Consider the following 139,743-nt stretch of genomic DNA (forward strand, 5'->3'; position numbering starts at 1 on the left):
CCTGCAGAAAAATCTGCTTTTCCTCGCTCGCATTTTTGTGCTGCTGGGGAAGAGCAGCTCTGCCTGCACCAGCACTGCCACTCCTGCCCTGCAGAGCCCAAACCGAGGCACAAAAGGCAGGGAATTAAATCCCTTTTTGCAGGGATCTGAAGCCCACAGGTGGGACAGACGCAGAGGTAGGAGGAGGATCCTCACCCGCATCCCTGCGAGCATCTCGGGGATTTTTAGCCCGGGGGAGGGATCAGAGCCAGCTCCGTGTGCCCTGCCAGCTTCAGCTGCATTTCTGCCTGCCCTACACGTGCTCCATGGTGTTTCTCCTTCTTGTGCCCCCTTTTTTTTTGCCCTCCCTCCTCTCTCCTTTTATAGTCAGGGCTTCGAGGGGCGAGGGCGGCTCGCCAGAGCCTCCGACCAGCGCTGTCGGGAGCACAAAATTCAGCAGCACCCTGAGCCTGGGACAGGAATAAATAATGGGATAAAGAGAAATAAAGAGGTGGGGAGCCCAAAATTCAGCAGCACCCCGAGCCTGGGATGGGAATAAATAATGGGATAAAGAGAAATAAAGCAGAGGGGAGCCCAAAATTCAGCAGCACCCCGAGCCTGGGATGGGAATAAATAATGGGATAAAGAGAAATAAAGCAGAGGGGAGCCCAAAATTCAGCAGCACCCTGAGCCTGGGATGGGAATAAATAATGGGATAAGGAGAAATAAAGCAGAGGGGAGCCCAAAATTCAGCAGCACCCCGAGCCTGGGATGGGAATAAAGAACGGGGGAAAACAGAAATAAAGTGGCGGGGAGCCCAAAATTCAGCAGCACCCAGAGCCTGGGACAGGAATAAATAATGGGATAAAGAGAAATAAAGCAGAGGGGAGCCCAAAATTCAGCAGCACCCCAAGCCTGGGACAGGAATAAAGAACAGGATAAAGAGAAATAAAGTGGGGGACACCTCCAGCAGAACTGGAGGTGCAGCCACCCCCTTGCAGCCCTCACCGGCGAGCAGTTAATGGAACTTTGTTCCCTCTCCGAAGGGTTTGGTTGGTTTTGTTATTTTTCTTTCCCCCCTCATTTCTAGCGGTGCTCGAGACCTCCAAGAGGTCTGGGCGCGGATTGCAGTGACTTCCAACCTCTTTGTGCCAGTTATCTGCGGGTTTCCTTCTTTTTCTTCTCCCTCTTTCTTTAAAAAAAGCCATAAAACAGCGAGGGCTATTCAGTGATTAAGATTATTTGGGTTCACTTCAGTTCTGGCACGGTGCTAATAAAATAATAATTAAAAAAAAAAAAAAACCAACTAACCCATCGTTAAAGGGTTTGTTCTCTCATTTGCAGAAGGAACCGTCTCACTATGGGAATGGACAATTAACAGCATTTAAATGAGCTGAACTTGGTCCTTTTCTCCCATTGTCTTTGTGCCTTTTGAATCATCTGGAATTGGATTTTCTCCGCTGTCTCTTTTCCGGTGCGCTAAAATGTTTTACATAAATCACAGGGAGCAGCCCTGAGCCGTAACCCCCTCGTCCCCAGTGCAAAAACCACCAAAATGTTGTGCTCGGTCACCTGGAGCTGCTGCACGATTACAGTTTGGAGATTATGATTTTATTATCATTCTCTGCCAATTTATTTAGGTATTTTTTGGTTTGTTTTTTTTTTCCTTAAAGGAAATGCAGCAGAGGGATGGGGAGGGTGTTCTCTCCCTGGTTCCGTATCCGCAGGCATTGCTGCCTTCATTAATTAAAAATGATAGCGAGGAGGAGAGCGAGCAGAGGGGTTTGATCTTTACATGGGAAAGGCAGCGTGTAACCTCATCTAAAACCTTTTTGGCGACAGATTCCAGCTCTTCTCTCACTCTGCAACCTCAGCAGGCTGCATCTGTATATTAAATATATATATATATATATTTAATTTTATTTTTTTCTGGGGTATATTCAGTATAGAAGGATATTGAGTATGTAAGGATATTGAATGTATAAATATATTCAGTATATATGTACATTGATTATATAAGTGTATTAAATATATAAGTATATTGAGTATAGAATTATATTGAATATGTCAGTATATTCAGTGTTTAAGTATATCTAATGTGTAAGTATATTCGATGTTTATGTATACTTAATATATAAGTATACTCGATATATATTAAGTGTATTAAATATAAGTATATTCAATATATATTGATTATATAAGTGTATTTAATATATAAGTATATTGAGTATAGAATTATATTGAATGTCAGTATATTCAACGTGTATGTATATTCAATGTTTTTGTATACTCAATATATAAGTATAGTCGATATATAAATATATATAAATATATTCAACATATATTGATTATGTAAGTGTATTTAATATATAATATACTGAGTATATAATTATATTGAATATGTCAGTATATTCAATGTGTAAGTATATTCAATATATAAGTACATCCAATATATAAGTATTTTCAATATGTGTGTATTCCAGTATATTGATTATACAACTATATTCAATATATAAATGCATTAAATAGGGGACTATATTGAATACCGAGGTACACCGAATACCCAGCAGCATTAAACACCGCAGGACTGGGATGTGCCACGGAACCCGCACAGCCCGCGGCGCTGGGAGCGCGGGGCGGGCGATGCCGGGGGCGGGTTCATGGTACCGGGGCAGCCCGGCAGGGGCTCTGGGGGCTCGGGGCCCCCGGGCCGGGCCGGTTTTGCCGATCGGGGCCGGGCAGGGGGTGCCGGGGCCGGGCCCCGCTCCGCGGCCGCCGCCGCCGCACCTCAGATGAACCCGGCCGGCGGCCGCCCCTGTTGCCAGGGCGTGGCGGGGAAGGCGCGCGCTGATTGGCTGAGGCCGCGCCCCGCCGGCCAATGGGAGGGCGAGGAGGAGGGAGGGGCGGGGCGCGGTGCGAGCCCGAGGCGCGCCCCGGGTCCGGCCCCATCCCGGGAATTGAGAGATACCCCGGGAATGGTGAGATACCCCGGGAATGGTGAGATATCCTAGGAATGGTGAGATACCCCGGGAATGGTGAGATATCCCGGGAATGGTGAGATACCCCGGGAATGGTGAGATACCCCGGGAATGGTGAGATATCCTAGGAATGGTGAGATGTCCCGGGAATTGAGAGATGTCCCGGGAATGGTGAGATATCCTAGGAATGGTGAGATGTCCTAGGAATGGTGAGATGTCCCGGGAATTGAGAGATGTCCCGGGAATGGAGAGATATCCCGGGAATGGTGAGATACCCCGGGAATGGAGAGATACCCCGGGAATGGTGAGATACCCCGGGAATGGTGAGATATCCTAGGAATGGTGAGATGTCCTGGGAATTGAGAGATGTCCCGGGAATGGTGAGATATCCCGGGAATGGTGAGATACCCCGGGAATGGTGAGATACCCCGGGAATGGTGAGATATCCTAGGAATGGTGAGATGTCCCGGGAATTGAGAGATGTCCCGGGAATGGAGAGATACCCCGGGAATGGTGAGATATCCCGGGAATGGTGAGATGTCCTGGGAATGGTGAGATGTCCCGGGAATTGAGAGATGTCCCGGGAATGGAGAGATACCCCGGGAATGGTGAGATATCCCGGGAATGGTGAGATGTCCTGGGAATGGTGAGATGTCCCGGGAATTGAGAGATGTCCCGGGAATGGTGAGATACCCTAGGAATGGTGAGATATCCCGGGAATGGTGAGATGTCCCGGGAATGGAGAGATACCCCGGAAATGGGAATGATGAGATATCCCAGAAATTATGAGATATCCCGGGAACTGAGAGATATCCCCGGGAACCGTGAGGTATCCCCAGTAATGCTGCGATATCCGGAGAATCATGAGATATCCCCAGGATCTTGACATATCCCTGAGAATTCTGAGACATCCTGGGAATGTTGGGGTATCCTTGGTCCTGCCCCATCCCATCTGTGGTTCTGTGGGTTTGTCATCACTGCTGTGAATCCCTTTAAGTTTTCCCCACACTAAGGGAAGAAATCTCCACTGTGCAGCAGCCACTCCATGATGGACAATGATGTTTGAGGTCCTTTCCAAGCCCAACAATTCCATGTTTAAGATCCTTTCTGACCCCAACCATTCCATGTTTGAGGTCCTTTGTATTCCCAACCATTCCTAAGGTCCTTTCAGATCCAAACCATTCCATGTTTGAGGTCCTTTCCTACCCAAACCATTCCATGTTTGAGGTCCTTTCCGACCCAAACCATTCCATGCTTGAGGTCCTTTCCAACCCAAACCATTCCATGTTTAAGATCCTTTCTGACCTCAACTATTCCATGTTTGAGGTCCTTTCTGAATGAAACCATTCCAAGTTGATGGTCCTTTCTGACCCCAGCCATTCCATGCAGGAGGAGGAGATGGCAGAGCAGCTGGTGGGAAGGCTGAGTTCCCAGCCCTGGAGAGACCCCACCAGCCTCACGCCCTGTGCAGAGCTCTCTGAGCAGAAAATATCAATTCCTCAGAGCACAGCTGAGCAGGACCCCGTTGTTGCAGGCCCTGGCTGTAACGCTGTCCCTGTTTGTGCTGCCAGCAGTGACAGAGGAGCAGCCAAGTCAGCAGATTCGCCTGCCTCTCCCTCGGAACCCTCTGCTGTCACCGTGCTGCTGCAGCAGGGATGGTTTTCTTACATAACCACCCAGCCATCCCCCTCCCCATGGGGGCAAAGCCCCTCCTGGGTCACCACATCCAGCCACAGCCCATCCCCGAGAGGGATGGAGCTCCCTCTCCAACCTCCCAGGGCTGCTGCCTCTCCTTGTCATCTCCTCCTACTCATTGCTTTTCCTGGAAAGTGATCCCAGCCTGTCCCTTGTCAGCCCATGTGGGGACACAGGGATTGTCCTCCGGGGCTCTGCAGTGGCTCGTGGACCCCTCTGTGGCCACCAGTGGGTGCTTTGTCAGAGCTGGGTGTATCCTGGCTGTCCTCTCAGCAGCCCTGGGAGGATGAATAGGACCCAACCAAACACAAATCCAAAAAATCCTGGCCTTTTCTTCCATCTCCCACCTAGGCTGAATAGCAATCATTATCATCCACAACCCTAAAACACACCCTCCTCAACTTCTACCTATAGGCTGCAATAACTGCAACCATTTTCCTCACCCTAAACACAATCAAAGTCCTAAAGCTATCCACCCCACCCCTGGGGTGCTCTGTCTGAGCTGGATGTGCTCCAGAGGGTCAGTGGTCCAGTTAGCAAATTAAAAATAGGATTTTGGGGGTCTGAAAGCTGCTGGTGGATCCCATGGATCCCTGTGGGGCGCAGGGTAGGAGCGGTGACTCCTGGCTCTCCTCTGGACATGAGTCTGGAGCATCTCCCTGGAGCTCCACGTGCTGGAGTCGCCCTCTGGAGAGGCAGCAGGAGCCATGTGGGCCGTGTTGGAAGCCTCAGGTGGCTGAGGAGGTGGCAGGGCTGTGGGATGGAAGGAACCTGCCCCATCCTGCCCTGCACAGCTCCTTCCTCCACTGCAGGAGGGCTCTTGGCTCCCCCATTTCGTTCCTACCAGGTCTGACCTCACCAACTCCCCTTTTCAGAGCATTTCCATTCATGGCTCATGTCCAAAATGTTGTGGGTTTTTTTTTTAAATTTTCTCTGTGTAACCAGAGCTCGTCCCTAGAGCCGCCAGTTAACCCTTTCAGTTCTCTGTCCTCCCAAAGCAGAGCTGGTTTTGGTGAGCTTGTACGGGTTTCTCCAGAGGGTGAGGTGTGCTGAGTGTTCTCTTGCTGTTGGGGTGCACATGGATGGGTAGGGACAGCCCAAAGCTTGCTCTGGCTGAGTCATGGAGCAAAACCCTCCCCACATCCCCATCCATAACCCACAGCCACCTCTGGGCAGAGCCCGCAGAGCCGTGTGCCTGGGGGAATCTTCAATTTCCAAATCCCTCACGTTAAAATAAATGTAATTCCACGTAAGAGGCTGTGGGGGTGAGGAGATGGAACACAGACACACAACCTGGGGTCCTTGTGCAGAATGAGGGCAAAAGTCTGGCCTTGTTTATTCTCATGTAAATTCAGAGTAAACCCAGGCGATTTTGTCATCCCGGGCTCTGACGCATTACTGTAAATCCTACTTTCGTAACTCTGCCATTATTTATGAGCCTGACTGCAGTGCTGTGTGAGATCAGGGCAGAGTTATGCCTGCTCACGTGGCTGCTTTACGGACCACAGCTTGGACGTTGGAGTAGAGGAGACAAAGGCAATCGATCATCTTCATTTTACAAATAGGGGCGTAGGATTACATGATCTGCTGGAGAGCTTGCAGGAAGCCGGTGTCTGGTCTGGACAGGAAACCGTTTTCCTGTCCTGAAAACTTTTCGTAGTAGAGGGGAAAAAAAAAATAAAAAAAAAATCCTGTTTGGTGTTTGGGGTGAAGGGTTTCCAGGGCAGGAAAATGGGATCAGAAAGTGCCCAACGAGGGTTTCAGATTTGCCTGATCAGCCCCTGGTCTGCAGGGAGCAGAAAAGGGAGGTGGCTTTGCAAATACTCACTGCAGGTCAGCAGTTTCTCTTGGTTGGGGGGTTTATGGATCATCCTGCCCATCAGTGCAGGCAGATTTTCTATCTGTGATCAATGGGGATCACATGAGCAGGACGGATTCGTGCTCAGGACTCGAGGCTTTGTCTGCTGCATCATGTCCAGAGCACGATGGAAATGATAAATTAATAAATGAGAAAGGGTTTTGAGCAGGTCATCACCTGGCAGGACAAAGGCAGTTAGAGGAGGGTCACCAGATGGAAGGCTCTATATGTGCTCTGTACAACATCACCAGTTTAAGCACCTTATGCCTTGGCTGAGCATTCCCATCCCCTGCCCTGGCTCTGGCTGGCATTGCCCTTTGTCTTGGAGCTGCTGGGAAGGATTTCCCTCATGGCTGTGCCAGCTTTTCCATCTCCAAGCTGCCAGCCTGTGCTCCCTGCTCCTCAAGGGCTCGTGGCTCAGTGGGTTGTTGCATGCTGGTATCTGTTGCTGCCATTCAAGGACTTCCTCCTCCTGGTTTATTTTGCCATATTATTTTCCTGCCTTGAGCTGGAGGACCGAAATCACAGAGGAGAAATGCAAATCCCTGCCTTTCTCTGAGGAGGTCACTTGGGCAGTGTTCACGCTCTCCCTGCCTCTCCTTAATCCCAAATCTCTGCACAGCTCCTCACCCCCTGCCTGACTTTTCCATCCCCAGCCACAGCACCTGCTCAAACCACATCAGGTAAATGCAGCGCCTCAGTATCAACCCAGGAGGGGAAAATGACTTTCTAATCTGTTGGAGAGCAGTGTTTCCTTCTCAAATCAGCCTCCTCCTCCTCCCGTGCAGAGCCCAGGAAGGAGGAGGTCTCAGCCAGTGCATTGCAGAGGAACAGCCTTTGTTGTGTGTGGGTACTGCAAAATACTTGGGAGAGCTGAGCAGGTACCTTTCAGAGGGGGAAAATTTTTTTAAAAAAAGGCAATTAATTAGACTAAATAAACATATATTAGGGTTCAAAATATGCACAGCCAAAATGAAAGTCACATTCTGGTTCATTAAATCTGAAAAGACTTCACACGTTTTAAACCTGTAATCATATTCACAGATGCAGCACCCCCTCCCTCAACCTGCCCCCCACCCCTCCTGCAGATTTCACACCTTGGGAATGGCTATTGTATAAAAAACCAAAAAGAAAAAGGAGCAGGAGAAGGTTTTCTGCTTCAGGGCACGGGCAGGAAAATCAGTGTTTGCTGTGGCATCTCCGTGTGGCAGCACGGGCTGGGTTCAGGTGCTCGGCGAGGAGGAGGAGGATGAGGATGAGGAGGAAGCACAAAATCTCAGCTCCAGTGCTCCTGCCCGACCTGGGGTCTCTCTCTGAGTTCCCCCCCTGCTTCCAGGCTCTCCCCCTCCCCTGGAGGGTGGATGTTACCAGGGAGCTGAGCTGCAGAACATATGGAAACGTCATGCGTGTATATATAGCAGGGGAGCGAAAATGGATGCTCTTGGGTACAATAAACATTAGTGGATCTGCAGGGGGGGCAGAGAATTTCAGCAATTTGGATGTTTGTCGAGCGGGGGGGCTTTCACTGCTGTTTGTAGCCATAAATGCATACATATAATTTATTTGAATTAGGAAGTCTGTGGAGTCGTTCTTTGCATGGAAATTCTGCTTTATTCCGAAGCGGCGCAGTCAGAAAGGAGGATGTTGTGACTGCGTGCCAGCAGATACTTGTAAGGAGACATTTTGAAAATCTGAAGGGATCAGTGTGAACGTTTTCAAGATGTTGGGGCTTGTTCTGGGATACCTTGGTGATTCAGTGCTTTCTTCTGGCTTTAGGTAAAATGAGATCAAAATTCAGATGTTTCTGGTATGCAAAATCTCACCAGCAGCTTCGTGCACCCATTTAGTTATTTTAGTATATTTTTTTCTGATTTTTTTTCCTTTAAAAGAACCAATATCTAGTGAAGGTTTCTCTCTGCCCCAGTGTGTTTGTGTGTTATTCAACAGGGTGCCAGCTCCCTGGGCTGCAGCTCCCTGCATTCTCCTTTTTCAGGGAAGCAATCCCAAGGAATTTGATGCAGTTACTCGGGAAAGTAAGAAAGCTCAGCATGAGGTGCCTTACACAGAAACCTGGATATCATATCAGGCTTTCCATGCCTGGATATCTTGATCAGTTTAAGCTGATTAGAAAAGCTCCTCGGTTCATTCTTGGGCAAGCTGGAAAACGATCCCTGCTTTGTATAATGAAGTATGTTATCTATCCTGCCCTACAATAAATCCAGAGCGGGGCTGCAGGGGGATTGGCATCTGGTCTAAATTAGCATTGCTCCACTGCTGTCGGTGCAGCCCTGCCAGGGCTCACCAGGTGAGGATGTGGCCCATTTAGGGAGCTCCCGTGGGGTTACAAAAGCAGCATTGAGGACCACGGTTTCAGAGGAGGAAAGAAGCCAAGAAAGGAGCAGGACAGCTTGCAGGGAATCTTAAATGACATTAATTGAAATCTTATCACTTCCTTCATCTTAAGGTGAACCCGGGGCACAATAAAGAGCGATTATCTGCCATCTTCCTTCATCTGTCCCAAGTGCAAGGAGGGGAAGAGTGTATCCATCACTCTTCCTGCTCTACCTTTTTTCTCCCAGAGACAATCCGATATATTTACAGACCTGTCACCCCTTCCAACCCCTCCTTTCACGGGAGAGCTGAACAAAAGCAGGTAAAAGCAATGGAGCTTGGAAAAGAGAGGGGATCTGGAAACTGGAACCAAGCGAAAACGGGGGCTTCAGCCTTCTGAGAAGCCACTAAAGGGACTTGAGTTGCCACATGCCAGGGAATGGCCACAAGAGGTTTGTGAGGTGGCAATAAATAGAGCTGAGCAGAGGGCTGCTGCTCTAAAACCTGGAGCAACACTTGCTGGAAGCTGAGAGAGGCAGGGAATTCTTAGCAGGTCATGGAAATTGGTGCAGCACCCAGCATGGAGACCGCTGGCAGTTTTTCCCCCAGGTGTCTTCATGAGGTGAGATGGAGCCCATGGTCCCATGGTTTAAAGCAGCAATCCCTCAGTTCTTTAGGATCTTTAGGAGGGACCTAGAAGCTGGATTTCATCTTGGCAGAGCGGGAGGGAGATGGTTTATGCCCTGTCCTTTCATGTTTTCTATCCATTCTGCAAACACAGCGAGGACAGCAGTGCTGGGGCTGCTTACTCTGCACAACCAACCCAGACTTTTGTTCAGGCAGCAGGGAGGGGATTTTCTCAAATCACAAGAGGAAAACACGACCGAAACCTTTGAGATGTCTGAGCTGGTGGGAAAGAGGAGCAGGAGGAGCTGGCGCTGCCCAGGTGTTGCTCTGGGGCTCTGTGTGGGGCCGTGGTTTGTGCCCCCATTCCCCCAGTGGGTTTGAGAGGAGCAGGAAGGGGCAGTGACATCTGAAACACCGAGTGCAGCCCGTGGAGGCAGTCAGAGTGTGAGAGGGGCAGGTTCCAGGGGCTGGCTTTGGGCTGTGTGTACAGAAACTCCAAGGCCATGTTGCTTTCCGACAGCAAATCGATGCCGCTGTAAACACGAGAACAAAGGAGCTCGCAGAGGAGAGGGGGAAGGAACACGGGCAAGGGAGAGATGGAGAACTGCTCCACAGCCAGGGCTGGAACAATGTTGGGAAAAGCTGAATGACTTCAGCACCTATTCATTCCCTGGCCAGAGCTGGTTGCTTTCCCATTCCCAAGGCCAGTGAGGGAGTGGTGGCCTGGAGTGGCTGAGGTGTGAGGGCACCAGCCGGGAGCAGGGAGTGACCCGGCTGCTCCCCATCCCTCTCCCAGGGTTTAGCAACTGTTCAGTGCCCCAGGCCAGGGGCTGGATGAGGCAGACACTGTACATGTGCAGCTGGTTAGGGCTCAGCGTGCCCCTCCCCTGTGCAGCCTTGTGTCTCATGATGGATATCACTGGCAGGGTGAATTCCCATTCATTTGTCCCGTGGCTCCGGCGCTGCGAGCGGTTTCCATACAGATCCCGCCGGAGAGAATACCGTGGAAAAATGGGGCTTTGGGAGCCAAGATGCTGGGATGTTCTTCTTCCCAGCTCTGCAGCAAAACAGACGATCTGAGGCCCGGCAGGTCTCAGTTTGGGACGGGGTCTGGCTCCTGGTCGGATGCTGGGGTCACGCCGGTACATGGCTTTGGGGGTTAACCCATTGCAGGCAGGCTGGTGAGGGGGGTGTTTGAGGCAGAATCACAGAATCACCCAGGCCCTGCGCTGATCCACACGGTTTTCCACCAGAACTCAGGGAGTGGGAATGCAGTCAGATGCTTTGCAGGTACAACTCGTCATTGGAAGGCTCAGCCCTGGGTGAAAGCAGGTTTTCTTGTTTGGGTAGGGTTTTAAGTTCAGCTGTTTTCTCTGGTTGTCGTTGGGAAGGCCCCACATGGAAAAGCTTTAAGGACCCATCCAGGGTGGGGAGAGGGAAATTTGGAGCACACAACTCAGCCCCTGAGCCTGCCCATCTGTAAAGAATCAGCAGAACAGCGCTTAATGTACTTCCCCAACATGGCAGTTGTGGGCCTTAATTAAACTGTGCAGAGTGCTCGGAGATCTTCAGATTAAAGGCTGTGTGTACAGTGAATTACAAAAGCAAACAACATGAAATTTTCCATGTGTTGTGCTAGAGCTGTCTTCGTTTACCAGAAACAAATCATTTAATGCACCTCTTACATGGAGCTTGTTTATATGAGATGCGCCTGTTATTCCAGTAGGAGGGAAATCTGGTAGTTTTGATTATTGTTTCTTAATACTTCGTCCAAAAAAAAGGCGTAAAATTTCAATGTGATAGTAAAATAATATGGTAATAAAACGGGGTTTTTAACTATGTATGTGTAGCTAGCCCTGGGAAACGCCATCAGTTTTAACAGGCCTGAGAGATGGTGGGAGGTAAATTTAATATAGTATAAAAATAAAGGTAATCCCAGCAAAAGACAAGCATGGAGCAGTCGCTGGAGTCACCACAGGCAGAGACAGAACATGTTTTGTGTCCAACAATAGCAGCGTACGTGACTTGAAATGCTCTTTCCTTATAAAACAAAATACCCACTGGTTTGGCTTATTAGTGCTAATCTTCAAAGGGAGAAGCAGTGCTGAGGTTCCTGGTTCAATTCAGAAGTTCAGCCCCGCTCTGGCAGCGCTGCCTTGACAAAGTGCCATTGTTGCCCACGGCCGGGGCCGTGTGTGTGAGGTTTTAACCTTCTGCATTTCCCCTTTTCTGCTGCACGAGGAGTGCCCAGAGCTGCGTGGAAAAAATGTCTCTGATGTGTGGTTTACACGTGAAAATGCTGCATTTGAACTTGCACTGACTCTGCCCAGAGTGGATCGGGTTAAATGGACTATTACAATGGCGGGAGCTCATCTGGAACTAATAATTTTTGAGGCCACCAAAAGTAAAAAGTAAAAAAAAAAAAAAAAAAAAAAAAAAAGGGTGGGGGGAGGAGGAGGAGGGATCCTTTCGAGTTTGGTGGCCAGCAGTGACTAAAGCTTCTGCTGCCATCTACTGCACATGGGTGGCAGTAGGGCCAGCTGGGAACTGCTCGCTTTGGACTGAACCGGCCAAAAAAACAGGTTAAAAAGTGAATTCAAAGTGAATTATCAGTTCTGGCACAGACAGAGCTGCTTCTCAGCTCTACCCTCCCATAAGTGTATCTGGGGTCTGGCTTGGGGGGTTTTAGGACCGGTGCAGTGTTTGGTGGGGCTGTGCAGAGGGAGAGGAACGTGGTGTTTTAATTGCTGCAGGTTTTGGGCTGTGCCTTTTGGCATTGTCACCCCTTGGGACTGTTCCCCCATGGCATTGTACCCCCATGGCTTTGTCACCCCATGGCACTGTCACCCCTTGGTTTTGCCACCCTTTGGCTTTGCCACCCTTTGACGTTGCTTGGCCACCCCTTGATGTTGCCACCCCTTGGCTTTGTCACCCCATGGCACTGTCACCCCTTGGTTTTGCCACCCTTTGGCTTTGCCACCCTTTGACGTTGCTTGGCCACCCCTTGATGTTGCCACCCCTTGGCTTTGTCACCCCATGGCATGGTCACCCCATGGTTTTGTTGCCCCATGGCACTGTCACCCCTTGGGATTGTTGCCCCATGGCACTGTCACCCCTTGGGATTGTCCCCCCACGGCTTTGTCACCCCAAGGCTTTGTCACCTCTTGGGATTGTCATCCTTTGGCTTTTTCATCCCTTGGCTTTGTTGCCCCATGGCACTGTCACCCCTTGGGATTATCACCCCATGGATTTGTTGCCCCATGACGCTGTTGCCCCATGGCTTTGCCACCCCTTGGCACTGTCACCCCTCACTAAGGATTCCCCACCACAGCAGAAGATTTTGGGTCTGGTTCTGGGCTTTGAGAGGGGCACAGACAAACCCCTGATCCTGGGCTTTGGGAGGGCACTGACAAACCCCTGATCCTGGGCTTTGAGAGGGCACTGACAAACCCCTGATCCTTGGGTTTGGGAGGGCAATCACAAACCCCTGATCCTGGGCTTTGAGAGGGCACTGACAAACCCCTGATCATTGGGTTTGGGAGGGCACTGACAAACCCCTGATCCATGGGTTTGAGAGGGCACAGACAAACCCCTGATCATTGGGTTTGGGAGGGCACCGACAAACCCCTGATCCTTGGGTTTGGGAGGGCACTGACAAACCCCTGATCATTGGGTTTGGGAGGGCACTGACAAACCCCTGATCTTTGGGTTTGGGAGGGCACTGACAAACCCCTGATCCTGGGCTTTGAGAGGGGCACTGACAAACCCCTGATCCTTGGGTTTGGGAGGGCACTGACAAACCCCTGATCCTGGGCTTTGAGAGGGGCACAGACAAACCCCTGATCATTGGGCTTTGGGAGGGCACTGACAAACCCCTGATCATTGGGCTTTGGGAGGGCACCGACAAACCCCTGACCCACAGGGGGTGAGGAGGGCTCAGCACAGATCCCCCGCAGCACGGGTGAGCCACATCTGGTTTGTCTCAGCATGGAGCAGCCTGGCCCCACCCGCTGGAAGCGGCTCAGGCATTACCGTGCTTGGCCAGACAATAAAAGCAGCATTTATTTATGATGGCTGGACCCTTAGCAGGTCACTGGCACCGTCTCCAAGGGCGGCGCATTCGAATCCCGCTCTGGATTTTCCCTCTTCCCATCTCTCCAGGCTGCCTTCTATTCTTTGTGCCTGCTCTCCCGGGAGATCTGGGCTTGGAACAAACAGCTCGCCATCCTTGTGGCTCTTGGTTGCGAGGTTAAATAAGTTTAGGAGGGAAAAGTACATTTGGGAATGGTGTTGATGCAGAAGAAGGAGCCAAACACGCTATTGTCTTCACCAGCTCTGAGCCTGCCGTGGTGATTTGCAGGGGACAGAGACAAGGCTGGCTGTGGGTTCCACACAGCTACTGCAGAGTGGAGCTGGACAGGAAACCAAGCTGGTCCCGTGACTGAGCACACAACTGGGGTTTGGCCTCCAGGCTTCTGTTCCTGGCTTTCTGATGGATCCTGAGAAAGTGCTGGCAGTGGGAAGGAAAGCTGGGTCACAGCAGAGCCAGGCTAACCCCAAAGGGGCCAGCAGCCTCAAAAGGGGAGCGGGGAGGGCGCTGGGAGAGGAGCTGTGGCTCTGCTCTCCACAGAGAGAGGTGCTAACAAAGAGGAGATGTTTGGCCGGGGCTCCCCTCCAGCCTGCAGGGTGTGTGTGCTTCAGGAGCTGCCTGGCTGCAGGGGGGGTGTTCTCACCCAGATCTGGGTTGGGATTCGTTTCACGTCGGCTCTGGTGTCTCGCAGTCCCAAGGCTCAGCGTGAGGCAGTCGCCGTTGAGTTCCCGTTATAGCAAAGAGAGTCTGACCTATTTTGGGAGGAGGGAAGCACTCTCTGAACTGCTGTGCCTCATCTTGGCTGCAGACGAGGCCTGGAGTGACCCTCTGAGCTTGGGCAGGGATGGATCCTGCCCGCTGTTACACAGAGCCAGGCCACGAGGAACCTCCAGCCTCGTCTCCATCTTTTTGTTACCCTTTGGGGTCTCTCTCAGGCTTGGAGAGATGCAAAATGCACAGGCAGCCACTCTCCCAGTGCTCAAAAACAATTGGGAACGGCTCGCTCAAGCCCTAAACCTCCATTCAGGTTCCAAATTCCTCCTTGGAGGGCATCTGCTTCCCTCCACTGGCTACTTAGAGATCCAGGGAAAATAAACCTTCTCTTTTGGCCAGGCCAGCCTGGAGATGAAAGGCTTGGTGATGTGAATGTCACTTCTTGTCCACCTCTGCCTCAGGTCCTCCACTCTAAAACATTCCCCTCCTGTGCAGCCAGTGTCAGGTTGTAGCTTCAGGATGAATTTCATCACCTCCTGCTCACTGAGTGTCTTTCCTTTCCCAAACTGCTGTCTGGTTCCTTTTTTATGACCCTCCATCACCCTGGGATTCTTTCCAGCACAACCCCACGCAGGTGCTCTGAAAAATAAGAGTTCATGTCTACTCCCTAAATCAATCCCAGGTCTGTAGAGCCTGGGGAGAGAAAACCTTCTGGGCATGACGTCAGCCCAGCTCTGAGAGTTTGATGTTGTGTGCTTCTGGATGCCTAGAATTTACAGGAAAGAAATAAACCTCACATCCTGGAAGATGCCATTTTTCTTGCATCCCACACTTGGCAGGTTGGGAGGTTTGTGGTAGGAGCCAAGATGTCGATGGTTAGCATGAATCTTTCCTTCCCACAGAAGTTCTCTTCCTTCCTTCCTTCAGCTGGGCTATCTGGGAGCTCTTGGCTCCTCCATCCCAAAATCCAGCTTGAGTTCTGCTGTGGAATATCCTCAGTTATTTCATCTTCCCAGCTGAGAAAGGCTAAACACAATCGTTCAGGAGTCTGGCACAAGCACTGGTGGTGCTTGCTCAAAGGGGGAGCAGCGAGCCAGAACTTCAGCTGCTCTCAACATCAGAGCCCATCGATTCTGAGCAAAGTTAACCCCTGGTGGGAAGGGGTTTTTTTTGCTGCGTTTCCACCTGGTTTCCTCATTCTGCAGGCAGGATCCACATCTTCCCCTCCCTGTGGCTGCAGGAAGCAGCCCCTGATGTTGTTTGGGGGAAGGAGGTGAATTTTCAGGAGTGGCAGAGTGAGGGGAGCCTGGATCCAGCTCTCAATTTTCCTGATTCTCATCGCCCTTGTCCTGTCCCTGCTGCTTGATCAGGAGCACTGAGGGGATGGGAACGGCTTCAGACTGACCCAGGGCAGGGTTGGACTGGATATGAAGGAGAAATTCCTCCCTGTGAGGGTGGGCAGGCCCTGGACTGGATATCGGGGAGAAATTCCTCCCTGTGAGGGTGGGCAGGCCCTGGACTGGATATCGGGGAGAAATTCCTCCCTGTGAGGGTGGGCAGGCCCTGGACTGGATATCGGGGAGAAATTCCTCCCTCTGAGGGTGGGCAGGCCCTGGACTGGATATCGGGGAGAAATTCCTCCCTGTGAGGGTGGGCAGGCCCTGGCACAGGGTGCCCAGGCGAGCTGTGATGGGTTTGTGCCTTGTGCTCCATCCAAAGCTCCTCCAGGGCCTGCAATCTTCCTCTTTGATGGGTCCTCATCATAGTGGGGAAAAAATGTTACAGGCAATAAAAGCTTAGGGTGGAAATCTTCCCTACCCACAGAAACCTGCAGGTTTTGCTAGGAGATGAGGCAAACTTTTATTCCATTAAAGTTTTCTCAGTGACAGCGCTGAGGCTTCAGAGTCACATCAGTTCCTCCAGCAGAAATTGGGTGCCTGGGAATGAGGTGGAGCTCCTTGTACCTCCTGAGGGGAACAATCCATTCCAGCAGCACTAGGAAACAAAAATCAGCTTTATTCAGGACTGAGGGAGCAAGGAACGACTGTTTGTTAACGTTGCCTTAAGCTAAATGTTAATGAAGTGCAACACTTAAGATGCTGCACGCCTCAATTATGTCCACCAAGATCACATGTTGCCTTTCCAATTATCTGGGCTGGGAAATGAGGATGTGTGAGGAGGCTGCTGCCTGCTCATTACCTTCCCTGGCAGCAGAAATCCTGCTGGATTTGGGCTGCTCAGGTGTGGGGTGCTCTCACACACACCCCGTGTCCTGGAAATGGGTGTGAAACACAGAAAATAACGCCGGAGGTGGTGCTGTGCCAACGTGGAGGTGGAGCTTGGACAGGCTGGAGACGGCGTTTGGTGTCTGGGGGTGTTGGTGACCTTGAGGGAAGGGACAGGCAGACGTGACTGCCTTAGGAATGAGGGTGGCCCTTCCCAGGATCTGCACCGAGCTCAATTTTCCTGATTCTCCCTGCCCTTGTCCTGTCCCTGCTGTTTGATCGGGAGCACTGAGGGGATGGGAACTGTCACTGACGTCTTTTATGGAAAATCCTTCCCTTAGGATCTTTCCTCCTGAGAAGCTGAGAGGCCTCAGGAACAAAATGCAACCAATGGTTATCTGCTGCTGTGGAATGCAACAGGTGCATCTGGGATTGGGCTCATGTGGTTGTTTCTAATTAATGGCAAATCACAGCCCAGCTGGCTCGGGCTCTCTGGCAGAGCCACAAACCTTTGTTATCATTCTTTGCTATTCTATTCTTAGCCAGCCTTCTGAGGAAATCCTTTCTTCTATTCTTTTAGTATAGTTTTAATGTAATATATATAATAAAATAATAAATCAAGCCTTCTGAAACATGGAGTCAGATCCTCGTCTCCTCCCTCATCCTCAGGCCCCTTCGACACAGGGGTCACAGGGAACGGCTTCAGACTGACCCAGGGCAGGGTTGGATTGGATATCCTGGAGATTGGATATATTAGATTGGATATATATATATTAGATTTGATATATATATTAGATTTGATATATATAGATATATTGGAGAAATTCCCGCCTGTGAGGGTGGGCAGGCCCTGGCACAGGGTGCCCAGAGCAGCTGTGGTTTCCCCTGGATGTGTCCAAGGCCAGGTTGGATGAAACTTGGAGCAACCTGGGATAGTGGAAGGTGTCCCTGCCCATGGCAGCGGGTAGAAATTAAATTATTTTTAATTTATTAAAAATAATTTAAATTATTTTTAATTTCTAATTAATTTTTAATTTTTTAAAGTTTTTTAAATTAAAAAAAAAGTAATTAAATAATTTTTAATGTCCTTTCCAACCCAAACCATTCAGTGATTCTAAAATCCTGTTAGGTTTTGTAAAACAAAATTATATTCAGAAAAAAAAATCTCCTTTTTTTCCTGCACTAGACACACAGATGCTGGATAATTTCCAAACACAGAAACTGATTTGTTTACCCAATCCATTTTTTTATTATTATTATTAAGTGGGAAAAAAAATATGGACAGACAAAAATTCCTTCAAAATTGTGCAATAATACATAGCAGAAATCAATGAATGAAAAAAAAAACAAAAAAACAACCAAACAAATAAAGGACACAGAGTAGCAATTCAAATAGTACAACATTAAACTTCACTTAAAGAACCTGATTCAAAGGTGACACTACCTCTGTTAGAGGCTGGCTGCTTGTGGACTGATGCAGGTTTGTAAGGGTTAATTAGAATGTTGCAGCTGTTTCCAGGAGCAAAGATGCTCTTGGGGTCCAAGAGTAGCTGAGTTATTGCACCATTTCCCTTCTCAAGCCCATTTGAAGGAGACTCGAAAGCTCTTTCAGAAAAGTTTGGGTTTTTTTTTTTGCTAAAAAATGACATTTTGCTTTTCCATCAGCGAGCAGGTGGAGTTTGTCATTAAATGTACTCTGATTCCAAGCACGGAGATGCTCACACTGAGCTGTGCCCTGCCAGGGATGGGAATTGTGCTCAGGGAGGGTTCCCTGGTGGGTGATGTGAGCGTTTTGGGGACTCTGGGCACAGGAGAGGTGAAATTACGCGGTGACCACCAAACACAAAGCCCCTTTGGCCATGAGGGTGCTGGCAGCCAGCTCTGCCTGTCTGCTCCTCCCTTCCCTTCCCTTCCCAGCTGCCTCTGAGCTCCCAAACATCTCCACAACCTGTTCTGTGTCCAAGGAAAAGTGGCTTTTCCCGGGGCTGAGCTCTCTCCTAAGGCTGTGTCCAGGTGGGAGCACCTGGAGCAGGTTAGGGCAGGGAGAGTCAGCCCTTCTGCACATTAAATACCTGCAGGCAGGGCTTTTCTCCCCAAATTTCACCCTTCTCTGAAATCCTCCTGCATTTTTCCTGGGGTTCAGGCCCTTGGCCAAACCCCTGTTCCAGCTGCTTCCTGCGTGGGCTCTGCTCTCGCTGGGTTCAGGAGATTTTACAGGGCTGGTGTCACAGACATCTTCTATGAAAAATCCTTTCCTTAGGATTGTTCCTTCTGAGAAGCTGAGAGGCCTCAGGAACAAAATGCAAACAATGGTTATCTGCTGCTGTGGAATGCAACAGGTGCATCTGGGATTGGGCTCATGTGGTTGTTTCTGATTAATGCCCAATCACAGCCCAGCTGGCTCGGACTCTGTCTGAGCCACAAACCTTTGTTATCATTCTTTCTTTTCCTATTCTTAGCCAGCCTTCTGATGAAATCCTTTCTTCTATTCTTTTAGTATAGTTTTAATATAATATATATAATAAAATAATAAATCAGCCTTCTGAAACATGGAGTCAGATCCTCATCTCTTCCCTCATCCTCAGACCCCTGTGAACACGGTCACAGGCTGGCAACCCACAGATGGGGTTTATTCAGACTGAAAAGAGCCTTTTATTGATCTTTAATAGGTCTCCAGCCTGGGAAATGATACCTCCTTGTCCTTTCTTGTAAAAACCAAACCCCCAACACAAAAAAGAAAACCTCACAAAAAGCCTGAGCCAAAGCAAAAGAAGCCTCACGGTCCAAAACCTCAGCAGATTTTTATGTTCAAGCTTAGTCTTTTGTTCAAATGGACTTGAGAGTACTCAGGGCCCTCTGAAATGGGTGCAAACACAAATTAAGTGCTGGAAGTTCCTCCTACCCAGGGTATTTTCCATACCCTTTTTGATCCAAACATTTTACTGGGTTCCTATAAAGCAAACTCAAACCACCTCCCGAAATTTAGGGTAGCAAGTCATGTCACGTCACATAAGGCTACTGAAAACAAATCCAGAACAAAATATACATCCACATCCACGTTCCATATTTACAGCAGAACCCTCCCACCCCCTGCATGTCTCCGTGAACAAGATTCCGTGCTTCAAAAGTTCATAAAAATATACAATTTACCCCAGAACTGCATGGGTTACTCCCCGCCTGGAGCCCAGACTCCTCTATCCCTATATATAAAATGCACTAGCCCTGTGAAAGTTGCTTTGCTGAGAGCACAGTGGTGATTTTTGCAGTGAAGGGGAGGGTTGGGGACAGCTCTGAGTGGCTTTGCAGTGTCCCCAGATCCCTGGGTGGCTCCACAGAGAGCCCACGCTGTGTTTGGGAGTTAGATTTAACCAAAAGTGCTGGGTTTTGGGTACAAAATTCTTTGTTCTACACGGGTGTCCCCGAGCCAGGAGCCTTTCAGAGTGGCCAGGAGGGACCTGTCCGCCCAGGTGATGCTTGGAAATCTCCAGCCAAGGGATTTCTGCAGGATATAAAGTGGTCACAAGGGTCCCCCTTGGCATCTGGCTAGGCAGAGATGGGCCAGACTCTAAATTCTGCTCATTTTACTGCAGCAGGATCTACCCTGGATGAGTAAAATACCAGAATTTAACCCCTCCTCACCCTCACCAGAGAGGCACCAGATTTTGGGATGCTACATTGTAATTTTCAGTTACCTGTGCTAAAAAAATTACTTTATAAAGAAGGGGTTAAATACTCCTTATCTCTGTTTTTAGGCTTCCTCTCCTGCATAAAATCTTCTGATTTATGTTTTTGAGGCTGGCTTAGCCTCTGGGTCAGAGTCTGGTCTCTCTGTGCAGCTGTAACTCCAGGCAAATTGAGCTTTGTGTACTGGGTTGATTTTCCTCAAAAGTTCAACTCCTGAGCAGCACCTGATCCACTGACAAGGTAAAAATATTGCAACTCTGCGAGCTTGCTGCTACTTATAAAAATCTGATTCTAGTTTGGTCCCAGCTTTGGTGGGGAGGAAAAAAAATCTGTCACCAGTATGGGAATGCTAACACCAGTAATTGAAAATAGAGTCAGTATTTCTCTAGAGTATCAAACCATCCAGGCTTCAACTTTTTTTTTTTTATATACATTTTTCTATTGTGAAATTAAACGGATCAGTCACGTATCAAAACATAGTTGGCCTCTCTCGTTTCATCTGTAGGAAGACTGCAATTATAACTTAATTTACACAGCAAAAATACCTTTGTTTTTCACAAAAACAGTGTGACAAGACAGTGTGCTGCATTTCCTGGTGAGAAGTTTTGCATATATCGAGCACAGCCAGGGGAGAGCCCTGAACATCCTCTCCTGTCGTGCCCCTGGGTTGGCAGGTAGTGGTGAGGTTCACATTTTTTGGTGAAATTCACATTTTGCTGTCACAAAATCAAAGCTCCAAACAGTGGCGAGCAGACTCTTTGCATTTGGCTCTGCAGCCAGTATTGTGTCTGCTGGGAATGTGAGATGAGAAAATAACATGTATGTGAATATTTATATTATTTCTAAAGCTGCAGGTAAAACTACAGCTGCTTTTAGGAAATTCTGAGGAGGGAGCATCAAATCCCTGCTCTGGGCCAAATTAATTTAAATTTTCAGTAATTACTGCTCCGGGTGAGTGTGGAAAAATCTGGATTTGCACACACTGGAGATTCCCCCTTCCATCCCACCACCGTGCTGGCATCTGAGGGAAGCTCCACGGAGGAGGGGTATCCTAAAAATACCTGGAAAATGAGTTTTAAGGTGCAAGTGGCAATTTTTTGTTCCAGTGATGTGGTAGGTGTGAGCTCCAGATTAATTAAGCCCTGTGTGATGGGCAGGGGCAGCAGCAGGAGGGGTTTGGGCAGCACCTCTTGGTGTGGGGATATTTTTGACTTCCCACAGCAGCAGGAAGCTAAAAATCATCCCTAAAAACAACGTGCTGCTGTACGTTAAGATTGCTGAGAGATTGGGTCTTTAAAAGGGAGAAAAACTCAGTGAAAATGAGGGTTTTTATTATCATGGCAAGGACAATGATGGGGATGCCAAGATACGACTGCCTTGCAAGATAAAGTGGCACATGTTCTACACAAGAATGTGTACAATGTCTGACGACTCTGGAAATCTGTTCCTCAGCAGATTTCCCAATAAATTAACACAACAAAAATACTTTCATATAAAACAAAGTCCAAAGGATTTTTTTTTTTGTCCTAAAGTAAAAGCAAAACCTTCAGGGACTATATTATCTCTCTCTACATATATAATCTCCTGAATTTTTCTTTTTTTTTTAAATAAATTTATTCTTGTCTTAGAAAAATAAAATGAGTAGCCAATTTAGTCAACGGAAAATATCTCACAGACTTAAAAGCATGCCCAGCAAGCATAGCCTTGTAAGACTAAATTAATGTTAAATCAAAGCAATTTGTTACTCAACCAACCTAGTCTGCAATTCACAGTTGATTACTACAAAGTGTATTCTTAAAATTATTATTATTTTTTTCTTTTTTTTTTGGCCCATATAAAAATAACGTATTGCAACTCAAAGTGCATTTTTAAAATAAACAATCAACTATTTTTTATCAAATAAAATATTTACACCATTTGGTTTTGTACAGTCAGAAATGAACTTCAGGCGATGACCATGGGGACGTCGTCTGAAAATCCAGTTATCATTGGGGCTTCATCGTCCTCATCTCCTGGAAAACAAACCCAAAACAGAGCTGTTAGGGGGCACTTCAAAAAATCTGGTTTTTATCCTCAGCACTTTAAAATCTGGTTTTAAGTGATTTGCATTGGAAGGAGAGGTTTCATTTGATAAAAATATTGGTTGGGAAAATTTGGTGGTTGGACTTGATGGTCTTGAAGGTCTTTTTCAGGTTTAACAATCCCGTAATTCTGTGATTTGTATTCTGAGACCAAATCCATCGAGATTGTGATGCCAGAGTGGCCCAAACCATGATAAAGAATTAATTCTTGTCCTAATTTCATGTCCTCAACGTGTTTTTAAGTGATTTGCATTGGAAGGAGGGGTTTATTTGATAAAAATGTTTGGTTGGGAAAATTTTTGCCTCCTGGACTTGATCTTGAAGATCTTTTCCAAGTGTAACAACTCTGTAATTCTGTGATTTGTACTCTTAGATCAAACCCATAGAGACTGTGAGGCCAGAGTGGCCCAAACCATGAAAAAGAATTAATCCTTGCCCTGATTTCATGTCCTCAACGTGTTTTTAAGTGATTTGCATTGGAAGGAGGGGTTTAATGTGATAAAATGTTTGGTTGGAAAAAGTTTTGGCAGTTGGACTTGATGGTCTTAAAGGTCTGTGCAACCTTAACTATTGTATGATTCCGTGACTTGCAGTCTTAGCTCAAATCTATGGAGACTGTGCTGCCAGAGTGGCCCAAACCATGATAAAATAATTAATTCTTGCCCTGATTTCACATCCTCAATGCATTTCCAAGTGATTTGCATCAGAAGGAGAGGTTTAATTTGATAAAAACATTTGGTTGGGAAAACTTTTGCCGGTTGGACTTGATCTTGAAGATCTTTTCCAAGTTTAACGACTCTGTAATTCTCTGATTTGTGCTCTGATATCAAATCCACAGAGACTGTGAGGCCAGAGTGACCCAAACCAAGACAAAGAATGAATTCTTGCCCCGATGTCACACCCCCAGTGCTGTCCCCAGATGCCACCAGGGCCCACGTACCCAGATCATCCCCGGAGGAGAAGATGGCCGAGCCCAGGCGCGAGCTGTAGTGGCTGTTGGCGAAGGCAGTGAAGCTGCTCTGGAGCCTCCTGTGCCTCATGTAGAGCACCACAAAGCCAATGCCCAGGGTCACCAGCAGCAGGAACAGCACGGGCACCACGATGGCAGCCACGTCCGTGGCCTGGCCTGATTTGGTGGCTGAGGGGTCTTTACCTGGTGAGGGAGGGACACAAGGGCTGCTTTAGCACATCCCTGGTCACAACAGCACACAAAATAAAACAGCAGTGTCACTGACATCCTTTATGAAAAATCCTTTCCTTAGGATTGTACCTTCTGAGAAGCTGAGAGGCCTCAGGAACAAAATGCAAACAATGGTTATCTGCTGCTGTGGAATGCAACAGGTGCAGCTGGGATTGGGCTCATGTGGTTGTTTCTAATTAATGGCCAATCACAGCCCAGCTGGCTCAGACTCTCTGTTCGAGATACAAACCTTTGTTATCATTCTTTCCTTTTTCTATTCTTAGTCAGCCTTCTGATGAAATCCTTTCTTCTTTTCTTTTAGTATAGTTTTAATATAATATATATCATAAAATAATAAATCAAGCCTCCTGAAACATGCAGTCAGATCCTCATCTCTTCCCTCATCCTCAGACCCTTGCGAACACCACCACAGACTCCACGTTTCAGAAGGCTGATTTATTATTTTATGAGATATATTATATTATAAGAAAATGATATATTAAAACTATACTAAAATAATAGAAGGAGGGATTTCATCAAAAGGCCAGCAAGGAATAGAAAGGAATGACAATAAAATCTTGTGACTGCTCACAGCCTCGACACAGGTGGCTGTCATTGGTCATCAAGTAAAAACAATTTCACATGCTGGGTAAACAATTTTCCAAATCACATTCCAAAGCAGCAAAACTTGGAGAAGCCGAAGCTTCTCAGCTTCTCAAGAGAAAAGGTCCTAACAAAAGGATTTTTCATAGAATGTGTCTGTGACAGATTGGAGGATGAAATTGCCACCTCTCCAATGACAGTGGACAAACCAACAGTCCATCAAATTTCTCCTCCTCCAGAGAGGAATGTAAAAACAATAATTATTTACATAAAAATGTATGAGCAACTCCATTACAAGATTGTAAACATCAGAAGGTTTAGAAGAACAGGGCAACACATCCCTAAAGAATTTATGAGGCTTCCCTGAGTGTTTTTTTAAGGAGGATGAGGAGGAAACAGGGACTCACCTGTTCCCAGCTCGTCGTAGAGAAGCGTGGCTGGCTCCCCACACATCTGCCCCCCGTACAGGCACCGTGCCTGCACGCTGAACGAGTAATTGTGGCCCATCTTCAGGTTGGACACCTTGAAGAAGTTCTCTGTGGTGTTGCCCAGGTAGGCTGTGATGTTCATCAAGCTGTCAAACATGTGAATCTCGTAGCCCTGGCGGAAACACAAGCCCCGAGTCACTCGGCTGCAGAGGGTGGGTTTGCTCCTTCCAAAAGGGCTTGGAAATTTGGTTTTCCTCCTGGATCTGGCTTTGATGAACCCTGGGGCTGGGGACGAGGTGGGGACTGGGCACAGCTTGGACCCAATCTTGCAGGGCTTTTCCAACCTAAATGACTCTGGTTTGGTTTGTCTGATCCACTCTGTCCTTAGCACCCATCCCAGCCCACCCAAGCACAGAGTCCAGGAGGGCTTTCTTGGTGCAGTTTTCTCTTTGCCCATGCTCTGACAGATAACATTTCACAGATTTTCTATCCAAGTCTGAATAACAACAACTTTCAGACTTCCTGGCATGGCAGGGCAGTGTCCTTTTCTCAGTCCTTTCACACAGGGGACAATTGTCCTTTTCTAGCAGGATAATTATGTTCCTAAAAGGTGACTGATTGGATCTATCAGCTTCAGAGCCTCAGCCATGACATGAATTTTAGTGAGCCCTTGTAGAGGGCTCACCAAGGACAGGATGGATTTCAGAGCCTGTGAAAGGAGCCTTGCACTGACTCTGCTCCAGGATTTTCTGTAGGACAGGAGGCACAGCGAAACTTACCCGGCTTTCATTGAAATTACTTTCCTTCAGTGCCAAACTCTTCCAGAAAAGCAGAATATGGTCGTTTTCAGTGATGATTTTTAAGGCGTCCGGTGCAGACAGGGGGACTACAAATGGGAAAAAAAAGTGGCAGGGGGTGAGGTTGTAGCACTGGTGGCACTTTCCTATTGCATAAATTGAGTCAATTCTGAAAGTTAGTGGGGTTTTCTAGGGATCAGCACAATACTCTGCTTGGAAAAGGGATGTGCTGGAGGAGATGCAGGAAGAATTTTTCACTGGTAGGGCTGTGATGGTACTTGGTGATGGGTGCACAGCCAAACTGGTGCCTTTCCCACCTCCATTTATCAGGAGAAAAACATCAGATATCATTTGAGAAGCTTCCTCTCCACTGCTGTTGTTTGGGGGTGTAACCACCTCCCCTGGGAGGCCTCCCAGAACTGGGCTTTGCCCAGTGGGCAAAGTGGGAGAGGACCAAGAGCTGCAGGGACATTCCTGCATCCTCCAGGCTGCTCAGGATGGGTGCTGTGTCCCTCACCTGTGTTGATCTTCATGCTGGATTCCTTGCTCATGTTTCCCAGCTGGACAATCACGTGGTATTTCCCTCCTGGCTCCAGTTTCTTTATGGTGTACTCCACTGTGCTGTTCCGGCTTTTCACTTTGTAGATTTTATCCGTTTTCCTCACCAAATCTTTAACTGCCACGGCATAGAGCTGGAGGGGGAGGAAATGGATGGGAAAAAATCTAATTTTCCTGCAGAATTTCAGCTTAACAGTGGTAGGACATTAGAGAGGGTGGGTAAAATTTGCATTAAACCAGGGCTGAGCTTTACAGAAAGCCTGGGGAGCAAAATTCCAAGCCTCTCTCTAGATTTCTGCCCAAAATCAGCATTTACTGATACAGGAAATTACTGATACAGAAAATCAGCATTTACTGATACAGCAAATGCAGTTAGTGGAACAGATGAGAGCAGGAGGAAAAGCTCAGGTTGTATTTCTTGGTGAATCACAAGGATGCAATGCAAACCCCTGCCCTGTCAGAGTTTCCAGCTCTGCTGGGAAGGTTTATACCTCCAAAGCTTTGCTGGTAAAGTCTCTGGAGCAGAAGGGGAGGGGAAAGCTTGCTGAGAAAATGACTGGCCTTCAATGGAGCGAGACCTGAGTGTATTCCAGCGTGGCAGAGAACAGAACTGGGCTTTGTTGAGGCAGGGGGCAGTGCCCCAGCCCAGCCTTACCCTCCTGGGCAGAGCCAAAGGCCAGAAAGGTGTTTTGGCACATGCCCAGGGCTGGTTTTAGACTTGGTCAGCAACAGATATCCCAGACCTGGCTCTTTTTAAATGTTACACTCCTGAGCTAATGGCCAGCAGGGAGGAAACGAAGACGTTGGAGGTGTCAGCGCTTTGATTTTATGCGGAGCATAGACCCGACCTCAGGCTTTCTCCAGCAGAAGAAAAGCAAGGATCTGTGTTTGGGGCAGGATTTAGTGTGCACAGGGCCGGGAGGAGGCTCTGTGAGGGGTTACCATGTCCTGGTCAGGTGAGTCATAGGGCGATTCCCACTTGATGACGGCGAACGTCTTCCCGGTGCGCACGGCGTGCAGGTGGCGCGGCGGCAGCCGGTTATCCGGGATCATCTTCACCACCACCGAGTCAGAGGGGGGCCCTTGGTAGGGAGACACCACCCGCACCTGGGAGGGAGGCACAGAGGTCAGGGCAGTGTCCTGGGGGAGCCAGGGGCGGGCAGAGGGAGGAGGAGGAGGAGGAGGAGGAGGAGGAGGGCAGCCCACCAGGAACAGGTACTGCTCGTCGCGCTGCACCAGCACCGTGGCGTTGTGCGCGCTGGTGGTGCTGTTGTGGGGGCTCCTGTACAGCTCCAGGAAGGACGTGGCGTAGAAAATTCCATAGATCTGAGGAGGAAAAGCACAGCAGGGATTGGCATGGCCCACAGCATCCGCTGGCTGCTGTGGGAAATGGATTTGTAGAGAATTCTCAGTCTGACAGAAGGTTTATTTGTTGTGTTGTCACCATCATATTTTCTGAAAAATCTCTTTGCGCAGGATTTTCTCCTGGGAAGCTGAGAAGCCTCAGAGAAAAATGAAAACAACAATCATCTGATTTGCTTCTCCTGTGTTTTGCTGCTTTGGAATGTGTTTGGACATTCTTTACCAACAGTTGTTTGGTTTCATGTGAATTGTTTTTGACTTAATGACCAATCCACAGTCAGGCTGTGTCGGGACTCTGGAAGGAGTCACGAGTTTTTCATTATCATCTTTTAGCCTTCTGTCTGTATCCTTTCTGTATTCTTTAGTGTAGTTTAGTTTAGTATTCTTTAATATAATGTAGTATCTTAAAATAATAAATTAGCCTTCTAAGAACATGGAGTCAGATTCATCATTCCTTCCTGCCACGGGGCACCCCACAAATACAACAGTGCATATCTGTGTGTAAGCTTTGAGATAAGAAATGTTGACTTAGAAATGTCATGGAATAGGATGGATATGGTTGGGAGAGAAATGGAGCCAGAAACAGATATTGTTGAGGGAGAAATGGAACAAGATACAAGTTTTAAAGGAGGGGTTTATAAATAAGACTAAATACTTTGGAGAAATGTTGACTTAGAAATGTCATGGAATAGGATGGATATGGCTGGGAGAGAAATGGAGCCAGAAACAGATATTGTAGAGACAGAAATGGAACTAGAAACCAGTTTTAAAGGATGGTTTTATAAATAAGACCAAATACTTTGGAGAAATAGAACTATGAAAGATGTACTGTAGTAGGATTTACGAGGGGTAATTTTAGATTATTGGTTTTAAGGTATTTACAGTATGGTGTGGTAAAAGTTGATAGGTTAAGAAACACTTACAATGTATTATAATTAGGAAATAGACTTCTGTCAGACTTTGAGAATTTTCTACAAATCCATTTCCCACTGGCTGTCAATTTTAGGGGCATGAAGCAAAGACCCTTTTCCCTCTGGACCCTTTTCCTGCTTTTCCCTCTGTCTTGCCCAAGCTCAATCTGCCCATTTCCCTTTGAACTCCCAACCCAAACCCCCCAAGCTCATCTCGGGTAACAGCAGTTGATTCAAAGGCTGCTGGAGCATTGTGCTGTGTTTGAGCCACTTCTCACTACAACAAACACACAAGAAGCTTTGCTTTGCTTCTGTTTAAAAGGCAGGAGGAGTTCTTTCCCTCATTATCCCCAAAATTTTCAGGGCCTTGGAGTTCACTCCAAACAAATTATCCTGATTTCAGGGGGGTTGTGAGCTGCTCAGAGGCTCTGAGGGAAGGGTTGGTGCCTTACCACATTCCTGGGGCCAGTCCAGCTGCATTCCACGGCCGTCTGGTTGATGGCCTTGGCCTTGAGGCTTGGGGACACTGGCCTGGTGCCACTGGTCACCACGTGCACAAAGGACAGAGGGCTGTCACCCAGCTCCGTCTTAGCCCAAGCAGAAATTTCATAGGGGGTGTGAGCTGTCAGATTGGCCACTGAGCAAAAAGAGAAAGGGGCACTGTTGGGTGAGGCAAAGCACAAAGCACGAGGGAAGGGTCAGCATCACAGACAGACAGGAGCCTGCCTCTCCTGGGCTGTACTTTCATGATTTCGCAGTAATTTCCTTTATACAGAAGCACCTGAGACTCTGGAACCCAACCCAGCCTTGCTTTTCTGTGCCCGGATGATTTCACATATCCACACTGAGATTTTCCCAAACCAGAAATGTGATTACTGTGTGCAAGCCCAAGAAATCCTTGTCCTGTTTCTGCTCCCTTTGGCAGATGAAAAATGGAACAACAAACAAAACCCCACTGATGAGAAAGGACTAGTGCAGCTCTGGGGGTAAATCCCAAATCTGCTTGAAATCCCCAGGTCCTCAGAACAGAATTTGCTGCTTTGTCCTGTCCAGATTTAAACAGGATTGTTTAAACAGAACTCCTAGTAGCAATAAAAAAATAAAATAATCCTATAACCCCTCATAAATCCTTCTGCTTGGTGTTGACCAAAGCAAAGCTTTCTATTTTGAGCAGAATTTACCTTTTTGGATGGACTTTTCTCCTTCTATGACCAGAGTCCTTTTTTCCTGCCTGTGGCTATCAAATGTCCAGTAGATGTTGACCACGTAGCCACTGACCTGTCAAGCCCAAGGACACAGAGCCATCAGCTCAGCTGATGCACACAGGGAACCAGGGCTACTCTCAGACCCCTGACAGTCCTTGCATTGTATTTTCCATCCCAATTAAGAGCCCCGGGGCAGTTTGGGAGCAGGAAGAAATTATTTGGCATGAAATAATTGGTAATTGCAATGCTTCAGTGGGTGACAGCTTCTCCCAGCCACTATTCACCATTTCCCCAGCTCAGAGGGAAGGGGAAAAACTCTTACCTTGATATTCGTGGTCATTTTTAGGCTGAAACTTATGGAGTCCTCACTGTAGCTCTCAATGTGGATGACAGGGGGAGGAATGACTGGGAGGAAAGAGAGAAAAAACCTGTTAGTACAGCACAAAGAAATAAAAAATATTTCTTGAGAGGGGACAGATAAAATACAGATTTTTGTGTTAAAAGCTCCCAGCACAGGACACCCCAACCTTGCCTAAGCCACGTCCCCCTCAGAGAAGACACTGATTTTTAGCTCCAGCACTGAAAAGCTGCTTTATCTGTGCCTTGCTCAGTGCAGGCTGGAACTGGAGGGGTCTGGGCAAGGGGATTTCCCTCTGCACTCAGCAGGGTGAGCTCCTATCCCAGGAAACAGCTCCTGCACTTCCAAGGAGCTGCTGAGGAACATCAGGAGCTGTCGGTGCAAAGCACTTGTGCAAAACCCGAAGTCAGAGCTGTTTCTGTTCTTTCTACCTCTGTTTTTCTAACCACCAGGTAATTCACATTATCTGGATCCTGCACTTTGAGCAGCCTGGTGTTTTCTTTCCCGTCTTTCATCTGACAAATTAGCAGACAATTTTGATGCAGGGACATAAGTTTGGATGAAAAAACTTGGCATGAATACAAACGACTTCAAAAGGCTTTTCTTAAAAAAAAACACAAAAAAACAGGTTGGGAAGGAAATGATTTACTGTGCTGTTTGAATTTATCTGCTGTTAGACTGTGATGTTGTGATAGTTCTTGGGAGCTATGGTTGTTTTTTGTGGTCTAAACCTGCAGGAGGATCCACAATAATTGTGATCTGAGAGGGAGAAGGATGAGCCAGCATCCTTTTAGAGTGAGAGTGATGGAGTTGGTAATTTCTTGTCTATCTGGAGGCAGGATTTGGCCAACAAAAGTCTGAGGGAATCTGTCTGCAGCCTGGGAGAGAGAGGACAGGCTCCTGCTCAGTGCCAGGGCAGCACATCCATCCCCTGTGCCACAGGGCTCAGAGGAAGAGGCAGTGACCCTTCCAGAGATGCCACTGAACTCTGAGGCAGCTCAGGCTGAGTGAAAAAATCACTTTTTACAGGTCATTTTTACCAGCAAAGCTGTGAAAGGCTCAGCAGGGAGAGTAAAGGCCGGGGAGGTGGCTCTGGATGCTGCTGCTGGTGTTTCAGGCTGCTCCTCACCTTCTCTGACCCGACCCAAACAACAACAACATTTACCTTTGCCTTTGACCGTGGTTATGGACTTGGATTCACTCCAGTTTCCCACCCCTCGGCTGGTTACTGCAGCAACCTTTGGAAACCAGAGGGAGAGGGAACATGAGCAACATTTTTACAGTGCAAACAGAGAGGGGAGGTGAGAGCAAGGTTACAGACCTGGCAGGGCTCCTGGGAAAAGGACTTGGAAGCAAACAATAGCTTAATTACTTGGCAATAAAATGCTTAATGCAGAGATACAGCCGACTGCTTAAAGTCAATTAAAGGAATCTAAGAGGAGGGAGGTGCAGCCTCTTTGCAGATAACTGCTCTCTGATGGGATCTTGGAGGAGCCCATCAAGATAAGGAGCTGGGGACTCCAAGGGCCATAAAGTAGCTGAGAGCCAGGCCAGGGAAGAACATGCAAACCCCGAAATACTTCCAAAGATTTATCTGGGGATGGGTCATACTGGGAAGGAATAGCACGGGAGGAAAGCCTCCAACCAGCCGTGAGAATAACACGGATTTGGAGGAGGGGATTCATCACAGTGAACTTCCCCAAGAACTCAGGAGCATGGACAATGGCAAAGCACTCATTTCCCAGGGCTCACTGTGCAGACTTTTCATTTCCTTTTCTTATTACTTCTGTCTATAATTACCCAGCCTCTCCCCTGTGCAGACATTCCCCACAGGCAGATCTGCTTCTTTTCCCACTCATACACCAAGGACCAAATTTATCTCTGGCCCACATCCAGTGCAATTGCAGTGACATTGGAATGGGCAATTAGCAGGGAGGATTTTGTAATCCAGCCTGGCCTTGTGGGACAAAGGAGCAAATCAAGGGCCTTGGAACTGTAGACATTAGCAGTGGTGCTGCGGGTTGGCATTAAAGGGCAGGGCTTGAACAAGATGTTTTTTTAACAAGATATTTTTTTAGCAAGTTTTTAGCTGTGCAGAACTTAGGCCGCTCAGGAATGAGAGCTCACTTAGAGTGAGCTTTGGAAATACTCTGAGAGAGAGTTTTGGAAATACTCACTCTGAGAGAGAATTTGGGAATACTCTGAGAGGGAACTTAGAAAATGCTCACTCTGAGAGAGAGCTTTGGAAATGCTCACTCTGAGAGAGAGCTTTGGAAATGCTCACTCTGAGAGAGAGCTTTGGAAATATTCACTCTGAGAGAGAGCTTTGGAAATGCTCTGAGAGAGAATTTTGGAGATACCCTGAGAGAGCTTAGGAAATACTCACTTTGAGAGAGAGCTTTGGAAATATTCACTCTGAGAGAGAGCTTTGGGAATACCCTGAGAGGGAACTTTGGAAATGCTCACTCTGAGAGTGAGTTTTGGAAATACTCTGAGGGAGAGCTTTGGAAATACTCACTCTGACTGTGTAGAGAGTGTTGACCTGCAAGTTCTTGATCTCGGTGTAGTTCTTGGTGGTTCTGAGGGATGACCACTCCTTGGATCCACTGCTGCTGTATTCCACCTAGGAGCACCAAAGCAAGGCTTGAGGACTCAAAAATACCACAGGTCAGCAGAGACACCTGTTTATCTCTATCCCAGACCTGTTTATCTCTGTCCCTCTGAGATAAAATGCCAGCAGAAAGAAGCACAACATCTCAGAAAGGGAGAAATTAAGAACTCCAGGGCTGTGGTGCTGCCTACAGCATTTCTTCTCCCAACTTGCCTGATGCTCCCAGCAGATTTCCTCCCCAGAATATCCCATTCCAGGCCCACCCCACCCTGCAGCTGGCTGTGTGCTGGTGTCCCCACGTCCCCAGGGGCAGCAGGACTCACGATGAATTCCCGGATGAGGCCGTGGGCGTTCACGGGGGGGCTCCACCAGCCCATCACCACACCCTCAGCTTCTCTCTTCAGGGACAGCTGCAGGTTCAGGGGAGCATCTGGTACTGGAGAGAGAAAGAGAAATACATTAGTGCCAGTCACAGTGGTGTGCCCAGAGCGTGCAGGGAAAAGTAGAATCTCACTGAAAAATCAGGACAAAGGGGTGGATGGCCCTTGCTCCCAGTCCAGCACAATTCTGTACTGGAATGTTCTGCCCGGGGAGGTGGTGGAGTCCCCATCCCTGGGTGTGTTTAACAAGGCCTGGATGTGGCTCTGGGTGCCAGGGTTGAGTTGAGCTGTTGGGGTATGGGTTGGATTTGATGATCTTGAAGCTCTCTTCCAACCTGGTGATTCTGTGATTAATTCCCAAACCCAGGGAAAGACCCTTTTTGTTCATAGCAGGGATATCTCTACTTTTCAGCCCTGTGGCATTCACATTCTCTGAAAAAATTTCTCCACCCAGGATTTTTCCCCTGGGAAGCTGAGAAGCCTCAGAGAAAAGGAAAACAATTCTTATCTCATTTGCTTCTCCTGTGTTGTGCTCGTGTGGAATGTGTTTGGAGATTGTTCACCCACAGGTGATTGTTCCATTGCATTCTGCTGGGAGTTGTTTTGACTCTTTGGCCAATCAGGGCCAAGCTGTGTCAGGACTCTGGAGAGAGTCACCAGTTTTCATTATTATCTTTTTAGGATTTAGTATCTTTTCTTTAGTATAATATAGTATAGTATAATATAGTATTCTTTAATATAATATAGTATAGTATAATATAGTATTATAGTATAATATATTAATAGTGTATATATAATATTATTAATAACATTATATATAATATATAATAATTATATTTATTATATTAATAATATCATATAATTTAATATATTATATATATTGTATATATATGTAATATATATTAATAGTATTATAGTATAATATAGTATTCTGAGAAAATGGAGAGACATATGAGAACATAATATAGTATTATAAATATAGTATTATTGGTATTATAGTATAATATATTATTAGTATATATATAATATATTAGTAATAATATAATATAATTAATATATTTCAATATATGTAATTAATAATTGTATTAATTAATAATAATGTATAATATGTTATATTATATATAATGTATAATATGATATAATGATATGCATTATATGTACATAATATGTATATATATAATATATAGTGTATATATTATATAAATGTATATTGCAATATACATATGTGTATATATACATATATACACACATATATATACATATATATACATACATAATATATTAATAGTATTATAGTATAATAGAATATTCTGAGAACATGGATGCATCATTCCTGCCTTGGCTGGGGCATTCCCTGCAAACAAAATTCATGCCAAAGCAGCACCAATGTGGCAGGCAGTGGTGGCAGCAGCAGCTGTGCTTACGTCCTTCGGGCGCCCTCAGAGTGATGAAGTCGTTGGTGTTGTAGACCCTGCTCAGACACTGCACCTGCACCTTCACCTGGTAGCTGCAGTCGGGCTTGAGGACCTTGAGAACGCCGTTGGTTTTGTTGCTGTGGGTCTCCAGGACCTTCCAGATGCTCTCACCGACCATCCTGAGGGACAGAGGCACACGCCTCCAGTCAGGATGGGCTTTTTTAGCCTAGAACGTTTATATTTATCCCAAAAAATGGAACCATTTTAAAAGGCTGCTGCTCATTTTGGTAGTGCCACACCAGCAATTTGAAAAGATGCCACTGGAAGGCCTAAACTAACCATGTTTTGGTGACTTACAAGCCCCTGAGCTTTTCTATAACTCTTGCGCTCAAATTTATTACCTTTGTTCTTGCTGTTAATGGTCCCACAAAGACGAGGCCCAAGTGGAAAAAAAAATGAATATAACAACTTTACTGTCTGAGTACATGGTCAAGGAGGAAACCAATGCAATTTGTCAGAATTTCCCTCTGGGTGCACCTATTTTGTGTCTCTATTGCTCACAAATATTAGATTTTCCAAGCAAAACTTGATTAAGGAGCTCTGAAGGTCTCAGGCCTGATTCTCTGTGGTTCTCTGCAGTAAATACAGGCACACCTGTGCTCATGCTTGTCCTCTTTACCTGCCACAACACCAGGGAGAGATGATGTACCTGTAGTAGATGTTGTAGACACAGGAGGTCGAGGACATCCTTTTGGGCCGAGCCCACGTCAGGGTGACATCACCAGAGAAATCAGCTGTCCACTGCAGGTTCTGGACCTTGTACACGATTGTGTCATCTGAGCAGAGAATGGGAGAAGGGAATTTACTGCAGGGAAACAAGCCCTGTGCCCAGGAGAGAAACAAGGGAAAAGTGAGAGAGCAGAGAATGGGAAAAGGGAATAATTTGCTGCAGGGAAACAAGCCCTGTGCCCAGGAGGAGCTTTGTTTGTAACACCAGCAACAGGGGAGGCAGGAACAGCACTGACTGAAGGGATGTCACGTAAATGAGATGTGTGATTTGTCCTGGGCTCACAGAGGGCAGCTCAGAGCAGGGATTTACCCCTGGTGCTCTCAGTTCTACCCAAAATGTCTTCATGCTGCAGCAGGCAAGCATCCCCTTTCCCCTGAGGAAGGATAAAGTGTGGCTGTTGATGAAATACTGGGAATTTTGTAATTGTGTGAGTGAAACCTGCCCACTGTCACCCTTCTCCTGCTGTGATCAGTCTGTGCTGTCCCTGTCACCATCCAGGCCCTTTTCTTTGTGTGTTTTCCCCTTATCACATCTTGTGCTCAGCAGCGGGACCAAGCAAAGGCTGGTAATTCCAGTTTGGGGCTTGCCTGGACACAAACTCTGGCTGAATCACTGCCTGACCTTCCCAGAGGCATTCAGGGGATAAAATCACTGTGGAACCCAGCCCTGGCAGGGCTGGGGATGGGAAGTGCTGATCTGAAATGCCCCAAATCCATGCCCTGCTCCCACCAGACCACTCCCTGACGTCTCTTTGTGCGCCCAAATCCCTCTCTCTTTGGAGCCCAAATCCCACTGTTGTGGTTTGGCTCTGCTGGGGTGCTCAGCTTTGGTGCTGAACAGAAACCAAGCAGAGCAGGGGCAAATTGCTGCTGTTTTGCTTTCCCTAAACAGCTGGAATTAAATCCAGCAGGCATGTGGGGGAATGGACAGCACGGCAAGGCAATTTTTCCAAGGGAAAATAAATGGTTTTCCCTCGGTGAAGCAGCTGAGTTGTGCATCTCAGCAGCTCCTTCCCCCTCCCCTGAACCCTGCTAGCCTCTCCCAATCAATATTTAATTAAAGAACTAAACCTGATTGATGCCCAGCCCCCCCAGCAGTTCTGTGGGGGAGCTGCTGAAGCTCATGGCTGGCTGGAGGCAGTGATCAATCCCTGCTATCAGCCCAGGGTGGGCTCTGTCCCTCTGCCCCCACCAAGGGACAGCCAGGGATGGCAGCAGGGCACGTGCCACATCCCCAGGGTCACCTTGCAAAGCAGGGCAGAGCAGGAGACTCATTTCACCTGTGGCCTGTGTAAAACAGCCAGCTTTGCTCCTATCCATCCTAAAACGATTTTTTTTTTTTCCCTCTCTCTGAGGCTGCTGGAAGACAAATTGTCAGTGCAGAAGCTGCTGGGAAGTTTGTCCCAGCTGGTGATAAATGGGTGAGGAGGCAGCTTGGACAACAGAGGCAGATAAATCAAGGATGTTGTGAGGGCAAGGTGACAGACCCAGGAGAGCACCTCTGTGTGCTGACAGGGAGCAGGGAGCGAGGGCTGGGACAGGGCTGCTGCTCACCTGTGCAGTTCCTCTCATCGCTGCTGTCTGAGCAGTCCAGGTACCCGTCACAGCGCTCTGGCAGCAGGATGCAGGCCTCCCCATCCTCACACCTGAAGCCACTAGGGCAGGACAGGCTGCTTGGAGTGGCTGAAAAGAGGCACAACAGTTCAGGACTGGAGGCAGGGAAGTTCCCTCGGCAGCACTGGAATGTCTGCAGGTGGCTGCACGTCAGGGATGGAGCTCAGGCTGGTGTGGCACACACTGGGGTGTGTCACACTCTGGGGTGGCTCCTGCTGGCTGCACCTTCAGAAGAACCTGGAGCCCATCCCATGAAAAACAATAACTGGACTTCTAATGGGAATAGCACCCCTTGGGCTTTTCATCCTTTTAAATTTTTTTCTGTAAAGGATTTCTGTTTTCCGTACAGGATTTTTCCCTGCAGGGATTTCCCCAGCAATCAAAGCCTCCTCAGAGGTTTCCCTACCCTCACAAGTCTCGGGTTCTCTAGTTGGTCAGAGTGACTCTGAGATATTTTACAAAGTCTCTTTTCTCAGCTCGGCTCTCAAAGAAGGAGTCAGAGCTGTTCAGTTCTCAGTCTCAAGGTTGTTCATTGTTTCTTATCTATAAAATTCTTTCTCCTGTCCTGCTGAGGTCCTCTCAGCAAGACAGACAGGGGCACTCTGCCTGCCCCCAGGGTGGTGTTATCTTTTTATACTAAAAACTACCTGTACAATATTTACAATTAATTCCCAATACCTATCAGCTATGTTAGACAATGAGCTTCTACTCTAAACCAAACCAAAAGTGCCACCATCACAGCAGAAGATGGAGGCCAAGAAGAAGAAGGAGAAAGGCTGGACACACCCAGATTCCTCCATCTTGCCCCCTGAACCCCCATTCTAAAACCCCCAAAAATCTATTTTTTACCCCATGATAAATTCACTATCATTCTACTTAATTTGTCGTGGCTTGTAATTCTTCATATAAGGGCGGGTAATTGTTTTTTCCAAGGGCTAAATCAAAGGCACAGGGGTCCTGGGCTCTGTGCCAGGGTCCCTGAGCCCCCTGGCAGGGGTTTGGGCACTCCAGGACAGCCAGAGGGGTGTGCTGGGTTCTGACACACAGGGAGATCCCCGGGGGAGAGCTCCAGGTGTGCCCCTGTCCCTGCCCACACTCACGGCAGTTCCTCTCGTCGGTGCCGTCCTGGCAGTCCCTGACTCCATCGCACCTCTTCCAGTTGGGAATGCACTTGTGCAGCTGCTGGCACTCGAACTCGAAGCGGCTGCAGCGCCCCGGCAGCGCCGGGGACGTGGCTGTCACATTGGGTCCTGCACACACAGAGAGACAGGAGAGCACCAGCGCTGGCACCGCCACCAGGAGGGAGCAGCGCTGTCCCCGTCCCGGCTCCACTAGATGGCAACCTCCTTCCATCCAGCAGGTGATGGGGATGACGCCTTGGCCACCCTCTCTGCTGACTGCAGAGGGCTGGAAAAGCCTCTGCTCTGCAGGCAATGTGTAGCCATGATATTTTCTGAAAAATCCCTTTCTTTAGGATTTTTTTTTTTTCCTCCTGAGAAGCTGAGAGGCCTCGGGAACAAAATGCAAACAATGGTTATCTGCTGCTGTGGAATGCAACAGGGGCATCTGGGATTGGTCTCGTGTGGTTGTTTCTAATTAACGGCCAATCACAGCCCAGCTGGCTCGGACTGTCTAGTCAGTCAAAGGATTTTGTCATTCTCTGATTAAATCCTTTCTTCTATTCTTTTAGTATAGTTTTAATATAATATATATCATAAAATAATAAATTAGCCTTCAGAAGCATGGAGTCAAATCCTCGAACACCACCAGAGCAATGTGCTGCTCTGGAGCACTGTCCCAGCTGGTGGCACTGCTGGAGGGTGACAAAACTTTGTTTTACACCACAAGTTTGCTTTACACCACAAATTAACCCCACAACCTGGCCAGGCTCTGAAAGGGCAGAGCTCCCTGCAGATGTGATCTGGGAGAAGGAAAGGGGTGAGGGAGAGGAGGGCTTACTTGGGGTGGGACAGGCCTCTTCGTCAGAGCCATCGGAGCAGTCCTTGTAGCCGTCACACACCCAGCTGTTCATGATGCAGGCGCCGCTGTTGCAGCGGAAATGGTTGGGCAGGCACGTCGGGGGGATCAGCGTGGTAATGGGATGAACTGGAGAGCCTAAAAATACACCAGGGACAGCTGAGCTGAGCTCCTGCTCCTGGGTAAGCTCCCTGCTGGCTGAGGGGGAGGCAGGTGAGGCATCACAAACCCGGTGTTTTTACATTGTGTCTGCAATCAGGATATCCAAAAACACAGAGTAAAAGATGCCTGAAAGTGGCCACTCATGGGGCATTTTTGGAGCCATGGGGGCTGAGTGGTCCTTCAGCAGGTCCCAGTCCCTGTCATGCCCCTGTCAGGGCCCCAGCAGCGTGTCCTTACCCTCGCAGTCCCTCTCATCAGACCAGTCCCCGCAGTCGTTCTCCTGGTCGCACTTCCAGCGGTTGGGGATGCAGTGCCCGTTCCCACACTGGAACTGGTAATACCGGGAGCAGTTGGGGGCTTCTGTTGGGTTTTCTGGCAAGGAGAGGAGAGTCCTGTGAGCCACAGGGGCACCTCAGCACAGCTCAGAGGTGGGAGCACCTCAGAGAGCATCACCTGAGCAGCACAAGCACATTCCTTCCTCTCCATCCCCAGCATTCCCATTCCTCCCAGCCCTCACTCTGTTGTTATCACTGCTGTCTGTGTTCTTCGTGGCCAGACACCACCCCTGACCTCAGAAGCAGAGCAGAATCCACCAGAGCATGGCAGAAATGGAGGAGCAAACCCTGCAGCTCTGAAATGAGGCTGCAGCTGCCTCGCCTGGCTGGGTACAGCTCCTGCAGCCACCCGGGGAACAGTGGTAAATATTGGGTTTGGCTGTAAACTGCCTGTCTGCTCAGGGCTGGGAGGCTGTGCAGTAAATATGGTCACAGAAGAGTTAGTCAAGCACAAGATGTGCCAGGTTTTCTGCGTGCTTCACTTCACCTGCCTGCAGCAGGAGGGAAAATGACCCCGGTCTCCAGGTAGGACAGGCTGTGATGTGCTACACACACAAACACGAGTGAGAACATGAGGAAGACACTGCTCCATGCTCCTGCAATCCAAAGGAAGCTGGAGCTGCAGCGGCAGGAGGCCCTGGGGGTGCTGCTCACCACAGTTTGCTTCGTCAGAGTAGTCACCACAGTCGTCCATCCCGTCACACTTCCACACCAGGCTGATGCACACCCCGTTCTGGCACTGGAAGCTGAACTGGTCACAGGTCCGGTGGAACTCGGGGTCCTGGGCTGCAGGGGGAGGTTGGGTGTAAAGCTCAAGGGCTTCAGCAAAGCTTGAGCAGGAAGGAGCAGGCTCAGGGGCAAGCATGGATTTCTAAGCAGCTCTAGAGCCACCTTTTAGGAGAGCTGGGAGCTTCCTGGTAGCCTGGCTCTGCCCAGGGCTCTGTTTCCATTCTATGGCCACCCCTCCCTTAGCAAAGGTGCCCAGGGTGACACTTACAGCACCCACAGCTGGCATCCCTGGCTCTCCCCAGGGCTCTGTTTCCATGCTGTGCCCACCCTCCCCTGGGCATTTGTGACACTGGTGACACCCACAGCAGCCAGCATAGCTGGCACCCCTGGTAGCCTCCCCACAGCTCTATTCCTATGCTGTGCCCATCCTCCCATGGGCATTTGTGACACTGGTGACACCCACAGCACCCAGCATAGCTGGCATCCCTGGTAGCCTCCCCAGGGCTCTGTTTCCATGCTGTGCCCACCCTCCCCTGGGCATTTGTGGCATTTGTGACACTCACAGCAGCCAGCATAGGCGGCGTCCTCGTCGGAGCCGTCGCGGCACTGGACGATGCCGTCGCACACCATGGAGTGGAACAAGCACTGCTGCCGGTTCTTGCACACAAAATCCATGTAGCGGGTGCACAGGGGCTCTGCAGGGATCGGGGAAGGACAGGGGGACAGGGCTGGCACCTCTGCTGTCCTTGCAGCCAGCAGTGTCACCCGCCGGGCTCTGTGCAGCTCTGAGCGCAGCTCAGGGCGGATTTTGGGGATTTGCAGAGAGTTCCTGAGACAAACGGTCTGAGCTGTGTCCCTGCACGTGCTGCCCTCACCAGATCAGCCCTCGGGGCGGGCACAGGCACCAGGGGGGGTTTGGTGCCTCCCTGGCAGTGTCCCCCAGGCTGTGCCTTTTGCTGACCTGCTGATTTCACAGGGGGCTGTGACTGCCCAGTGAGGCTTCCCCATCATCTCCCAGGGCTTTACCCCCAGTGCAGTAAAGTGGCTTTACTGCCATTCCTGGCTTGGGCAGAGCAGAAAAAAAATGCAGCTTTGCTTTTTTACCTGCAGAAAGCTGGTTCAGACAGTACCTAATGTGCTTAAAGTACATGTTTTAGATTTTCTGGATAAAATAAGACAAAACCCTGACTTTTTGAAACCCTTTAATTTTTTTTTTTTTAAAGTAAAACCTGGGTTTTGCTTTCAAGGAAAGGTGAGTTGAAGACACATAACCTTAGGAACTGCAAGGCTTCTTGCCTTGCTTCTTGCCAGTTGCTTCTGAAGGACCTACAGTTTATATCAATCCATCTCAGCAGATCATCATTTCTTTCCAATGACCGTTTCTTTAAAAACCTGAGATGCTCTGAAGGTAACGATGTCAAAGTAACCTCATTCAACCTAACCTGCATCAAATGCTCACTAAATACTGCTAACCACAAACAACTTTTGTCAGTTTGTCTCACTGTCAGTGATCAAACTGCTAACATGGTGCCCTGGTTGAGCCATTGGTTGAGGTTTATTGTCTGGTTTAGCTGCTGGCTTAGGCTCAGTATCTGGTTTAGCTGCTGGCTTTGAGCCTGGGCTGTTGGCTGCAGCCTGAGTGACTGGGATAGCTGCTGATTTATCTCCCTGCCCTTCTTCTTCTGCTGCCCTACAGTATCTAGCAGTGTGCAATAATGCTCCTTAGGCTCATCCTGGTACTTCTCTTTCAGGTATTTCCCCACCTCAGCTGGGTTCAGTGGGAAGTCCCAGACTATGGGGTCAGAGAATTCCTTCAGGACTTGGCCCATATCCTCCCATTTCCCACAGCACTCAGGATTTTTCACTCCTGGGCCTACTCCTGGGTCAGGGGTCTCATCAGCCCCTCTAGAAATCCCAGCCCTCATTCTAGAGAAGCTGCAGGCTGTATAGAGGAAGCTTACAAGAAAGATTCTTTAACATTCAGGGGAAACTGAACACTCTCCAATAGCCATGTAACAGATTCCCAGGAGAAGAAGGAAAGGCTGAAAGGCCTCATCCCCTGCTCCTCCTCTAACAAACTGGGTGCAGAGCAAGGCACATGAGCTCATTAATGCTGCCAGCCCCAGAGCAGGGCCCCAGAGCCCCCGAGCCCGGTACCCACCACAGTGCTGCTCGTCCGAGGCGTCGGAGCAGTCGTTGATGCCGTCACAGTGTTTGCTGGTGGGGATGCAGGTGCCATTGGGGCACTGGAAGCCGTTGCACTTTTTCTCTGAAAGGCAGAATTGGGTGGGTGTTATGTGTTTTTCGGGGTTTTGTTGAAGCTGTTTTAATTAGCGGAAAAAAAAAAAGCCAGGGTTGCTGTGGTATTCACATGCCCTCTGAGGAGAGAGTGTTGTGAGACAAGTACAGAAGAAGGGAAACACAATTCTTATCTTGCTTGCTGTGCCTGTGTTGTGCTAAAGTAGAATGCAATATGGAGATGGTTTACCCAAAGTGAGGATGCTTTGCTCCCTTGGCCTACCAGGGCCAAGAAGTGTCTGTGTGTTGGATAGTATTAATTTATATAAATATTATATAAATAAAATAAATTATATAATTTGTATAAATATAATATTATATAAATGAAAGAATTATAATGTTATATGAATAAAATAATTTATAGAAATTCTATAAATAAAATACTGTATAAATAAAAGATTATATTATAGAAATAAAATAATTTATAGAAATTATAGAAATCAAATAATTTATATAAATTCTATAAATAAAATTATATATAAATAAAAGAATTCTATTATAGAAATCAAATAATTTATATAAATTCTATAAATAAAATAATATATAAATGAAAGAATTAAAGTATTATATAAATAAATTTATATAAATTATATAAATAAAATATTATGTAAATGAAAGAATTATGATATTGTATAAATAAATTATTTTTAATAAATTATATAAATAAAATATTAATTACTTTATCATACTATACACATCCCTTGGTGTGTATAGTATGATAAAGTAATTGATTTGCCTTCTGCTACCCACAGAGTCCTCCTCATCATCCTCTCCCCTTTGGTGGAGTCACCTTTGATTTACAATAGGTTTTCTCTGCACTGTGGCTGCTTTGGGAGGGGTGTGGGGCTCCCCCCGAGTTTGCCGCTGTTTTAGCTCAGTGGGTGTGCAGAAATCCCCCCCGGCCGTGGCAGAGCCCCCCTCACAGTCAGGCCCCGTTACCGCAGGTGCCAGGGTCCTCGTCAGAGCCGTCCTGGCAGTCGGCGTCGCCGTCGCACGCCCAGCGCTGCGGGATGCAGTGCCCGTTGTGGCACTGGAAGCTGGAGGCCTCGCAGGTGTGATAAACTGCTGGAACCAGAGCAAGGGGACACCTGAGAGCGGGCTGTCACCGTGTCCCTGCTGAGCTGAGAGTGCCAGGCCACCCAATCCCGCCCTGCTCCCTCCCCTGCCCCAGGATCTCCCACCAGGGGCCCAGCACAAGCAGCCACCCCATGGAGCCCAGGCAGGAGAACTCCTTGAGTCCCAGTTTCCCCGAGGTCTTCCCCTCTCTGTGCCATCCTTGCTCACGAGCCTGCTGTGCCTCAGGGATGGCTTTTGCAGGGTAGAGATGTCCCAAAGCTCTCCCCAAAGTCAGCAGCCTCTGTCCCTTTGATCTCAGCCCTTGGGGAGCGTGGGCAGAGGTGACAGCAGTGGCACCGTGCCAGAGATGGTGAGAAATGCCACCGAGATCAAGCAAGGCTTGTCAGAGCTGCAGAGTCCCCCGTGCAGAGCAGGACAGACTCAGAGAGAGCTTTTAATTAAGGCAAACAAGGCTCTTCTATGTTGCCAAAGCAAACAAGAAATACGATTCTCCCTGGGGGTTTTCCTTAGGCTCCTGTCAGGAAAATATCTGCCTGTGGGGTATCTGGGTTGCAGCCTGGTTTGTGTTGTCACTTCAGAGACAAATCCTGCTCCTCAAGCAGGAGAGCACTCAGAGTTATTGAGAAAAGCAGTGTTCAACTTAATTAAATGGCATGATCCTGAGTTTCAGGTTAGAGAGCGACATGCACTCACAGATATTTCCAAATAGTACAATCTGCTGCAGTAATATTCTATTAGGTATTCAGCATGAAATGTAATTATTTCAGATAAGAGCAATAATTGCAGCCCGGTGAAGTCAGACGGAATGTTCCTCAAATAATTGTGATCCTCTTAGATAATTCCAACTTGAGGCTTTACAAACCCGACACGCTTTTTGAAGTAGGTTCCTCTCCTGTAGTAATTCTCTCTGGAGAAACTCATACGAGAGATAAGTGATACCAATATAAATTAAACCTTCTTAGAAAGCCACACTCATGGAATACTAATGACCAGGATCAGCCCTGGGTGCTCCAGGCACAGCAAGTGCCACGGGGGTGAGCAAAGAGGAGCTCAAAGACCTGAAAGGGATCTCTTAAATCCTCCTGCCAGAGCCCCGGGACAGCAGCTGGTGCCACTCTCTGTCCCAAAGGCTCCAGGCTGCTGCCAGCATTCCCAGATCCTGGTCCCTGCAGGCTCCTCATGCCATGGAAAGCACTGCTTTTATCTTAAATATCCCATGGATGGCTTGATAAATACAACCTTGTGTCTTTTATCCTGAGATATCCCATGGATGGCTTGATAAATACAACCTTGTGTCTTTTATCCTGAGATATCCCATGGATGGCTTGATAAATACAACCTTGTGTCCTTCACTGACAGACTGGTGCTCTGCCTGCTCTGAGAAGTTTCTTCTTGTGCAAACACTGTGGTTTTTGGTTTGGTTGATAGTTTTGCTTGATTGTTTCTAGGGGAAAAGGCCAGTGCACTGCTATCTGTTGTTTTATCTGATGAGAAAAAGGCTCTGTGTGGGTGTGTTAACCTCCGGAGGCTGCTGAGGAACATCATCACTGTGGTGGTGAGGAGGGTGGAGTGCTGTGACTTTCCACTCCAAACACACAGTGAGGCTCACAGGTCTTGCTGCACAGGAGGCACAGGGTAGGAGCAAGGCTATTTCTGCCAGCCAGGCTGATTTAATACAAGTTGTAGGTAAAACCAAGAGTGGGACTTCTTCTCTGCGGGACTCCCTGCTTAGGGCACCCTCTTTAGGTTTCTGAGCCCGTGGAGCAACGAGCTGCCAGAGGAGGACTAGAACTGCCAAACCAAACTTCCCAAGCTAAACCTGCCTCTTCTTCACATCAACTAACTGTGGAGAAGCTGCAAAGAGTGTGCCTGTTCTCTGCACCTGATTAAAGGCAAGGAGACAGAGTGAAGGCTGTGAAATGCTGCCAGTGCCCACGAGCCTGGCTGCTGCCTCCCTGCAACACGGCAGCTCTTCTTGCAGGAGAGCTCTTTGGCTGCTCAGCAGCCACAAAACCACTTCCCATCCCACAGAGCTTTGCCTGTGGGTGCAATCTTGTAGGTAAAAAGCAAAAGTTGGGTCACTGTGCGAGCATCTCAGCTGCCAGCAAATTCCCAGTGAACCTGGGGGAAAGAAATCCTTGGATTTGGAGCATCACGTCACCCTAAGGTGCTCTAACAAGCAAGGAAACTGAGGCACAAGACACTGGCTCATGTCTCCCAGGCTGGAAATAAAAAGTAGAAGCAGCAGGAGGCTCTTGAGCAACACCTGAGCACTCACCAGTGCAGTTTGCTTCGTCAGACCAGTCCCTGCAGTCGTTATCCCCATCACACATCCAGGACAGACGGATGCACATCCCTGAGCTGCAGCTGAACTCATCATTCCTGCACTGGTGAGCTTCTGCAAACAAAATATTGAGCTTCAGGTCACAGGAATACCCAAGGAGCAGAGAGGAAAAGGTGGATAATAACGGCACAGAAATCTCCCAGCTGGAACACAGTGAGGGGAAGGACCAGCACATGGCCTTGCTCTCTTCTCCCGTCCCTCACTTCCCAGTACATGATGGTGCTGGATTCTTACACGTCCCTAATTCCCAAACACCCTGTAAATCCTGCTCCTGTCCCCCATTTCCCAGGCCCCAGTAAACGAGGAGGAGACAGCCTGGGCAAACAGGGGGATCTTCCCCTCCATCACCCCTGAGCAGCACAGAGAGCAATGGGGAGCAGCTGCCCACCCGTGCCCAGGGCAGGAGGGGCACTCACCACAGTGACTCTCATCGCTGTTGTCCCCACAGTCGTCCTCCAGGTCACATTTGTAGGACAGGGGGATGCAGGTCCCCGAGCCCTGGCAGCGGAACTGGGTCTCAGTGTCGCACACGGTGGTTGCTGATGGAGACAGGAGGAGGAGGAGGAGGAGGCAGTGGTTAGAAAATGGTTGCTGCTGCCTGAGGGTATGTACTGAGTGCAGGGCAGTGGAGGGACAGGGACAGAATCCTGCCAGCCCAGCCTGAATTCCTGCTCTTGTGTTTTAATGCCATTTTTAGGCACTCCGTGCAGAGCAGAGTGCACAGTGGTCAGTTTTCTGTCTGGGGACCAGGACTGAAACTCCTGATGTCCACTCCCAAGCCAGGGAGCAGGAAGCCAAGGCTGTGGAGCTGTGTGCTCCCCACAGAGGGACTGAAACCTCAGGTGCTGGGATGAGACAGGGCAGCCCAAGCAGGGGAGAAGCTGGCCATGAACATCCAAGGCAGCACCTCTGTGCAAAGCTGGTGACCTCTCTCCAAGAAATGGAGAGGTTTTCCCACACCTGGAGCCATTGAACTCAAACCTGGACTCTGCTGACTGGTACCTCAGCTTTGTCAGGGAAATAAATTCCTCATTGGCACAAAATGGGCATAAACAGCCTCTGTCCTGGTCCTCCAGTGATTCCTAACTTCAAACCCAGTCCTTTTTCCACAGTGCATTAATCCAAACCCTTCAGGCTGTGCAAATCTATGGAACATCTGCCCCTCCTGCACACATTGGCTGCTCCTAACTTTGCTCAGAAAGGTGACCTCCATCTTTAATGTGTGAACTTGATTTATTATCTCGACAAGAGGCCCGTGTCAGCACTGTCTGCTCTCTTTTCCTCACTGGCTGTGCCCTCAATTAACTTCAGAAGACAATTAGTGCAAGAGTTGGCATCAACCTCACCAAAATTTTAGACACTGATGCATCTGGTCAAGGGGACTGGGACAAAACCCATCCCAAATTTGCTTTGGAGTCACCAAGAGCTGAGTTACACCCCCAGAGAGCCTCTTGCTCTCCCTGACCTGTGAAAGGAGCGTGGAGCAGCAGCTGAGGTGCCACCAGAGCAGACCCCTGAGCCTGGCCAGGCCAATGCCACCAGGGCAGGACACTCACGGCAGTTCTTCTCGTCGCTCATGTCCCCGCAGTCATTGTCATTGTCACACTGCCAGATGCTGTTGATGCAGTTCCCATTGGAGCACCTGTACTGGTTGGGCAGGCACGTGTTCTCTGAGGCAGGAGGGACAGCAGAAACAAGCTGGCATGAGGCTGTGCCTCCAGAAATGGGCCAGAGGACAGGTGACACCGACCTCTCGTGATGGCAGAGCCACCTCAGCCCTGGGCAGCAGCAAGAGCAGGCAGGACCTCACCTCCCTTGATGCAGGAGCTCACCTTCCTTGATGCAGGTGTTGTTCTTCATGGTGTAGCCGTGGGGACAGTCACACCTGAGCTCCCCACTGGGCAGCACCGTGCTGGCCACCCCCTCGGGGCACTTGCAGCTGCGGCCGTTGTTGGACCTGGGCAGGCAGAGCAGGCTGCAGGGCTTGGTGATGCAGGCGTTCTGCCCTGGAGCAGGGCAGGAGGAAGGGGACAGCGTCAGGGCGAGGCACGGGAGCCCCAGTGTCACCTGCCAGCCCACCAAGGAGGGACAGGAGCCCCAGTGTCACCTTCTATCCCAGAACAGAGGCACGGGAGCCCCAGTGTCACCCGCCAGCCCAGGACACAGGCACAGGTGCCCCAGTGTCACCTGCCAGCCCACCATGGAGGCACAGGTATCCCAGTGTCACCTGCCAGCCCACCATGGAGGGACAGGAGCCCCAATGTCACCTTCTATCCCAGAATAGAGGCACAGGAGCCCCAGTGTCACCTGCCAGCCCACCATGGAGGGACGGGAGCCCCAGTGTCACCTGCCAGCCCAAAACAGAGGCATGGGAATCCCAGTGTCACCTGCCAGCCCACCATGGAGGCACAGGAGCCCCAGTGTCACCTTCTGTCCCAGAATAGAGGCCCAGGAGTCCTGGTGTCACCTGCCAGCCCAGGACACGGGCACGGGAGCCCCAGTGTCACCTGCTTTGGGTTCAGACCCCCCCAGCAGCCAGCTCTGCAAGGCTGAGTGCTGAGGTCACCCCTAGGAATGCCCAGAGCCATCTCCAGGGAGTTTGAGGGTCTTTAAGGGGGAAAGATTGGCCTTTAAGGGACACAACTCATCCCAGTGGCTTTGGAGGTCTATCAAAGGGTGTCAGTTACACCCTCAGAGTCTAGAGCCCTTCAGTGGTCTGGTACCCATCTGGAAATGGGTATGAACAGCCCACGGGGGTCAGCACTGCCTTGGCACAATGCAGGCAGACATTAGAGGAGAGCAAAGTTGGTGCAGCCCTGAGATCCTGTGGTTTTTGGCCTGTACAACTCTTTGATGGAAAAGCCAGGATCTGACACAAACCATGAGGTGCCACCACAGCCGAGTGCCCTATGAGCTCTCTCTCCTGGCAGCCAAAAGCACAATATACCCCTGATGAAACTCATTCCTGAAAGCCTCAAGCCCTGCAGGAATGGGTGGTCAGGAAATGCAAGCCAGGATGGCCCAGTGGAAATGGGGGATGAACACATTCCTAAACCCCAGGAGGATCATCTGCATCGTTACCTGTTGTCTTTCCTCTGTAAAAGATTTTCATATCCATGATCCCATTCAGTCGGCCGACCAAGATCTCCATCCTGGAGCCGCTGGTTTTGGATGCTCTGAAAATACTCAGCTGTGACCAGTCATTCCAGTAGATTTCATTCTGAAACACAGGCTTGGCTCTCAGTGTGAGCAGAGGCACCTCCAGGGCCGTGCTCACCGGTGCTACCTGCACTCATCACCCTAAACACTGGAAAAGAGAGAGTGAAAAGTGTCCCCAGCCCACAGGGGAGAGGAAGAGGAAGGCCTGAGGTGGGATTTGAGCAGGAATGAGAGTGACAGAGTGATCTGCTGAGTGGCAAACATTGCAGGGCAGCTGCTTGGGAACATTGGGCCTGGATTGGGCTGCACTTGCCTGCTGGTTTCAGGGATCTGTGGGAACGTTTCAGGGAAGCAGACAGAGAGAGAAAGTGTGCTCCAAACCACATCCCTATCCTCCAAATTCAGGGATCTGTGGGAATGTTTCAGGGAAGCAGACAGAGAGAGACAGTGTCATGCCTGCTCCACACCATATCCCCATCCTTCAAATTCAGGGATCTGTGGGAATGTTTCAGGGAAGCAGACAGAGAGACAAAGGGCTGCTCCAAATCACATCCCTATCCTCAAATTCAGGGATCTGTGGGAATGTTTCAGGGAAGCAGACAGAGACAAAGGGTGCTCCAAATCACATCCCTATCCTCCAAATTCAGTGTGCCCTGTGCTCCTCCAGCACCAGCCTCAGAGCCTGCATGCTACGGAAAAAAATGACAACGGGGAAAACAAACCTTAAATACAGCAATGGCATAGGGGTGAGGGAGGCTGTCCAGGATCACAGATCTCTGCATGCCATTGAAATCCACCCTCTCGATCCTGTCCATGTAGGCTTCAGTCCAGTAGATCCAGTGCTCATCCACAGAGATGCCGTTGGGCCAGCGCACGCCCTCCGAGACGATGCACCCGGCCAGAGACCCGTCCATGTCACTCCTGTAGATGCCAGCCCTGGAGTCCCCCCAGTCTGTCCAGAACATCAACCTGGCAGCAGGCAGAGAGGTTACTCCAAACCCACACAGAGCGTGTGTCACAGACATCTTTTATGAAAAATTCCTTTTCCGTAGGATTTTTCCTCCTGAGAAGCTGAGAGGCCTCAGGAACAAAATGTAACCAATGGTTATCTGCTGCTGTGGAATGCAACAGGTGCAGCTGGGATTGGGCTCATGTGGTTGTTTCTAATTAATGACCAATCACAGCCCAGCTGGCTCGGACAGAGAGTCTGAGCCACAAACCTTTGTTATTGATTCTTTCCTATTCTATTCTTAGCCGGCCTTCTGAGGAAATCCTTTCTTTTATTCTTTTAGTATACTTTTAATATAATATATATCATAAAATAATAAATCAAGCCTTCTGAAACATGGAGTCAGGTCCTTGTCTCTTCCCTCAACCTGAGAGCCCTGTGAACACGGTCACAGCAGCTCATCAAAAGGATTGGGGTTAGGAGAGGCAGAGGGGGGAATGCTCCACATTCCGTGCCCCTTGCTCGACATGCCTTTGAACAGGGAGCTCTGCAATTCTAATGAACGCCACCAGCAGCAGATTTATGAGCAGCACAGCAGCTTTTGAGCTGCAGGCTCTGTGGTGGGAGTGCAGCTGCAGGTTACCTTGCCATGAACTGCTTTGGTTTGTCAGAGCTTACATTCGTAGCCGAGGCCAAACCCCAAAAAGATGTAGCTCAGATTTGGCTCTTGAATTCGAACACAGCTCAGTTTCTCACGCATCACTGCAGCTTCCCCCACTGACCAGACCAGTTTTGCAGGCAGGAAAAGTTATTTACCAATGGATATGTATGGGCAGGAAGGAATTAACAGTTGGTGATCTGTGCTCTGAGGGAGCTGGTGCCTTAGTTGGGGATGCAGTGGTGACAGTGGGCTCCACAGGGCAGGACTGTGCTGTGCCTGTCCCCAGTTTCACCTCACCGAGCTGTCCTCCCTGAGGAGGAAGTGAAGGAGCAGCAGTTTTCCTTGGGAATAGCAGGGAAATACTTGTGATGTTTCCTTTCTTACCCATCTCGAGGAACCAGAGCCAGGGCTCTGGGTCGCTCCAGTATCGAGGAGTTGAGGACAGTCAGTCTCAGGTCTCCATCCGGATTGGCAACCTAGACCCAAAACCAAAGCCAGGACAGGTGTGTTTGCTACTGGCACTGCTTGAAGTGACACAGAATCTGTGGCAGGCAGTTAACTGCTCCTTAATAAAATATGCACTGCCACGGGTGGGCAGAGCTGTACCTCGATTTTGGGAATCCCAGCGTTGACCCAGTAGAGCAGCTGGCTGAGAGGCTCAAAAGCCAAAGCTTCCACTGTTTCCAACCCAGTGCTTATGATTATTTCCTGCCCAGAGCTGCCGTTGAGACAGAGACGCTGGGGAAAAGCATAAAAATAATCAGAATAAAAGACGAGGAACTGCCTGAATCCTGAAAGGTCAGGGGACAGCAGCTCGGAGGGGAGGAGCACCAGGACAAACATTTGCATTTCAGGGTGTGGATGCAACACCCCGGTGGCAAGGGGGTGATGCATCCCTGCTCCCAGCTCACCTGGATGATGTCCAGAGTGACATCAGCCCAGTAGAGGCAGTTGTGCTCGTAGTCAAAATCCAGGGCCACAGCACCCCTGAGCCCGGCCAGGGGCAGCTCCTCGCTGACACCCGAGGCCAGGTCGTATCGGTGGATGGAGTATCGGGTGGCGTACAGGATGAACTCGTTCTCCTCTGCAACAACAATGCCTGATTTAGTGGCTGTTTTTTGGCTACTCGAGGGGCAAAAGAAAGAAAATAGCAGGTGTTTTTCACCCCTGGTTTGGCACCTCGGGGAGGGAAAGAGCTTTTGTCTCAGTGGGATTAGGTTAATGGGAATGTGGTAATGGCCTCACATGGGGCTGGGCACACACTCTGGGCATTGTCTGGTCCAGGAGGAGGAGGAGGAGGAAGCACAGAACCTGCCCCGACCCCTTTCGTGCTGCCAATAAGAAACAAAATACTGATCACAGACATCTTTTATGAAAAATTCCTTCCCTTAGGATTTTTCCTCCTGAGAAGCTGAGAGGCCTCAGGAACAAAATGCAAACAATGGTTATCTGCTGCTGTGGAATGCAACAGGTGGCATCTGGGATTGGGCTCATGTGGTTGTTTCTAATCAATGGCCAATCACAGCCCAGCTGGCTCGGACAGAGTCAGAGCCACAAGCCTTTGTTATTGATTCTTTCTTATTCTATTCTTAGCCAGCCTTCTGAGGAAATCCTTTCTTCTATTCTTTTAGTATACTTTTAATATAATATATATCATAAAATAATAAATCAAGCCTTCTGAAACATGGAGTCAGATCCTCGTCTCTTCCCTCATCCTCAGACCCCTGTGAACATGGTCACAGATCTCCTCTTCCTTAAAAATCCCCAACATTAAAAAGAGTGGGAGTGATGCAACTCTGCAAGTCCTCAGGGACACTGGCCCAGGAAATATCCCAGAGTGGGTTTTGTTTCCCAGTGGAGCCGAATCCAGGTAATGGGATCCTGGTCCAGGACAAAGTCTCCTGGGCATTATCCCACCACCAGTCAAGCCCAATAATGCTATTAATGAGTAGAGCTAATGTCAGTAAGTAACTCTGGCTGTGCATCCCTAATGAGATTATAGGGAGATATGAAACAGATCCTGTACATGAAAGTGTTACCATGGAGCGAGCCAGCACGGATCCCCAGCCCATCTCTGGGAACACAGCACTTCAAAGGCCAGCCCGTGGGGACAGCAGGTTTACTTTGCAATCAGCAGGGCCCTTCTCAGCATGCCCAACACAGCTCTCCAAATAGCTCAAGAGGGCTCAGAGGAGTGAAGAACGTGTCAGGAGTAAAGCTGAGTGCAGAGCTGGCAGGAGTCCCAGCGCAGGGGATGCTTCCCGTGCTGTTCCACACCTGGAATATCTTTTGCACGCTGAAAAATTTTAGGGCAGTGCAGAGGAGCCTGCTGCTGGTGGGTCTGGCTGCTCTGCTCAGCTCCCCAGCCCTTCCACGAGCCCCTGCCCTGCCTGAGGCTCTGGAGCTGCAGCAAGCAGCAACGCTGATCACGCAGCTCGTGACGGCAGATTAAATTAAAGCTCTAATGAGCAGAATGCAAATAACTCTGGCAGCACAGGAGCACAGCACTGCTACAGTGCCTTGTACGTTCCAGAGGAGAAAATGAGGATGGGGAGGGTGAATTCTGGCAGGCAGAGGTGTGAGGGATGAAGGCCTGCCCTGGTATGGCCTCAAAGGGCCATGGTTCAGCTGCACACGGTGGCTGTCTCAGAGTGGGACCTTCCTGTAGCCATGATATTTTATGAAAATTCCTTTCCTTAGGATTTTTCCTCCTGAGAAGCTGAGAGGCCTCAGGAACAAAATGCAAACAATGGTTATCTGCTGCTGTGGAATGCAACAGGTGCATCTGGGATTGGCCTCATGTGGTTGTTTCTAATTAATGGCCAATCACAGCCCAGCTGGCTCGGACTCTCTGTCTGAGCCCCAAGCTTTTGTTATTCATTCTTTCTTATTCTATTGTTAGCTAGCCTTCTGATGAAATCCTTTCTTCTATTCTTTTAGTATAGTTTTAACATAATATATATCATAAAATAATAAATCAGTCTTCTGAAACATGGAGTCAGATCCTCATCTCTTCCCTCATCCTCGGACCCTGTGACACAGTCACACCTTCCCAAGGGGACCTTCCCAAGGATGGGGGTATCTTTGATCTAATTCCTGTCTTTCTGGCTGGGTTCAAGCCAGCTGCAGCAAGGACATGAGCAGGGTGCAGGGGCTCCTGCTTGCAGCCTGCCCCTGAGGGCTCTGCACTGTGGGCAGCCACTGCTCCTGAGCAGGACCCTCAGAAGCTCCGGCCACGGGACAGGAGAGGGCGATTTGTAACCCACCCAGGCTCCTGTGTCACAGGTTTTGTCTGAGAGCCCTCTGGGACTCTGTGCCTGGTCCCTGAGGCACCAGCCAAAGGTTTTATGAATGGGGCCCTTGTGCCCAGAGCGGCTCCTGGTGCTCACACTCACCCGCCAGCGGGCACGGCACCAGCTCCCCCTCCAGCCGCGACTCGACGTCTCCACCCGTGCAAGTGTCCCCAGAGATCTTCCTGTAGCTGCAACACACAGAGCCGGGCAGTTTATTCCATGGAGAAAAAAAAAACTGTGAACAAACCACCCTGTGCAGCCAGAATAAGCTGTGGTGTTTAATTGCCATGTATGTGCTAACATGCCGTTTGTTTGCTGCCACTCTCGTGGGTGTTGTGGTTGTTTGGGGTTTTTTAAATCGCCAGTAAGATAAATTCCAGCACTTGGAATATCAGGTTGCCCTCCCAAGCACAGCACATACCCTCGAGTCTTCCTGTAGGTTGAGCCAACAGGGCAAGGGACTGGTGGGTCATAGGGCTTGCCAGCAAACTCAGGGTCAGGGACACAAACTTCTAAGGACAAGTCATCGCTCAGCTTGAAGCCAAAATCACTGCAAGGAGAAGAAAGACATAGGGAGGGACAGGGAAAAGCAAAAAATGCAGCCACGCTATACCATGAGTCTATTTTTGCATAGAACTTTTAAGAACCCAAAGTGACCCTTCATTCATTATCAGTATTTAGCTGCACAGAACATCTCCCAGCCAGGCAGGCTGTTTCAAGAACACTTTGCAAATCAGCTCTGCCGTGGCTGGGCAGGCTGGGGAAGGTGAGGCAGAGCTGAGGCAGTTGCTCTGCAAAGCTGGCTGCAAGCCCCAGTGCTGCTGCTGAGCTGGCTCGGGTCACTGCTCTGTCTCTTGGCTGGTCCTGCTGGCAAAAGGGGAGTTACAGTGTGGCTGTTCTTTGGAAAATGCTGTGGGGGAGAGAGGTTTTGTCAGTGGCATTCTGTAGGGAGCCCAGGGCTGATTTCTGAGGCAGGCTCGCATCAGCCCTGCTCTCAGTCTGCTTGTGCTGAGCCAGACTTGGTCTCAGCATCAGACAGGAGCAGCCTGGTGTGAGCTCCACTGAAAGCCCAGGCCCTCAAAAGCAGTTTCCTTTCTAACCCCAAACCTTTACATCAGTTTGCCAGAGAGTGTTTCCTGATCCTGAAAGCAGTGTCAGGATTGTGGGAATTGCAGTCAAAGGGCAATAGCAGGGCCAGCTGCACCCCTGTGGCTACAGAATCACAAAGATTTTTAGTGGGTCTCTGTCTGTGATGGGAAATTACCCATTCTCCTTCGGAAGGTGATGGATTAACAATACTTCCCTTTTCCGTGGAACCTTTCAGAGGCTCCCAAAAGGCTCTAAAGACATTAATTAAGTCTCATGCCCTGTTATTAATGAAAGGTTGTTTTCAGTCTGTTTAGTTTCCTCTCTGCTATAAAATGAAGCAGGGACATTCCGAGCTACATAAATTGGATGTTTGCTCACTCAGAGCGATTGGTCACAGATACTTATCTTGGATTTACAATCCAGACTAGAAGAAATTAATTGGTATTTTACCATTCAAAGTCCTCCCTCGTACAAGAGCAGTTGGAGACCATGACAGGCCTGTCAAAGTCTTCCCCATTGAAGCAGGTTGCATGAGGAGTCCTCCTTTTGAAAACGGTTTTATGCCCCAGCAAACACTCATTGCCTCGCTCATCCGAGGGTGACCACAGCTTGTAGTCATTCTCTGTGCAAGGGACCCCTGAGAGGAGAAACAAGGTTGGGGTGCAGAAAAGTGCAGGATTTACAGTGCTCCAGGTTTAAAGACAGGGAGATGCTGATGTCCCTGGGTACCCAGGAGTGCCAGGCGTGCTGGCATCCAGCCCCACACCACAGGAATGCCTCTTGTCCCAGGCAACCACTGAGAGAACAAGAGGACACAGCCTTAAGCTGTGCCAGGGGAAGTTTAGGTTGGACATCAGGGAAAAATTCTTCACTGAAAGAGGGATTGGGCACTGGAATCACCTGACCAGGGAAGAGATGGAGTCACCATCCCTGGAGGTGTTTAAAACAAGCCTGAACGTGGCACTCCTGCCATGGTTTAATTGATGAGGATGTGTTGGGTCTTTTCCAACTAAAAGTCTTTTCCCACCTAGTTCATTCTGTGATTCTCTCCCCTCTCCAGCGGCACAAAACCTCCCCCAAAAAGCAAGGGAAGGGAAGGGAAGGCTCCAGCTGGGAGCGTGCGGCAGCACACGGTGACAGGAGGGAACAGGCAGCTCCGTGGCAGTGACAGGGAATCTGAATGAACTCGTTCTGGTTACCAAACAGAACTGTTCCCAACAAAATGTCAAGGGAATCGGTGATAAATTTTAGTCAAGCAAATTCCTCTGCTGGGTTTAACTGCGCTTTGATTAAAATGCTGCCTCGCAATCAAAGCTGAAATGGGTTATAAAACATTCATAGGCACAAGCCTTCAGAAGGATTTTTTTTTTTTTCTCTTTTCCTTTTCAACAAATTCCTCAGTGAGGAGGGAAGGAATACAGGGAGAGCACAGGACTGCCTCCAGCAGCTGTGTCCACATGGACATGAGACACTTGGGACAGGGCATGAGGAGATGCCCTCCCTCCAACCTGCAGAGCCACCCCAGAGATGGCTCTGCCACCCATCCCCTTACCCAGCACGTCAGTGGTGTTGATCTGCAGGATCAGCCAGCTGTGGCCATTCTCCTTGTAGGAGCCAAAGATGGTGAATATGGTGCTCTTCTCGCCAGGCTCGGTCAGGAGCCCGTACACAAACACCGGCTTCTCCGAGAACGTGAACACTTTCCAGGTTTCCCCTTCGTTTGTGCTGTACCTGCACAAAAAAGGAGATTGGGAGAGGTGCCAGGGGCATGTCCTGCTGCAGGGCACTCTCTGCCATGGCCAGCCAAGCAGCAGAGCAGTCCCTGTGCCCTGACACTCACTTGAGCTGGTCGGTCTCGGTGCCTTGGGCGATGGCCACCAGAATTCCACCGTGGTCACCCCAGGTGTAGTAGTGGGGTCCAGACAGTGCCTGGAAGAGAGACAGTGCTGAGGGGTGATCAGAGCTCTGCTGAGTCAAGGGAAATGGCTTGGTCAGAAACTCTGCCTGAGCCAAGCTAATGCTTCAGCCTGGGCCAAATCAAGTATCTGGAGGCACCAGAGATTCAAGTGTTTATGGGACACCATCTGCAGATGAGAATAGCCAGCCCATTTCCCACAAGAGATGTGTGTAAAAGGTGCCCTGAGCCCTGGACTCTGCTCCTCCTGTGCTCTGTGCAGGGAAAGAATCAGTGGAAGAAGCACCATGACACAGAACCAGAGTCCATCACTCCTCCTCTCATTTGTCACCTCTGTGAGGCTTTCCTGACACCCAGCAGTGACTTGTGGCCGTCCCAGGACTGCAGAGAAGTTGGCCCTCAGGCTGTGGAAGGTCTTGTGAATGTTCAGAGAGAAGTGGGGCCATGGCATGCAGAAACAAGCCCTGGAGACAATTCATCCATGGCAAGAAGCTTGGATCTCACGCTCACCTACACCTCCAGCACACAATCAGCTTTGCTTTCCCATCCAGGGAGCCCAGAGCACCTTGGGATGAAAACAGGGAGTGTGTCCGTGCCAGACCCTGCTCACAGGACGTGCTGCCACACTTGGGGACATTCAGGGCTCTGAATGCATTGTTCCTTTCTTCTCTGGGCTGTGAAATCACCCCTGTGATCTGCAGAGCCTCCCAGCCAAAGCTGAGCAGGAGGAGCTGTGGTGCTGCTTCTCAGCTGCACTGCTGGGTCATTCTGCACCTCTGCTCATGATACAAACATCAGTCAGGAGCTCTGGATCAACGCTTCCTCAGAATGTTTTAACTGCACTCCAAGGCAGACCTGTGGAGCTTGGCACCTGAGAGTCTCTGGTTTTGGATACCCTGTCCCATCTGTCAGCTCCTGCCTGGCTGCAGGGTCCCCACAGCTGCTCTCCAGCTGGGTTTTGGAGCCAGGAGCAGCCTCTGAACCACCTTTGGCATCAGCCAGACCGGTGGCGTGTCCCCAGCCCCAGTGCAGCTGCCCAGACCTCACGCCGACCGCGCAGCACTCGCAGGGGGAGAGGAGGCTGCTCAGCTCCCAGGATTAAATGGCTTGCAGATGTTGGAATACCACATTGCACTGGCTGCACAGTGCACAGGCACACCACAAACACTGCCACAGACCAGAACATCCACTCAGTAAACAGCAGCACACTCCCCATAAACCGAGGGCAGCTCCCATTTCTCTGGAAGGAGCCAGAGCCTCTCCAGACTCTCTCACACACCAAGTCCTGGCTGTCAGTCCCACCTCAAAGACACCAAATGCTGAGGAAAAGTCCTGCCAGGTGTAAAGGAAGAACAGAGGAGAAGCTCTCCTGTGTCTGAATCCACCATCCACACCAGAGGCTCCTCTCCAACCAACCCACACCTGGTCCTTCATCTAAAAACCTTTTTCCCTCGTTTTAAGGCATTGAGCACCTTCCAGCTCTTGTATTCATATGAAATCACCTTTAATGTAACTCATTTATACTGCTGCCAAAATTCTTTCTGTTCCCCCACCACTCTGGCTGATCTGGCAGGGGTAAGAGCAGCCTTACCTCTCTCCACCTTGCTCCAGCGCTGCTCGAGATATAAACATTGGTTTTCCTTGCCATGTTCTTGCCAACGGAGCCTGGGAGAATGGGAGAAATCATCCTTCTTGTGGAATGCAAAGTGATTGCTTAAAAGGAAGCCAGACACCTCCAAACTATTTTTATCTGTGATTGAGGAGATGATTTTTCACACTATAAATTAATCCCTTCAAAAGCAAATATTTCAAGGACTATTTCAAGTTTTCAAAGCAGATGGGGGAAAAACCCATGGCTACAAATATGATTAAACAAAATGTGTGCTTTCTTCAGTAACAGAGCGAGACAAACAGGAATTTCTGAATCTTAAAGAAGCCCTTCACGAGGATCAGGAAAGAGGATCAGAACAGAGCAGGTTTCTCACATCACTGTGCTGCAGTGAAATGTTCCCTCTGTAATTACTGTATGGGGACTGCAGCAGGGAAAGGACAGCAAAATGCACCATTTAATTGCATTTTATAACCTGCTTGTACAAACTAAATACTGCCTGGCAACAGCACCCCCCAAGCCAAGGGAAAAGCAGTACCAGTGGCAATGATCAGTCCTGGTGCCGACTCCTTGGAGAGAATGGGCATCCTGCGCAGCTGGAAATTCAGCAGCTGGCTCAGGCGCTGGGCCAGGTGGAGAGAGCAGCCCTGGGACAACTGGGAAAGCAGGACAGTGGATTAACACCCACCCCTCATGCTGTCTAATGCAGCCCTCTCTGCTTGGAAAGGCCAGGAGGGACTCCCTCGAGGTGGCGTTGCTGTTTCAACCTCTTTTCGTAGAGTGAAAACACCTCCAATATCACCAAGCCCACCACTAATAAATCCCCAAATGCCACTTTTGGGGCTCTTCTCCTTGTTCCACCACACCATGGTACCTTGCAGTCAGTGTGCTCCCCATCATGGGTCTGTGTGGGGGCTGGAGCAGCTCCCAGGTGCCGCCCTTGTTGAAGGTGATGATGGAGCACATGTTCTCCAAGATCACCAAACCCCTCATTAATAAACCACAGCCCCAAATGCCACTTTTGGGGGTCTTCTCCTTGTCCCACCACACCATGGTACCTTGCAGTCAGTGTGCTCCCCATCATGGGTCTGTGGGGGGGCTGGAGCAGCTCCCAGGTGCCGCCCTTGTTGAAGGTGATGACGGAGCGCATGTTCTCCCAGATCACTGAGCCCATCCCTAATAAACCACATCCCCAAATGCCACTTTTGGGGGTCTTCTCCCCGTCCCAGAGCCCTGTGGTACCTGGCAGTCGATGTGTTCCCCGTAATGGGTCTGTGTGGGGGGCTGGAGCAGCTCCCAGGTGCCGCCCTTGTCGAAGGTGATGACGGAGCGCATGTTCTCCTCGCTGAAGGAGCCGTTGATCAGCGTGGCGATGTAGACGCCCCGCACGCCTTCCACGCGGTGGAAATCTGCGAAGGGCTCGTTGGCAAAGTACCTGTGGGGTGGGGGGAATGGAAATTGAAGCCCTTCCCATAAGTCTGGGGATGTGGAGTATTGGCAGGCAAAGGTAAGGTGCTGATGTGGCAGAGCCAAAAATCGCGGATTTTGGTCGACGATGTTCTCATTTGCCATGGGGTGAGTCCTTATGGAAAATCACAAATCCTCTGAACAGAGAGAGACAGCTCTCTCCCAGGACTTTCCTGGGAAGCTCTGAGAAAGCTCAGAGAAAAGAATGAGAAACAATTCTTATCTCCACTTGCTGCACCTGTTGTTGTCCACATGTGGAATGGGTTATGGAGATTTGTTCACCAAAGGGTGGTTTCCTAATTGGACACTGGATGGTGTTTGGATGGATTGACCAATTAAGTAAAACTGTATTGGACTGAAAGGGTAATGAGCTTCTTAATAAGTATAGTAGAGTATTATATAGTATAATAGAATAGAACAATAGAATATAGAATATAATAGAATAATATAATATAGTATAATAGAATATTTTACTATAGTGTATAGTATAGTATAAAATAGTAGAATATAGTATAATATAGTATAAAATAGTAATATAGTGTAGAATAATATAACAAAATAAAATTATAGTAAAATTATAGTAAAATAAAATTATAGTAAAATTATAGTAATATAGTATAATAGATTGCAGCCTTCTGCAATCATGGAGCCAATGCTAATTATTCCCCGTTCAGGAGACCATTGCTATGATAAGTCCTGTCTTACCTGACCAAGGTGTCGCTGCCAGCCCCCCCTGGGCTGTAGTAGAGCACATTTTCTAGAGACAGGGAGAACTTCAGGCCCTCAGCCTCCGAGATGTAGAGGTTGGTGCGGTTGTTGTCGTGGCTGACACACACAAACACCTGGTCCTCTGAGGCATCAGCAATGTAATATTCCTTTGGGACACAAGGAACAGACTCTGTGTGTGTGTGTGCGCACAGGCTGGTTTGGATTTCCTCTTATCTTGCCTCCACTTTTTTGTATTTTTTTCCACTCAGCAGGTGGAAAATCTCCACTTTGCTTTTTCTGTTGTGTTCCCCCCACAGTGATTCCCACCCTCTGCCCTGCAAAGCCCCCTGGAGCAGCATTGGTCACCAAGCCCCATGTCTGCTGGGTCTCTGGACCCCCCTGAGGCTGGGAGTGCACCCCACTGCCCTGCCAAGCACCAAAATTTGCTTCTCACGCCCTCCTTCGTCCCCACCAGCCTGGGGACACCACGGCATGTTTGGTTCATGCATCAGGGACTCTTTGCAAGCCCTGGCGGTGCCCTGGGCTTCCTCAGCCTGCAAGAATTGGGTGCTCCAGGTCATGCCAGTGCACCCCATGCCATGGGAAGAGGCAAAGTCCCCAAAAGCAGAGTCAGAGGGGTAGGATCAGCCCCTCTCTGGTATCTGAGCTTCACTGCCAGCCCCATCCCCAGTGACTGTCCAGGTGCCATCGTGTAAGATCATCCAAATGTGAGCCTTTGCTCTGCCACCCCTCCAGCAGGGTCATACGAGGTCCTTTCCATCTCCTGCAGCATCTGGAGCTGCTGCTGGCACCGCAGGGTGTCCTTGGCAAGGCAGGGAGCTGGGAAGCTGCTCGGGAAGCACCACTTACCTTAATTGGATGCTTGGTAACGAACTGTGCCACCCGCATGGGCTTGCGGTTGAAGGAGACCCAGAGCTGGACCGAGGGGGGCTGTGAGCTGCCGAGCAAACGCTGTGCAGAGCACAGGGACACGTTAGGAGGGGCTCTCACCCCTAAAAACCACCCTCACCTCCACTGGGATCCCCCAGTGCCTTCCCCCTCCCTGCACGTGGGCAAAGCATGGCAGCAGCGCGATGCTGGGAGCAGTGATCCCCACCCAGGGTTTAAATTGCCACAGCCAGGGCTCAGCAAGGAGACAAACTGTCCTTCCTGGTCAGTCAGGTGGGGGTAAGGAGGCTGGGTTTAATGCCTCCTTTCTCCTCAGAGCACACTGACCTCTCCTTCCTATTTTTACCTGATTTGCGCAAAACGAAAGGCACCAGTGTGAAGCTGAGAAAGTAAAAAAGCTGGGGGCAACCCTATTTCATACAGGATGCCAATGGCGAGGACCTAAACCCAGATCTAGGCTCCAAAAATAAGCGGCCTGGTTTTTGGTTTGTTTTTTTTTTCTTTTTTTTTTTTTTTCCCCCATCCTCTGTATCACTAAGCAACCGTGCCTCCCACGGAAAGGAGCAGAAGTCAGAGCCCTGGGCGCCGCTGCCACCCAGCCTGTCCTTCCCCCAGCACCGCCCCTGCTGCAGCCAGGCTTGGAGGAAAGCGCCTCATTCCAGACTGGGGATGTGACTCCCAAATGAGGGGTTTGCAGCCAGCCTCCCTCTGTCTCGGTGTTTCCCAGCAGAGCTTGCTGTGGGGTGGAATATGGGTGATTTTATTGGTGTTTAGTCATTACAGCTGCAGGAGGAAGCAGGGAGTGCTGCCCGCTGGCCCCTGAGTGCTCCAGAAGCAGGAAAAGCTCCAAAGCACGCCTAAATGGTGCCCAAACTCTCCTCATGCTTTCAGAATGCTGTCCCTCGGCTCAGTGGCTTCCCTGCAGAGACACAAACCACCCCCAGTGTTTCACCCCACACCAGCACCGAGCCCTCGATAAAATCTCCTGCAAACCACAGAGCAGGCACAGCGCCAAGGGGATGGGCCCGGGAGTTACAGGCTGTACTACCTGCAAGGGAGACTTCTGAGAAACTGAACTTGCTCTGCAAATGTTCCCTGCCTCTGTCAGACACCTGCTGTGCCCGCTCAGGGGGCCGGAGGTGACACAGCTGTCACTGACTGCCTAGGAAACCCTCCCTGGTTCTGCCAGCAGCCACCCCTAAATAAAGAGTTCCTTCTTAAAACACTCGATGGTAGCTGCAGGGGAGAAATGCATCTTCTGAAAAGAAAGCTGCTCTTTGCATTCTAGAAGGATCAGGACTTTATCCCTCTGATGCTGTTTCTGATCTAGAAAGGCCTGGCCCTCAGAGGAAGCACTGACACTTTCTTGCTTTCTTTCAGGTTTGTTCGAATTTGGCCAAGAACTGTAAAAAGCACAGAGAGGCTCTGGCTGCAGAGGGACCAAAAGATCACTTTTGCTCACCCACATCCTCTTTTCTTAGGCAAGCAGACTGAAAATGCAGCTTTCTTTCCAGGCTGGAGCACATTAGGCTGCTTGGAGCTGGTCCACATTTGACGGTAATCTCCTCTGACAAGCGGCCTCCTTTAACCACCGAGCCACATCCCCCTTCCCCTGCCACCCCCACCCCGATGTCCTTCCCAGCCATCCTCTGGTTTTTCCCTGCTCCCAGCCCTCTGCAGGGCTGACCTACTTCTGCCCAGCCTGCCCGAGGCAGGGGCAGGGAAACACCACGGGGAGAGCAGCACGGGCAGCCGCTGCTGTGAGCCCACAGGGGGTGGCAGCTGCTGGCGGGCTGGGTGACACCTCTGTGACAAGCCAGCCAGCTCTGAAGGCCGTGAGGTGCAGCAGAGAGCAGCACCAGCCCTGGCAGATGCTCCTGCCCGCTGTGGTTCTGCGCCACATCCACCCTCGGCAGCGAACTCCTCGCACACCACTCACCACAGACTTGGTTGCAAACATGTATTTGTCCCTGAGCTGGAAATCTTGCACATCCTCCAGGATGATGTCCTTGTTCTCCCGGCTCTGGAAGAAGTCTGTGCTGCGGATGACGGTCGAGGCCCCCGAGGGCTCGTGCCGCTCGATGTACACCGTGCTGGGCTTGTCGTAGGGCTCAACCCCCCTGCGGGCACAGGGGACACGGTGCCATGGGAGAACAGGGCAGCAGGAGCAAGGAGATGGGGCAGGGGGAATGGAAAACACCCCTGGAGCAAGGAGATGGGGCAGGGGGAATGGGAAACACCCCCGGAGCAAGGAGATGGGGCAGGGGGAATGGGAAACACCCCTGGAGCAAGGAGATGGGGCAGGGGGAATGGGAAACACCCCTGGAGCAAGGAGATGGGGCAGGGGGAATGGGAAACACCCCCGGAGCAAGGAGATGGGGCAGGGGGAATGGGAAACACCCCCGGAGCAAGGAGATGGGGCAGGGGGAATGGGAAACACCCCTGGAGCAAGGAGATGGGGCAGGGGGAATGGGAAACACCCCTGGAGCAAGGAGATGGGGCAGGGGGAATGGGAAACACCCTTGTGTCACAGACATCTTTTATGAAAAATCCTTTCCTTAGGATTTTTTTCCTCCTGAGAAGCTGAGAGGCCTCAGGAACAAAATGCAAACAATGGTTATCTGCTGCTGTGGAATGCAACAGGTGCATCTGGGATTGGCCTCATGTGGTTGTTTCTAATTAATGGCCAATCACAGCCCAGCTGGTTCGGACTCTGTCGGAGCCACAAGCCTTTGTTATCATTCTTTGCTATTCTATTCTTAGCCAGCCTTCTGAGGAAATCCTTTCTTCTATTCTTTTAGTATAGTTTTAATGTAATATATATCATAAAATAATAAATCAAGCCTTCTAAAACATGGAGTCAGATCCTCGTCTCTTCCCTCATCCTCAGACCCCTGTGAACAAGGTCACGCCCTTGGATGCCAGGCTGTCACTTGTCACCCTGCCCTGGCACGTGCCCACAGTGCAGGGTGAGGAGAGCAGGGCTGGGGCACACCCTGGTACCCAGATTTCTGATTTTCACAGTGTAAGAGAAGTGTCTTCTCTTGAACGACAGGAGCTGGGTGCAGTACATACCAGGAAAAGGACTTCACGTGCTCCTGAATCATTATCCAGGTCTGGCCAAAGTCATCTGATTTCCAGAGCTGCAACAACAAAGGTGAGAGATGCCAGTAGGACTGGGACACAAACAGACCCAATCCTTCAAGAGACCCAGTGTGTCCATCCATGGCTACTCCCAGGACTTTTCATGGAGTAGCTCATTTTCATGTGGCAGCTCCTGGAGCAACAGCAAAATTTCTGTTAATAATAGATAACCCAAACAGCAAAAATAACATCCTTTAGCCTTCTACCAGAAGGATTTCCCACTGTTTCACCTCCAGGTTTTACTCACTGTGTCTATCTGAAGGTGCTGTAATTATTTTCAATCTTTACCCAACAACTCCATAGGGGAAAAAAAAAAGTGTTTGTATTCCAGCAGCAATTTGTTATTCAGGACCCAAAGGCAAACCACAGGCCCACATGAAACACTGCAGAGGTCACCCTGCCTCAGCTGCCAGTGCTCTGTGGTGAGTTATGACCACAGTGGTTGGGGTGATGGATGTGGTTGGGAGTAGCGTGGATGGAGGAGAAAGGAAGGGAAATAAGACAGGCAGCCTGCAGGTATTGTGTCCTCATTCTCCAGAGGTGAGAACAGGACAGACTGCAGGGAAGGGAGTGACCTGGCAGATTTGGACAGCTCTGCGTGTGAGATCAGACTCCTGAACGGCCAGAGTGTCACAGACACATTTTATGAAAAATCCTTTCCTTAGGATTCTTCCTCCTGAGAAGCTGAGAGGCCTCAGGAACAAAATGCAAACAATGGTTATCTGCTGCTGTGGAATGCAACAGGTGCAGCTGGGATTGGGCTCATGTGGTTGTTTCTAATCAATGGCCAATCACAGCCCAGCTGGCTCGGACAGAGTCAGAGCCACAAGCCTTTGTTATTGATTCTTTCTTATTCTATTCTTAGCCAGCCTTCTGATGAAATCCTTTCTTCTAGTCTTTTAGTATAGTTTTAATATAATATATATCATAAAATAATAAATCAAGCCTTCTGAAACATGGAGTCAGATCCTCGTCTCTTCCCTCATCCTCAGATCCCTGTGAGCACGGTCACCTATTGTGTCCTCATTCTCCAGAGGTGAGAACAGGACAGACTGTAGAGAAGGGAGTGACCTGGCAGGTTTGGACAGCTCTGCATGTGAGATCAGACACCCTGAATGGCCAGAGCATGAAGCCACACGGCCCTGCACGAGGCACAGTGGCTCTCGGCTGTGAGAGGCCACAGGAACATCCCAGCAGGGCAGGGTAGGATGCTGGTTCCCCACCTGGGCAAAGCGCTCACCTGTTTTTTAGGGTGAGACCTGTCGAAGCCCAAGAGGAGGTTGGGGTTCCTGCTGTGCAGGAGGAGGTCTGCTGCTCTGAAGGGGATGGAGAAGCCTTGGATGGTGTTGCAGAAGTCGGTGGTGATCCAGAGGTACGGGGCAAAGGCATCCACGAAGATATACTGGGAGTGGAGGGACAGACAGGGCAGAAGGTCAGAGCAGAGCTCAGGCATGGCAGCAATGAAGGTGCACATCCCTCGGGAGCCTTTGGGAGGGCAAACTTTGGAGGAGAAGAATTTCCCACTCTCCCACCACACTCTGACCATCACCAAGGCACAAGAAGTGCCTGGCACACACCTCCTCTGCCCCAGGGACACCCTAAGGTGTGTCCAGTCACCCTGAATGGCCGAAGCATGAAGATACCCCAACAATCTTTGTCCCCGTGACAGCAGGGACAAAGGCCCAGCTGCCACATCCCCCTCACCCTCTTGTTGTCAGCAGGGCTGTGGTAGAACTGGGCGATGGCCACCTCACTGCTGTTCCCCCCATCGAAGCTGAACCTCTCCGAAATCTTCTTAAAACTCTTCCCATAGTCATAGGACACGTAAACCTGCAAAGGAGAAGCCCCACAATGAGAAGCACAAAGTTCTGAGCTCCCTTCTGACAGATTTGGTGAAAACTCAGTGAGCTCCAAGGTGGGGAAAGATTTGAGATTTTCCCAACCATGCCTTGAACCCATGGGGCAGCACGGAGGATATTTAATATTTTTATGCCTCTGAACCCAAACTTGTGGGCTTTTTTTTGTGTCTCAGGACACAAGAGCAAGCCAGGCTGTAGCTCAGCAGCCACCACCACCTTGGTGCACCTGGAGAGGGCCAGGGTGTGTTACTTACATCGCTGTTTTTGGGGCCCAGCAAGGACAGGCTGTCCCTGGCCAAGGCCACAATCACGTTGCTCTTCTCTCCTGCCCAGTGAACGACCATCTGATTGTGGGAATCATTGAGGCTGACCTGCAATGCCAAGGAAAAGGACACCCTGAGGCACAGCCTCACCCGCAGGGACAGCAAGCATCCTCCCATGCCACCCTTCCTTGGAAATACCAGACTTTGGGAAAACTCATTCACAGCAGCATCCCTCCTGAACACGTTGGCAGAATGTGCCTAAAAGGGTAAGTTTTCCCTTTATTCTTCCTCAGACAAACAGGATTCAGGGGATGATGAGAATGAAAACTCAAACCAAGGACTGGGAAGTGTTTTCAAATCCAGGCTGATGAGGCCACAGGGAGGCAGAGGGCCAGGCACCCATCCCTTCTCTCTGGTGACCAGTGGCAGCACTCAAGCGACTGCCTTGAGCTGCTTCAGGGCAGGTTTAGCTGGATATCAGGGAAGGTTCTTGCCCCAGAGGGTGCTGGGGGCTCCCCAGGGAATGGGCACAGCCCCAGAAGCTCCAGGAATGTCTGGACACTGCTCCCAGGGATGCTCAGGGTGGGATTGGTGGGGTGTCAGCCCCAGGAGCTCCAGGAGCATTTGGACCCTGCTCCCAGGGATGCTCAGGGTGGGATTGGTGGGGTGTCAGCCCCAGGAGCGTTTGGACACTGCTCCCAGGGATGCTCAGGGTGGCATTGTTCGGGTTTCTGTGCAGGGCCAAGGGCTGGCTCCCTTCCAGCCCAGGATATTCCATGTTTCCCTGCTGGTTTCCAGCACACACGGCGCCGTGCACAATCCCGTTATCCCGTGTGAGCTGTATCTGCCAGCCCAGCGCTGGTTTCTATGGGGAAGCTCTCGCAGCAGCAGCACAGGGGGAGCTGACAGTGCAGGACAAACCCTCTGTGGCTGTCAGCAGCCAGCAGGGACAGCCAGGAGAGCCTGGGAGAGCAGCTCAGGCCGGCCATGGATGCAGCAGAGCAGTGCGTGCCTGAGCCCTCGCACGCCACAGCTCAGCCCAGGGCTCTAACCCCGGAGCTGGGGCCTTGGGAAGCTGTAAAAATACAGGGATAAGCCCTTCTTAGGCTTGATACCCTGCAGCTCTCACTGAGCCCGGGATCAGCGAGCAGCACTGCCTGCAGAAGGGGCTGCTTTAACCTCCAGCAAGCCAAACACTTGGGAAAACAAGGACTTTATTCTGGAAGAAAACAGGCAGGGAGGGGGGGGGGGGGGGAGAGCCAAGTAGAAGCCCTCAAATCCCTCTTATGCAATAGGCTCACAGGAGAGGAAAGTGAAACGACCCCAAGCCTGGCTGGGAGCATCCCCTGAGGGCTGGAGAATACCCCTGGGGGCTGGAGCATCCCCCAGGGGCCGAACATGCTAGGGGTTGGAGCATGTCCAGGGCTGGAGCATCCCGGGGGTTGGAGCATCCCCTGGTGCCCGAGCATCCCCCAGGACAAGAGCATCCCCTGGGGGCCTGAACATGCCGAGGGTTGGAGCATCTCCAGGGCTGGAGCATCCCCTGGGGACCTGAACATGCAGAGGGTTGGAGCATCCCCCAGGCCCGGAGCATTCCCCGGTGCCCGAGCATTCCCCGGGGGTCGGAGCATCTCCCTGGCCAGAGCATCCCCGGGGTTGGACCATCCCCCAGGCCCGGAGCATTCCCCGGTGCCCGAGCATCTCCCTGGCCAGAGCATCCCGGGGGTTGGACCATCCCCCAGGCCCGGAGCATTCCCTGATGCCCGAGCATCCCCCTGGCCGCAGCATTCCCCAGCAGGGACCCCCCCTCCACTGGGCAAACCCCGCCGGAGCTCCCGGCTCCAAGCACGGCTCAGATTTAGGTCAGCCATCAGCAGCAGCAGCAGCTACAAAGCCAGGCAGCCAGAGCCCTGCGTGCCCGCCAGAAAAGAAAACAAAATAAAAATTAAAAGGAAGAGACGCTGTTTGAGGATGCAGGGAAACAGGCCAGAGGAGGAGGAGGAGGAATTGCTGCTGCTCACTGAGACAGCCTGGGGTGTGGAACTGAGCTCTGCCCTCCCTGTCCCCCTCCCCTGCTCTGGAAGCAGAATAACCCTGTTTAAATCTCCCACAGCTCTGTTGGTTGTTTTGGGTGCAGCTTTTTTGGTGGCCAGGCTGGAGCTGGGCACTGTTAGAACACAAACTTGGCCCTTTAGAGCCTCTCAGCCAAGAGGGGTTTGTTACTACCTCAGTATGAACTTTAACAGTACTTCTCTGGGGGTTTTTTGGGTTTTTTTCCACAAGAAATCCAATACTCGGAGTTTCAAAAGCAGGAAAACCAGAGGAGACTCTTACCTGCACCTTGATTTGACCTCAGCAGCAAACCTCCTCTGCATCTTTTTTATTCTCGCAAGATAAAGCAGACAAGCAAGAGCCCTTTCTGGGAGACTTAAGAAGGGAAGGGAAACCCAGAAACAAGGCAGGGGCAACGTGTTTGGGTTCAGGGGGGCCAGCTGAGCCTTGTTAGCCCTTGAGGAGCTCAAGCAGTTTGAGTTTGGCAGAGCCCCTATATAAAGGCAAGCTGGAGGCAGGCAAGGTTTGGCTCCCTGGCAGGAGGGAGAAGAGCTCAGCAGGAAGGGTTGGAGCAGCTGGAGAAGCTCTTACTAGAGGGTGTAAAGCAGGAGAAAGCAACACAAGGATGCTGTAAGTCTCCTGGGAAGGGGTTGTACGGCATTGGTTGGGTTTATGAGCGTCACGCTTTTGTTTTTTGCTGCCTTGCAGCCTCTCAGAGCTCTGAGGGGACCCAGGTGGCTCAGGGGAGCACCAAACAGGACCCCAGAGCCAGCAGCTGATGTCCCATTAACCAGGATGGGTTTTGGGGAGTAACTTTGGGGTAAGGCTGCTGTTGGGACCTTGCCCTGCTGCTGTGGCACTGTCACAGTGTCCCCACCTCCCCTGGCAGGGGACAGCTGCCTGGGGAACTGGTGTAACCTCTTCCATTTGCCTAATGGAAACAGTATTTAGCATAAATTCCACTTAATGGAGAAGTGTTTTGGTCTTTGCCAAGTGATTAAGTATATATGAAATATGCATGAAATTCTAATTTGCCCTCCTAATATGCAAGGTGCCAAATGAAGTCCAGGAGGGGAAAAGTGGAGCCAAGACACAGCAGAGGCTGTAATGGAGTCAATGTTTCTGGCTTTGCTGTGAGTGTATTTCTTTGTTAACAGCACCTTCCAACAAATGAATGCCCTGCAGGAATGGGATGGGACGAGGACAGCCCTGGAGGGGCCACCTGAGCCCAGGTATGAGCTCCTGGGATGCAGCTGGGGCCTGGGAGCTCCAGGCTGGGCTGGCAGAGGGAATTTCTGGGAGCTGAGGTGGAAGTGTTGCCCTGCTGAGCTTGGAGAAGTGATGGATGTCAGGAATTGAGTGCAATCCTGACTCCTTGAGTGCCCAGGGCTGGGACAGGAGCCCTGTCCATGTTCTCTGGCAGCTGAACTTCCAGCTTCCCTTCCTGTCTCATCCCTCTTAGTTGCCTGTGCCCAGACTGGAGTTTGGAGCAGGATTTTGGTTGTGGAGGTGGCTCAACCCTGGCATGTGACAAATGTGAAAAATGCCAGCTTTGGGAGCTGGAGATGAGGGTTTGAATCCTTTCTTCCTGAGATAGGATGGTGGGCTAACTCTAAGAAGGGGTTTAGTCTTCAATCTTTGGCTTACAAAACTAATGCTTTTATAAACTATTGGAGTTAATTAGAGTTTGAGCAGTTTATTCTCTAGGGTGGCTGCAAGGGGGAATAGAAGTAAGGTGATTGTGAAGCAGGTGAATGAGGCTGGTTGGCCAATGATGGTGAATGGGTGCAGGCTGGCCAGGGGGTGGGTGACTGGCAGGGACAGCCCTTCCCTCTAAATGCCAGCCCCAGAGCCCCTGCTCTGTGAGGGAAGCCTGACTTGTCCATGCAGCAATCCCACTGCTGGCTGTGCTGAGCTGCCAGCAGAAATCTCGCGTGCTGGTGACTTGTAACAGCAGTGACAAGTGACAGGACAGCACTAGGGGCTACCCTTGGTGTCCAGCAGGCCTGGGAGCTCGCTGTGTGTGTCCCTGGGTTTGCTTTGCTGAGGATTAATGCTCCAGCCGCAGGGCTGGCACTGCAGCTCAGGGTGGGTGCTCAGGATTCCTCGGGAGGAGATGCACTGGGACAGCTCAGGGCTGTCACACACATCTTTTATGGAAAATCCTTTCCTTAGGATTTTTCCTCCTGAGAAGCTGAGAGGCCTCAGGAACAAAATGCAAACAATGGTTATCTGCTGCTGTGGAATGCAACAGGTGCATCTGGGATTGGGCTCATGTGGTTGTTTCTAATTAATGGCCAATCACAGCCCAGCTGGCTCGGGCTCTCTGTCTGAGCCACAAGCCTTTGCTATGATTCTTTCTTTTTCTATTCTTAGCTGGCCTTCTGAAGAAATCCTTTCTTCTATTCTTTTAGTATAGTTTCAATATAATATATATCATAAAATAATAAATCAGCCTTCTGAAACATGGAGGCAGATCCTCATCTCCTCCCTCATCCTCAGACCCCTGTGAGCATGGTCACACTGGGCTGCAAAACTGAGAGCAGAACAAAGATTCCAAGGGTCACCAGGGTGTTTTCCCATCCTCACAGTGACCTACAAACAAATGCAGTTCCTAGGGCATTTCTGAATAGTTAATGAGTTATCAGTGCTGTGTGATAAGCGAGGCTGGCAGAGAGCAAGGATCCTGAGCTGCTCTGAAACCACCCAGGTGCTGCCATCAGCTCAGGTCACCGCTCCAGAGCTGCCAGAACACACGTGGAGAAGGGGAATGGGTGAAATATTCTGATCCCAGTAGCTGATGGGGCTCGAGAAGGGGTCAGAAGCTTGGGTAGCACAGGGTAGAACAAGAGAGGGTGCTCTGCCTGTGCTCCTCCTCATTCCAGCTCTCTGGAAGCTGCAGAGGACAAGTGCCAGGCCTTTGGTGCCCATCCCCTGTCTTCCCCCTGGCAGGGCTGGTGCAGGAGCCTGGCCCCAGAGTGCCAGGGGTGGCTCCTGTCCCCAGAACAGCCCCAGAGTGCCAGGGGTGGCTCCTGTCCCCAGCCCCAGAGTGCCAGGGGTGGCTCCTGTCCCCAGAACAGCCCCAGAGTGCCAGGGGTGGCTCCTGTCCCTGGCAGGGTCCCAGAGTGCCAGGGGTGGCTCCTGCTCCCAGCACAGCCCCAGAGTGCCAGGGGTGGCTCCTGCTCCCAGAACAGCCCCAGAGTGCCAGGGGTGGCTCCTGTCCCCAGCCCAGAGTGCCAGGGGTGGCTCCTGCTCCTGTCCCCAGCCCAGAGTGCCAGGGGTGGCTCCCAGCAGAGCCCCAGAGTGCCAGGGGTGGCTCCTGCTCCCAGAACAGCCCCAGAGTGCCAGGGGTGGCTCTTTCTCCCAGCACGCCGCGTTCCCTGCATGCTCCCACTAAAGCTCCATTTCTGCACCTTCTGCTCCTGAGCATCTGCTGCCAGCCCTGCCAGGAGAGCTGGAAATGCAGCCTGTGCCTGCCGTGGAGCCGCTCGTGGCTCGGACTGAAAATGCCAGGGTCTGAAATCATTGATATGAAACACGGGTGAGTCATTTCGCAGAGTGCCAGGCCCGGTGTTAATTTGGTTAATACTGAAATCATCTGCTTGCAGGGCTGTTTTCTCTCTGCCACCACCAAGAGAGCTCTCCCCGAGCTGTTGTTTCCAGGAGAATGGGAAAGGGAGGGGAGGAGGAGGATTGGGGTCAGGGCAGGAATCCAGAAACAACCCCAGGAACAACCTCAATTGATAGAGGGGCAGGGATGTGATGGGAATGGAGGGTTCCCCAGCAGATCTGGCAATCTGATGGAATCCACTCCCCCATAACGAGGGAAGAAGGCTACAGAAGAGGTCCAAAGTGTGCCATGAGCTTGGCATGGCAGCTCTGGAAAGCCTGAGCCATGCCCCTGGGACACAACAGCACTCACAGGATCTGTGAGGAATCTGCTGGAGGGGAAAAACAATGAATAAAACCACAAATACCTCTCTCGGCCATTATGGTGCCAGGAGCAGGAACTGTGTGGCTTCCAGGGATCAAGCTGTGGCAAAAAGCAAATGCCAGGAGCACGGAAACCTTCTCAGGGTGGCCATGAAAGACCCAGCAATGGGAAGGAAGGTCTCCTAACACAAAGGAGGAGGAAAAGGACATGGCTGGGACACGCCACCACCCAGGGCACCTCCAGAAGGTTAAAATCTGATCTGGGAAGGCTCTGCCAGGCTGGCAAGGCAGGTCAAAATTAAGCATGGTTCCATTGTGATGGGGCATGCGTGAGGTCTGCGCTCCCAGGGCTGGATGGAGCTCGCCCTGCAGAGCAATCTCTGCCTCCCCTGGGAGCAGCAGGGCTCTCTGCCAGCTCTGCACGATGGAGAGGAGGTGATCTGAGCTCTCCATCAGCACAGAAGGGTGGGGAGGGTCAAGGTCAAGTGGTGGGCTGATGAGAGGTCAGGCCGTAGTGAATGGGCTGGAAATGATGAAAACTCGGTGGCTTTCCCCAAAGGCAGGATGGGTTATCATCAGGAAACGGGGAGGTTGGGAGCAAAAAAATAGTTCTCCCCCAGAAAAATGATGTGAGGGCAGGCACTAACACTGGCTCAGGGGACAGGGAGGCACAGAGGTGACAGCACAGGGAGAGGCTCAAGCCCTGCAGCGACAGCAGAGAGGGGAATTGGCTGCCCCAGGAGCCACCAGCACTCAGAGAAGATGTCCTTTGTCCTAGCGTGGCTTAAGGCAAAGATTCCTTGTGAGCTGTGTGCTTTGGGGGGTGGCTTTGGATAAACCTTTTCCAAAGAAGGGGGAGGGATGCCTGCAGGTCAAGGTCAGAGATGTTTTAGCAGTGTGAATGCCCTCACGACTCCCCTCAGCACCCGCAGACCCAATCTGGGCTCCTGCCCCAGCATTTTTCCTGTCCGTGTGCCACAGCCATGACACAACAGCCTCTCCACACCCCTCCCATGGTCACCCCTCAGCCCAGCACACACAGGCACCCAGAGGGGCTGCTTTGCTCTCCTGTGTTTGTTGTATTCCCTGCACTTCGGGGCTGGTTCACACCCAGCAGCCAGGATCAGTGTGGGATGGTGGAAATGGCAAATCCTGGAGCCAGGCCCTGTTTATTAGGAAAAAGTATTTTACAGCAGGGGTGATAAAGTTCTGGAATGTTCTGCCTAGGGAGGTGGTGCAGTCCCCATCCCTGGGTGTGTTTAACAAAGCCTGGATGTGGCTCTGGGTGCCAGGGTTGAGTTGAGGGGTTGGGGCTGGGCTGGACTGGGTGATCTTTAGGGTCTCTTCCAACCCAGTGATTGTGTAAATTCTGTGAATTCTGTGTTGCCAGGTCTGAGCTGGGCTGTGTGGGCAGGAGCACAAAGGCTGAGAGGGGACAGGAGGGCGAGTGCCAGCCCAGCCCCTGTGCTGGGGGCCAGCAGCTCGTGCCAGGAGGATGAGGTGCCACGCTTGGGGAAGGGGTTCAGGGAGCCCTGCTGGCCCCAAGGGTGAAGTTTTCTTGCCCTGGGGATGCTTCTCTGCTGCCAGTGGCATCCTGGAAAAGTCCTGTCTCGTGCCTGCTTCAAACAGTCTGTCCATTGTAACCCTCACCAACAATCCCACAGAGGTGAGGGCTGTGCAAGGGAACAAAACCTGCTCTGTCTCGAAGCTGACAGACTCAAGTCAGGCATTTGGTCTCCTGATTGCTGCTGCTTTGGAATCAGAAAAAACAAGGAGAAGCCACAAAGGGGGTTAGGCTGCTGGTCCTGTTATCTGGGGATGTTCCTGGGAAGTTTTGCTGCAGCCTGCCCAGCAAGGATGTGCTCAGCAGTGAGGGTCCAAATAAAAAAATCCAAGTTACATCTTGTGCTTTGGTGTCCAAGGCAAGAGGGCTCCGAGCCTGTCCCTGACAGTGCTGAGTAAGCTGTGTTTGGCTCCTGAGGAGCTACAAAGGCTTTGGATGTTCTTGCCCTGCTCGTTTCCAGACACTGAGCGATGCCTCCCTCCCTCTGCTTCCCTGATGACATCAGCCCCACCAGCAGCAAACCCTGCTCTCCCCAGCCCCTGAGCTGAGCCTGGGCTCTCAGCTCTGCCCCCAGCCTGCTTCAGAGAGCCAGGGAAGGGCAGGGAGTTTTGGGGCACGAGCCAGAGCGTAGCATATGGCCAAGTGACCTGCCAAAGGCACGGGAGTGGGATGTGTCCCAGATCAGGGACTGCAGTGACACGGCACGAGGATGCTGGCTCCAAGCACTGCCCCTTGTGCTGATGGCCCTGGCAGGGGAGTGCTTGGACTGCACTTTGATTTTCTGCTGCTGTTGGAGAGCCAGGGAGCTGGGGGAGGGGGGGTCACGGGGATTGTTGGGTGCTTGTGACCAGGCACGAGACCCCTGAGCACGGTGCTGCACGGCTTTTCCGGCTTGCCAGGCATTAGGAACTTGTGTGGTCAGGTCTGTAACGCAGCCCAGGGCACACAGGCTCCCTCTTGCCCCTTTTATTGAGGCAGAGCCCTGATTTGAAGCGCTGTGGCACTTGAGAGAACTCGGAAATGTTGTTTAGTGCTGAGCAACTCGTCCTGGTGACACACCTGGGCTGTCAAATCTGTGTGTCCTGCCCCACAGCAGAGGAAGGAACGGGTGCTGTGTGCTCTGCTGCCAGTGAGAGCAACTCCATTCCCCAGGCAAATCCCTCCTGGAAGCTTGAGGCAATGAGAAAATCCCCAACAGCGGCAAACTGTTGAACTCCCACTGCTTCCTATTAGTCCTGGTCTGGATTGTGACAGGGTCACTGCACCCTCCTGGGTCTGCAGCTCCTGTGCAGGTGACAGGGCCATCCCTGCTGGAGCTGCTCTCTACCTGGCAGGATGGAAGGCACGGGGAGACAGAAGGGAAAGTGCCACCAATGTCTTGCCGTGGATGAGAGACAAGTGTCATGTTTTCTTCTAAAATGGGGTAGCTGTGTTATGCTAAAAACAGCCAAACGCTGAGGAGGTAGAGGAGGCGAAGCAGATTTTCAAGGGGAGGAGGAACAGCTTTTCCCTAAACAAGGGAACAGAAGGGCTTTAGGAGCAGCACCAGCCCTGCATGTGCCCCTCCAGCAGCTCCAGGGCCAGCCCTGCCTCGTGACTGGCTCCTTCTGATCCTACAAGTAGCAAAAAGGGGAAATTATAGAGCACCAGAGGGGAAAGCACCGTCCAAGGAGGCAAAGGCAGATGCCACTGAAGGCTCAAAGCCTCTCCTCAAGCGTGCCATGTCCCTCCCAAACAGCATTTTGGGCACGTGATGGGGACACGGGCAGTGTCAGCAAGGAGGATCAAGTAGGGCAGAGAAGTGCAGACAGCATGTGGGTACATCAAAAATAAAGCAGAACCTTTAAAAAGCTGAAGCTTTCCCCAGCCAAGAGTCCGAGTGTAATTTGTCATCACCACCCAAAAGAGATGGAAAAGAAGGGCTGAGGGGGAGCCTTCGTGGTCCTGGCAGCAAAACTTGCCAGTGAATCGAGCCCGAGCAGGGATACTTTCAGAAATAGCAGTTTCTGTGTTTTCCTGCCGCGAGCGGCTCTGCTCCCCTCCTTTCCCGAGGGTCAGCGGAGGATGGCTGGGGCACGCAAGGAGCCCTGATGGCGGGGAAGGAAGGACACGGTGCCTCGCACGGAGCCATGGTTTCCCCCGGCGTCACCTCCCCCTGCCCAGCTCACGGCGAGCATCCCCGGCTCACGGCGCCGCTGCCCGCAGGGAATCTCCGTCCCTTCCCGGGGATGCCCGGCCCCAATCCCCGCCGCGTGCCCTTGGCTGCTCCCTCCGAGCCCGCGGGGATGGAGAGCCGCGAACCCACGCACCGACCCCTGCCCGGCCGCGACCCCCGGGGCAGGCTGTGGAGCGGGGGGGGGGGGGGGTGATGATGATGATGATGATGATGGAGCTCGGGGCCCGAGCGGTGTCTGTGCCCCCCGCGGCAGCCGCGCTGCGGGCTCACCTGTCCGTACACCTGGATGGGCTCGGGCGGGCGCGGCGCGGCGCGGCGGCCCCGCGGGGGCTCGGCGGGGGCCCCCGGGGCGCGGAGCGGCGGCGGCGAGCGGGCAGCGAGCGGCACCGGCAGCAGCAGCAGCAGCAGCGGGAGGAGAGGCAGCAGCCGGCGGGGGAGCGGGGAGGCACGGCCGGCCCCGCCGCAGCTCCGTGTCGCCATGTTCGTGCCGCCGGGGCCGGGCGGAGCGGAGCCGAGCGGGGCCGAGCGGGGCCGGGAGGAGCGGCAGCCGCGCCGCCGCCCGGAGAGAATGTGCATGGGCAGCGAGCGCCGCCGCTGCGAGCCCCCCCCGCGGGCACGGAGGCTCGGGCCCCCTCCCCTCTTCTCGCCTCCTTCTCGCTCTTTTCTTCTCTCTTCTTCTTTTTCGGCCTCTTCGTCTTTTTCGGCCTCTCCGGAGGATGCTCGGCTTCCCGAGCTTCACGAGATGCAGGGAAATAAGTTCTGGTGGATTTCTGTGTAATGGACTAAAGCTCGGACCCCCTCGCCTCCTTCTCGCTCTTTTCTTCCCTCTTCTTCTTTTCTTCCCTCTCCGTCTCTTTCGGCCTCTCCGGGGGATGCTCGGCTCCCCGAGATGCAGGGAAATAAGTTCTTGTGGATTTCTGTGAAATGGATTAAAGCTCGGGCCCCCTCCCGTCTTGTCGTCTCCTTCTCTCTCTTTTCTTCCCTCTTCTTCATTTTCTTCCCTCTTCATCTTTTTCTTGCCTCTCCGTCTTTTTCGGCCTCTCCAGAGGATGCTCGGCTCTCCCCGACGAGATGCAGTGAAATAAATTCGGGTGGATTTCTGTGAAATGGACTAAAACTCGGGCCCCCTCCCCTCTTCTCGCCTCCTTCTCGCTCGTTTCTTCCCTCTTCTTCTTTTTCTTGCCTCTCCTTCTTTTTTGGCCTCTCCGGAGGATGCTCGGCTCCCCGAGCTTCACGAGATGCAGTGAAATAAGTTCTGGTGGATTTCTGTGAAATGGGTTAAAGCTCGGGCCCCTCTCCCCGCATCTCCTCTCCCTCTCCTTTCCCCTGCTCTTTCTCCTCTCCCTCTCCTTTCCCCTGCTCTTTCTTCTCTTCTTCTTTTTTCTCCCTCTCCCTCTCTTCATGTTGAGATAACAAGTGAAGTGAAACAATAAGTGAAATAATAAGTTCAAGTTAATTTCTGTGAAATGGAGTAAAGAGAAATGAAGCAGCTGGAAATCGAGTTGAAGGGAGGGAGAGTGAATGAAAGGAAATGGTGTTGAAGTAAAGAAGCTGTTTAGGAGCGTGTGGAGTGACAGGGTAAAGGGGAAAGGCTTCAAACTGGCAAAGAGCAGGGTTAGATTGGATGTTAGGAAGAAATTCCTCCCTGAGAGGGTGGTGAGACCCTGGCACATGGTTGCCCAGAGAAGCTCTGGCTGCCCCTGGATCCCTGGAATTGTCCAAGGCTGGGTTGGATGTGCCTTGGAGCAACCTGGGACAATGGAAAGAGTCTCAATTTCCGCTGTGTTTTTACCTGGGCAGAGCTGGGAAGGTGAGCAAGACATGGTGGGAGTAGGAGGCCAGAAACCCTCAGGGTCTCTCCAGGGCCTTCTGCGCCCTCTCCCAGCCATGGCAGGTGGGTTTGAGCTGTGCCAGCGCCCGTGTGCTTCCCACAGAACACTTGGCACAGGCAGCACGCCCATAACTCCCCAAGGGGCAGGAGGTGATGCTTGGTTGGTTGTGCAGGGACAGCACAGGGCTGATGCCAGTGGCCACAACTCTGATTTATTGGGGCAGCTCAAAGTGCTGGGCTCCCAGGTGTGGGGATTCCCCTGGAGCTGCTCCCCTGGTCACTGTGCATCCCAAGAGGCACAGCTCACCTTGGCTGCCATCTCCCAGTGTCATTTTGTCATTTCCCAGGGTCATTTCAATCTCCTGCTTCAAATCCTTGCTCCCCCATCCTGCCCTGCAGGAGCCCAGCATTTTGAACAGCCCCAATAAATCAGAATTGTGCCCACTGGCATCAGCCCTGTGCTGTCCCTGCATAACCAACCAAGCCTCATCTCCTGCACTGGTGGTTTTTTGGGCATGATTTTGCTGCTAAGGAATGGGCTCAGGCAATTTCTTAGCAGCTCAGGTGGGTTTTAGTGTTGGTTAATCATCAGTGAATTTATTTCTTATTGTGAGATAGGATTAGGAGAAAGGTAAAGCAGGTTCAAACTATAACAGGAATAGAGTAAGAAATAGGAGGAAATGAGAAACTGTCTTTGCTGAGGTGCTAAATGGAGGAAAATGGTGTTTGGGGGGTTTGCTGTTCCTGAGGTACTGAGAGCACACTGATGGCTTTCAATCCCTCTGCCTCTCATGCACCATTCAACAAAATAAAAAAGGATGTTGCCCAGCAGTGAAGGAATGGGAGCCTGTAAATCCCATGGACAGCTCCAAGGCAATCTTGCTGCCCCTCATTCCACTCGCTTTAATAGCAGGAACATTGTCCAGAGCCTTCCCCGAGGTGCTTTCACCTAGAAACCCACTTAGTGTATTTCAATTATCGGGTCAATACAATTATAAACCCTCCTAATAAGGCTCTTAGAGGTCTTGACTCAGAGTGATGTCCCCCTGGAGGACAGGAGGTCACCGTGGCTCTGGGCAGAGTCACTGAGGGAGTTTTGTTGTGTGGGAATCCCTGCAGGCAGCTGCTCTCTGGGCCAGACGAGAAGGACTCAAAAAGGACCTGGAGATGAGAAATTGTAGTGATTTTGGTTTGTTAATTTTAGATTTTTTTTTTAATTTTGAGATTTTGCCATTAATGTGTTGATGAGTGTGGTGGGTTTTAGTGTTGGTTAATCATTAGTGCATTTATTTCTTTTTGTGAGATAGGCAAAGCAGGTTCAAACTATAAACAGGAATAGAGTAAGAAATAAGAGGAAATGAGGAACTGCCTTTGCTGAGGTGCTAAATGGAGGAAAATGGTGTTTGGGGGGTTTGCTGTCTCTCTTCCAGCCCTTTTTTCACACTTCTTGCAGGGTGTAAGAAGGGTCCCTGTGCCCCCGTGAGCTCCCTGTGGTGGGCACAGGGTGGGAGCTTTAGCCAGGAGCTCCTGGGTGAGCCCAGCCCTGGTAAATGCTCACAGATGAATGGCTCTTTCTTTGTGCAGGGAAACACACGTTTCCCTTGCCAAGGTATTTTTTTGTTGTTGTTGCAAAGGGGAGAGAGGAACAGTGCAGAGTTTATTTTAAGGTCCATCTGGATTTCATCAGCAGCAAAAGCTGTGAACTCCAGGAGCAAGGTGAGGAGCCCCTGGCCCCCTGGTTTTCCTTCCCCTCTTCCTTGAGACCTTTCCCTGTCTCAGCTTTAGAGGTCCCAGAGGGTTTGGGGGACTGGGGGGCTGGAACAGCCATTCCCACAAAGCCTCACTGAGAGAGTAAAGCTGCTTAAAGGAGCCATTGCTGGTTGCTGGAGCTGAATCAGGGAACCAAAGACAGCATCCTACCCATGGCAGTGGCCTCAGGGCCTTCCTCGGAGGATGATGATGGTTGTAGGGTTTCCTGCAGGGCTCAGGGCTGTGTCAGAGGCACCCAATTGCTGCATTCCCACGCCATGGGGTCTCTTGGTGTGCTGGGGGCTCTCTGAGGGCGATGTTCAGTGTGTGGTACAGACGTGAGGGGGTGAAAGGAGGGAAGGAAACGTTCTGTATGGGGTGGGACAGGGCAGCTCTCGCAGACAAATCAGCAGAAAAGGCTCTGATGCCAGGAAAACCGTGAGGAATGGGGTCATGGGACAGGAGCAGGGACAGCCCGTGTGTGCCTCTATGAGAGCCCCTCCTGCCCCACTCTGGGGGAACAAGGAGGAGTGTCACCCGACTCTTTTAAGATTTTCTAAGCCTCCTGATGTTGACTTTCCTGTAAGGAACTTTCTCACACGCTTCCTGTAAATAACTGATTGCTTTGCATTCCTTTATGAAGGAGGAGAAAGTTGATGGGCTCTTGGTCTGTCCAGAGAGGTCATTGGAGAGGTGGCACTGTCACCCTCCAATCCACTGCCACTCTTGGAAAACTATAAACGTTGGAGTCAGAAAATAAACTTCCCTTTTTCCTCACCTTGAGAACAGCGCTGTGAGCTTGTGTTCTTTCGTGTCCTATAGCGACGGAGGAGGAGGAGGAGGAGGAGGAGGAGGAAGGGCATCCACGCAGGTGCAGCTCCAGCGATGGCAGTGGTGAGCAACATCCCCATCTTGTGGCAACAGCAGCACCAGGGGAGCAGAGCCAGAGCTGCTGCTCTCCGTGCCGGAGCCCCAAGGCCACCGCGGGGGATGTGACAGCCCTGGCAGGGGCTGTGTGACCGGCAGGACACGATCCGCCCGTGCCCGGGGGCTGCAGATCCGCCCCGGGGCAGCGCCAGGCAGAAGGGCCGGGGGAGGGTGCACTGGGCACAGAGTGATGCAATTCCATCCCAGGACTTCAGTTATCGGGTCAATACAGTTATAAACCCTCCTAATAAGGCTTTTAGAGGTCTTGAGTCAGAGTGATGTCCCCCTGGAGGACAGGAGGTCACCGTGGCTCTGGGCAGAGTCACTGAGGGAGTTTTGTTGTGTGGGAATGAAGATGTAGTGCCCTGTGAGGGTCACTGTCTGTCCCAAAGCTGCCAGGATGGGGTGCCCAGCGCAGCTAAGGTGGGAGGATGTGGTGATGAGAACCCTGGGGCCTTTCCAAGAGTGGGTTGGGAATCAGGGTGGCCAAGGCCTGTGATGTTGTCACCGTGTTTGATCTGGGCTGTGCCTTGACCCCAGGTTAATCAGCACACAGGGGTCAGGGGTGCTGTCCACGTGGGGAGAGCAGGTTGGGCTGGTGAAAAGGTGAAGGCAGAGTGAGACTGTGCTGGCAGGACGTGGGGCAGGTGTCCCTTGTGCTTCCCAGGTGCCACAGGTGTGCTGGTGTGGCCTTGGCCTGGGGACAGCTGAGGCTGGATGAGGAGCAGAGGGGCTGTCAGCACTGCAAGGGACTCACAGAGGGGCTGTCACCACTGCAAGGGACTCACAGAGGGGCTGTCACCACAGCAAGGGACTCCAGAAGGGCCTCCATCCCCAGCAAGGGCTCCAGGGACTGGTGAAACTGGGGGAGCAGGGAGTGGGAAAGCACAGGTGTCACTGTGCGGGGACACGGTCACACCTAAGGAGGTTTGGGCCACTGGAGGTGGCTCTGGTCACTCTGACTGTGTTTTGCTCATCTTCTGCTGTTTTGGCCCAAATTTGCTGCCAGCACAGCACAGCTCTGTGCCAAGCCCCTCATGGGTGCTGTAGGGCAGAAACAGGCTGCCCCAGGAGCCAAGGAGAAGGGAGCAAACAGGCAAGTTGGCAATTGAGATTTATTAAACACGGGTCACCCCAAAGGCGGGGTGACCAGATTTCAGCAGGAAACACACAGGCCCTTAAGGGGGAAGCTGGCCACGAACCCTTGAGTGAGGAGAAGCCCCTGCCCCTCACATCTGGGTGCCTGGGCCTTCTCTCTTCCCCCTCAGTGTTCTCAGAGAGACCCACAAGACTCAAAGCCTGCTTCTGTCCTACAGGCATGATGCTTCCATGGGACATCCCCGGGCAAGAGGAAGGAGGTTGAGTGCAACAAGTCCCACCAAGGGAGCCATCAGAAGAAGCCACACCACCTCCAAAAGGTAGGCTTTTTTTCCAAAATACAGCTTGTCCCAATGAACACCATGATGGGAACAATGAATCACCAACAAAGGGGCGCAGCAGTGGAACAAAGACCCTGCCACGAGCCACGTTAATTTGTGCCACGTTACTGTTCTATTTGTGCCATGTTATTCTTCTTGCAAAGCATCAGCACAGCACTAAAGCAGCGCAGGGACCTTAGCAGAGATCCAAAGGGAGCTGGGATGGGAAGCAGTAGGAAAACCAGGACAGATCTGTGGTGTGGAGCAAGGCCAGATGCTGCCGTTTTGGGAGCGGGGCAGGTCGGATGCTCACCAAAAATCACCCCGTGCTGGTCACATCATCAGGGACTCTTTGTCCGTGGGAAACAGTCTTGGGTGGCTGGTGAGGAATGGGACAAGATCCAGCCAGAGGAGGGACACACTCAGAGGAAGCCTACTCAGTCTTGGAGGCCACGGTGCCATTGGATGCTCCTGGGTCTTTCTTGGAGGCCCCGATGCCGTTGGACGCTCCTGGATCTTTCTCTCGGAGCTTGCGCAAATAATCGTGGGGGCCTTTGCCCTCAAAGGACGTGGGGCTCTTGTAAGAACCCCCAATCTTGTCCCAGAGGGTGAAGTACTGCCCGTAGTTGTAGTCAAAGTACAGGTGGTGGTCGGTGTGGTGGGCAGAGCCGTTGATGATGTGCCGCAGCAGCCGCGGCACGCGGTAATCGCCGTCGTGGATGGAGATGGTCCAGACGTTGACGAAGATGTAGAGGCCCAGGTAGGTGACTTTGTGCAGGGGGAACAGGAAGGGGTAGATGTGGTAGGGCAGGCTCTGCATGAAGCCATCCACGGGGTGGAAGGCGTGGCTGGCGAAGGGCGTGGCGATCTTCCACAGGTGGTGGGGCTTGTGGAAGCGCTGCGGGGACACGGGGCTGTCAGTCGCGGTGGGACCTTTTAGAGGGTCCCCAGAGCCAGATTCATGGCCCCAGGGGATGCTGTTTGAGCCACCACCACCCAAACTGAGAGGGGGACATGTGCCCTAAAGGGCTCCCAGCTTGACATCTTCAGTGTCATGCTTTTTATAAGCTACAAGAACGTAAAATTTGGTGGGTGATTGGTTGATGATTTATGACCATGGTATCACAGACATCTTTTATGAAAAATCCTTTTCTTAGGATTTTTCCTCCTGAGAAGCTGAGGAGGCCTCAGGAACAAAATGGAAACAATGGTTATCTGCTGTTGTGGAATGCAACAGGTGCATCTGGGATTGGCCTCATGTGGTTGTTTCTGATTAATGGCCAATCACAGCCCAGCTGGCTCAGACAGAGTCGGAGCCACAAGCCTTTGTTATTGATTCTTTCCTATTCTATTCTTAGCCAGCCTTCTGAGGAAATCCTTTCTTCTATTCTTTTAGTATAGTTTTAATATAATATATATCATAAAATAATAAATCAAGCCTTCTGAAACATGGAGTCAGATCCTCCTCTCTTCCCTCATCCTAAGACCCCTGTGAACATGGTCACATCATGGTTTGTATTTTTGTTTGGTTTTTTGGGGGAGGTCAGTTCTGGGGTTAATTCTATGTTTGTTTGGGGGTGGTTATGGAGTGATGATGACAGTTGGTTATTGGTTTTGATACTAGGAAATATAGAGGAAGGATAATTGAAAGTGTATTGATGACCATCACATGGTGAAGCCTTGTTCAGCCATTCCCACCCGAGCTTGGAATGTCACCAGAGCAGGACAAGGACTCTTGTCCAGAGCCCCCTGTCCCGTCCCATACCTTATAGAACAGCTTGTGGTGGAGACCACGGTGTATCCAGTAGATGCCCATGTCAGTGAAGAAGAGGAAGGACAGCATGCTGAGGAAGACACCAGACCAGCCTGGGGGGACGGACAAGGCTGTTAGAGGTGGCACATCAGGAGGCTGTGAGGGTCTCCACAATGGTCCTCGTGGTGGGAGACACAGGTGAGTCATGTCAGAGTCTGCCCCACTGAGGTGACAGGCTCAGGCTGTCCCATGTGACTCAGGGCAGGTGAGTCAGGTGCTGTTTCACTGGGAGCCGTGCCAGGGAAGGGCAGGATCTCTTGTGGAGGGTGGAGGGTGTCAAGCAGGGGGACACGACCCTAAATGAGGGTGTCTGGGTGCCTCCCCTACAGAGAACCTGGGCTTTTGGCTGACAGGCAGGGACGGCAGGTACCCAGGAGGATTTCCTGGGGCTGTTATCAGGAGAAATGGGGTCTGAGTGAGGTGACCCAGGTGGGGAGAGGCCCCTGCTGTGGCAGGGGGTGCAGGGAGGTCACTCACCATACGGGGAGTCCTCGATGTTGTCGTAGAGTTTGCTGTAGCCCCGCACCTCGGCGAAGAACAGGGCGACAGTGGGGACACTGATCCAGGGCAGGGAGCGCAGGGCGTAGGAGATCTCCCGGCTCACCTGGTTCTGTGGGGTGTGACAACAGGGTCAGGGGCACGGGGGACATTTCCCAGCTCACCTGGTTCTGTGGGGTGTGGCAAGAGGGGTCAGGGGGCACAGGGGACATCTCCTGGTTCTGTGGGGTGTGGCAAGAGGGGTCAAGGGGCACAGGGGACATTTCTGAGCTCACCTGGTTCTGTGGGGTGTGGTAAGAGGGGTCAAGGGGCACAGGGGACATTTCTGAGCTCACCTGGTTCTAGGTGGGGTGTGACAACAGGGTCAGGGGCACAGGGGACACTTCTACCTGGCTCTGTGAGGTGCGGCAAGAGGATTCAGGGGCACAGGGGACATTTCCCAGCTCGCCTGGTTCTGTGGGGTGTGACAACAGGGGTCAGGGGACATTTCCCAGCTCGCCTGGTTCTGTGGGGTGTGGCAAGAGGGGTCAGGGGGCACAGGGCACATCTGAGAGCCCCAGTGCCCCTCATAAGGCTGTGAGGGCTGGCATCTTGGCCACCCCTTTGTTGTGGCATCTGTGCCATGGTGTGGGACACAGGGTGCTGCTGATTTGGGGACAGCTGTGCTCGAGCTGGGTGTTGGGGTCAATGGGTTGTGGCACAGGGATGATGGAGGGCAAGAGCAGGCGGAGAGGGGTGGATGTGACAGCAGGGACACCCCGTGCCACACCACTGACAGGTGACATTTGGATGGACAAGGGGATGGCGAGGGGGCCAGTGCCACGCAGGGCATAGGCAAGTGTCACAGGCATCTTTTATGAAAAATCTTTTTCTTAGGATTTTTCCTCCTGAGAAGCCGAGAAGTCTCAGGAACAATATGCAAACAACGATTACCTGCTGCTGTGGAATGCAACAGGTGGATCTGGGATTGGTCTCATGTGGTTGTTTCTAATTAATGACCAATCACAGTGAGCTTCCCCCATCCTCAGACCCCTGTGACCATGGTCACAGGCAAGCAGCCAGCAAGGAGCACCCACCTCCAGGAACTGGGGATGTTTCTTGAGCTCGTGGTCGAAGATGAAGTAGTAGCTGAAGGTGCCGAAGAGCAGGTAGAGAGTGAGGGCGCCCAGGTTGGTGATGACAAAAAGGCTGAGGAGCTGTCGGCACGGCTCGGCCTCGGGCCACCCCGCCGGGTACACGTAGGGCGTCAGGAGATGCCGGTCCGCGGCTTCCAGGACCAGATCCATGGTGGCTCCTGCGGGAAAAGGGATCGCTGTGAGCGAGGTGTCCCTGCCCAGCACGGGAAATCGGTGCCCGCCAGGATGTGGGCAGGGGTTGGCAGGGTTGGCATGCTGTCTGGCTGGCTGGATGGCCTCAGCCGGGACGGGGGAGCAGATCTGGGACACGCAGGGTGTGGGTGCGGAGCAGGGCAGACGCAGGAGTGGGGGACTCGCCTAATTCTGTGCGCTGGACTGCGGGAGGGGGCACTTAGGACAGGGGACAGCGGGCTGTGGGTGGCAGCGGGACGGGTGACATGTGGCTGTGGGGTGCGGGATGTGGCTCTGGGCTGCGAATCCCCTTTGGGGGCAGCTCATGGGGCTCCGTTCCGAGCCCTGCGGGGCGATTCCCCGGGCAGGGTGGGCGGCCAAGGGGGCGTCACCGTGTCCGGGAGCCGCAAGTGGCCCGGCCAGCGGCGGGGACGGACGTGCGGGGAGCGCGGGGGCCGTGCCGGCGGTGCCCCCAGCCCGTGCTCCCCATCCCGGTACCCCAAATCCCCATCCCGAACCCCCATCCCGAACCCCCCATCCCGTTACCTGCCCGGGGTCCCGGAGCGGCGCGGGGCGGGGGCGGGGCGGGGGCGGGGCCGCGCGCGGTAGCGCCACGTGACGTCACCGGCGGAAGGGCTCGCGCCACCTCGGGCGGTGACGTCAGTGCGCAGAAAGGGGCGGAGTGATGGGCTGGGGGCGTAGCCATTGGCTGGGGCGTTTCGGGGCGTGGTCAAGGGCGTGGCCTAGTGGTAGGCGTGGTCTGGGATGGGGCGTGGTCTGGGCGGGGCGTGCGGAGCGCTGCCGGAGGGGGAATTTTGGAGAAATTTGGGGAATTTTGGGGAATTCTGCACGCTCCGAGCCCCTTCCCTGCTGTCCCCTCGGTTGTGAACAATATATATATATATATATTTCCCAAATATATATAGAAATATATGTGTGCTTATATATAAGTATATGTGTATATAGCTATATATATATCTATCTATATATATACATATATATTTATAGGTATATCTAGATATGTATATATATAAATATATAGATATCTATATAGAAATATAGATATATAGAGATATATGTAAATGGATATCTAGATATCTATGTCTATCTATCTATATCTATATCTATCTATATCTATATCTATCTATATATATATAATATAGAAATATATATATAGAAATATAGAAATAGCTATCTATCTATCTATCTATCTATATCTATATATATAAATATAAATGTAAATATATAGATATCTATATATATAAATATATATATATAAATAGATATCTATGTCTATATATCTATATCTATCTAAATATATATGTGTGTATATCTATATAGCTACACATATATAGATGATATATGTAGACATAGATATAGATGATATAGATATATTTGGGACTCCAAAAAATTCCATGTTTGATGCACATCTTTGTCCATCTGGGACAAATGCAGGATATTGATATGGAAAGATGATGGAGGGGAAAAAAATTAAATCCATCATTGGTCCATGAGGAAATGCTGTGCAGAACTTTCATTCCTTCTGGAATTGTCTTTTTTCAGCCATTAAAATAAAATGGGTTTGGCCTCAGCAGGGGGAAATATTTGGTCTAAGTTAAACATCAGGTTCAGCAGGGAAAAAAGTTGTGCATAATTATTATTTCTCAATAAAAATTATTTTAAATCAGCCCTGTTTGCTCTTTTTATTAGAACTTAGAGACTTTTTTTTGGTTTGGTACAAGTGTGGCTTCCACCAAATAATTGGGGTTTCTTATGGGGGTCATAACCCCAAAATGTCCTGAAGTAACCCCAAAATGACCTGAAATGACCAACTTTGACCTCTAATAACCCCAATGACCTATAGTAACCCCAAATTTTAAGGATTGACCTCTAGTAACCCCAAAATGACCTCTAGTAACCCCAAAATGACCTATAGTGACCCCAAAAGTGACCTAAAGTAACCCCAAATTTTCAGGAGAGAGCAAGTTTGACCTCAAGTAACCCCAATGACCTATAGTAACCTCAAATTTTAGTTTTTGACCTCAAGTAACCCCAAAATGACCTCTAGTAACCCCAAATTTTAGTTTTTGACCTCAAGTAACCCCAAAATGACCTATAGTGACCCCAAAAGTGACCTAAAGTAACCCCAAATTTTCAGGAGAGAGCAAGTTTGACCTCAAGTAACCCCAATGACCTATAGTAACCCCAAATTTTAGATTTTGACCTCAAGTAACCCCAAAATGACCTCTAGTAACCCCAAATTTTAGTTTTTGACCTCTAGTAACCCCAAAATGACCTCTAGTGACCCCAAAAGTGACCTAAAGTAACCCCAAAATTTTCAGGAGAGAGCAAGTTTCACCTCAAGTAACCCCAATGACCTATAGCAACCCCAAATTTTAGATTTTGACCTCAAGTAACCCCAAAATGACCTCTAGTAACCCCAAATTTTAGTTTTTGACCTCAAGTGACCCCAAAATGACCTCTAGTAACCCCAAATTTTAGTTTTTGACCTCAAGTAACCCCAAAATGACCTGAAGTGACCCCAAAGTTTTCTGCAAAGACCAACTTTGACCTCTAATAACCCCAATGACCTATAGTAACCTCAAATTTTAGTTTTTGACCTCAAGTAACCCCAAAATGACCTGAAATGACCCCAAAGTTTTCTGCAAAGACCAACTTTGACCTCTAATAACCCCAATGACCTATAGTAACCTCAAATTTTAGTTTTTGACCTCAAGTAACCCCAAAATGACCTCTAGTAACCCCAAATTTTAGTTTTTGACCTCAAGTAACCCCACAATGACCTCTGGTAACCCCAAAATGACCTCTAGTGACCCCAAAAGTGACCTAAAGTAACCTCAAAATTTTCAGGAGCGAGCAAGTTTGACCTCAAGTAACCCCAATGACCTATAGTAACCCCAAATTCTAGTTTTTGACCTCAAGTAACCCCAAAATGACCTCTAGTGCCCCCAAAATGACCTGAAGTGACCCCAAAAGTGACCTAAAGTAACCCCAAAATTTTGAGGAGAGAGCAAGTTTGACCTCAAGTAACCCCAATGACCTATAGTAACCCCAATGACCTCTAGTAACCCCCAATTTTAATTTGCTTGGGTTTCCTAAGGTCAAACTCACTCTCTATGGAGCACTTTGGGGTTACTTTCACCATTTTGTGGGTTACTAGAGGGCCACAATTAAAATTTGAGGTTACTTGAGGTCATTTGGGTTACTTGAGGTCAAACTCACTCTCTCCTGAAAATTTTGGGGTTACTTTAGGTCACTTTTGGGGTCACTTCAGGTCATTTTGGGGTCACTAGAGGTCATTTTGGGGTTACTTGAGGTCAATCCTTAAAATTTGGGGTTACTATAGGTCATTGGGTTACTTGAGGTCAAACTCACTCTCTCCTGAAAATTTTGGGGTTACTTTAGGTCACTTTTGAGGTCACTTCAGGTCATTTTGGGGTTACTAGAGGTCATCTTGGGGTTACTAGAGGTCAATCCTTAAAATTTGGGGTTACTATAGGTCATTGGGGTTACTCTGGGTCATTGGGGTTATTGGAGTTCAAACTCTCTCCAGAAGACTTTGAGATTACTTGAGGTCACTTTTGGGGTTCTTTAGGTCATTTTGGGATTACTGGAGGGCAAAAATGACAACTTGTGGTTCCTTCAGGCCATCGGGGTTTCTTGAGATCAAACTCACTCTCTCCACACACTTTGGGGTCACTTTGCATCTTTCTGGGGCTTACTTGATGTCAGTTCTGCATAATTTGGGGTTTCTCTTGCTCATTTGGGTTCCTTAGAGTGAACAGAGTTATTCCTGACAAAGCTCCCAGCCCTCCCCTGTGCCACAGCTCCTTCTGTGCCCCCTTGGAATGTGGGCTGGTGAAATTCCTGTGCATTTGGAGCAGCTCAGAGCTCTCCAGCTCTGCCTCTTCTCACCCAATCTGTTCCCTCTGTCCCCCCACTCTGTCACCTCTGAAGCTGCAGATCTTGGATGGATGTAAAAGACACCAACAGTGTTTGAAACTTTAAACCAAGTTTATTGGAGTACCCCCATTAACAGCATAACTCAACCAGGGTTTGGTTTTAATCATCATTAATACAGAGGTAGGTAATCACTCTTTAATAAATTTGGGCTAAATCAGCCAGGAGTCTGCAAAAGAAAACCATGTGCAGCTGGAATAAAAGTCAGTACATTACAGCTGAAGCTAGAAGCTGGTTTTCAGTTTTCTTGCAGCGGAAAATTCTGAGACCTTTTTTCTCCTTGCCACATTTGCTGCCTTGTTTGCCTGTGCTCTCTTTCTGCTTGGCAAAAACATCTTCTTGTTTGGGGTGGGTTTATCCTTTGCTCTAAGCCATAAAAACCCTTCTAACTCCCAGACCCTTTGCCTCCTTGGTTATCCAGTGAGACTGGCTCAGCAATTCTTTTCTTCTAGATCAAAACTTGCTTCCATCTCTACTCCTTCTTCAGATTGTACATTCAAAAATCTTTCTGCCAAGCACACAAATCTGTGGGACTTTCTTGCCAAACTCTCGTCCTTCCCAGCAAGTGCTGTGGTCAGTGCTGTGGTCAGTGCTGTGGTCAGTTCTGTGGTCAGGCCTGTGGTCAGTTCTGTGGTCAGTGCTGTGGTCAGTGCTGTGGTCAGGCCTGTGGTCAGTTCTGTGGTCAGGCCTGTGGTCAGTGCTGTGGTCAGTTCTGTGGTCAGTGCTGTGGTCAGTGCCGTGGTCAGTGCTGTGGTCAGTACTGTGGTCAGTGTGATCCCCACACTCAGGCTCTCCTCTCACCATCACTCTTTGGACAATTTGCCAAACCCTTTAAGAGCCAAAGGAAATATTTAACATCCCCACAAGCTCTCGCAGTGCTCCCCACCACTCCATTGTGTTGTTCACTCACCTGCTCAGCCACCAAAGGCCACCAGCACCATCAGCCCCTCCAGTGCCTGGGGGATCCTCTCCATCCTCTGGGTGTCCCCCAGAGCCACAGCACCCCCAGAGCCCCCAGGCAGCTCCCTGGGGTGCAGCACAGCCACGCTGCTGCCATCCTTCAGCAGTTCAGGAATTAATGCTGAGATAAGGGTGGGAGACATGGCCAGGGGCAAAGAGAGACTGGAGAGGGAGATGGGAGACCTGGAGAGCAAAGAGGGAGGTGCAGAGGGCACAGAGGCAGAGAGAGCTGAGGGCAAATATGGGAGAGAGAGGGCAAAGAGACACTGGAGCCAGCTGAGAGTGACACTGAGAGGGAGCAGGGAGCAGGGACAGGAGAGGGATGGCAAAGAAGCACAGAGAGAGGGCAGAGTGAGGACAGAGGGAGCAGAGAGGGGGGAATGAGGCAGCAGAGAGTAGAGAGGCAGTCACAGGGAGCAAAGAGGGGTGAAGGAGAGAATTCAGAGCTAACACACACACAGAGGGCACAGAGAGGGGGCTGAGAGGCAGAGAACTAGCAGAGCAGAGTCCATGACATTCTGTTACCCACCTCTTGTCTCGAGGCAGAGGAACCAGCTGCCCTCCTGCCCCAGAACCCAAATCTCCTCTGCTCCTTCTGCCCTACATCCCAGCCCACTCCATGGCAAACCTGCCAGACCCACACTCCAGCCACAACCTTTGTCCTCAGCTCTGCTGTGCCCCTGCCTGGCACCCCAAAACTCCCTGTCCATCCCTCCCAGGGACTCTGGGCAGCCCTGGTGTCCTGCCAGGCCCTGCTGCTCCTCACCCCCACCACACAGGAGCCGGTGCTTACGAAGGATTACAACACTTTTTATTCCCACGCAGCCGTTTCACAGAGTACAAACACAAGACAAGACACCAACACAGCCCCCCCACACCCACCAGCACCCCAAGGCTGCTCCCCACTCTTTCACCAGCACCCCAATGCTGCCCTGGGCCCACAGACCCCAACCCTGCTCTGACCCTCAACCCTTGCACACCACACAAACACGGCAGAGAATTTCATCCCTCCCTCCTCTGACTCTTGTTCCTGCCCACCAGAAAGCACCTCTTTCCAGTTATTGGCACCAGCTTGTCACCACCACAGCACAATGCCAAGATTTCCAGACCCCCATGGATGAGCTTGGCTCTCTGAACCAAACCTCAGCACCACCTCTGCTCTGGAGAGTCAGAGGGTGACACGGTCCCAAGGTGTCACACCATCCAGAGATGGCAATGCACTGCTCTGGCCATGACCTGTGCCCCAACACCTACCTCTGCTGGAGTCTGTGAGCTCATAAGACCCTGGTGGCAGCTCCCAAGGACAGTGGAGACGTGAGGGGACAGCACATGCTCCACCCTGTCCCACACTAACAGTGGTGTGGGCCACCTCATCTCCCCACAAAGGAGAGCCTGGGGAAAAGCTGCAAAACCCCTCCTTGAGTCCACATCAATGATGGAAATCTGCAAAAAAAAACCCCAAACCCCAGTCCCACGTGGCTGCTGGCAAACACCAACATCCTGCTCCAGCCGTCGCTGCCGCCGTGCCGGCCGCGCGTCACCGCCGGCTCCGCGTCCCACCTCTCTCTCAGGTGACATCCCTTGGCCTCCTCGCAGCATGGCCGGGTGGGCAGCGGCGTGGCCATGGCAGGGGGGGCTGTCTCCTACCCTACAAAGACTCCGGCTGACGCGAGAACAGTTTTTGGCTGGGCGGCGGGGCCGCGCCTACGAGGTCAGGGGCCGCGGAGCTGAGCGCAGCCACAGCCACAGCTGGGCCGCCAGCAGCAGGGTCACTCGGGCACGGTGCTCCCCTGAAGAGCTGGAGGCTGCCAACACAACAAGATCCACGTCAGCTGGGGCTCTGGGTGCCTCCCTGCCAGATGCCCCTCAGATCGTGCCCACCCCAATGCCCGGACCCACTGCATTTACTCCACCCTGCCCTGTGCCATGCAGGCACCATCACCTCCCTTGCAGCTGCCTGCCAGCTCTTCTGAGGTTGTTTCTTGGGGGAATTCACAAAATTAGAGGGTTTTGGGAAAGCTGCAAAAGGCAGGCTCCAGAGGCAGTAGAACTGTGATTGGAGCTAAGCAGCAGCCATGAGATTGGTCAGCAGAAAAATTATTTAAACTGTAGAAAAGCAAAGACAAATAGAACAATGATCTGTGTATTAACGCTTGTCTAGAATAACTCTCTAAGCTACAGAAAAGTTTATCTAGCAAGATATTAGGAAAGTTGTGGCTTAATAATGGAGCTCTGTGCATTGTGCTTTAAGGCTTACAAGCAGGTATTGTATTCAAAATAAACAAGCATTGTTTTAACCAAAGGTATGTGTGCTTATAGTGATTGGATTGAAAAATATGCTTTTGCTTGGTGTGATAGGTCAAAAAACTTATAAAGTGAGTTGTAACATTAAATTCTTGGTCTGCTGCCTAAGATGTGAGCTGATGGCATCTTCCCATTGTCCTAATCATGTAATGGGACTGATGCTGGAAAATAAAACAGCTCAAGGCACGTTCCACAGCAGCCCCATCCCGTTTGTGATTTGTACACAGCCCCATGCCAGCGTCAGCTTTTCTTAGCCAGAGGCTGAGATGTTAAACATGGCTTGTGCCCTGTTGCCACCATGCCAGCAGGGATCAGGGATTGGTTATTTTGTTTAGCTTTAAGGAAAATGAATATTTTTTGAGGTTTTTTTTCCCTTAGCCAGAGGCTGAGATGTTAAACATGGCTTGTGCCCTGTTGCCACCATGCCAGCAGGGATCGGAGATCAGTTGTTTTGGTTAACTTTAAAGAAAATGAGCATTTTTTGAGGCTTTTTTTCCCTTAGCCAGAGGATGAAGATCCCATGGGATGCACAGTGCCAGCAGTGCCCTCACAGCCCTCAGTGACAGGGACAGGGCACAGCTGGCTCCCTGCTCTCCACACCCTTTCTGTCTGTGACACACCACATGTCCCAGCCCCTTTCCCACACTGCTCACCCCACAGCTCCCAGTTTGGGGCTGGCAGTCCCCTGCTGTGCCCACCCTGACCCTGGTACTTGCCCCTGCAGCTTTTGCCGTCCCCTTGCAGTGTCCCTGTCACGCAGCTGCACAAGGGCCCGTCCGCCCGGCTCGTGCAGATCTGCTCACAGCCTCCGTTGTCCTCGCACCAGTCTGATCCTGGACACAAACGGCAAAGGGGGACACCTGAGCCATGCTCTCAATCCCTGATCCTTGGCTCCTCGAGGCTGGGATGGCAGACAAACCCCCCCAGCCTTCCCTGGGGTCCCACACTTACTCTTCCTCCTGATAGGTCCCACTGAGAGGATCTGCTCCTTGGACTCCTCGCCGAAGGCACTGGCCATCCTCGTGTGCTGAGGGCAGTTCTGTTTGGGGATAAACACCACCTCTGTCACCCTCAGCCTCTGCCCCGGCCCCCTCTGTGCCCCTCCACCTGTCCCAGCTCCCAGAGGGACCCTGCAACCAGAGAGCCCAGGTCCTGTCACATTTTTTATGGAAAATCCTTTCCTTAGGATTTTTCCTCCTGAGAAGCTGAGAGGCCTCAGGAACAAAATGCAAACAATGGTTATCTGCTGCTGTGGAATGCAACAGGTGCATCTGGGATTGGGCTCATGTGGTTGTTTCTAATTAATGACCAATCACAGTCCAGCTGGCTCGGACTCCCTGTCCGAGCCAGAAGCCTTTGTTGTCATTCTATTCTTTTTCTATTCTAAGCTAGCCTTCTGATGAAATCCTTTCTTCTATTCTTTTAGTACAGTTTTAATATAATATATATCATAAAATAATAAATCAAGCCTTCTGAAACATGGAGTCAGATCCTCGTCTCTTCCCTCATCCTCAGACCCTGTGAACTCTGTCACAAGGTCCCAGGGTGACCTGCCTGTGACAGAGCATCTCCTCCCCGTGCCTAGAGGGACACACAACCCTTCCATCTCACCCCTAGGGCTACATCTCTGGTCACTTCTCCAATGCCACATCATCACGGCTCACTGCACGCTTGAAGAGCCCTTCAGATCAAGCATCCCCTCCCTCTGCACTGGCCCCACTCACGATTTTGCAGGAGTATTTCTCAGAATCACAGAGGGACACGGCGCAGTGCAGGTGAACCTCGTCGTAGTCCCCGATGAACTTGAAGACGGTGACGTGGAAGCGACACGTCAGGGACACCCCGTTCTCCTCGATGCCAATGGTGTTGTCCTTCATGTTCTGGCACCTGTGCAAAGCACTGATGCTCAGCACCACCCTCCTGTGACCCTCCCCGTACCCTCACCCCAGATCCCACAGTGGGATGCTTAGACCCTGCCATGGCTTGTCTGGACAAGGGCATCATTCCCTGCCTCTGTCACCTCTCTCTGCCATTTCTACCTTCCCAAAATGCCTGTGCATGATCCCTATCCCCCTGCCTCCTGTAGTTAGGTGTTGTCCACAGTGTCATGGACCCAAGGAAAGAGCTTCTCTCTGCACCTGGTACTCTGTCACACACAGGGCTTCTGGCTGTGTCCACACCAAGCAAATTAATTCCTGCTCTAACAACACTGCTCCTCACCCTTTCCAGATTTTGATCAACCATCCCATTGTCCTAAAGGTCCTTGTGCCAGCTGATGCCACTGCCCTTCCAGACACCATGAAAACCACTGGGGCTCGTGGTAGCTCACCCTCCCTCAATGATGAAGTAGCGCAGTTTGTCGTTGCTGTCCCGCGAGGGGGTGGCGTAGCACGTGTTCAGCATCAGGATCAAGTGGTTGGAGTCGGCCCCCACCACAAAGACCCCCACGTAGAGCACGTCCCGGGTGGTGAGCACCACCTCACCCTGCCGGTACGGGTGCTTGTAGGACGAGTTCTTGTACAGGGCCATCTTGGTTGTGAAGCTCCCTTCCTGCGTCGGCACCGTCAGGTTAATCACGCTAACAATGACAAAGAAACACTGGCTCAGTTGGTGGAAAGGTTTTGAACCCCCAAATTGTTGCCTGGCTTCAGAACCAGCACTGCCTCACCCATCTGTGTAATGGGCCCCGCTCCTACCTGAGCATTGGCCGCACAACTGAGTCCAGGGAGATCTTGATGTCCAGCTCATAGGCACAGGAGAACTCCACGTTGATGGTCCTGTCCCGGGTGATGATGTTGCCCGTGTTGTTGGCACTCTCAATCCACACCGTGTTCTTGTACACTATGTGAGTGCTGTTGGACTGCAGAGGGAGCACAGGGCACTGCTTAATGCCAGGCGTCCCTGCTTCCCTGCGCCTAATGAGCACCTCTAAATGAGCTGGGTGACAAGGGACCTGCTGCCCCATCACCTCTGGCCAGAAAGGGTATGGAATGGTGGGGCTTGGAGTTGCATCCCTACTCTACAAACTTTCCTGTGTTCTCCTTGACCCCCAGCCCATTAAAGCACCTCCCAAGCATCAGGTGCACTGACCTGCCCCAACCCTGGGGCTGAGCTGACTGCAGTGGACTGTCCCACGCTCCCAGCCCTGTGTGCCCCATGTCCCAGCTCACCTGCACCAGGTTGCCACAGTTGCCTTTGGTGTTGTTGATCTGGAAGGAGATGAAGTCCTCCCCTTCGATGCCAGGGCAGTGGCGGTCGTTGACCCGCACGCCCTCGCGCTCAAAGCCCAGCTGGAACAGCTTGCACTTCGAAATGGACACCTCCATTTGGGCAGCCTTGCAGGTCACCTCCGCATCAATGATGTCATGGGTGGCTGGAGAAGATGACACAACTTCAGATCACCACAAATGACCCCTTGGCACTTCTTTCCACCACCAGAAATGGGATGGGATCCTCTCCTGTGGTGTGTTCTGCCCAGCCTACACCCCTGCTGCTCAAAGTGCTCCAAAACCAGAGATGTCCATAATCTGCACCCTAAAAAAGCTGTTCCCTGCTCTCTCCTCTCCTCCATGGTCAGGAAAACCCATCTTGGCAGAGGTCACAGCCCACAGCACGTCCCTTCCCAAAGCCCCTGTGGCATAATGGCCCAAGGTGGAGCTCGGCACTGACCCCACAGCCAGGAGCAGAGGACTCACTGTTCCCATAGGGCCAGGAGCAGAGGACTCACTGTTCCCATAGGGCGGGGGCTCGATGCAGCCGCACAGCTCCCCGCCGTTGTCCAGCTCGCAGGTGCGGTTGGGGCAGTCGGCGCCCACGCAGGGATCTTCCACCACTCCTGCTAAACAGCACAAGACACAGCACAAACACAACCTTTACCCTCAGACCGAGGGGCAGCCACCTCTAGCCCCACTCCCCAGTGGGACATGGCTCCCCTCGACCTGAGCAGCCCCAGTTCTCTTACAGCAATTCTCCTTCTCGATCCAGTCGGTGCCCAGGATGCCAAAGGTCCTGCAGGCCTCTCCGTAGGCAGCCAGCGAGCCGCACAGCTGGACCTTCTTGTGGTTGTAGCAGCCATCCAGAAAGCAGGACTCATAAAAAGGCAGAGGATCCAGGAGGCCGTAGCAGGGCTGGAAGAAGCCTTTCATGTCAGTCAGCTTCAGGCAGTAGCTGTCACTCTGCAGCTCCTGGATCTGGACGTTGTCGCAGGAGGCGGCGTACTGCGAGTACTGCAGCTCGTTGCAGCTGTGGGCACCAGACACGTGGTGGGGGCTCCTTTCATGGCCAGCCCTGTTCCCAGTCCCGCTCCCACCTGCTGGGGAAGGGCTGGCTGTGCACTCACCTCTTCTGCATGCCGTTGGTTTTCCAGCTCTGTGCCAGCACCACGCTGCTGACGGCCGGCTTGCCCCGCAGCGTGGCGTAGTCATCGGTGCGGTCGCCGTTGAAGTTGCCGCAGAGGCCGCACACCTTGTTCTGCAGCCGCTCCCCAATGGTGATTTTGATGACATTGAAGCCGTTGTAGCGGATCTGGATGTCGGGGCTGGAGTCGATGACCAGGAAGCCCTCCTGGCTGAAGATCTTGGTGGACAGCCCCGTGACAAAGGGGATGCTCACAAGGCTTCCGTTCACCTAGTGTGAGAGGACACGAAGCTGACATCCCTCCCATATCCCTGCCTATGGATGTGGGCATGTGTTGGGGAAGATGAAACAGGAAAGCCTTATCAATATGATTGTCTGGCAAAAGATTTTGAGAATATGGAAACTATAAGCGAGATTGAAATGAAAGCAAGCTTTGAGATACCTCAATTACCGAACAACTGGAAAACAATGACATGGCCAGCTGAAGGTGATCCCCTTTTGATGAAACAACACCCTCTGCTTGCAGACAGGCCCAAGGGGCAGAGCAGACCCTGCAGCTTGGCAGAAGGGACCCAAAGAGGAGTTTTTAGGGTTTAAAATGTAACACAGGATGGTGATGGTTGTATGTAAATGCTATAGGATTTGTATCTTGTACTAGATTAGTTAGTGAGAATTAGAATATTCAACACAGAAGAAGATTTATTGTATGGTAACGGGAACCTCGCTCTCTCACCCTTCTACGTGCTCTTACACTTTTGCTCTCTTGCCCTTTTACTCTCTTACCCTCTTATGCTCTTTCCCTCTCATCCTCTCTACCCCTCTCTTCTCTCAGCTCTGAGCTGTGGCTGGCAGCTCCCAGCAGTGCCCTGCACCCAGGCCCTTTGCAATAAAGGGCCCAAGTTTCACGACCTGGCTTCAGAGATCTCTCATCTCCATCTGTCCCCACTGTCCTACCCCCCGACGCTCCTATAGGCATGAGCCACTCATAAAAGATTCCACAGCTGCTTCCTACTACCCCATCTGTGGAAACATTGACAGTAGTCTGGAGTCCTTGTGGAGACCATTGTGCAGCCTGGACTGCCACCCACTCTCCCCTCCCAGCCCCACTCTGGAGGGGCTGCACGTCCCTGATGAGACCTCACCTTGACAGTGTTCCTGTCGCTGATGAGGATCTGCTCCTCGTTGATGTAGAAGTACACAGGGGAGATGATGGTGAGGTTGGGCGAAGACCACTTGTCGAAGTTGATGATGAGCTGGAAGGAGAAGTCGGGCAGCTTCTGGCAGATGGTGGAGAGGACGAAGGCGCAGTTGGCGGGGAAGCGCAGGAAGGCGCCGTCGAAGGTGCGGAAGACGCCGCCGCCGGCCGCCAGGCAGAAGGAGCTGCGGGTGCTGAAGCAGCCGCGGACGCCGTTGCGCAGCCCGCACTCCTCGTCGGACTTGCAGTGCCGCGGGTCGCACTGGATCAGGTTGCGCCGGAAGCAGCGGCACCGCCGGGTGCAGTCCCCGCTCCAGAAGAGCTGCTTGGGCTGAAAGAGGGACCCGTCAGCGGCTGCCCTGTCAGCCCAGAAGGTGTCTGGGACAGGGTTTGCACCGCTCTGTCACACGACAAGCAGGAAACGAGGGCAGAGAACACACTGGCAGCTTGCACCTGCCTTGCAACATCTCTGCTACCCACACTCAGGTTTGCGCTGCCACCAAAACCTCCCTCACCTCTTGTGCACACACAAAGCCACAGTGCTTAAAACCCCCGTGGCCTCTTTCTTGCATTCTGCCAGCCACCAACCCATCTGCAAGGAAGCCCATGTGACAGTACCCCAGTACTGGCTCCTCATGGAGCACAGGCACCTTGCACAGAACAGTTTCACTGGCACAAAATACAAGCCACTATGACAGGACCAGTGCTATCAGCACAGGACTCTGCTGCTTCAAACTCCTCAGTGACATCCAGTAGCTATGAAAAAGCAAATTTGGTGTGAAACACTGAATCTACGATGTGTGAATACCTAGCACAATGGGGTCATACAATGCTGGACTTTGGCACTCATCAAAAAGTCTTCCCAGTCACCACCTTCTCTTCATCCCACCTCCACCAGCCCCTTCCTGTGCTTGAAACCCAGGCCACCTTCACCCAACAACTGCTGCATGATGGTTTTCTGCATAGAAAGATTCCCTATGCAGCACACCATGGAAGGACATCCCTCTCCTCTCTAGCCCTGCTAGCAGCCCAGCCTGACTGTCATCCCCCCTCAAACTCTGCCCACAAATATCATCCAGAGGGAGGGAGCAGTCCCCAAGAGCTGTGTACCTCGTAATATTTGCCATCAGAGTAGCAGCCACAGTTGTGGGGAAGGATGCAGCTCTTGCCATTGAGGACGTAGCCAGGGTCACACTGGCAGCCCTCCACGCAGTAGTGGCTGCAGTCGCTCTTCAGGCGGATAGCAGCGCATCGGGGCTGGCACAGCGACACACAGCTCTCGTAGTGGCTGTTGGGGGGACAGCTGACAGCTGAGCAGGGGACAAAACAGGCACAGATTAGCTCCATGGACACCACCAGCCTGGCTCCTCACCAGGGACTGATTCAGACCTGTCATGCATGGTGCCAGTCTGTGGCCTCACCACCCTGTGAGAGCAGGGCCTCTGAGCCATGAGCTTGCTTGTTAGAAGGGAAAAACGACACAAATTTAATTTTCAGTCTCGTTAGCAAGGACAATTACTTCCCATTTGATTTGCCAGACAGATTGGCTGCCAGGGATGCGTGCGGTGCCCATCCTCAGGAGCCTGATTGAACAGCACATCATCATCTTATTGACAAGGGGCTGCAGCTTCATTAGAGCAAACACACACTGCTGGCACTGAGGCTGACTGATAGAATTCCTGGTTAGCAGTGGGGGGATGGCTTCTGAGCCTGGGGCTTTCCATTTTCCATCCCTGTCCCTTCTGAGCTTGGGGCTTTCCATTTTCCATCCCTGTCCCTTCTGAGCTTGGGGCTTTCCATTTTCCATCCATGTCCCTTCTGAGCCTGAGGCTTACCCTTTTCCATCCCTGTGCCTTCTGACCTTGAGACTTCCCCTTTTCCATCCCTGCTCCTGCTGTACCACATGCAGTTTGTGACAACTCCAGGAGAATACAGTGTCCCAGACTTCACCGACTTCACCCACTTCACCCAGCAAGCATGGGAGGAATTGGCTGCCAGGTCATTGGCCTCCCCTCCCTGGCACCCCAGGAAAAGAAGGACCCGGAGGTCCTTCTTTTGGATGGTGGCACTTACAGCACGAGGTGAAGTTCCTCCAGCCAGTGATGGCAATGCCCTGAGTCTGGCACGTGCTGGCATAGTTCTGCAGCCAGCTGCAGGCTGTCTGCATGGCCCCCCCATCCACGCAGGTGTCAAAGAGGCAGTTCTTGTAGAAGAAGCCGGGGTTGATCTTGCTGTGGCACTTGGCAAAGACACCACTTTGGCTGGGGATGAGGCTGCAGAGCTGCTGGGGCTTCCAGAATCCTTCCACCTTGCCGCAGGCCGGGCAGCGGTCGCCACAGCCCACGCGGCAGAATGCGTCCCGCTTGGCCCAGCTCTGCACAAAGTCACTGATGCTGGAGGCCGGTGTCCCCCCTGCAGCCACCAGGTCGTCCTCAGGGTTGCCATTGTAGCGGCCACAGAGGCCATAGGTGAGGTTCTGGAAGCCCCGTGGGATGGTGACAGACAGGAAGGTCTTCCAGTCGTACACCACCTTCAGCCCGAAGTCTGTCTCCACCACGATGTGGAAACCAAAGGCGAAGATGTTCACTTTGCCCTGGCCCAGCTTCAGGGGCAGGTAGAGACGCTCGTCGTTGATCTGCAGGGAGGGAACAAGGCAAACACTGTGAGGGGGAGCTCCCACAGAAGGACACAAATGAGAGTGGCTCGGCATTCCCAGAGAAAAGTCCCTGCTGACCTCACCTCCACAGCCAAAACACAAATCCTCTCCAAAAGTTGTGCCTGGCAGCACCCTAGGATGAGCCCAAGGCATGATCTGACCCCCAGAAAACCTTATAAACCCTAAGGCCTCATGTCTAGGGTTTTGCTCCACAATTTGGGAGTCACACCTGCAGAAATAATGATAGCCCTCACGGCCCTGCACTCACCAGCACAGTGTATTTGTAGGCACGGTGGATGACAATCCTGTAATTGAAGACCTCCACTTCCACCTGCTTCACCCACAGGGCCAGAGAGGTGTCCCGATCCTCGTTCTTGGCCGTGACAGTGAACGCTGGGAACGTGTCTGAGCGCTCCACCCTGGGCCGGGAGATGCTGGTGACCAGCACCAGCTCACAGCTGCTCTGGAAGTCGAAGGAGTAGCCATCAAAGGTCAGGTAGTGCCCATAGCCCGAGATGATGCAGGAGGCGTCGGTGCGGACGTGGCAGTAGTAGAGGCCGTTCTCCTCCAGGCAATACTCGTCGTCCTTGCAGGACACGTTCTCGCAGTACACGCTGTTGTCCGAGCCGTTGCAGTAGCACAGGAAGTGGCAGGAGATGTCCATCCAGAAGGTCTGGTTGGTGGCCAGCTGGCGGCCCTCGAAGTTGCAGCCGCACTCGCGGCGGGGGATGCAGCGGGTGCCGCGCAGGGCGAAGCCCTCGTCGCACTGGCAGCCCTCCGAGCAGGTGTCCCTGCACACGGGGCCCGAGGCCAGGCTCTCGCAGGTCTCCACGCAGCTCATGCACTCCTCAAAGTGGCTGTTCTCCGGGCAGGAGAGAGCTGCAGGGTTGGCAAACACAACCTGAGCCCCCAGCTCTGACAGCACGGGGTGAGGAACAGGTAAAAAGTGGGTGGTGATGGATTTGGGGAAAAGGGGAAACAGTCCCAGCACCTGTGGCCACTGGCTCATCCCATTCCCTTTGCAACCCTTTCTCCCCTCAGCCATCATCCCCCTCACATCTCAACCCTGTCCTGTTATGTGCCAAACATCACCTCCTCCTGTTATTTCCCAAACAAACACCTCTGAGGCAGAGACAGGCACAGCCTTCCCACCACCTACTGCCACACTTGGGATTTTTCACATTTGCTTATGAGTTATGAGGCAAGTTTACAGCGACAGCTAAAATCCAGTGTTATTCAAATTGTCCTCTGGTGGTGGCGTACGGCACCACCAGACACCATCTGTGGCTCCAGAATGCTCCTACAGTGCCCCATAAAACTTCTGCTGCCTCCTGAAATGCCACCCTGAAACCACTTCCCTGGGAAATCTCTCTCTGCTGGCACCAGAAACCACTGCCTGTGATTCCAGCATCCCACACAAAAAGCTGCTCCGCCTCTGCACACCCACAAATCCCCACCAAAACGACTCTGCCTGAGTTTGGTGGGTTCCAAACTCCCTTCTGCCCACCCTGGGTGATGAAGATCTTTGGTGGACTCACGGCAGAAGCTGTGGCTCCTCCACTGGCCGATGTCCACGTCGGCGTTCTTGCAGGCGCTGGCGTAGCGTGCCACCGAGTCACACAGCTCCGACACGTTCCCCCCACTCTGGCACAGGCGGAAGAGGCACGTCCTGTAGTAGGCTGAGACGTTGACCACGCTGTGACACTCCAGGAAGGAGCTGTTGGTGGGGTCATTGATGATGCCACAGCTGGAGCGGCTCCTGTAGGACTTGAGCAGCTCCGAGTCGTTGTTGCAAGCCATGAGCAGGTCCCCGCACTCGCCATTGCAGATCTCATCAAAGGTGGTCCAGCTCTCCAGGAAGAGCTCCAGGTTTTCCGTGAACTTGCCCTTGGGCAGGGAGAACTCGTCGGTGGCGTTGTCATTGAAGAGGCCGCAGAGGCCCCCGGTGCAGTTGAAGTAGGAGGTGGACAGGTGGATCTCCAGGAGCCCAGAGTCGTAGTAGCTGATGGCCAGGAGCCCCTCAGACTCCATCACGGTGCTGTTGTCAGTCCGGTAGATTTCCAGGCGCCCAGAGTGGTGGAAATAGGGCAGGTCCACGTCATATCCATTCACCTGCAAGGAACAAGGTGGAGAGGCTTCAGGGAGGGTGATGTGGCCTTGCCCAACCACACTGTGCACATTAAACACTCCCTGACCCAGACCCTCCCTCCAAGGCCCAGAGCGTCCTCTGAGTGAGGGCAGACAGATGTATCTTTGGTTTTTGCCCACAAAAAGCAATTTTTCTTCCAGGGCAAAAGCAAGTTGCAGGAGAAGGAGGAGGCAGGAAAGGCTCCTCAGCAAACAGAAGGAGCAGGGCTGTGGCAACAACTTCACAGGCACCAAAAGGGCCTCCACATGATGGTTCAAGTGTCCCTGTGGGGTCCACAGCCGCAGACCCATAATCTCCACTGGATCACACCACAAGCCACCACCTCCCACCCTGTCCTTGGGCAGCACCTTTACCTTAATGTCTGACAGCCTGGTGCCTCCAATCTTCACCTCTTGGCCAGCAGCCTGGACCCGCACGACGCGCGGCCCGTTGGGAGCAGAGCCAACCTTCTTCTGGTTGATGTCCACCTCGATGAAGTCTGGCCTCTCTGGGCAGGTCTTGAGCAGCGTGTAGGACTGCTCCAGCGGGTAGGGGAAGGTGATGCCATCAAAGGTCTGCAGCACCTGGTCCTGCCCCACCAAACACACAGTCTCCCTCTTCGGGTAGCACCCCCGGTAGCCGTTCTCGATGGTGCAGATCTCTCCCTCGGGGCAGGTGGTGTTGAAGCAGCTGGCCTCCCCTCCAGCCTGGCAGTGGCAGTGCACAGTGCAGTCTGGGGATGCCCAGAAGGATTCCCCGACGGCGTAGTAGCGGCCGTTGACGTCGCAGCCGCAGCCCTGGACGGGGACGCAGCGGTCGGCGCTGAGCACGTGGCCCTCGGGGCACTCGCAGCTCTCGGTGCAGGGGGAGGTGCAGGCCAGGGGGGCTGTGAGGTCTGAGCAGGTGGCAGGGCAGCTGCTGGCACACACCGAGTACTGGCTGAGCTCTGGGCACTGCACGGCCGCCGCTGTGGGCACAGAGGGGTGACAAACAGAAGGACGTGTTACAGCAGAGTCCAGGGCCAGCGGGCACCCTCTCACTGAGACAGCACAGAGTGACCTGTGAACCCCTCAGGGGCAGGATTGCCACCCCCATTTCCTGTCGCAGACATCTTTTATGAAAAATCCTTTCCTTAGGATTTTTCCTCCTGAGAAGCTGAGAGGCCTCAGAATAAAATGCAAACAATGGTTATCTGCTGTTGTGGAATGCAACAGGTGCATCTGGGATTGGCCCATGTTGGTTGTTTCTAATTAATGGCCAATCACAGCCCGGCTGGCTCGGACAGAGAGCTGAGCTACAAGCCTTTGTTATCATTCCTTCTTATTCTATTCTTAGCTAGCCTTCTGAGGAAATCCTTTCTTCTATTCTTTTAGTATGGTTTTAATGTAATACATATCATAAAATAATAAATCAAGCCTTCTGAAACATGGAGTCAGATCCTTGTCTCTTCCCTCATCCTCAGACCCCGGTGAACACGGTCACAATTTCCCACCCAGGTCTCCCTGGCCAGTACTGAGCTTCTCCAAAATAGCCCCAGAGCCACTGAGTTGCCCACAGCTATTTAAGGTGACAAGGATGGTGGACAGACCAACCATTCCCCATTCCAGTCCAGCCTCCAACCCCCCTCATGGCAGCAGATGACCTCCAGAGCAATGTGGAGCTCTCACCTCACGCCTGACTTGTGCCACACTTTTGCTGGAGCAAGGGTGTGATGCCAGGGAGAGGAGGGACCAATCAGTTCTCTCTCAACTCCCTCCACTCCAGGCAATCCCCTCCCTTGGATTTCCTCCCCCTCCTGTCACCATTCCTGGGCACACAGGCAAACCCCTGGCAAACACTCACCGCATCCTGTCTGGCTCCTCCACTCTCCCACCGAGATGCCCAGGGCCTGGCACACGGTGGCATACGCCTGGATGGCCTGGCACAGCCCGGTGCCATTGTCCTTGGCGCTGCAGAGGTCGTAGACACAGCTGTGGATGAAGGCAGTGGGATCCAGCACAGAGCCACACTCCCAGAGGGGCCCTCCGCTCTTGTTGATGAAGCCGCAGTAGTCGGGGGTGAAATAGAGCGCCTCGGTGGCGGGGTCGCAGAGGCTGCAGTTCTCCAGACAGCCCGTGGAGCACCTGCGCTCGGGGTGTGGCACCTGCCAGCTCTCCCCCAGCTCTGGCACGGACGTGGCCACCCTCCCATCTGAGCGCAGCACGTCGTCCTCGGGGTCTTTGTTGTAATTGCCGCACAGCCCGCACGTGGCATTGATGTAGGAGCCCGGCACGGACACAGAGGCGTAGTGCTGCCCATCGTAGGTCACCAGCAGGCCAAAGTCAGTCTCCAGGGCAGTGGACAGCCCACTTTGGTAGACCTTGATCGCACCCAGTTCCAAGGAGATGGGCAGGGACACCACCAGATCGTCCACCTGCGGGGACAACACCCAGCGGTTGAGCCAGCGCGTGGAGCAGCAGAGCCCTCGTGCTGGGACACAGACAGGACAGCCCTGCTGTGGGGTCCTGTGTGACCGTGTTTACAGGGGTCTTAGGATGAGGGAAGAGACGAGGATTTGACTCTATGTTTCAGAAGGCTTGATTTATTATTTTATGATATAGATTATATTAAATCTATACTAAAAGAATAGAAGAAAGGATTTCATCAGAAGGCTGGCTAAGAATAGAAAAAGAAAGAATGATAACAAAGGTTTGTGGCTCAGACAGAGAGTCTGAGCCAGCTCACTTTGATTGGCCATTAATTAGAAACAACCAACATGGGCCAATCCCAGATGCACCTGTTGCATTCCACAGCAGCAGATAACCATTGTTTACATTTTGTTTTTGAGGCCTCTCAGCTTCTCAAGAGGAAAAATCCTAAGGAAAGGATTTTTCATAGTAGATGTCTGCGACAGTCTTGGAATAGGGACATGCACAGAGGGACAGCCATTGGTAAGCTACAGGCCCTTCGTGTCACCCTGCCCATTCCCCAGGACACACGAGGCCCAGAAGTGCCATCCCACACTCTCCAGGCTGCTGCCACCTCAGAGGAGCTGCCCTGGCAAGTTCTCCCCTTCCAGCAGAGCTCTTACCTTTGCCTTCCCAAAGCCGCCCCTGGGGAGAACAATCTTGTGCGAGTAGACCTCCACATAAATATCCCTCAGCCAGGAGACGGAGGAGCCGCCTCGGTTCTCATTCTTGGCCTCCACGTTGAAGTAGGGCAGCTGGGAGCCTGGCCAGCACTGCCTGGCGAGGAGGTAGGAGCAGGAACCCTGGAAGTGAAAGAGGAAGCCGTCGAAGGTGTGGTAATGTGGATCTCCGAACACCACGCAGGTGCTGCTCTCCACCGGCACGCACTGGAAGAATTTGCTCTTCGTCTCACACGCCTCGAAGGGGCCACAGGCCATGTCCTGGCAGAGGATCTCATTGTTGAAGTCCAGGCAGCGGCACTTGGTGGTGCAGTTGGAGTTGTCCCAAAAGATCTCCCCTTGGCGGAGAAACTGTCCTAGAAAGACAGAAAGGGGAAAACCCACGCTACATCACCTCTTGAATCAGAAACACGCTCTGAGCCACCCTCAGGGCCTGCTGGGCCTGTGGTGGAGACACCACCACCGTGTCCTGCTGCTGGGCTTCTCAGCTGCTTTCTTTGTGCAACTCCCAGCAAGAGCTGCTCAGCAAATCCCAAGTTTCATTTCTAATGTGTGGTGCATCCTCTTTGAGTCCTGCCCATGCCACGAGTCCCCAGAATGCTGCGAGTGCTGTCACAAATCCAGGGGTCAGTGCTGCAACACTCAGGCTGGAAAACTTGAAGGTTACTCTACGCATTTTGGACACCCATCACTCTGTTTCTTCAGTATTGCAGGGCACAAGAGGGATTTGTGCTGTTTTCCCAAAGGAAAAGCCCCATTTGCAGGCAGTTTCCAGCACTTTTGCTGCGCTTGCACCATCCTCCAGCTTTGCTCTCACTTCCACAGTTCCCTTGTGCTGGCCAAAAAGTCACTCTGTCATCAGCAGCCCCAGGAGCAATTTACTCCCATTCAGGAAGATCTCGTAGTAGTTACTACACCAAAGAGCTGTTGATAAGCAACTCCACCCCATACACGAGCCCCAGCAGGGTGCTGAGTGATCTCACAGCCCCAGGCAGCACCAGAGAGGGAGCGGGTTTGGCTGGTGAGAGACAGGAGAGGCAGGAAGAAGGCTGGAGAACGAGGATGGCAAGTCCCCGTGAGGGTTTCTCTCCCCTCCATCTGGCCATTTTTCACACTCCTCCAGCGCGTGGCTTCTGCCGTGCGCTGCCTGAGTTTACCTCTCCTAAACTTTTTGTTCTCTTCCCTGCCTCCTACCAAAAAAAAAAAAAAAAAGCTGTTTTCTGCTTCCCTGCAACAAATGTCTCCTCTTGGCAAGGCCCACGCTCCAACCATCCCTGGTGTGGGGAATTTGGGAAGGGGGTGTCACTCGGATCCAACACCTCGTGCTGCATCTCCTCTCGTGGAGGGCAATCACCCGTTCACCGTGACATTTAAATCCAGTGGTGGGATCTACTCGCACTCCTCTTGTCATCCGCAGAGCTGAGACTGGTTTCCAGCTTCTCTGCAAAGTCCAGCCTTTCTTCCAGGGGTCAGCAGCTGGGAAATGCTGGAGCAGCTGGACCCAAAACTCTGCTGGAGCTGCAAGAGCCTTGGGATCTCATGGACCTCGAGTAGTCCTAAACTAGGACATAAAGAAGCCACATGTCTCCAGTGTCTGTCAGCAAATGACAATCCTCACTTGCTGGAAAGACTCCTGGAGCACAGTGGATGCTCCTGACAGCTTTATTTGTCAAATGGAAATGCAATAATCTTTCAGCAGCAGAGCCCCTGTGCAGCCAGAGTGTGCATCGATTAATCCCTTTATGGCCCTGCGCTGTCAGTGACAGGCACACGCTCTGTAACTGCTGCAGACACATGACATTTGTCCTGCCTGCAAAACCTGCTGCTCCTCATGCACAAACAAGGGAAATGGCACAAGATCAGCTTCCCTAATTTATGGGCAGGAGGAAATTGCTGTCCCCTGGGTCTTTCCTGTTGCCACCAATTATCGCAGGAACTCGGAGATGTGCAAGGACTGAACCCTCTCTTGTGCTTCTGTCCCTGCTGCAGCTCATGGGGACACCCTGGCAAAAGCACAGGTCATGCAGCACCCCAACAGCATCACCTTTTGCTACACTGCACCCCAAAATTTGGGGGCAAGCAATGCCATTTCTCCCTTACCTCTCAGGCTGCAGCCGTTGGCCGGGTCTATTTCTCTGCCATCTATTTTGAAAGCCCAGCGCCCAGGGACATTTACGTTGGTTGTTTCCTCAATATTGACAATGTCTGGGGTTCTGGAGCCTGGCATGCTGAAAAAGTTGGTGAGATTTCCACCATTGAAGCCAGCCTAAAGCAGAGAGAGAGCAAATTCCATCACCCATCCTGGCAATGGGAAAGCAATGCTGCATTTCCTCACTTCTCTGTTCCCCCTGAGTACATCTACTCCCCCCTGAGTACATCTTTAGTTTTAACAGCTCTATCTGGAGATTTCTGGTTTCAGGTTGTCTAAATTTCTGTTTTCAGGTAGTCTGGATGTGAATGAAAAGCTAAACAGGCACTACAAGCAGAAGGGAAGTGTATTCACAGATTTACATTTGTATAGATCCATATGTATGTACACACAGATCTAAGGGTGTGTGAACTGAGTGGCCAAAATAAAGTGGGGGAGCAATGCAGGGAGAGATGAAGTGAGGAAGCAATGTGGGGATGCTGGATTCCCACATTCCTTATGCAGCAATGTCCCCTTCCTCAGGCAGAGGGACTGGCTGTGGCACTGCTGCCACCACCAAATTGTGGAGTGCTCATCCCAGCAGCTGAGTGCAAGGCCAGTGCTGGGGATGCTGAGGGACTCAGTGGCCTGAGGAAGCATGGATGCTTTGGAAAAGCCCTAGGCAGCCACCCAAGAGCTCATCAGGGATGGGGACATGGGAGCAGGAGCCTCACCTGAGCCATCACCCCGCCGAGACCAGTGAGGGGGTCCCCTCCGCTGGCTGTGCCCGTGGTCCAGCTGATCTCGTGGTAGTTAAACAGGGCAAAGGAGGACACCCCGTCTGTGATCAGGACAGCCTGGAACGTGTTCACCTGTGGGAAACCACGGCCACCCTCACAGGGGGTACAGCTTTCCTCCTGCCCTCCTGCCACAGTGAAGTCTGGCCCGGGTGAGCCTCACAGCGAAGAGCAGAAGTGGAATGAGACCTAAAATACCCAAAATTGCTGCCACCGCTCCAGCAGCTGCCATTCTGCTCCTTCCTCCACCCGGGAGCATGTGAGCACCTCAGATCCAGGGGAACACCAATAGATGGCAGCATGAGAATAAGCTGACAGGATTTGGTGGCTGTGATCTGTTATCTCCCATTACCCTGTCTTAGCTTCATTCCTGCATTATCTCTCCCGGTTCCCTTCCACATTCACATCCTACAACGCTGCTGAGGGTGGATTACATCCAAGCCAGCCATGTATATCCTGCACTTTGCTGCCTGCCAAATCCCCTCCCCACCTGCTAAATCCTCTGCTCGTGTTCTTGCTTTCACTTGAAATGACTCTGCATTTCCAGCCCCACCGACTCCAGCCACGTTCCAGCCAGGATCCAGGTGGGAAGAGCCCATCTTCCCTTTCAGGGCTGTGCAGAAAGGCAGAGGCAGCTCCTTCCCTTGAGACATCCCCTCCATCCCTGCAGACCCAGCAGCAGGGAGCTCAGTCAGTCCCTTCTCTCAGCTCCCTGCATTTTCCTGTCCTGGGACCATGCCCTGAGAGCAGCTCCTCCTGCCTCTGAGCAAGCAGGATTTTAGCAAATGTGGGCTGCCTCTCTTTTAATTAATGCAGAGCAACCTTTCAGGCCTGGCTATCTGCACCCTGCACCCTGGGGAGGAAACTGCAGCCACAGAAACAATTCCCAGGTGATTGGGAAAGCCCACAGACCCAAACATCTCCCACTGGGAAGCATCAGGGCTTCTCCTGCATTGTCTCAGCAGTCCTGAGCACTGTGGGCAGTTGGTTGATGGCTGCTGGAGGAAGGGGAGGGCTGGGGGTCACTTGGCACCACGTCCCATCCCCTTGGAGCAAACCCACTGCCCTGAGGATGCCTCAGAGGGGAGCCCAGGGCGCCTGCACGCCACAGGGAATGTCACTGCCAGGGAAACGAGGCCCCTGCCAGGAGAGCTCAGGCACACGGAGGCGAAGCAGCTCCGGGAGCTGTCAGGAGAGACAGAAAGAGGGAGAGGTGTGGGCAGAGCTGCCTCTGAGCAGCTGCAAATGGCACAGTTCACACCAGGGCAGGGAGCACAGCAGAGCCACTTCCACTCCTCATCCTTTCCCTGAGATTCTTTCTCCTACTCCTGGTTTCCTCTTGCTCACCTTTGCCAAGCCTTTTGCCATGCTGGGAGATCACAAACTTGTCACACACAAAGGCAGTGCCACTTGGAAAGTGCCAGAGAAGCTTTTCCATGCTCAGGAGCCTCTGGGAGGGTGGCAGGAGGAGAATCTCACACCTGGCTCTCCTCATGAGCAACACTTCCATCAACCCCCAAAATTCCCCTCTTTGGAGGCCATGGAGCCCTCTCTCTGCCCAGCCCTCAGAAAATGAACCCATTTGCTCAGGTGACATCTCCAGGCAGCAACTGCAGCGTCCCTGAGGCCACATTCCCAAATTTTCTGCAGTTTTTCTGCATTGCGATGAAATTCCTGCTTGAGTTGCATGGTGCTACTCCCCGTGCCAACCCCGAGCCCTGGCTGCTGCTGAGCAGGAAGGCTGCTCTAAAGCAAAATAAATTGCATTGTGTTGCAAATGTAATTCTTCAGGCAATACACGAATCTCTATATTGCTTGCTGTCTGAAAATATATATATATATAAATATATGTGTGTGGGGTTTTTCTGCAAGTGCTGCCGGGACTGGCAAAAAAATATGCATGAAATCTCAAGCTTCTCTAACAAATGGAAAAGAGCTGAACTGTTTATCAGAGCCAACTCCTCGAGACAGGAGAAGCTGGGTTTTGGCACTCACAGCACACAGGCTAATCCTGAACAAGGCAGACAAGAGCTGGGATCCCTCATTTGCTGTTCAAGAATGAGGCTTGGGGCAGGCCTGGTCTAGAGGAAAGTGTCCCTGGCCATGGCAGGGGGTGGAGTGAGGCGATCTTTTTCCACCCAAACCACTCTGATTCTATCTTCACCCCTACCAGCAGTCCAGCACGAGGCTCCCGGCATCAGCTGCAGTCACAGCTCACAAACTCACCAGATATTTAAAAGCTGTCCATGCCCTGACAAACATCCCACTGCCATCCCCCTCCTGTGAGCTACAGCTCACACATTTGTGGCCATGTGACATGGCCAAGTCATTAGCGTGACTCTGATCAGCGTGATCAATCTCCCATGCAAGCAGGGAGCTGCCGTCAGAAACAGCCGAATTTGTATGCAAGAAATGCATTGTGATCAAGCCAAAAAGTCCTAATTGGTGTCAGGGCCTTGCTTAGATCCTGCAAACACTGAGGAGGAGCTGCTTTCCCTGGGGATCTTAAAGCAGGGAGCGGGGCTCAGGGGAGAGAATGAAAAATCCCTTCTGCCCAGAAGGGAACTGGGGAGCATGAACACAAAGTGTCTCACTCAATTTTACGCACAGATGATGAAGAACACTTCCATCAACCCCCAAAATCTCCCTCTTTGGAGGTGAATGAACCCCCAAAATTCCCCTCTGTGGAGGAGACAAGACATAAAATAAAAACCTCCCCTCTTTACAGGACAAGACATAAAATCCACCTACGAGAAGCCCCTCACCAGCGTCATGCTGCTTCCCCCGTAGAATGTCACCTCCTCAATTTTACACACAGATAATGAAGACCATGTCCATCAACCCCCAAAATTCCCCTCTTTGGAGGTGAATGAACCCCCAAATTTCACCTCTTTGGAGGGGACAAGACATAAAATAAAAAAACCTCCCCTCTTTACAGGACAAGACATAAAATCCACCCACGAGAATCCCTCACCGGTGTCGTGCTGCTCCCCCCCTGTAGAAGGTCACCTCCTCAATTTTACACACAGACAGTGAGGAACACCTCCATCAACCCCCAAAATTTCTAAAATTTACCTCTTTGGAGGGGACAAGACATAAAATAAAAAAAAAAATTCCTCTTTAGAGGACAAGACATAAAAAACACTCATGAGAAGCTCCTCACCGGCGTCGTGCTGCTCCCCCCGTAGAAGGTGACCTCCTCCCAGGTGACGATGAAGAGCCAGCGGGCAGAGAAGGAGGCCATGTCCCTGAAGTGCCTGCGGATGTCCCTGGAGGCCCTGAGGAGCAGCTCTGGCTCCGTGCTCTCCCTGTAGAAGATCTCCCCGCGGATGCCGTTGTGCACGTCGGCCCAGAAGGGCGCCACGAAGGCGCGGCCGTCGGTCAGCGGGAAGGCCTCGGGCGTGAACTGGCTGACCAGGGCGTTGAAGGAGATCACTCCATTGTTGTTGACCTGCGTGGAGACCCCCATGGTGTCTGAGCAAGTGTGGTTTGGCAGAATAAAGCAGCACAGAGAGGCTGGTTTGGTGGGAAGCGTGAACCCAAACCTTCTCTCCCCATACACGGACAGAGGGTGAGCAGCCCGAGCATGACTCAGCTTCATCCTACCCATGGTGGGCAAGAGTTGGTGCAGGAAGCCTCAAAACCCTGAAAATTCTTCAACATAACGTTCTGCAGGAGATGGCACCCAAATCTGCTGAGGCACTGCTCCTGGGATTGCTCAATTTTTAGGATTCCTCAATTTTTGGGATTCCTCAGCCCTGCAGCACTGAGGGACGTGGATGATGGTGCAGGTGGCTGCATGGAAAAAACTGCCCTTGGCTTTGTCATCTGTGACAGATCCTGGGGCTCCCCAGGAGCAGGGAGGTGCCACCTCAGCCTCCCCAGGGTCTGCTGCAGATGCTCCCCAAAACAACGTTTTTGCAAAGGATGGATAACAAATGGCACTGCTGCCCTGGGTGCTGGAATCCCCACCAGAGAAGGGAACGGGATTCTGCTTTCCCAGTGCTGCTGTGCACAGACACCAGCTGGAGAAGGGATGAGTCTTTGCCTCTCTTCTGATCCCACAAAACCACAAAACTCGGGATGTGGCACAGTCAGGCTGACTTAGGCCCTGTCTAAGGTTTGGGTGAGCTCAGGTGAGCCCTCTCAGCCCAGCCCTGGTGTCCCCTTAGCCAGGCTTTGCTGTGCCATCACCTGGGAGCAGCAGCAGCAGCCTGTCCATGTCTGGGGCCCCCACAAAGCTGCTGCCCCCTTTCCCCCCTGCAGGTCCTGCATGTTCTTGTTTCTTGTCATGGAGCAGGAATAATGTCCCTTGTGTCAAGCCCTTCGCTTTGCTGTGCCATTTAATCACCCACAAAGAAAATTTATTGCCTTTTAGATTCCTTTCCTATGAACATTATCCCATTAAATATACCTTTGACTTTCTTAATCATAAAACCTATCAGTTCATGAAATCTAAGAACTTGTCAGGTGGCTGCTAATAAATCTTCCAATTCCTGGTGACAGGCAGAGCATGTTTAAAATGCAGCCAATAATGGCAAGGAAAAGGATGAAGGAAAGATCTGCTTTCTCCACTTACATAAACGCTTCTGTATTGGGCTCCAAAAAAGATGAATGGCACAGAGATCTTGATTTCAGGGGAGCTGCCATCGTCCACTTTGGGGGTTTTGGTGTCGTTCTGCCAGTATGGGTACAGGCTTGCCATGGTGTGAGCTGGAAGGAGAAGGAGAAGAGTCCTGAGAGCAGGGACAGGGCAGTCCTGATTTCAGAGAGGCCACAGAAAACAGCACCAAACCCAAAAATCAGCAGCCAAAGCAGAAAACAGCACCAAACCCCAACATCAGCAGCCAAAGGGTGCTTGGAGCCAGGGCAGAGCTGTGGGACTGGCTTTAGGCCGGGCTCAGGAGGAAAAGCCTCATCCAGGTTACCCAGGGCAAAGCCAAGTGACCACAGGCTGCACCCCAGCTGCCGTTTTTCCTGCCCTGGGACTGTGACCAAGTCAAACCCCCCAATCTTGGCTTCACAGGGGGACAGCAGGTCCATGCCCTGCTCCAGGGTGGGCAGGGGAGGCTGTTCCACCCGTGAGGTGCTCAGGGGGGCAAACAGCACCGACTGCAGCCCCCAGAGCCACGTTCCTGGCAGTGCCCACCTTCCTCCTGCCCTGCCGGGGCTCCTGTCGGGCTCACAGCCTGAGGGGGCACGGCTGCTCCCACATTGCCCAGCAAAATTCGCTTTCCTGCTAAAAGGCACTGCCAGAGGACATAGCTGTCTGTCCCAAAAGTGCTTCAGAGGATGGTTTTTGACACATTTCAGCCTGCTGCTTTTTTACCAGCCTAAAATCCATCAGCTTGAGGCACAAGCAGCCACTTCAGGCCCCAGGACACATTTCCCTTCTTGTCCCAGCCAGACTTCTGCTGTCATTTCATGTCCTGCTCCTCCAGTCAGCTCCTCACAGAGCAAAATGAGATTTTTCTGGGTTTGCCTCCCCCTTCTCCCCCCTCTTTGATGCAGGAAAGCCCTCATGACATTCAATCATTCAATCTGGGACGACAGAGCCCCCGGGCTTGGAACAATCCTGGCTCTGTTCACCTGGATTCAGGACATGCCCTGAGCTCCTGGGGGTCTCCAGGCTGCTCTGTGATCCCATGGGCACACAGGGGGCTCTCCTTGGTGCCAGCTCTGAGGGTGCTCCATGCTCTGAGCGTTAAGGAGTCACTGATGGACCCTTCCCAGGCTGCAAATTTCCCTGGGAAAAGGGAGATAAGGGGAAATCTGGCCTAACCCACTGGCATCCTGATTTCCTAAGACATTGGTGTGCCCTGAGTGCCCTGTTGGACACAGGGGAGGTGGCATTGAGGGTGTCCAAGCCACAGCCCTGTTTCCACAGACATATCCAAAGGGCCACAGCAAAATTCCTCTTGCCAGGCAGTAAAATAAATAATTTCACAGCTGTTACACACCTGAGGAGTTATCACAACCAAGGCACAGCCACAGGACACGGATTTTACTCCGTTTTTAAACAGAAGGCTCAGCAGAGCTTCCTCAATTCTTCTTTAGCTCTATCAGTGCCACTCTACCAGGCCTGCTCAGCAGCCCTGGCACAGACATTTTCCAAACTCCTGCTTCCTCTGCAATGCTCCAGGTGCACACACAGCCACACAAATGATAAACACGAGCAGCCCTCGGGACTCTCAGTCCCTCCCTCCCCATGGGGAACACTCAGGTCACTCTGATTCTTGTTTTTGCTCCAGCCAAGGAACTGGGGGTGTTTCCCTAAACCCTCTGGGATGGTTTCCCAAACCCCCTGGGATGGTTTCCCAAACCCTCTGGGGTCATTTTCCAAACCCTCTGGGGTGTTTCCCAAACCCCCTGGGATGGTTTCCCAAACCCTCTGGGGTCATTTTCCAAGCCCTCTGGGGTCATTTTCCAAGCCCTCTGGGGTCTCTGGGCACAGCCCAGCTGGGGAATATTTTCCTGCTGGGGGATACTCACCTCGCTGCTGTGCTGTTATCACCAAAAGGGCCACCCAGGCTCCCAGAAATGATCTCTTGTTCATCCTGCAGGAAGGAGACAAACCCAGCCATGCATCACATCGGTAGGAAAACTCATCTTTGAGGGGATTCCTGAAGCTGCCTGGCTGCTGCTGACGTGTGGATGTTTCAGGTGAGGTCCCTCACCTGCCAGAAAACCCTGAAACACCTGGTGATAACAGCAAATCTCTGCCAAAGGAAGCCCAGAAACACCTCATGGAAGAGCTCATTTCATGTCTGGGAGCTGTGAACAGCCACAGCCTCCGTGTGCTCCTTATTCTCCTGAGCAGGGATGATCCCAGGGGAGCAGCTCTGATCCACAGCAGAGCTGTGATGAGCTCTCATGGTCCAGGGGCTTCAGCTTCAGCAAATCCTCTGCCCTGGCTGCCACCAGAGCCATCACTCAGGGCGCTGGATGAGCGTGGAAGGAGCACAAACATTTACACAGCTGGGCAGCTCCTTGTACAGGAATCAATGAGAGACTGAGAGAGTGGAGATGCAAAATGAGAGCGGAATCCTGTGCCAGCTCTAATTCCTTCTGTGCCTAATGCAATTTGTTACTGGTTATTAATCCAATAGAAAATATTGCTAAAACACCTGCTTTGATTTCTTTGCCTGTGGATTGCGCTCGTTCCGCACGGGCAGGGCTCAGGGAGGGCTCCCAGGAAAGGTCTGGGATTCACCAGGAGAGCTGGGAAGGGATTTAGGAGCTCCCCACACCAGCTGTGCATGATGAACAGCCTGGGTGTCAACAGCAGCCTCCCAGCCTTAACAATCTCCCTAAAAACCCTTTGTGTTCTCCCCATGGATCTGTTTTTATGGAAAATGTGGATTTACAGATCCAAAATCTCCCTAAAAACCCTTTGTGTTCTCCCCATGGATCTGTTTTTATGGAAAATGTGGATTTACAGATCCAACTTCTTCTAATGCCACAGAGTACAGGATTAGGGGGGGAATATCCCATAATTTATCCCACATCACTCCCATCACTCAGAGTTTGGAACACGGTGGAAGGAAAGATCTTTGCGAGCACATTCTCCGTGGGGAAAAGTTCATTCCACCAAGGAGAAGTTTTAGCACATTCCCTGTCTTGGAAAGGTGAAAGGAGAGAGGCAGAATTTTGTATAGAATGTAGATCTGAGTCTCATTAGCAGAGAGGGACCAGTGGGAATTGTGGCAGTGCAAGGACAAGAGCAAAGCAGGACAGACAGCAAAGAACGCGCTACTGAACACATCCCATCCAAAAATACCATTTTTTAGGTATGGAAAAAAAAAAAAAATTACCAACCTGTTTGTAGGCTAGAGGAGCAATCAGGTCTGAAATTTTAGCCCAGTCTTGGTAGAGCAGGGAGAAATCCTATGTCAATGGGGAATGCATGCCCGTGCTGCCATGCCAATTATTGCTGCTGACCGAAACGATGGCTCAGCCCTTTGCTCTCCCAATTGAAAACTCCCTTTTCCTCAATGCTCCTCCAGGGCTGGAGCAGTGTTGAGTTGCAATCACAACTGTTGCTCCTCTGTTGATAACCAGCAGGCTAATCTGGAGATCAGATTCTGGCCTGGAGAGGGAGAGAAGCCTCTTTCTTCCCCAAAAGCTCACCCCCTTCAGGTGGATTCAGATGGAAATGCCAGAGAGACAGAGCTGGGCTCGCAGCTCTGCTGCTCAGGGAACAGAAAACCCAACCCTCAGAAGAATTGAGCCCCTTCCTCCTTTGTGTAAAGGGGGGGAGAAAAAAAAAAGCCCATCTATATAAAGTTACAGGATTAGCATTAAACAGTGCTAGGTTCAAAGGCACTGCCCTGGAGCTTCAATGGAGCTGTTTTGCCATCCAAGTCCTGCTTTTTTACAGGTGGAAGAGGAAAAACTCACCCAGTCCAGCCCACAGAAGGTTTCTTTGCTGTTCCCATTTCCACCCTCTCTGGTGCTGGTGGGGAGCTCCACTGCTGTGAGCATTATTATCATTTTCACTCGTACAGCTGCAGTTTCCACAGGGATTTTCCCTGCCTCTGGCATCTGAGCTGACCACAGCTCTACATCTGAGTCCAATCTGTACCCCCAAAAAAAGATTTCAACTGCTTTGAGCTGGTTCATATCCATGTTGGATGAGAGGGGGAGCTGGAACAGCAGCTGAGGGGTGAAGGGTCCCTCAGCAGAGCCACGTTGGAGCTGATTTTCCATCCTGCAGCAAGGCTCAGCTCAGACAGCCACTGCTCCAACCCCAGCATGGGAAAACAGCCTGGGCTTGGCTGATTTTCCCCTCTGACATTTGGGGTGGGGGCCTTTTATTCCCCATTTTCCCCGCTAGGAGCTCTTCATTCCCCTTGTTCTCCCCACTCTTTGTCAGGAACAGAGAGCAGACAGGAATGCCAGCAGCCCAACAAGAAGTCCAGACATTTTTTTTCCCCTGGGTGCTCCTGGCAGTGTGTTCAGCAAGTTTTCCCCAAAAAGCTGTCTCTTACCTCTCCCAGCACATCAGGGCACCAGGCAGCTCACTGCCTCCACAGCAAATCCCAGAATTTGCTTTCCCTCCATCCTCCAACACGGCCTTGCTAGCAGGAATCTTTCATTTTTAAATTTATTTTTACCCTTTTCTAAGCTATTTTAGGAGGGCAGGGGGATATCAGCACTGACTGATATTCCAGGGGCAGATTACTTCCAGCCTGTACCCTGGCTCTTCCCTTCCCTCCCATACATTTTAAACACAACCAGCTCCAGGAAAATCAATTGACTCCCTCATTCTGTTTTGTAACACAGAGAAAACTGGTGAAATTAGGTTTCCCTCTGCTCCTTTGTCAGTTTAATATTCTGGTCCTGTTTGTCTGGGCAAGTGAACACTGATGAAGTTTGATTAGGTCTCACTGACTCTTTGGGGAAGATTTTGTCTTCCAGCCTCTCTTCTTTTGGCAGGGATGTTCCCATCATGCAGCACTGAACACATTGCAGCTGAACAACCAAACACTTCTTCTTCTTTTTTTTTCTTAATTCTTCTAGCAGAAAACTTCCTCCCATGCCTTACCTCGAGGACAAACAAGATTCAAAGATGCCACAAGGGCTTCTGTGGCTGCTTGACCTTGGCACAGCAGCCCCAGGCAGGGCCTTGTCTTGTTCCCATCTCAAGCACAGCCCATGGAAGATGCCCTGGAAATGGATTTGCCCAGGAGCTCTTTCCCATCCAGAGGAGCATCTCTCTCCTCCTGCCTCCCCCAGGGTCATTTGGTGCAGGCCATGAGGGTGGAATTTGTTTTAACCCCAAGGCCAGTCCCTCTGAGGAGAGAGGGAGTGAGCTCGAGCTTTATTCCTCACCTGGAAGTGGGGATGAGTCCCAGTCCTGGGGAAATGCAGTCCAGAGGAGGAACAGATCTCCCAGCTCTCCTGGAAGGGACTTCTCTCCTTGCACAGGGGAGGTGGCTGTGCCCAAGCTCACGGACACACAACAAAATCACCAGCAGGACAAAAAAAAAAAATCCTGGCAGTTTTCACTCACACCCTTGGGGTGACAACAGGGAACATTTTTGCTTCAGAGGACACAAAAGTGCAAAGCTCAGGACACTGGGGGTTTTAGTGTAAAAACTTACATAAGTTTATTGAACTGATCCAAACCAATGACCTATTTTGGCCTGAATTCCACCACTAAGTCTGCAAGCAAACCAAAGGCAAATTGTGGGAGCGGGAGGTGTATCCCCTGGGAGAGAAACCAGAATAAAAAACCAGATGGACTTACAGTTCTTCTTCTTTGAAATTACATATGGATGCAACATTAACAGGGAGCAAGAACAGATCTTTGTGTTTAAATTATACTTGAAGTTTCCAGGAACTGCAGAAAAGCAATCACAGAGGGAAAGGCCCGAGGTGGCTGAAGCCCCTCTAAGGCTGCTCTGGGGAAGGCGTCTCTCTGCTGCTACAGAATGCCACATCCGAACCAGGGAGGCACAGGAATACAGATTTTAGCCTCTGGGCTGCTTTAAGCACCTTGTTTGCATTCTCAGATCTCGCACAGAACCTACAGAACCTCACTGACAAGAGAGGAGGCAGAGCTGTGGCGCCTCCATTGGACTGCAGACCCGAGCAGGAGAGGCAGCAGCACGGCCCCCAAGCCACCACGGGTTACACCTGCCACCAGCCCGCCTGCAGCTCCCAAAAAACCAGGTCACAAACCCCAGGCAGCGAGCAGAGGACAGCCAGCACCCCGTGCCTGTTCGTAACAGCGATCTGCCTGGAACATCTGGCCAGAAATATGGATATTGAACAGGAACATCTCCAAAACCACACAGCGCAGCCTCAAACTTGGCACGCAGAGCCGTGGGACACTTTGGTATTCAGCTGTCACCCAAGTCCTCGTGGAGCAGGTGCTCTGCCTGCTGTGCAGGCTGCCCATGGCAGACTTTGATGCAGGAACAGCACAACAAAAGCAGCCCTCAGGTAGAAGGACACACAAACCAGTGAAGCTTGCACATCTGTTTTGTTTTCTCAAGTGGATGTGACAGACCCAGGGACCTTTAGCTGAAGAGGGCAGGCTCTGGCAACGCTTGGACATGGCCCAAATCATGGCAATGCCTGGACATGGTTTAAATCAAACCTCCTGCCACATCTGCACCCTCACTGAGCACCCAAACCTTCTCCCCTCTCCCCAAGACATGGTCCCCTGTTGGGTGGCACACACATAAGATCCTTCCCCACAAGGCACCATGATCTGGGGTACTTTGCCACATCCTTGTGTGCTGTTTGGTCCCACACAAACTCTCTCTGGTTTTGGGGTGAGCCCTTCTCCTTGGGAAGCCAACCAAGACTTCTGGTTTCTACCCCACGACTGCTCCACTATCTGCACACAAGGTGAATGCCTTGAGGAAAACCTTGCCCTGGAGGAGCAGCAGGGTGGTGATTTCATACCTGAAGGGACCAGGGGACCAGGTTTGTGTGTCAGCACCAAATCCCCAGCACCTGTCAACCTTCTGTGCTCTCTTTTTCCATCTTGCCACCAGGTCCGTCACAAATAAAAGCAGGATTTACTGCCAGTTCTGAGCTGGTGACAGCACCAATCCCTCCATGGACAGCCCAATTTTTAGTGGGCAAACAAACTTAAAAGCATCTACTTGGCCCTTCTTTATCATCCCATTCCACTCTTTAATGGCCTTTGTTTATTCCCTTCTCTGAAACCCAGACTCTTAATTGTGCTGAGGAAGTTGGTCAAGAGTTACAGCATCTCACTAATAGCAGGTACAATGCCATAAATACACCCACAGAGGCAATTACTGCTCTGGAGAATTGGGTCACAGACACTTTTGCATCCCCACAGGTCGCTTGCCTCGGACTCTGCAGCCACTCAGGGATATCCTACTCACACTGGAGGTCAAGGGCTGAAATAGGTTTCTAATATTAAACAACCATATCTTCATAAAACTTTGCTTTATAACAAAATATCTTATTAACCACAACTTTTCCTATTGGTAGGTATGTATATATCATACAGAAGTGTTGGCTTAAGGGTTCTGCTATCAGGCAGCAAATTATTTTCGCTGCCCAAATGGAAAATACATCTTCAGTAAAGCTCTAGATTATAAAAGCATCATTTTATGTTATACTGCCACTATCTCCCTGCTGTTTAGTTTACAGGTACCATGGATCTATGGAAAATCTATGCTACCTGTGGAAAATCTCACTCCCTTCCCTATTGCTCATCTCAATGGGGCCAAGAAATTGCTATTTTTGGCAGGGGGATGAGGCACAAATTAGTAACTTGTTTTAAATCCTCCCATTTTAACCCTTGCTTTGGATAAGGAACGAATCCCCTCTGAACAATCCCCAAATCCTAAACCTGAAGACTATGAGATAATAATACTTAGTCCCCTCCCCAATGATCCCACCCCACAATCCAGGTAAAATGTGAAGAGAAATACACAACTCCAAGAATAGCAAAGGAGCTCAGTGATGTGGGAAAAAGCATCCTGGGAAAGAAAGTGCACGTGGGGATAAAGGGAGCATTTCAAAATGAAGGTCAGGAGTTCATGTGTAACTAGAGCCCTCACTGCACAGCTCCAAAAACTGCTGAGCAGCTGCTTGTAACCAGGAAATTGGGAAACTCTTGAACTTGGAGCGGGGAAGACACAGGAAAGCGAAACAAGAGAGGAAAGAAGGAGGAGGATTTCACTGACCAGGCAGGGGGATCTGCTCTGCAGTAGAAAACGGGGACTACGTGAAGCAGCAGCACGCGATGCCTGCGAGGGGCGCGTGGGGGAAGCCGAGAGAGAGGGAGGGAGAGAGAGAGAAACCTGCTGGGCATCCAACGTGGGTCCTGCTGGGCACCCAACATGGGTCCAGCTGAGCACCCAACGTGGGTCCTGCTGGGCATCCAACATGGGTCCTGCTGGACACCCAACGTGGGTCCAGCTGAACATCCAACGTGGGTCCAGCTGAACATCCAACGTGGGTCCTGCTGGGCATCCAACATGGGTCCTGCTGGGCACCCAACATGGGTCTGCTGAGCACCCAACGTGGGTCCAGCTGAACATCCAACGTGGGTCCTGCTGGGCATCCAACATGGGTCCAGCTGAGCACCCAACGTGGGTCCTGCTGGGCATCCAACATGGGTCCTGCTGGGCACCCAACATGGGTCTGCTGAGCACCCAACGTGGGTCCAGCTGAGCACCTAACGTGGGTCCAGCTGAGCACCCAACGTGGGTCCTGCTGCTTTCTTTGAGTGAAACCTGCTGGACATCCAAAGCGGGTCCTGCTGAGCATCCAACGTTGGGCTCTGCTGAACACCCAATGTGAGTCCAGCAGCTTTGTTGGAATGAACCCTGCTGAACACCCAACGTGGGTCCAGCTGAACATCCAACATGGGTCCTGCTGAGCACCCAAACGTGGGCTCTGCTGAACACCCAACGTGGGTCCAGCTGCTTTGTTCCTCCACCTCCAGAGGCTGATCCAAGCCAAGGCCTCCTCCGAGTCCGGACCCTACGCAGGGACCCCCGGCCAGGGGCCCCGGGCAAAGTGCTAGGTTTGAACTGGTGCAACAGCAACAAACACAAACTTCAACTTGACTCTTCCTCTCTCCCAGGAGAGGGATTTTAGCCATTCCACTTGCAGCACCCACTGGTACAAGGTGAAGTGCACGGAGGATCTCTTCAGCATCAGGATGGACAACAGGGGAAGCTGCTCTTTAACCCCTTGTTGACCTGTTGTTCTGAAAGCCCTTCCAATGCAGCGCTCATCCACCACCTCCCAAAATTCACTTTCCAACACATCCTTTATCCCCACAGGCTGCAGGCACCATGTGAGATGGGTACAGCAGCCAAAACGTCTTTTTTCCCCCAAAATCAGGTGGATATAGAGCGTGCACTTTGAAAAGAAAGTTTCTTTCTGGGAAGTTCTTTTTCTTTCCCCCATGTTGTGCACTCACAGAAAGCAAACCAGTGGAGTGAAGTGGATGCACTAAAGTACCTGAGCTCTGAATCAAGCAGAATACTGATGGAGATCTTTCCTGTGAACTCGAGCACAACAAAAGGTTGAGACAGCACCAAGCTGCAAGAAAATACTACAGCAAGCTCGAGCCACAGTTGGATAGCTAGGCCAAAGGGAGATCTGGTGGAGCAAAACACCAAAAAATTCAGGAAAAGAAAACAACAGGTCAAATTCTGCACCGAGCTGTCTCCTCCCTTATGGACCCTGGCATTGTTTAGCTTGAACAACTGACCATTCATGCCAAATCACGAGTATACCGGAGCATCAAAGGAAACATCAAGGTATTGCCCACACTGAAACACACGTCCTGAAGTCAATTGTCACCTCAAGGTCACCTGCAGTGGATGGTGGGCATGGTTCTCACATCAGGGCACTTCCTCCGGGCTAAGAAATTACCTGCTACAGAAACACAACCAAACCTCAACCAACCAACCGAAATAAAAACCTTGCAACAAACTCCTCAATGCATGTGTGTGGGTGTGTGGGGGCGTGTGGGTGTGGGCAAAAAGGCTATTTCATTCTGGGCTCCACGTAAATTTTATCCCCATCCCGGATGCCGTAGGAATGCAGCGCCCGCGAGCTGTATTTCATCTCCTCAGGACCAAAAGGAGCTTCCTGGTCCAAGTAGAAGAGCAGCATGTTGCTTGTTGACAGCTGCACCACAGTTTTTAAGTGCTTCTTCAGCTCTGCCACAGTCTGGTCGAGGCGGATGGACATCTCCTCCACCTTGTCCTGGAAGTGAACCTCCACCTTGGCGCTGCTCTGAGGCCGCAGGTCCACCACTGCCAAGGGCTCCAGCTTCCCATACTTGGTTACCAGCTCGTGATACCTGGAAAATTCAACAAGTCCAGAGTTATGGTACAGCCAGTGCACATCTCCCATGAGAAAACATTGACACCGATTCCAGCAGAAAGCTCCAGAAAGCCCAAGCACTCCAGTCACTGTCCCACAGTCCCCAGGCTGCACCCTGGCACTGACGTGAGCTCAGTGTCCAACTAGGGACAAGTATCTTGCTGAGGAAGGTGAAATTACCACCAGCCTGAGATGTTCAAGCTCACTGGTGTCAAAACAGCTTCCTGACAACACAGTTTGGGCTCCTACAGTTTCAGAAATCCCAGCCGTGGCTGCAGTGGGATTTGGAAGAAAGAGAGGACGCCGTGCTCACAACTCTACGCCTCCTGCTCCAGTGAAAACACTTCACTGAAGAGTGCCAGAACCAAGGCAGTGCTCACAAAAAGGACACAGCCTTCAGTTTAGATTCCCAGTATCTGTGGCCTCACAACTTAACTGATCATCAGACATTCCTGCTGTTTTCCAAAAGGCCAGCTAGGTCCCAAATGTTACACTCCACTGAGCACAGGATCATCAAGATCACCAAAACAAGGTGAGCTGTTGCACAGTTTAAGAGCTGATAACAAACAGGGCACTTCTTGCCAGCTGATCCTTCACACCTGCTCTGAAACAAGATGGGAATTTTACTAGCAGAGGCACACACTCCACTGTCACCTTGTCCTTGCAGCCAAGTTCTCTGAGTGCTCTTCCCAAGGTCCCTGCAATGGAAAGTCTGTGTCACCCACACCCCCCTGGTATCGCTCCCATCAGGCCAGGCTCCATCTCCCTGCCTGGCTGGGAAAGAGCAGGAATGGCAGCACAAGACACAATGGGATTGGGATGACAAAGGCTGAGAGCTGCCGGGGACAGGTAACGTTTCAGAGCCCCGGCACAGAAGGAGCTTTGTGCTCCCGATGCCAGGCGGGGCTGAGTGCGATGGGCGCGGTGTCACAGCCCCGGGGCAGCCATGGGATCTGGCAGGCTGCTGACCCCAGGGAGTCCTGCTGGAGGCAGGAATGTTCCTGGAGAACAGCAGCCCCTCTGTGTGCTGGGCACTGAGGTAAGGGACACAAGGCACTAGGATTTCCCCAGTCCCACGTCCAAAGGCAGGAGGGTGCCCTGCTGTCACAGGCAGGGTGGTGGGAGCAGCTCCATTTATCTGGGAAAGCCATTAGTGCTGAGAGAAAACAACACTCCCCACGTTTAACCCACCTGCAGGCAGAGCAAATGCCAGGCAATGTGTCAGCAGTGGGGACGGCTTCTCCTTCTCTGGGAGGATTTGCCAGCAGCAGCATCCGATGGGAAAGAGGGAGAGAGGAACCCACCTCCTGTTGCTCCAACCCCTCAGCCCCCTTTGGGACATCCTTTAACTCTCAGCATGTCGTGATTCATGCACTAAGAGTGAACTGAGCTGGTGGTGGGGAAAGGATGAAGAGGGGGACAAATTTCAGACAAGCTGAGAGAGAGAACCACCATGAGAGAGCCATGATTATCCAAATATGTGCTGTAAATATGTAGTGGTCAAGCAATGCTGCCTGAAATTTTCTTGTGTTGAGGAAGGGCTAAATGAGCTTTGCATCCTCCTCCTTTGTATGTGAGCTGCAAAGAAAGTGGGGATTGTGAGTGACTGGCTGCCCTCAAATCAATCAGCACCAAGGCAGACTGGAACATGGATGTTTTGGACCCCAATAATAGGCACCCTGGAGACTTTTCTAATCACCCCTTGCAGCCTGGCAGACACTGAGGCTGCTGAAAACCTGAGCCTGGCTGGAAGTGTCTGTGATACTGTGCAGATAAACAGTGGAGCAGACAAGCAGAGGGCTCATTAAAACCCCCCAGACACGAGGACGTCACTCCACAAGACAGCCAATATTGGATTGTGCACCCTGTAACCACCACATCCACAGAGATAAATTGTTCCTTCCATTTCCCTGCCTGCCTGATCCCTTCCAGCTGCAGACAGCAATGCAGCAAGCAGGGGGGTTCTGGTGACAGAGCTTATCACAGGCTGCACCTTGCCAGTCTGGAGGGGGGCTGCTCCCACTGGCGAGTTTTCCCTGCTCGAGTTGTTCTCCCTCTGCTCGAGGCAGCACTGCAATGCAGATGTCAGGCCCCAGCCACAACATGTGTGTCCTGATTAGTTTCTAATTGCAAACCACTTTTGGAGCCACCCCACACCAGATTTGGGAGCGAGGAAGGGGAAGCTTTAGCAACAAACAGACACAGAATCCCTCTGCAAGAAATGTCAGCTCTCCCTTTGGACAAGGGCTGCTGGCTGTGGGTCCAGGAACTGAAACACTGGGGACACTCTCAGCCATCTGCAGCCTCACTAGAAAAGAGTCTGCAGTGGCCCCCAACCCCTCCAGGACACAACAGCCCTCTCTGGCACTGCAGAAGTCTCTTGGAAACGCTGCACAGATGAAGGGATTTGGACAAAGAGGCCATTGACCATGAAAAAGGCAGCACCAGTGTTTAAAGGCTAAGAAATCTGAGGGGGAGGTGATTTTTCTAGCAGAAAGCTGGCATGTTGGTCAAAATTAGCCTGGTTTTCCAGGATGGGTGAGATGTCAGTCATCTTTTACATGAGATCCCACCTGCAAACCAACCCCAGTGGTGTGTGGTGATGTGTGACACACAGCCTGTGCCCAAACCCCATGTCCTAGGCAGCATGAGTGCCTAAAGCTGTACCCCACTGTGTCCTTCCCAGCAATATATGGATCACTGACATTCTGTCACAACCAAACACAAGAAATATGAAATGTTATGGAAATTAATCCCTTTTGGGAGCAGCACCATGAACTCACAGTCACAGTCTCTCCTTCCCTTTCCTCTCTCCTGATTCTCTGTCTCTGCTGTTATCCCTTCCAATATTTCCTTCAATTTTTACGCTTCAAGGCCCTCTAAAATTACAAGTCAGGACTTGTCCTCAGAAAAAGGACCAGCTGTCTTGTCTCCCTGACTGCATGAGTGCCCTCTGCCTCTGAACTGACCCCAGCATGCTTTTAACAAATATTATAATCACTGACCCTATTAATATTCACGCAAAATGCCATGCCCTCATTCCCCACTCCAGCCTTCCCACCCCCCTACTGGATTGGCAAGTCACATATCCAGTGCTTTAGAAAAACAAGAGGCATTTTAGCTGAGACTTAAGCAGAGGAAAACGCTGAGCAGATGCCATTTGCACCTCTGTCATCCATGCCAGGCCAGACCTGTGACCTTCAGTGTGTCCCCACCTCTGCCAGTGCTCTCAGAGTCACACACACACACACTCCTGTTCTATCCTTTTTCAGTAAAAAAAAGGATAATAAAGCTTTGCTGTCCAAAAGCACATGAGGTTTTAGGGCAGAGGGCAGGTAAAGGCAGTGGCCTGATGCTCCATGATCCCTCCTCAGCCCATTAGAAGCAGTAAGTGGACGCTGGCACAAAAAAGATACAGACTGAACAGCATCTGTCCAAGTTCATTAGTTTACCAAGATGAGCGGATCATTGGATGTACGTTTTTGGCAAAGAAAACCCATCAGACTTGTGATTTGCAGGCCTGAAAGTGAGGGGACAGCTTCCCATTGCCAGGCACATTCCACACACCAGATGGTGCTGAGGATTAGATGCCCTGGCCTGGCAGTGGAGAGCACGATGTGCCCTGGCTTTGGGCACTCCCAAACACAGGTGGATTATGAAGGGAGCTGTGGGAGAGGCCAGGAAACAGTGAAGGTCATGTCCTGAACAGTCCTGTTGTTTAATGGCACTTGCCACACTTTTAAGACCAAATCTGACTCAGGAGTGACCCCACAAATCATCAGACAACACAAACACAACAATTTTAGCCCAAAGAGACTGAAGAAGCCGAGGCTGGAGGAAGGTGAGGGATGGAACAGCTGGCACACATCTCCCATCACCTGGCCAGTCCCTGCTGTCCACTGCAGGCCAGAGAATTCCTACCTGAAGGGGACCTCCTCCTCAGGGAGCTCCATGTAATAGCGGATGAAGAAGCGCTCCGAGTCCTCGCGCTCGCCGTCGGCCACGATGCTGCCGTTGAGCTTGGTGATGGATGGCAACCTGCAGGCACACACCAAGAGCCACAGTCAGCCAGCAGGGAGCCCAGACAGGCTCAACAGCAAGGCTGGAACATCAAAGTGCCTCAGCTTTAACACCATGGGAATTCCTGCCAGGAAGCTCAGGGCTCGATCCCTTTGAGAGAGTGGGAATGTTCCATGTAATTTCCCAAGAACATTCAAAATTTGGCATTTTCATTTCACCACATGTGCACAGATTTGTAGGAGACTCACAAAATCCCCTGAGAAGCAGAGCAGTCAGATTTAAGATTTTCACTTCTCTGATTTTTCCACAAAAGAAGCTCCCATCTTTCTGCATTCACTCAGAACTCCATCTCCTACCAACCTCTTCCTCTGATGAGCTGCTCCCACCCAACAAATCAAGCTCCAATCTTTCTGCCTTCACACAGAACTTCATCTCCTGGCAGCCTCTTCCTCTGATCACCTGCTCCCACCCCTTCCTTGCCTTGCCACGTTTCTGCTGAGCAGAACAAACCAACAGACCTGGCTATTAGCAGCTTCCTGCGTTCCTCGGTGGTGTAAGACTGCAGCAGAGGAATTCCCAGCAATTTCACTTCCTCGAGCTTCGGGAAAGAATTTAACTTGTCAATGTCTTCCCAGCAATGCAGACCTGCTCAGGAGGAAAGATTTGTGTTAACAAACACAGAAAACACATCATGGATCCAAGATAATCAGACACAGCCAAAGAACATATGTGACAGGAGAGTGTCACTGCTGCTCCTTTGAGAAGTTGGCTTTTTGCTCACCGTGTGCTGCTAAAAAAAAAAATCAACATTTGCTTACAAGATAGAGGAGCTGAAATTCCCTTGTGCTGTTTCCAAGCGTATAAGGATGCTCTCCATGGCTTTTTTATGGACCACTCAGCCTTTGGCCTCACTGCTGGGGGCTGACCAGCATCACTGTGTAAGGGGATGCTGCCTTCAGAGTGCTAAAGCCACCAGCACTTCCTTCATTCCAGGCACCACTAAACAGCCATCAAATGGCTTTACCTCACATACACAACCACCCTGGGTCCCATTTCTGCTCATAACCCAATGGTGAAACAGTCCCAAAAGCCATCCAGCCATTTAATGAGAAAGGTTTTAACTCGTTTTCAGCTCCCTCAAGACCTGACATTTGGGATAACAAAGCAAGCCGGGAGGGCAAAATAAAACAAAGCTGAGGATTGAGCACAGCAGAGCCACAATTGTGTGGTGAGATCAACACAACTCATCTCAGAGTCCACGCCTGCCAGAACTTCAGAGTGCAGCAGCTTCCTCTAAAACCCCCAAAAAGTTTTAACAACCTCCTTGGGATTCCTGTTTGACTTTCAGCTCCCAAAACATCAAAATGCAACACAGAGCCCACACTTCTTAAGCACCTGGCATCAAAACTGCAAAACTACTTACCAGAAGAGCACTTGTTCCTCGGTGAGACAGTGCTTTCAAATGTAGCTTAACAGGCTTTTCCTCCTCTAGTTAAGCTTTTATTACAGGGATTCCTTGATGCTTACATTGTAGGGCATGTTAATAAAGTCCCTTCTACCTGCCTGACACTTCAGCAGCACTTGCACAGCATATAAAGCTGTAAAGAACAAAAGCTGCTGGTGCATGAAGCACTCCTGCAGATGAATTTCTGGTGTATGTGTCATCCACAAACACATCACAGCCCCCACAAGCTGCCCTGCAGCTCCTTCTCTCCCAGCACAGGGTGCTCTTCCCAATATTCCAACTGCTCATTCTCTTTCTGTAGCGTTGGCTGAAAATTCTCTGGGGCTGGAGTGTAAAAGCAGCTGCCAGCATCACTTGTGAGGCTGGAATGACTGAGCACAGATTCTGCTGGGGGATGCCTGATCCACACTGCATACCTGCACATGCCCTCATTTTACCTAAGATAAAACAGGGAATAAAGGGAAAATGGGATCCTTTCATCCCCTCCACTGCCAGGCATTTATTTATCCTTCCCCAGCCAGGAGTACCTAAGGCAGGGATGGGAAACAGAGGGAAACTACCAACATAAAAAACCTTTCCAGCTCATTTGGATTAACTGGTCCACACTGCTCTGACTCATCCTTTGATAATGGCTGAGTACCCAAAGCAGCAGGAAAATCCTACAGATGGGCAAGTTCATTGCTCTTCATACAGAGGAGAGACTGTGATGAACCAACAAAACCCATCCCAGCTTCCAGGATCTCACCTGACTTGTGCAAGTTGATGGATCTTAGGTTGGGGAAGAGCCTTGCCAGGGAATCTTCTGACTCTTCAATGGTGGTGAGGTTGTTGTTAGCCAGGATAAGTGTGTCCAGTGATGGAAACATAATTCCCAACTTTCGAATTTCAGTCCAGTCTTGAAGATTGTTGTCAGTTATGTGGAGTAGCTTGAGAGACTGACAGCAAACTGGAGAACAAGACACTGTTTCGTAGTCATTAAGGCACAGGAAGAGTTCCTCCAAGCTGCACAGGGCAGAAAGGATCACATCATCAATTTTATGGGATTTTAACACAACTTTCTGTAACAGCTCTGAGAACCTCGCTGCAGAGAAGGCCTTTGAGCACTCCACAGAGCGTTTCAAGTACATCTCTGCTCCCATCCATATCTTCAGAGATTAAAAACCCCTTTTAAGTGCTCCCTGAGTCTCTCCCAGTATTGTGTAACAGATTGGTTGGGGTTGTCTCCTGCTTCTGTGCCCAACAAGCCACCAACCCAGCTCCAGCAGTGACTGGGACCTGCTCCCAGTGCTCTCAGCTCAATTTAAAATGGGGTTTTGATACAACACTGATGATGATTTTTTTTTCCCCACATCACTGCCAAAGATTACCATTAAAGAAAGAACAGATCCCAGTAAAGAAAGAACTGGTCCCACTAAGTTTTCAGACAACTGAACTCTCACAATCCCAGAGAAGTGTATGTTGGCCATGCAGGACATTCTGTTGTCATCATCTCTGCTCACAAAGCCACACAGAGAGGGATCTGTCATCAAAACAAAGCCACTGAGGACATCCATGGGAGCAGAATGCCAAGGTGGCCCGTGACCAAACCACAGAAATCGACATTTAGCACAGAAAAGCAGGATGAAATATTCCTTGACAAGTGGCCAGACCCTCAGAGTACCTCCCATTTAAAAGGTATGTCCTGCACCATTCAGTGCACAGTGACTCACAGGGAAGTGTGACCCTCCTACACTTCTGGGGTGATTATCCATCTCTGGTATTTAGGTTTGGAGGAAGAGAGGGCCTGGGCTTTGCAGCACCACCCAAGCTTGGTTTTTAGGACAATGTAAAGCATTCACCTAGAGTTCCCACACTCCCAAAGGAAAACATCCCTCTTTATCTGCTGATGTTTTATCCCCACAGCCCCCTCACCCCATGACCCCATAACCCAGCCTTGACCTGAGTGCAGTGAACCCCCAGACTGCCAGGCTTACTCAGGCAATTCCTGCAGGATGGTGTGCACTGTTTCCCAGGAAGCTTTGCTGTTGTTGAGCACAAGTTTGCGGACGCCAGCGAAAGACCCAGCGCAACTTCTCTCTAAAACGGACAAACTGAGAGGGTTGGAACTCAGGTTTAGAAACTCCAAGTGAGGGACGTTGGACACAATTTTACTGACCTAAGTGGGGAGGGAAGAAAAAAAAAACAGAAAGAAAGAAATGTGTATCAGGCAGTAATCAGACCTCTGGCAAGAATATCCCACCTCCTCAAAGGGGCTCTGTGGAATCATCACAAAGCAATGAGATGGGGGAAAACACAGGTATATCTACCTGTAATTCATACTCCAGCCATTCCTGATCTAGATGGATTGGTTAATTGCTCATTCTCCTCAAGAGTTCATTTAATTACACTCTAGGAGCAGCCTGATAAGAGAAAGGCAGTCCCTTGGGAGAGGTCATAAATCCACCTCAACCCCAAGGCCGAGCAGCTGCACGTTCCAGGAGCCAGCCCTTGCTCACAGGGGGCCATGGGCACTTCTCCTGCCTCCATGGCCAACATTGAGAACTTCTCCAGCTCCCCACAGAGCTCAGCCAGTCCTCAATTCCCTCCTTGACTGGGGAACTGAGTGGGAAGAAGCTTCCAACACGAGCAGGAATCAATGCAGAAAATAATTGTGAGTCAGAAGAGCTGGCTGGAGATCTCCACAAAGCTCCACAAAGCTCTGGGATGGGCACAAATGGGCAGACCATGGCACACAGAGGTCAATAAATGGACACCCAGCTGTTGGCAAAGGGAGATTGTCTCATGAACTCAGGTGGGTAATGAGTCTGCCTCACTCCACGCCTCCCTCAGATGATGTCATGATCTGGGTGCTGCACCTCAGGAATTAAGAAGGCAAATTGGATGACATCAGTCCACCAAAACCACAGGATTTACAAAAAAATGGCTTATGATGGATGATTGGAAGAAGGGTATTTTTTTCAGTATTATACTAAAATAAGAAATGGAGGCATTAAAGTTCTTAGTGGGTATAAAAAGCTGTTGTATAAGGAACAGTGATGATGCTCCTCCTGCCTACTGAGACCAGGGCAGGCAGAAATTGGCTGAAATTGCAGCACAGGAGACTTAAATTACACAGTTTAGCCTATGAGGTTATTAGCTAAGCATGGGAACAGGCTACCCAGGGATCTGGAATCCCCAGCACGGGCAGGTTTTAGGGGTGGGGAGATATTTATCTGGTGTGGGTGGGCTGTGAAAACTTAATCCTGTCTCAGAGGAAGGGGCCAGCACACACAGAAGCCTTTCAGTTCCAGGGCAGCCTGAAGAGACTGAACACAGAGCAGGGTGTGAGATGTGCAGCTCGTGAGGGAGCAGTGTATGACCAGATATGAGCTCAGCCCCACTGAGCTGGGACACTGCAAACACTGCATTCCCTCCCTGCTTAGAGACACGACAATCTGATGGCACAAAAGCCCATGATATCCTGGGTTTTTTCCACATATTTCCAACAATAAACACTAACATAAAAGGACAGCATAATCCAGTGAGGAACTTAATGACACTTGAATGGATTGAGATTGTTTCACTCCTGTTACATTGCATTTATTGAGCATTATTTCACCCAAGCACTTCAAAGGGTTTTACAACAGCATTTAGCATTAATTAATGAGGTTGCAGAAATACCCTTTGTGGTAAATATTATTAAATCTGTTCTGCAGATAAGGCAACAAATGTGGAGAGGGAATAAATACCTTGCCCACCATCAGAGTGGCAAAGCTGGAAATCAACTGCCACTCTGTTAAAAACTAAACTGCTCATTAACTTCTTGGTGCCAGAAATGCCAGTTGCAGCGCTTTGCATGATGAAATAAAATAAAAACACAGATTTTTCACCCACGGGCCAAGACTGTAAGTCACAAGGTACAGGAGTGAAGTGCCACACTGGATTAATTGCATCACATATATTGCTCAGCTGCTGTCAAAGTAAATAAACATCACCTTCAGAGATGAGAAAGGAGCCACCAAACTGGGACTCTCATCAAAGCAACGCAGTTGCAGCCAGTAATAGCTGTGAAAGGCACCCAGTGAGGTGCCCATCACCATTTTACCTCGTGCCAGTCTTCCAGTTTGTTGTCAGAGAGGTCGAGCTCGAAGACGTGGGCGCAGAAGGCGGCGATCTCGTTCTCGTCCCCGGCACAGGTGATGCCACAGCTGTTGAGCACCAGCACACTGGGCAGGTTCAGGCGGTCTGGCGCAGGGAAAAACAGAAGCTGCCTCTGCTCACCACTGCCTTGGAGTTACAGACCCCAGCCCCAAACATGGATGTTACAGCCAGCAAGAGAAATCCACCAGCAATGACAGAATTTGCACCGGTTTCGGGTTAAACAGGGATTTTGTAGCGGACACCATCCTGAAGCCTTGCTTGTAAACATGAAGTACCACTCCTATCAGTGCTCTTCAGTTCTTCCATGCATTTCTGTGCATTTCAAGCCTGTCTTTGTCACTTATGGCTTGTCTCCTATCAGTCCTTGCCACAACTTCTGCTGTTCCCCAGCAGCGGCTGCTGCAGATAGGACACAGGACTAGGGGAGTGCCAGCTGCACAGTCAGACTCCCTTATCCTCTTGCCCTGAGCCCACTTGGGCCTAGGAACAGCCAGGAGGTATTTAAACATTTCTAAGAAGGTATATAAACATTTCTTAGGAGGTATTTAAACATTTCTTAGGAGGTATTTAAACATTTCCTTTCTAAGCTTTCCCTTCCCAAGGTTCAATGTAGAGCATTCAGCATTCATTCAAAAGCTCAGCTCTCTGCTCTGCCTTTCCATTTCTGCTGTGGTTTTGCTCCAGCTCCTCCTCAGACAGGTAAATGTACTCAAAGCATCAAGCAAGGATTTGGATCTCAATCACAGCCTGCTGTGCTAAGGCTAAACCATGACAAAAAGTTTGTAACAGGAAACAATTTCCACAAAAGAAATCCATGTTGAGGCAAGGCAAGCCATCAGTCTTACACACCTTCATGTATAACATGGCTTTCCCACCTCTCTGGAGCAGGAAAATCCATTAAAATCTAACCACAAGCTTTTTTCTAAATAGGTGGCCCCTTTTCTCCTTAGCACTTGACAGCTGCACAGCTAGAAAGGGATTCTGGCAGCAAACAATTACCTGCAGTCATCTGGGTTTCCAAGTTTTCTGGCTCAGAAGTGTTTGGTTTCTTTAAAGGACAGTGTGGCACTTTGGGAGTTACTAATGCAGTATTTGTAAGTCATGTCTCGGTCACATTTTAAGATGTGGCCTCTTTTCAGCACCCCAACAGCTCAGGTGAGCAGGAGAGAGGTAAATTTACCTGCAGAGAGGGCACTGACTGCACATTCCATCGGGCCATTTTTGTGCATTTTCAGAGTGTTTTATCCTCAGCTGAACTCAGGCCCTTTTTTCTCCTCTGTCAAACCCAGTTATTGGAAACTTCATCCAGCTGATTTCCATGGCTGTTTTCCCCTTTGGGGCTGGTTCTGACACAAATTGACCTGATGGAAGTTTGGATCCCTCCTACAGATCAATGATGGGCAGGATGTGTGACACAAAGAACAGGCAGCTCTGATGGGATCAATGTGAATCTCAGACCCATCTGTACAACCCAAGAATTAAATGCCAACATCAGAGCATTAGGGAAGACTAAAAAGTGTCACATGGATCTAGTTCAGAGGAGATGGTGACACAGATTCTGCAGTCTGGAAGGCTCAAGGACGTCCACAAGCAGCACAGAGCTTCAGACACACATCTGGCTAAATTCCCTGGAGGCAGCAAGGTCAGGAGCACAGGAGAAGGGAATTCTCCACTAGGTCACAAAGCATTTGGTGCCTTAAGATGAAAAAGAACACTGCAAGTTCAACTGAGGCACTTGTCACAAGAGCAGAGATTCAACAACTCAGCACTCTGCCTGAAACACGTCCCCTCCTGTCCCTGCAGGCATCAAAGCAAGCTGGTGGCATGGGAACCAACCTCAAATTTAGATATTTGATGTATTTTTAAGCCACCTCTGCCTAAACACCTGTTGCTGCAGCCAATAATAAAATAGGAGCAGTGGCCTGAAGGAAAGCTCCAAGGAATGCTGAACCCTCAAACACAAACTGCACAAGGCCTCAGGTCCATCTTCCACTCACAGGGCTGGAACCTGATGATCTTGAAGGTCCCTTCCAACCCAAACAATTCTATTCTATTCTCTAATTCTGATTCTGTTATGCCGTAGAGAAATTTGGTTTTTTGCAGCAATCATTTCAGTTACTTTCTGCCTTTGTCAGATTCCACTCTCTCAACTCTCCAGTAAAACACCACATGGTGATGGTTGTTTTCCTGGGCAATTCAAGGTGATTCCTCTTGCAGCTGATTGCTCCCAGCACCCCCCAGATGCTCAGAAGGATCAGAATTTACCTTTCATAGGTGAGCCCTGTGGAGTGGCTGGGACGTGCACCCCCATGCCAGGCCCACGGCGGTAGGGGAAGTTCTCAGGGCTGTATTTCTCACACAGAACTTGCATGAAACTCCTTCCACTGGGCTGGTCCATGCTCCCTTCTTGGACTTCTGGTTAAAAAAGAGAAAAATAGAGCATATGAGCAGTCAGCAAGTTATAATCATTTCTAATAGTGGTGATTGAGAACAAAAAGCAGATGGGTCACAGGGTTTATTTTCCAGATCATCTCACAGGTCCAATTTCAAATGCAAGATTAAAGTAAAACATGACTTGAAAAGAACACAAAGTCAGAAGATTTGGTGCTGTACAGACACAGCATTAGAGGCCAAGCCTCCTTACCCCAGGTGCTCTTCCAGGACAATTCCAGGCTGCAAAAGGTGACTTCTGTACTTGTCACTTGTGCCCTCCCACAGGACTGTGAGAAATCCACAGCTACTGTCAAACACAATTCCAGGGCAGCCAGCAGGGAAAGGAGCAAACAGCTCAAGCACCTTTCCAGGAGGGGAAGGAGCAAACAGCTGTTTGTGAGCAGGAGATTGCTCCAACAGCTGTTTGCCAACTTCCCCTTTCTGCTGTGTCACCAAACACTGTCTGGCCAGGCCCAAAGGCAATTTCTGCCAATTCCATTCTGCAGCTGCCTAATGTATCTGGGAGATAATAACTGTGCCCTTGGTATCTGGGCATGGCACAGAGCAGCACAGGAAGGAGGCCTGGCCCCATCACAGGCAGCTGAGCTGCCTGCAGAGATACTGAGACTCAGCTGGGAGTGGTTTTGGCACCAGGACCCCCCCATGGCCAAGGCTCTGCCCTGCCCAGGTGGGACTCAGCCCCTGTCTCTGCCCTGTTTTCCTGTGCATTTGATGGGTTTGTAACACAGGAGCAGGGTGGGCTCATGAATTGTTGTTTCCAGAGGTCTCCTGGTCCTGCCACCCCTCATGGACACAGCACCACAATCCTGAACGTGCAGGAACCAGGGCAGGTTTCCTACACTGCACAATTAGTCACAGGGCAGCTTTTCCACTAATTACTCCAAAATCACATTTGTAAACCTCAGACTTGGGCCACACATTCATTGCAAGCCATGTTGAATTAAAGTTTTTTTGCCAATCTTGAATTAAAGTTTCTGCCCATTTACTTCCCTTAGACTTGTTACAGGCAAGGATATAAAGCTAGATATAAAATTCTTAACAAAAGTGATTTCACTAAGGCTCCCTTTGCTGAGAATCACCTGCTTGACAAGTTCCACTTCACTTCTTCATGACCAGACTACCTAAAACCCACCAAGCAAAAGGATTTGAGTACAATAAGCAGCAATTGACTGAAGCATGTCATCATTTTTATATTATATATAAAGTTTAAATGTCACAAATAGGAATTTACAGGATAAGTCTTTAAAAAAAAAAAAAACCAAAACCACAATTTTCATCTCTCAACAGCTTGGTTGATTCATAGCTCAAACTTGACTCATGTCACTATTCTACCTAGAATCAAAAAATAAATCCTCAAGCTGGAGTTTGATAGGAACAAGGCCTTTAGTTTTGGGCTAAAGCATTCCACATGGTAGAGGAACAATGTGCATTGAAAGCCTGAAAGGCCTCGTTCCAGAGTGGTTTGGGAGCTCAGCACCATGCCCAGACAGACACACAGAGCTTTCCAAACACCCACTAAGAACTCCTGGTTGGAAATTCTGGAACTCCCATGTGCATAAAGCCCTGTGTCCTTCACGTGGCTTTTCCATCCCTCTTTATCTGCTGAACAAACATCAGCTGGAAATTCCACAGGAGAAACTCACCTCAGAGGCAAAAAATGCTGGTTTCAGCTCCAGTGTGAGAGCAATCCAGAACTGAGAAGAAAAACTACTGGCATTTACATCCAACAGCTTTGAATCCCCAACATTTTCTTCCTCAAGCTCTACTTTTGAAAACCAGTGCCGCTGTGAGATGACAAAAATGTTGTGGGGCGGGCAGTCACCTTTCCCAGCTCCCCTCCCATGGGATTCCACATTCCCTATAATCATCTCTCACTCCTGGGGCTTCTCTGAATCCCCACAATTGCTGGGAGCAAGGAGCAGCAGGATGTGCAGAGGGAATGACGGGTTCCAAGGGAATGCTGGCAGCACCAGGGCAGGACAGGGTGACCTGCAAGGTGCACGTTTCTGAGAGTGGCCCTGCTGACAGCACCAAGGACAACTCAGGGCTCAAAATAACTCTGGGTTTTCTAAATGACAGCACAGAGTGCAAACGAGGCACTTGGGCTTTGAGAGGTGGCAACAAAGAGCCTTTGTTGTGATGTTGAAGTGCTCTGCTGCAGGGCTGTGGCCCCAGTGAGGAAGGACAGAGAATCCCAGAATTCTGAATCCCAGAATCCCCAGAATCCCAGGTTTGGGTTGGAAGGGACCTTAAAAATCGTCTCATTCCCCCATTCCAGCACCTTCCACTGTCCCAGGCTGCTCCAAGCCCCATCCAGCCTGGCCTTGGGCACTGCCAGGGATCCAGGGGCAGCCACAGCTGCTCTGGGCACCTGTGCCAGGGCCTGCCCACCCTCACAAGGAGGAATTTCACCCCAATATCCAGCCTAAAGCCACTCCCTGACACTTTGAAGCCATTCCCCCTTGTCCTGTCACTCCAGGCCCTTGGGAAGTCCCTTCCCATCTGTCTCCCTGCAAGCACTGGAAAGTCACAATGAGGTCACCCCAAACCTTCCCCTCCCCAGGTAAACAACCCCAAATCTCCCAGCCTTTCTACCCAGGAGAGCTGTTCCACCCCTCTGATCCCATGGACTCTCCCCAGCAGCTCCACATCCTTCCCCTGCTGGGATTCCCAAGCTGGAAGCAGCACTGGGAAAGGTCTGGGAAGAGGGACAGGACCCTGACTTGAGACTGGTTCCAGGGAAACCCAGTGTGCTGCTGCAGCTGAGGGGTGAAGGGAGAACACTGAAACCAGCATGGAAAACATTTCCAAGGTATGGGTGAAAACACTGAAACCAGGATGGACAACATTTCCAGCTGATGGGTTAAAGGAGAACACTGAAATCATCATGGAAACAATTTCCAGCTGATGGAAAAGTTTCACAGCTGCTTCTCCAGGGTTAGACAGGCCATGGGAACTGGGAGAACTGGGATCAGCTCATCCTTCCTCCTGCCTGGCTGTGCAGGGGATGCCAACAGTGATCCCTCACACCCCACAGCCGTGTGAGGGGACAGGGCCACCAATTGCCAGTTATTTTCATATTTTTAGAGCTGGACCTGATTAAACTCAGCAAGCAAAAGGTCCTCAATATCTGAAAATAATCCCATCCCAAGCCTTCCCTCTAATGCACCACAAATTAATGTCACCCACAAATGCCACTGAAACCAGCATGGAAAACATTTCCATCCCCTGTGCCCTGAGCCTCCCAGGAGAAGAAGAGACCCTTCAGGAGAATGACACCACGAATGGCATGCTAATGAAATTCCAGTGCCACTCAAGGCCTTGGGGGCACATCCTGAACAGTCACACAGCAAACACATTCTGATGTGTTTGTACACACACAGAACAAAGCCTCAGGAATGGATAAACAGCACAAACATCCATCTGCAAGGAGCTGCAATTGTTCTTCTGAGACATGATTCAGGGAAATTATTTTTGAGATGATCTCCAGAGGCAGAGGAGTG

At 51.1% G+C, this 139,743-nt stretch overlaps 4 protein-coding genes across 8 annotated transcripts in view; all 4 read right to left on the bottom strand.

Moving 5' to 3' along the window:
• Window positions 1-21,491: 21,491 nt before the first annotated feature.
• SORL1 (sortilin related receptor 1) lies at window positions 21,492-76,648 on the bottom strand. 2 transcript variants are annotated; one of them, XM_036397377.2, is made up of 48 exons: window positions 76,416-76,648; window positions 66,412-66,528; window positions 66,003-66,128; window positions 65,539-65,700; window positions 64,230-64,297; window positions 63,094-63,274; window positions 61,116-61,217; window positions 60,243-60,412; window positions 59,313-59,505; window positions 58,609-58,726; window positions 58,053-58,126; window positions 56,387-56,475; window positions 56,099-56,277; window positions 54,997-55,183; window positions 53,879-54,007; window positions 53,560-53,645; window positions 51,076-51,248; window positions 50,771-50,902; window positions 50,549-50,640; window positions 49,277-49,523; window positions 48,477-48,615; window positions 47,228-47,401; window positions 46,952-47,065; window positions 45,812-45,934; window positions 45,330-45,449; window positions 42,914-43,036; window positions 41,838-41,945; window positions 40,240-40,371; window positions 39,602-39,733; window positions 38,850-38,984; window positions 38,433-38,588; window positions 37,574-37,723; window positions 36,414-36,542; window positions 34,780-34,906; window positions 34,080-34,249; window positions 32,599-32,711; window positions 32,183-32,287; window positions 30,830-30,902; window positions 29,629-29,711; window positions 29,283-29,379; window positions 28,554-28,738; window positions 27,035-27,154; window positions 26,771-26,935; window positions 25,788-25,962; window positions 25,253-25,359; window positions 24,453-24,645; window positions 23,203-23,415; window positions 21,492-22,193 (listed from the first exon to the last, which is right to left on the bottom strand). In XM_036397377.2, the coding sequence occupies exons 1-48, from the start codon at window positions 76,623-76,625 to the stop codon at window positions 22,126-22,128; spliced, it is 6,564 nt and encodes a 2,187-aa protein (XP_036253270.2). In that variant the 5' UTR covers window positions 76,626-76,648; the 3' UTR covers window positions 21,492-22,125. The 2 variants fall into 2 exon arrangements, with proteins under 2 accessions (XP_036253270.2, XP_036253269.2); XM_036397376.2 differs by having other exon boundaries at window positions 42,914-43,039.
• Window positions 76,649-81,749: 5,101 nt separating this feature from the next.
• Window positions 81,750-86,311, bottom strand: SC5D (sterol-C5-desaturase). Of its 2 annotated transcripts, none has more exons than XM_036397611.2 (5): window positions 86,235-86,311; window positions 85,458-85,675; window positions 84,361-84,493; window positions 83,836-83,936; window positions 81,750-82,968 (listed from the first exon to the last, which is right to left on the bottom strand). In XM_036397611.2, the coding sequence occupies exons 2-5, from the start codon at window positions 85,665-85,667 to the stop codon at window positions 82,504-82,506; spliced, it is 909 nt and encodes a 302-aa protein (XP_036253504.1). In that variant the 5' UTR covers window positions 85,668-85,675; window positions 86,235-86,311; the 3' UTR covers window positions 81,750-82,503. The 2 variants fall into 2 exon arrangements, with proteins under 2 accessions (XP_036253504.1, XP_036253505.1); XM_036397612.2 differs by lacking the exon at window positions 86,235-86,311 and adding an exon at window positions 85,875-85,954.
• Window positions 86,312-91,877: 5,566 nt separating this feature from the next.
• Window positions 91,878-115,876, bottom strand: TECTA (tectorin alpha). Its single transcript, XM_036397478.2, has 23 exons — window positions 115,813-115,876; window positions 113,900-114,033; window positions 112,484-112,771; window positions 109,258-109,395; window positions 108,496-108,661; window positions 106,339-106,751; window positions 105,111-105,681; window positions 103,643-104,235; window positions 102,679-103,252; window positions 101,409-102,019; window positions 100,558-101,119; window positions 99,595-99,794; window positions 98,432-98,815; window positions 97,273-97,559; window positions 96,895-97,175; window positions 96,661-96,771; window positions 96,104-96,306; window positions 95,630-95,793; window positions 95,263-95,511; window positions 94,658-94,820; window positions 93,885-93,972; window positions 93,650-93,766; window positions 91,878-92,434 (listed from the first exon to the last, which is right to left on the bottom strand). Exons 1-23 carry the CDS (start codon window positions 115,874-115,876, stop codon window positions 92,334-92,336), a joined length of 6,462 nt encoding a protein of 2,153 aa, XP_036253371.1. The 3' UTR covers window positions 91,878-92,333.
• Window positions 115,877-119,407: 3,531 nt separating this feature from the next.
• TBCEL (tubulin folding cofactor E like) overlaps window positions 119,408-139,743 on the bottom strand; it is a 21,356-nt gene continuing 1,020 nt past the window's right edge. The window contains exons 1-8 of one of the 3 annotated variants that reach the window (XM_036397480.2): window positions 137,884-137,971; window positions 136,052-136,201; window positions 133,731-133,870; window positions 131,620-131,801; window positions 130,392-130,648; window positions 128,700-128,826; window positions 128,083-128,199; window positions 119,408-124,138 (exon numbers count right to left, since the gene is read on the bottom strand). In XM_036397480.2, the coding sequence (XP_036253373.1) occupies window positions 123,820-124,138; window positions 128,083-128,199; window positions 128,700-128,826; window positions 130,392-130,648; window positions 131,620-131,801; window positions 133,731-133,870; window positions 136,052-136,184 (1,275 nt within the window). In that variant the 5' untranslated portion in view covers window positions 136,185-136,201; window positions 137,884-137,971 and the 3' untranslated portion in view covers window positions 119,408-123,819. Of the gene's footprint in view, window positions 124,139-128,082; window positions 128,200-128,699; window positions 128,827-130,391; window positions 130,649-131,619; window positions 131,802-133,730; window positions 133,871-136,051; window positions 136,202-137,883; window positions 137,972-139,743 lie in introns of those variants that run through there. The other 2 variants (XM_036397482.2, XM_036397479.2) reach the window with 2 other exon arrangements.

The sequence above is a fragment of the Molothrus ater genome, chromosome 22, assembly GCF_012460135.2.
Source record: "Molothrus ater isolate BHLD 08-10-18 breed brown headed cowbird chromosome 22, BPBGC_Mater_1.1, whole genome shotgun sequence".
Lineage (NCBI taxonomy): Eukaryota > Metazoa > Chordata > Aves > Passeriformes > Icteridae > Molothrus > Molothrus ater.

Bases quoted from the DNA above. Each gene is read 5' to 3' on its own strand.
- SORL1 (XM_036397376.2), bottom strand. From the start codon at position 76,625: ATGGCGACACGGAGCTGCGGCGGGGCCGGCCGTGCCTCCCCGCTCCCC. The intron at 60,413-61,115 runs GTAAGTGGTGCT...TGTGTCCCAAAG, and splicing joins TTACCAAGCATCCAATTAAG to GAATATTACATTGCTGATGC. The intron at 23,416-24,452 runs GTGAGTCCCTGT...CTCCCTCACCAG, and splicing joins CTACGACGAGCTGGGAACAG to GTAAAGACCCCTCAGCCACC.
- SC5D (XM_036397611.2), bottom strand. From the start codon at position 85,667: ATGGATCTGGTCCTGGAAGCCGCGGACCGGCATCTCCTGACGCCCTAC. The intron at 83,937-84,360 runs GTGAGTGACCTC...CCGTCCCCCCAG, and splicing joins CATCGAGGACTCCCCGTATG to GCTGGTCTGGTGTCTTCCTC. The intron at 82,969-83,835 runs GTATGGGACGGG...GTGTCCCCGCAG, and splicing joins ACCACAAGCTGTTCTATAAG to CGCTTCCACAAGCCCCACCA.
- TECTA (XM_036397478.2), bottom strand. From the start codon at position 115,876: ATGAACAAGAGATCATTTCTGGGAGCCTGGGTGGCCCTTTTGGTGATA. The intron at 105,682-106,338 runs GTAAGAGCTCTG...TTGTCCCCGCAG, and splicing joins GCGGCTTTGGGAAGGCAAAG to GTGGACGATCTGGTGGTGTC. The intron at 94,821-95,262 runs GTGAGCTACCAC...TGCTTTGCACAG, and splicing joins TACTTCATCATTGAGGGAGG to GTGCCAGAACATGAAGGACA.